Source organism: Saccopteryx bilineata, chromosome 5 (assembly GCF_036850765.1).
Source record: "Saccopteryx bilineata isolate mSacBil1 chromosome 5, mSacBil1_pri_phased_curated, whole genome shotgun sequence".
NCBI classification, from domain to species: domain Eukaryota; kingdom Metazoa; phylum Chordata; class Mammalia; order Chiroptera; family Emballonuridae; genus Saccopteryx; species Saccopteryx bilineata.
In genome coordinates, this window is record NC_089494.1 from 233,049,255 (window position 1) to 233,171,150 (window position 121,896).

Genomic DNA, 121,896 nt, shown 5'->3' on the forward strand with positions numbered 1-121,896 from the left:
ATATTACTGTGGATAAAGAAGATCCCTTCAAAATGATAAAGTGATCAACTCATCAAGAGTATATAACAAATCTAAATGTTTCTGTACCTAATAATAGAGCAGCAGAAGACATGAATCAAACACTGATAAAATGGCAAAATAGATAAGGTGGACAAATCCACAATAACTGTAATTTCAACACTACTATCATTAATCTATAGTCTACATAGACATAAAATCAGTAAGGATATATGTCCCAGCAGAACCTAAGCTCGACGTCAATCAGGCATCCCCGATCTGCTTTCCTTGTGTGGTGGAACACTCCTGTTAACAGCAGGGCTGGCAGCCTCTTCGAGGCTACTCTTGAGGAGGCTGTAAGGATTCTACTTATTGGTTCCAAGACAAATTGCCACCTGAGGAAAGACAGGATCGACATACAAGTTAGTTGCAAGAATCACACAGGTAGTTTATTACTCACAGACCCTATGGTGTGCCTGGTACAGCTGAATGGGGCTCCATCGGTGTGCTCCTCTAGGCTGTCCTTGGTCTGAGTGGTGTGGAGAGAACCACGTTCAATGGTGAGGTCTGGACAACTGACTGCAGCTGGAGGCCTCTTGGCTTTAGTACCCTTTCTGGCATTATCACATCATGCCATAGGGAGTTCCTCGCAAGGAGCTCTCTCTGTCTACGTATCATTTCACACACACTGACTGGCCCCTGCACAGAGGGCATGAACTTGCCTATCATATCTGTACACACGAGGTTATCTCCCACCCAGAGGGTGCAGCCTTATTCACCTGCCTTAATGGCCATTAATATTATATAGCCTAACTTATTTTCATATATTTTTTCTGAATTTCTATACAGTGTGTCCGTAAAGTCATGGTGCACTTTTGACTGGTCACAGGAAAGCAACAAAAGATGATAGAAATGTGAAATCTGCACCAAATAAAAGAAGAACTCTCCCAGTTTCATACCTATTCAGTGCAGTTCTATGTGGGCTCACACACAGATTTTTTAGGGCTCCTTAGGTAGCTATCCCGTATAGCCTCGTCACTGACTGATGGCCTACCAGAACAGGGTTTCTCCACCAAACTGCCGGTTTCCTTCAACTGCTTATCCCACCAAGTAATGTTATTCCTATGTGGTGGTGCTTCGTTATAAATGCGCCAATATTCATGTTGCAGTTTGGTCACAGATTCGAATTTAGTGAGCCACAGAACACACTGAACTTTCCTCTGTACCGTCCACATCTTGACTGGCATGGCTGTGGGCTGCTCCACTGTATACATGGTGTTACATTATTATCTGCGCATGCACACATGCTACCCCATCATCCTACAGAAACTGGGAGGGTTCTCCTTTTATTTGGTGCAGATTTCACATTTCTATCATCTTTTGTTGCTTTCCTGTGACCGTTCAAAAGTGCACCATGACTTTACAAACACATTGTATATTTAATTACTATAACATTATATTACTGTAACAATATATGAGACTTGACACTATCAACCCAACGTTACTTAATTGACATTTATAAAACAATCTACCCTGAAACAGCTGAATTCATATTTGTTGTCAAGTGTATATGAATATAGACCATGTCCTGTGCCACAAACAAGTCTTAATGTATTTTATAGGAATCAAGTGACACAAAGTATGTTATCAAAACACAAATGAAGTAAAATAAATATCAAAAATAGAAAGATTACTAGAAAATACCAAAATATCTGGGAAATAGGAACACACTTCTAAATAATGTATGGATCAAGAAAAAATAAAAACAAAATATACAAAGAATTTTCTGCTCAATAAAAATGAAAAGACAAGATATCAAAACATGTAAGATGCCACTAAACAATACAAAGTAATAAAATAAAAAACAAAAAGCAATGAAAAACTGAATGAATCCAAAATTGAGTTATTTGAGAAGATCAATAATATTAATAAATGTCTAAACACAGTGATTAAGGAGAATAAAATGAAGGTACATATTACCAATATCAGAAATGAGAGAGGTGAAATCAACATGGATTGCACAGATAATAAAGAAATATTATTAACAAGAAAAAAGTTTAAATTTTTTAAAAAGCAAACTGTTATATCTCATTCAAAACGTAATCAAGTGAGGAGGTGGGATAAAAATTGCAGGGTAAGGGTACACAAAAATCTGTCTCTCCAGAAAAGCAAAGAGAAAACTGGCAAACTATCAAAATCAACCAGGGGTCCCCAAACTTTTTACACAGGGGACCAGTTCACTGTCCCTCAGACCACTGGAGGGCCGCCACATACAGTGCTCCTCTCACTGACCACCAATGAAAGAGGTGCCCCTTCTGGAAGTGTGGTGGGGAGCCGGATAAATGGCCTCAGGGGGCCTCATGTGGCCCGCGGGCCACAGTTTGGGGAAGCCTGATAGACTCTCAATAACCTGGGAGTGGGGTATTTGAGAAAGTTGACTGAATATTATTAATAGTTGTAAAGCCAGTAGCCGCCATCATGGCCATTCACATGCAGGTTCGCATTGGATTCGGACAGACGGTAATGAAACAACAGAGCCACAAACTGGTGGGCCATCATCTTTAATCCTAGCTTGCACCCGGGGGAGGGGGGGGAGTAAAAACACACACTGGGCTCCAAAACCCACTCATTCAGCGCTCACAAAGCTACTGACTTATCCAAGTTTCCTAGATCAAAGGTGTCTACCTCACCGGCCTCATTCTCCTTTGTTTCCCATCTCCTTCTCTCTGCACAAACTCTGCACAAACTGGCTTCTCTTTCAGCATTCCGCCATCTTGGCCGCTTCTCCTCTCCTCCACATGGCCTTTCTCTGCTCTTCTCTCTAATGCTAACCTCAGGAACCGAGAGAGAGCAAGCTCCTGGTTTGCCCCACTTTATAGTATAGAAATCAAAACCTTTAATCCAATATACAAACAAGGAAGTCTCTGATACAAAGTCACTTATCTGAGGCATAATGGGATTCCTCATGAGAGTGCACCACCCACATCAAAAAGGGTGGGAAAGGCTTAGTCTTAAAATTAAACCTTAAGCTATAAGAATCCTGCCTGCTTATAGCCTGTCCCCACACCCAATGCAAACTATAAGCGAGCAAACATATATCAGATTTAAAAACTTGTTTGACCAACAATAGCCATTTTTGTGTGTTTTAAATTGCCCTAGTCTATCCTCTGCTCCCAGATCAATGGTAGCCTTGTGGGGAGGTGGGGGCAGGTGGAACAAGACCAGGCTGGAGCAGTCTCAAACCTTCCTTCCCAAATAACAGCTATTACTTAACCTTTCTATTTAATATTAAAGACAGATCCTTCAAAGAAGCCATTGAAAGGCTTATCTTTACAGTATTTTGTCAAACTCAGAGCTTCCACATAGTTCTGAGCTAAAGCCGGGAGTAAGTGGTATTTGTCAAAAACTTCACAGGCGAATAAAGAGCCTACTTCTGGCTGAAAGACCCTCACTCCCAAATCAGCTTTATCTCAGCAATGCAATTGCCGAAACGGAGAAAATGCTGTGGAAAATGGCAGTTTGACCACTTATTTTATCATCAGAATCAAAGGAGAAGATGTAAGGGGTTTACATGAAATCCAGTGGTGTACAGTTGATGCTGAACGTGGCCCTTCCCCCTCCGGAGCCACAGGGCGCTGTGGTCAGAAATCCTCACCTTGGACCATGAGATAAAGGGTTGTCAAACAGAAACTTAGGTTGTACTAAGAACAGTGGAAGTGAGCCACCAGATATGTATCAAGGAGGGCAATACCAAACAGGCATCTCCCTCTACCCCCTGCTTGCTAGACCTTAGACAAAATGTTTCCCTTGAGTAACCACCTAGGGTTGAGCTGTTTAAACTGCGACCCCACCCTGCACAGTGCGAGCAGAACGTTCACCAGCTGGCCGCTGCTGTTGGCCACCACCTGTGCGGTTCCTGTAAGTAAGTGATAAAGACTGTGTCCACTCTATCTGGTCCTCCTTGTGGTTTCTTTGGGATCTGCAACAACACCAAATTCATTTTCCTGGTCTGGACCTCCTGCATTACACTTGTTGATAGATTAGGGAAGTGAAGAAAGCAAGGGGGTGGGGGACCTCGGAGATAAAATATACTGCTCACAAAAATTAGGGGATATTTCAAAATAAATATGAAGCAATAAAAAGAGAAGCATTCACCTGACCAGGTGGTGGCACAGTGGATAGAGTGTCGGACTGGGATGTGGAGGACCCAGGCTCGAGACCCCGAGGTCACCATCTTGAGCGTGGGCTCATCTGGTTTGAGCAAAGCTCACCAGCTTTGGACCCAAGGTCGCTGACTTGGGCAAGGGGTTACTTGGTCTCCTGTAGCCCCATGGTCAAGGCACATGAGAAAGCAATCAATGAACAACTAAGGTGTCTCAATGAAAAACTGATGATTGATGCTTCTCATCTCTCTCCGTTCCTGTCTATCCCTCTTTCCGATTCTGTCTCTGTAAAAAAAAAAAAAAAAAAAAAAAAAAAAAAAAAAAAAAAAGCATTTGATTTTTTTTATTAAACAAGAACATCAGAAAAGCAAACAAGTCAAAAAAAGGCAAGATGAGGCTAGAATCAGCTAACCTAGAGCAGTTTCCCATAGGCAGGGAAACGTTTTCCATCAAAACATACATATTTTTCTTGGATGCTAAAGTCACCTAGAAAGAGTCTTTTGAGAAAGCGGGTAAGAGGGTCAAGTTACCATGGAGACCAGTGTCCTATTATGGACATTTCTAGGCCAATCCTGGTCAAGGCCCAGGGGACACCAGTGATGTTACAATGTCAGTTTGTCACAAAGGCAGCTCCCTGACCAAGTGCTGGCCTTGAGCACAGAGATAGGTGGGCAGGAGTAAGGCCTGGCATCTAGAAAGTCCAGACCATCAGGACAACCTAGATGGGCCACTCCTGGAAAAATGCACCAAACATCAGGTCTAGGAAAAGAAGATACCGGCACCATCATAAGAAGCATGCCACCTCCCGCACAGCTAGAGCCGAGCTGCAATTCCCTGTGAGTCGTATGGACCGCCACCTGCGAGATGGTCACTATGCCCAGCGCCTGTCCTCGTTGACCCCTGTTTTCCTCGCTGGCGTTCTTGAGTACTTGGTGGCCTACCTTCTGGAGCTGGCGAGCAAGGAGGCTGACAACCGTCACAGGGGGCGCATCACCTCACAAGACGTGAAGAGAATGGTAGAAAACAACCCGCAGCAGCTCCGCGGCCTTTTGAGCATGACACCGATACTTGAGATGACGGGATTCCTCCACCCAGAAAGAAGAATTGATGCCAGGGTCCCAGAGCCTGCAGACCTCCACAACAGCCTCAGCTAGTCCCCCAGACTTCCCACCGGTGAGGGAGGCCTCCCGTTTTCAGCACTTGCCATTAAAGTGTTTGAACATGGGAACGGGCTTCTGACTCCTCTGTTTCTGTCACTTTGAGTGGGAAGTGTGTGTGAGATCGACATCCAGGAGGATATATATACCTTATGGGGAGGGGAGTTGGAGGATGGAAGGCGCGGTCAGCGTGGGATGCCGGAATCAGGGATTCAAGAGAGCGGTTCCTAAGGTGACGGTGTGGGAAGGGGCGCAGGTGGGAGTAGCTGTCTGGGACTGTGGAGGTTAGACCACCTCATTGGCTCTGAGCAAGTCAAGTCCTGTGAAGCCAGGAGGTTGGTTGGGTGCGGGGCAGGGTTGCTGCCTGGCGGCCCCTTCCCTGAATAACAGTGGTAACTGGGGTAGGACTGAAGACCATGACTGAGGTAGAGAACATCTAAAACCGGAGGTGTTGGCAATGGGCGTGGGCAGAGAGGGTGGCATGGCCGTTGTCATGAACTAAATGGGACTGGGGCTTTACACAAGGAATGAGGAGTGGTGGGGAAAACCTAAAGTAATGGACATAGAAGGATTTCTAGTCGGGTGGATTTCATTTATTTATCCCGCCTCATTCCGAACAAAAGGACTTAAGACAGGGATTATTGACTAGTGTTGTAATGGCCTTTTAGAATATAATCTCTTGTCCTCTTTGGTGGACACTGGTACATTAACCAGTAATGTATAAAAGCTACCCTCTGGTGTAAGACATGCAATTCAAGCAGTTCTTAATGATTACTAGACATTACATTATAAACACAATTATGATACTTAATTGCAAATGAAACACCTATTTTTCTGTCCTATAGCTAATAGAGTAACAGAGTTACCAGTGGCTGAATACATGTCTTAAGATACACAAGTATGTTCTCTTTCAATTCTGCCCTAAGTGCTGGACTCAAAAGCATATATATAAGTCTTATAAACAAATTTATGTGCTGTGTTAAGTTTAAAAAAAAAAAAAAAAGGTCATCGCATTAAGTGTCTTAGAAAACAAGCCCTCTGGTATCAATGTCATTTTTTCGCCACTACTCACCCCCACACACAACACACCTGCCCTTTGCTGCCTCCAGTCCTGTAAAAAAAAAAAAAAAAAAAAAAAGGTTGTTTGATTATGCAAATGAGATGCAAAACCAACTTTTATTTCATTGGTGAAAATGCACTATACAAAAGCTGAAAGTCTTCATGTTCCTGATCCCCTAATTTTTTGTGAGCAGTTTAAAAAGTAAAACGGATATACATATACTTTTACATTGGTGAGTGTGGAATGGTTAATAATTAACATTTATAGCATATAGAGATAGTATGGTGGGGAACAAGATAACAGCGGGGTGCTGGGGTCTCCTGCTTGGTGCGGTGGTTGTGCCCTGAGGGGTCTGGAAAAGGAGATCACCCTGACATTCCAAAGGTATGTTATCTTAGATGGAAAAAGGCAATAAACAGGCTTACTTGAGGTAAAGCTTGACCATTGCCAAGGAAGATGCTAATGTAGGGCACGGCTCCCCACCACCATTCACTTTTAGCTAGAAGGTTTTAATTTCAGACCATCCTATTTGGTCATTTTAGGTCTCTGCGTTGGTAAGGCCTGCCATGAAGGCCTCCCCTGAGATGGTCAGATTTAGTATGTGGCCCCTTTTTCACTCATACAAGATATATTTAACATTTGAGAATCAATCACTAATTCACCAAAAATTGAAAATGGGAAATCATATCATTATTTCTACAGATGCAGGGAGTTTTTGATAAGTAACATCCATTCTTGATTTTAAAAATACCAAAACAGAAACCTAACTATTGGAATTTGTGCTCTCGGGTCACCAATTCAGACAAACAAATAGAGACAGGAATTGAATCTTTTATTTTTTATTTTTCTGAAGTGAGAAGCAGGGAGGCAGAGAGACAGACTACTGCATACACACAACTGGGATCCACATGGCAAGCCCACTAGGGGGCGATGCTCTGCCCATCTGGGGAGTTGCTCTGTTGCAACCAGAGCCATTCTAGCACCTGAGGCTGAGGCCATGGAGCCATCCTCAGCACCCAGGCCAACTTTGCTCCAATGGAACCTTGGCTGTGGGAGGGGAAAGGAGAGATAAATAGGAAGGAGACGGGGAAGGGTGGAGAAGCAGATGGGCGCTTCTCCTGTGTGCCCTGGCCAGGAATCAAACCCCGGGCTTCCACATGCCAGGCAGATGCTCTACCATTGAGCAAACCAGACAAGGCAGGGATCTGAATCTTTATGGGTACTTTATTCAGGTGACCAGCAACCTGGGGATATAGGGTTTACATTCCCAAATTGTCTCAACCCCCAGTCTTCAGCCAATCTCTTTATAAGAGAAAGAAAAAGGTAGGTAAAGGTTTTGAAATTTCAAAGGAGAGTTAATCAAATCATAGTCAAAGTTAATTGGATCACAGTCAAGGGGCATTCTGTCCCTGGAGTACAAAGGCTTTGCCTGCAGTCTTCTGGAGCACAAAGATGAGTCACTAGCAGATCTCATGTTGGCCTGATAAAGGTGGATCATTCAACAGATTATGTTAAATCGTATAGACCTCTTCAGGTATCCCAATTAGGAGTTAAAGCTTTCACTGTATGCACTGACCATTATGCCCACTGACCACAAACAAAGCCACTATTATTCAAGATAAAATTTTAATTCTTGAGTTACCCCTATCAAAACTATCAGCCATTAGTGAGTCCCTGATAGGGTAGAGAAAATGCCAAATGAGATTACCCATTCAACTGTCTGCTCTCTAAAATATAATCTGCTAGTTTCTTATGGAATTCATAAAGCATAAGTGGCTGTGCATTGACTACAATATAAAGTTCAACATCTAAGCAAAGCCTACAAGGTACTTCATTTCATATTGTTCTCTTTCCAGATTCAATTTCTGCTAGTTTTTGAAATACAGCCTACTCTTAGCCACATGGGAGTAACTCAAAATCCCATATGTATGTATTTTACTTCCTTTCTTTATTTTTTATTTTTTTTTATTGGGTGATACTAGTTAACATAATTATACAGGTTTCAGGTGCCCAATTACACCACACTGCTCTGTACTCGGAGTTATGTGTTCACACTCCCCCCCATTTCCTTTTACTTTCCTGCTTGCAGGCCTTTGGCAACTTATTTCCTGGGCTTAGAGCAGGGGTCCCCAAACTTTTTACACAGGGGGCCAGTTCACTGTCCCTCAGACTGTTGGAGGGCCAGACTATAAAAAAAACTATGAACAAATCCCTATGCACACTGCACATACCTTATTTTAAAGTAAAAAAACAAAATGAGAACAAATACAATATTTAAAATAAAGAATAAGTAAATTTAAATCAACAAACTGACCAGTATTTCAATGGGAACTATGCTCCTCTCACCGAACACCAATGAAAGAAGTGCCTCTTCCGGAAGTGAAGAGCGGTGGGGGCTGGATAAATGGCCTCAGGGGGCCGCATGCGGCCCGCGGGCTGTAGTTTGGGACCCCTGGCTTAGAGGATTCTCCTCTGTATTCTATTACTGGCAAAATACAGTTTATCCTTATCTACTCCTAATCTAACTTTGATCTATTTTTCACAGGCATATCAGGTGATTTTTGTTTTCCATACAAATCTGATCATTTTGTGGTATGTAGAAATTTCATAGGCCATACATTTCAATATGTCATTTCTTGTTTTTCTGTAATATATCTATATAATATATGTCTTTAATATAACTTTTACTTAAATCTTTCCCTCAAGCTCCATTCTCCAGGAGCGGGAAACTTAAACCAGTTGTTTTCAGGTTCACTTAATTGTTTAATGTTTTCTTAGTTATTTAACATATACATTCTGCCTGACCTGAAGTGGTACAGTGGATAAAGCATCAACCTGGAACGCTGAAGTCACCAGTTCAAAACTCCAAACTTACCTGGTCAAGGCACATATGGGAGTTGATGCTTCCTGTTCCTCCCCCCTACTCTCTCTCTTCTCTCTAAAATGAATAAATAAAATCTTTAAAAAATATATAGATTCTGTAATTTTGGGGTATATTTCCTCTCTGGAGCGGGGGAGGCTACTGGTCTGTTCTGGGGTCATCTCTCTTCTCTGACATCCACTGCAATGAATAACTATTTCTTCCTGTGGTTTGTGGTTTTAAGTACATATCCCCATTTGTATCTGCTAAAACATCCTCGGTCCATTGGCCTCCATTTGTATAATACATGGTGACTGAAACACTATTTCAAGCTCTGGGTCAGTTAACTACAGCTCTATGTCAGCTACTCAGGGTCACAGGATATGAGTGTTATCTGATGTTTATCTCTGTGACCTAGAGTAGACAAGGGCTTTCATCAGGCATATATACCTGTCACTTACATAGCCACTTCTACTCTACTGCTATCCCACTGTAAGTTCTTGAGCAGGGGTCCCCAAACTTTTTACACAGAGGGCCAGATCACTGTCCCTCAGACTTTTGAAGGGCCAGAGTATAAAAAAAAAACACAACTATGAACAAATCCCTATGCACACTGCACATATCTTATTTTAAAGTAAAAAAAAACAAAACGGGAACAAATACAATATTTAAAATAAAGAACAAGTAAATTTAAATCAATAAACTGACCACTATTTCAATGGGAACTATGGGCCTGCTTTTGGCTAATGAGATGGTCAATGTGCTCCTCTCACTGACCACCAATAAAAGAGGTGCCCCTTCTGGAAGTGCGGTGGGGGCTGGATAAATGGCCTCAGGAGGCCGCATGCGGCCCATGGGCCGTAGTTTGAGGACCCCTGTCCTTGAGTGACAACCTGTTAAAACTTCTCTATAAAACTCATCATCTAAAACCTTTGTTCAGGGACCTTAGTCTTGACATTCTTTGGAGCTTTATTTGGAGGACATGACACAGGTCCTTCCTATGCTCAAGTGATGTCTGAATTTAAAGGAGTATCTCAATTAGAAGAAGCTCATGATTGAGACTAATTTGCTTATTAGGATTTACTGGATGATGTCTGTATCTCTACAAGACTGTTAGTTCACTGACAGCAAGAATTTTGTGTTTGTTTTACTCATGTTGATGTGTGGTACATAACCGGGTCTCGGTAAATATTTATTAAATGAACAAATGAATGACTCAGCTTAACATGTCCTTGCCTTTCTCAGAAACAATTTTTCTGTTTAGTATTATTTTCTTCTTGATGGTAGTAACTAATTGCTTTAATCTTGATACAAAGAGCATGACATTGAGACAGAATGTATTTCTTAAGTAACACAATCTGCTCAAATAATATTCCATGCAAAGCTCTTTTTATTACTTGCAGTTCTTTTTGACCACAGTACATACACAATAGATTTTTGTCAGATGGTACACGATAGTACTGGGAAGGTGTTAAAAACTGCTTTTGTAAGCTAACTCAAGAAACCTTGTCTTATAATAGAAGTTAAAAACTTTGCTCTATTATAAGAAACCTTGTCTTATAATAGAAGTTAAAAACTTTGCTCTTCGAAGTCGTATCATTGAGAAGGAAGCATCCGACTGACTCTTTTTTTTTTTTTTTTTTTGTATTTTTCTGAAGCTGGAAACGGGGAGAGACAGGCCGACTCCCGCATGCGCCCGACCGGGATCCACCCGGCACGCCCACCAGGGGGCGATGCTCTGCTCCTCCAGGGCGTCGCTCTGCTGAGACCAGAGCCACTCTAGCGTCTGGGGCAGAGGCCAAGGAGCCATCCCCAGCGCCCGGGCCATCTTTGCTCCAATGGAGCCTTGGCTGCGGGAGGGGAAGAGAGAGACAGAGAGGAAGGAGGGTGTGGGGTGGAGAAGCAAATGGGCGCGTCTCCTGTGTGCCCTGGCCGGGAATCGAACCCGGGTCCTCCGCACGCCAGGCCGATGCTCTACCGCTAGCCAACCGGTCAGGGCCGACTGACTCTTGGTTAAAGAAAGTAAGCAAGGGGGTAGAGTGGGGATAATTTGACCCAGAGGAGCTGGATTTACAACTCAGGTGCAGAATTATAAATAAAGAGTTTGGGGACATTACAGTTCACATTTATCTTAACTTTACAGTATCCAAGAAAGTAGGACTTTGGGTCTGTCACTGCACGCTGGTAAGGGACTGTATCATTCCTAGAAAAGTGTTCCTAACGGGACATCGCAAAGCCACACAACCCTCTTTCCGAGTGATTGCTGCTTCCACTTCCTCAGCCCTGCCGCCTTCCTTCCCTCTCCTGAACAAAGATCTGTGATTGTTTCCTCTGCTCTTTTCTCAGGCTCACTCAGCACATGTCCATATCCCATTAAAGTCTTCTGCGTTTACTCTTCCTGAGTTGCTCCTCTGTTTCCCATAGTAAACACTTTTAACTTTGATGAGCTTGTTGACAAAAAGCGCTTAGCTGTCACTGTGCTTGCGAAGTAGATGTACCCAACCGCTTTGGGTAAAGGGAGAGATTTCTATTGCTATTATGAGCAACAACGAAAGTATGTTTTTGTACGAGCATTGCAATCCACCGTACCAAATTTTAGACAACCAAAGAATCTATCTCAATCCATCTTCTGAGAGGCTGGGGGATGGGTAGCGGCATGGGGCGCCCAGGGACTGGAGACCCGCAGGTAGGAAAGGCCCCCGCAGCGCGGAGCTGACAGACTTCGCCGCGGCTCATCCTCTAGAGTCCGCTGCACGCGCATGCGCGCCACCGCGCGCCTCGCCGCCGTCCCTTCGGCGCCCCGTTTTGCATCCGGGTCTTTGGGCTTCGCGCTCCACCCGTTGTCCGGGGTCGCTCGTGGGTTGCTAGGTATTGGCTGTTCGGGCCGTGCCGGCGTGGGGAGAGCAGGTGGGTCAGCGGGTGAGTCCAGGGGAATGGGTCAGGAGGGGGCGTCGGGCAGGGGGCCCGGCCGGTCAGTGCCGCCTGGGGTGGGCTTTGTGCGGGGACCGGGGCGCGGAGCCCGGGGCGGGTCGGGGTCCCGGGAGCCTCGGGCGGGGTGGGCGAGCGCGACGGGCACCGACCCGGTCGGGCCTCCGGCAGGGGGCTCCCCGGCTCCTCCTCTCCGGCGGCTCTGCAGACACTTGTTTAGAATCCGTCAGTCATCCTCGCGTGCTCCGAGCCGCGGCTCCCGGCTGCCTGGGCCCCGCCGCCCCAGCCTCTGAGGCGGAGAGCCTCCCCGGCGGCGGTGACCCTGAGCGGGGTCCGAGACCCTGCCCCGCACGCCCCCTTCCTCTCCCGGGCGGGGCGGCGGTGACCCTGGGCGGGCTCCGAGACCCTACCCCGCACGCCCCCTTCCTCTCCCGGGCGGGGCGGCGGTGACCCTGGGCGGGCTCCGAGCCCCTGCCCCGCACGCCCCCTTCCTCTCCCGGGCTGGGCGGCGGGCCCCCGCCCAGGTCCGGCGGAGTGTGGGGCGGAGCAGAGCCCAGCGGGGATTCTGGAGGCTGGAAGCTGGTAGACTGACTCCCCAGAGGTGCCCGTCCGGCTCGGAGTTCTGACATCTGTGTTCAGCAGCCGCGCGCCGAGCGGTGCTCATCCAACGTGAATCAGCACCGAGCAGGAGCAGGGAGGGCGGGGCTCCCTGCCTGTGATGCCGGAGAATTGCCCAGGGCCATGGGAGTTAGGATCTCTGAGGATTGGCAAAAACACATCTTTTAATCTGCATATAAGTGTGGCAAAAAACGATCTGCTTTATTCCCGGTGAGGTGATTCATCTGGGACTTTTAGGACTGAACTCTGAGTTCTCCAGAGTTTAAAAAGCAAACAGACGAAACTTGCCTATACTTGATCTGAGAGACTGACTTGAACCCCTTTCCAGTGCAATCATCTTGTATGGTGTTCTTTCTAAATTTAACCCGATAGTAAGAATCACCTGTGATATTTGCAGGAGTGCAGATTCCCTGGACCCCATTTCAGAAATGCTATGGCCACCGAGAGGGGCTTGGGAATCCCAAAGTTTTAACAAGCAAATGCTATTTATACTTGTTACTGTGCCAGAATTCAAGTTGTTGGTGATAATTTTTGTTGTTTTGTCAGAATTCTAAAGTGTTATATTCCTGAGGACATCATTTAGGTTCCATATATTCATTGTAATGAGACTTATTCTGGTTAATTTAAAGAATTTGACTTTGTTACTCTATGAAAAGTGTGGGGGTACAAATTTCAGGACTGCTGCTGAAGCATTTTCTAGACTGACAGCTGTCAGAGGGGATGGGGGTTGAGTGCTGGGTGAAGATGTTGAAAGGACTAAGCAAAGAAAACAATCTCATAGACATAACAGTGTGGGGATTGCAGGAGGGAAAGGGGGTGGGGAGGTGGAGGCGGGAAGAGGGGGGATAGATCGTGATGGTGGGAGAATTGACTTGGGGTGGTGAACACGTGATGCAATATACGCATGATGTGTTGTAGAATTGTGCACCTGAAACCTATATAAGTTTATTAAGCACTGTCACCCCAATAAATTCAATAAATTTTTAATTAGAAATATAAAAAATAAAATAAAAGAATTTGTTGGGTGACATCCTTTTAAATATAGAGGTAAATTAAAATCTGGGAATTATGAAAATATAAGAAATAAATCTAGAGATTAAGGTTCAAGTATAAATGTTATTAATTCTAACAGTACAAAAATAATACATTTTGCAGAAATGGGGATGTAAGAAAGTGTAAGAATGCAGTTTTCTCTTTTATGACAGTAGGTTAATCTACATTGTCTAAAATGGAATCATATAGTTTTAAAATTACTGTGCTCTCAATATTTGTATAATATTTTTTTTAACTTTAGGGTACTCTTTTAGGAACTGAAATTGCTTTATGCGAAGAAATTTTTCTTCAAAAATCAGCAGTTTCTTTAGTTCACTTTTTTCTTTCTTTTATGTTGAATATAGGAAAAAAGTTGTCTTTTTATTAAAAATAGTATGTCAAAACCTATATCATTTTATTAAGCAATGCCATCCCAATAAATTTAATTAAACATGAAAAATTGTCTCAAATAAAAGTATACTTAAATACTCAAAATTATATCATGTCTAGTATGATCCCATTATTAAAAGTTATTTTTATATGTATTACTTATATGTTTGCATAAGCTAGATAGATATCTGGAATGATGTATACCTAATGATATTAGAATTATTTATGAGTGGTAGGATTTGGGTTGATTTTTTAAAGAAGTTTTTGTATCTTTCAATATTGATTGAAATTTTTTTAAAGTGCAGGTATTGTTTTATAACAACATTGTTTAATAAAGAGAGGTTGCCCTGGCCGGTTGGCTCAGCGGTAGAGCGTCGGCCTAGCGTGCGGAGGACCCGGGTTCGATTCCCGGCCAGGGCACACAGGAGAAGCGCCCATTTGCTTCTCCACCCCTCTGCCGCGCTTTCCTCTCTGTCTCTCTCTTCCCCTCCCGCAGCCAAGGCTCCATTGGAGCAAAAGATGGCCCAGGCGCTGGGGATGGCTCTGTGGCCTCTGCCTCAGGCGCTAGAGTGGCTCTGGTCCCAACATGGCGACGCCCAGGATGGGCAGATCATCGCCCCCTGGTGGGCGTGCCGGATGGATCCCGGTCGGGAGCATGCGGGAGTCTGTCTGACTGCCTCTCCCTGTTTCCAGCTTCAGAAAAATTAAAAAAATAAATAAATAAATAAAAATAAAGAGAGGTTTAGTTTTTACATTATTTATAGGGAGAATTCTGAATTTTAGTAAATAATCCAAAAGTTGCTGAGTTAATCGTTACTATCTTTAACTTGCAACCAAGAAATGAGTACTGCTTTGTCTGCCTTTAGGTTCGTTTTATATTGATTTACACAGTATCCTTGTAGAGATAGTGACTGCAATGTGGTGTCTTTATAGTGAATTTGCCTTGATACAAATTCTGGCTTTGTCACTTAGTACCTGTGTCACCTTAAATAGTGTGACTCTCTGTCCTCATCTAAGACTGGGCTTTATATTACTTTAGCAGATTGTTGTAAGGATTAAAATATATGTACTTAAATGATCTAGTCCACTGCATGGAAACCAAGGCCTCTTCTAAAGGAAAACAGCTATTATTACTATTTTCAAAGTACAGATTATATTTGTATACATACATATCTTTCTTAAGTAATGTCTTTTTTGAATTTATCAGTGTTGCGCTTCTACATAAGTGTCTATAAGTTACTTAAAATGTTCTATGATGGAATTTTCTCAGGTTTGAACTTCTTGCCCTGGAAGCTGTGCGTCACCATAATGAGGCTTGTAATTCTTGATAACTATGACTTGGCTAGTGAGTGGGCAGCCAAATACATCTGTAACCGCATCATTCAGTTCAAACCTGGACAGGACAGATATTTTACACTGGGCTTACCAACAGGTAATATGCCATTCCCCGCCACCTCTCCATTTTAGATACTTTGGTTATGGGATTGAGGGTTTCCTTTAGTAAAATATGTTTCCTTGTTATTTCTTGCTACATCGCTGATTGCGCATATTAGTATATAGAGCCAGAAATAAATCTGTCTATCTATCTATCATCTATTATCTATATTTTGTTCATATTTTCTTCGTTTAAATTATATTTCACCTACCCCTCCAAAATACAAAATATATATCCTAACTTAAATAATGGTCATGGTATTTTTTTAAATATATTTTCTTATAGTGTTTTGCTTGTTTTTAAGAATCTTGCTTTCACTACTCATATAATTTGTAGTATATTAGTATTAGCTTTCTTATTAACCATCAAGTGGTACCTAGAGTATGTGCTGTTGCCCCTTAATTTTACTTAGCTGCCTCGCATTATTGTATTTGCCATTTGCTATTTCTGTGTTTATTTTCTTTCTATTATAGAAGTATCATAAGTGAAACATTTTAGATTGGTGTGTTTTCATGACAGAAAAATATAAGCATTCATTACATATTTTATTGGATTTAAGTCTGTTAAATTTTTTCTTAAAAAATAACTAAATAGGGTTATTGATACTGTAGCACTTTTTTTGATATTGTAGCCATCCACAGGAAAGAGTATTGCACCTGGAATCGGAGCTGCTACTTTCTTGATTCCTGCAAGGCATTTGTTCTGTATCCCTAAGCCTCGGTTTCCTTACCTTTTAGAAGCCTAAGGATAATAACAGCTTACAATCTGTTTTGAGGCTCAAATAAAAGTGCAAGTCCCTTGTATGTTGTAAATACTACATAAAGTTCCCATAAGTGGGTTTTGTTTAAACAGTATTTCTCCTTCTGCCCCTCCCCCTCCCCTGCCAGCTATAGAAAAGGTACGCATCATGATAGTTTTTTGCACTTGCATAATTTCCATGAAAGGTACTCTTCAGTTTGCCAAGTTGACTTTTTTGTCTGGTTTTCTTACTTTTTGTTGTTTGGCCCAGGGCAGTAGATCTTGATGAGAGGGGCAAAGAGGGACTTCCCACAATTGTCCACACCAGTGCTGGGCCTCCTCAGCAGCCGCAGTTCTGACGCGTGAGCACCAGTAGCTGACCCACGGCCCTTGCGTCAGTGTGCACACTGTGAACCTGGGCTACACTCAGGCTAGCTAAACCAATCACTGTTTCCATTATACTATAGAAGTAAACAATAATTTGACTATAAGGGCAGAAAGGTTTCGAAGTCAGAAATGTCGACAGTGCTAACCATGTTTTTGTGTATCTAGATATACAACTTTTGATTTATTTTGGATAGTATAACTACCTAGTAATATATCTGCTAAGGGTGTATCCCTGGAAAACCTTTGTTGGTGTTCCTGCTTTTCTCCTTCATTGACCACTGACAGTGTTAATCCTGTCTGCCCACCCCCATACTTTTGAAATTTCAATATTTGTTTCTGTAATTGCACGTAATATGCTTTATAGTAATTATCCTTCAACCAAGCACAATATCTGAGGTATATAGCTTCTTAGTATGTATGTATTGAAGTGACTTTAATAAGCTTGACATTTAAGGGCCTGAATGCTGTTGGCCTTACCTACTTCCCTGACTTATTCCCACCATTCCCCTACACGGAATCATTACAGGTAGATTAGCCTGCTTTTAATTTAAAGAAGAGTCCTGAACTTGCTGGCTTTACTCTCACTCATGCTGCCAGCATGTTATGTAATGAAACTTATATGAGCTCCGGAACCAAAAAATCTCCTGAGTCTCTGCTTTACTGCCATGTGATATTTGGCAAATGTCTTAACCTTTTTGACCCAAGTCTTTCACCTTCTTAATGGGAAAGATACTGCCAATTTCCCAAGGTTGTGAGATTTACATGAGCTTACTGTATGACAATTCAAGCATTGAATCCAACACACGGTAGGCGTCAAATGTTACTCCTGAACCTCTTCCCTCAGCTTTTGTCTACCGTCACCAACTTACCCCATCTTTGACTGTTGCAATTCCACTTAAGACTCAGTTGAAGTGCCATCTTTTTTGATCCCTCCTCCAACAAGCAAGACTGTAGTTTTCTTGAATTCACTCAGTTCTCCAGACTTCTAATAGGTTGTGCCTACTATTTTCCCTTGTGTTATAGTTATTTTGTACTTGCCAATTCCATCTTTTGAGTTCTCAGATGGAAACCATCTTAATTCTTTGTTTTATCAGAATTATAGTAAGCACTTGCTAAATGTTACAGTAGTAAATTACTATTGCAAAGCAAATACTGAAATGAATTTTCTTTAATCAATACACCCTGTACCATATCTTTCATTGAGTTACTTCCTCAGCCACTTTGATTAAAAAGTAGAAAATGCATGTTTCTTGTTATCACCATTGTAACAGCTTCTTTTTATTTATTTATCTTTAAATTAAGGAGGGATTTCTATAACTGTGCCCTTGACACTGAAAGATAGACACAAAATATTTACGCCTTTAGAAGGAAGAAGGAAAAGCAGATTTATCTATCTCTGAGCCAGGTTCATGTCAGTGCGCTGTAGTACTCTGAGTAGGAACTGTAATATTTGCCCACATAAATTTTAAATTATTAGTTGCATTTTAAATCAGTATGTATTCTTAACTTTAAGGAAATCTGTTAGTCTTCTGTTCTCTGAATCTGTCTATATGATATTCATTATTTATAGCCACTTTCGTGACTGTCATCTCAAATGAGAGGTAGTGTTTTTTCTTCTTTTTTTTTTTTTTTTTTGTATTTTTCTGAAACTGGAAACGGGGAGAGACAGTCAGACAGACTCCCGCATGTTGTTTTTTCTACTCACAACAAAATCATGAATTCAGATGAAATGCCCGAAGCCAAGTTCCCATTTCCTAGAATTATAAAACCAGGAACTCAGATGGAGTACTCAAAGCCAAGGTTCTGTTTCCTAGAAGTCACTTTAGCTGATACGTGCTCAAGTTAACACACAATAACAAATAAAAAAAAAGGAGCTCTAGTTAAAAACTTAAAGGCTAAGGTTCCTTACTCAATCTTGCCAGTTTCAAAGTCCATTTTAAAAGTAGGGGCAGTGTGTAAACTTAGCTTCGGTTATCCTTTTTATTTCAATACACGGTCAACACTTGATCCATTTTTTTTGTCATTTATGTTACAAATCCTCCAAATTTTTTTCCTGAAAGGTAGATGTTTTCTTTTAATTCAGATGTGCTAAGTGTTTTTAATCTTGGAATGTACAACATTAATTCCAAATACCTAACAATTCAATAATAATTTTCTGAACTGTATTTTCTATTGACAGATTTCCAACATTTACTAAAATTCAGTACCTTGAAAAGAAACTAATCCAACATACATTTATTGTTTAAATACATATTTAAATGAATAATTATTTGCCTAATAAATTAGAAATATAGGATAAATTAATGTGAACTTTTAAATTCAATTTTTAAGTTATGTTTTAAAAATGTATTTTTTACCTATTTTTAGGGAGTACACCATTAGGATGCTATAAAAAACTAATAGAATATCACAAGAATGGAGACCTTTCTTTTAAATATGTGAAAACCTTTAACATGGATGAATATGTAGGTAAGGTATATTATTTGAATATATTATTTGGCTGTGTTATATATATTTTAAATAAAATGAATATATTTTAATGTTTAATATATTATTTGAAGTTTTAAATATAATATGAATATATTTCTAGAGTATAATACATAGCCTTGTGAAGAGGTGGGGAGTGTATTATAAAAAGAAATCTATATTTTTGTGATAACAGTACGATATTGTGGAAGGAATATGGAACTAGAAATCGGAAGATCTGTATTCATCTTGGGCCCTGCAGTTTACCAGTCTTGTAACTTTGGTCTAATTTGTTCATATTTCTTATTCTCTTTTATTTTTCATTAAGGCAAAGTTAAAAAACAAATCTTGTTGTGGGGAATAAAGTAATATGTATATAAAAGTAATTAGTATATATGTATATAATATATGTATATAATATGTATATAAAAATAAAGATTTTATATTTGTAGCGGTGAAGCTTTTATGATTTATTGATTAACTTGCTTAACTAGACAGATCTCTGATGCATATAAACTGTGTTAACATGAGTGTAATATATAGAGCAGTTTGAATGGTAGCCTAAATGGTAGCCCAAGAACTGCTGTGATTCAACAGACTTTGCAGGCGTGTAGGAAAACTGAAGAAGGAACATGGACCAACACTTCAGTTGAATAGTTAATTTATGTTGACCTTAACATATAAATCAGTTCCAATGCATAAAACTTTGCATGTTTGAGAAATCGAGTATAAACTAAATGCATATGAACTAGACTTCTGTTTTTGAATTCCAGCCTTCTGTGAGCAATGTGACTTTCAGAAAGTTATTTAACGTTTTGTGCTTCTGTTCATCTGTAAAATGGGAGTGATACTATTTCCATGGATATACAGATTAATTGAGTTAATACGTACTTGTACAGTGGCTAAAATAATGCCTGGCATATATTCCACATAAAAATGCTTTTAAATTGAATATGGTAAAGAAATGTTATGTATTTTAAATAGCATTTAGAGCTTGATCAGAGAAGCAAATTTTAAATTTATTTTTGAAAATAATTGTTTTTATTTATTAACTGTATGTTTAGGACTTCCCAGAAATCATCCTGAAAGCTACCATTCTTATATGTGGAATAACTTTTTTAAGCATATTGATATAGATCCTAATAATGCTCATATCCTTGATGGGAATGCTGCAGATTTGCAAGCAGAATGTGATGCATTTGAAAAGAAAATAAAAGAAGCTGGAGGAATTGATCTTTTTGTTGGAGGTATGTAAAACATTTCATTAATTCTTTGTTAATATTTGTATTAGGTGCCATGAATTTTTTTTTTTTTTTTTTTTTTTTTTTTTGCATTTTTCTGAAGCTGGAAACAGGGAAAGACAGTCAGACAGACTCCCGCATGCGCCCGACCGGGATCCATCCGGCACGCCCACCATGGGGCGACGCTCTGCCCACCAGGGGGCGATGCTCTGCCCCTCCGGGGCGTCGCCATGTTGCGACCAGAGCCACTCTAGCGCCTGAGGCAGAGGCCACAGAGCCAACCCCAACGCCCGGGCCATTTTTGCTCCAATGGAGCCTTGGCTGCGGGAGGGGAAGAGAGAGACAGAGAGGAAGGAGGGGGGTGGGGTGGAGAAGCAAATGGGCGCTTCTCCTGTGTGCCCTGGCCGGGAATCGAACCCGGGTCCTCCGCACGCTAGGCCGACGCTCTACCGTTGAGCCAACCGGCCAGGGCTGGTGCCATGAATTAAAAAAAAAAAAATTGTACCATTGTTTAGTGTAAAGAACACTTGTCACTGTCTACAATGCACATTTATCTGATTTCTGTTTTACTTTATTTTCATAAAACTATTATCTGAAGCTTGCAAATTGGAATTGTTTAAAGTATGTTTTAAGAAATAGGTTCCAATCCTTGCCAAAGTCTTCTAATTACTTCTTTAGAACTGAATGGTTCATCTTGCAAAACAAGTGATGTTTCTTTTTCTAAGTGATATTCTTATCTTAGTTTTTTAACTCCAGCCAAGCTTTCCTGTGGAATTGCAGGGTTAAATCTCTAAAAGCTTGCATGTAGAACAAGTGGATATTAGCATTTCTCTACAGGTCACTTAAATTTTTTTTCTCTCACTAAAAAATCAGTTAAGAATGATATAACGTTTTATTTATCATTAAGCCTTAGTTAATATGAATTAAGCAATATAATTATCTTAATAAATTCCAATGCGATTAAATGTTGATTTGACTAGGTTCCACTTGAAATTTATGTGTGCGTGTTTTTGTGTGTACATAATTATCATTGAAAATAGGTGGAAGAGTTTCTTCCAGTGTAGAGACAACATAATTTTCTGTCATCAAAGCATATGAGACAGCTAATTCATTACCATCAAAATAATATGGTAACATCAGAATAACATCAACTACACTACAACTAAAAAAGTTTTGGGGCAGATTTTTTAGTATTCAACTAACCATACTAAAGCTCTAAGTTAGCATTAAGTTCTCTCTATGTATCTTATAATTAATTTATTAGAAGATTGCTGAAAATTACATGAATTCGATCTTCAATAGAGCTATATGAAGATAATTTATTGTTGAGGTGACGATATATGGTTGAGGCATTTGGTATGTATTGCTCTTGGGGAAAATTGAGTTTTACAGTCATATAAGTTTTCATCCTGTTTTGGCCACTTATTATCTGTATGACCTTGGGAATTAAATTGAGGTCCAGTATAATGAAGTCATTTGTAAAGCATAATTAATGTTAACCATTCCATAATTTGTGAGAGTTAATTATGTTAAAAACATGTATAAAATGCCTTGCACAGTGGTTGGAACTCCACTAAGTGTTAATTCAGTTTTCTCTTTCTGAATTGTAGATGCTGAAATAATTCACTAAATTTCCTGCTTTTCAGTGTTTAGTTAGTTTTTTTTTTTTTTAATTGAATTAACCTATAAAGGTATATAGCAAGATTGAAATTTTTTCTTTAAGGAAACTTTTATCTGTCTCATAGAATCACTATCAATTACTTTCTTGTGTAGATGGAACAGTTTTTATTTGAACAAGAATCCAAGTTAGACCATTTTGCTTTACAAAATAGAAACATCATCTATGTTTTAAATAAAATTTGCTACTATTACATCGATTTTCCTGGAAAACATTTACACTTCAATTTTGTCCATATGGCTCAATTCTGAGATAATTTGCACCTGCCAGTATCAAAAGTTCTATGTGTTTTAAATAAAATTTGCTAATAGTACTGCAGACTTCCTGGAAAACATTCATGCTCCACTTTTGTCAGTTCCTGTTTGCACGCCAGTATTAACTATAACTAAGGTAATGCATTTTTGAGAACATTTAAGGACTGCATCTGTTCTTTAGATTTTCTAAACTTTATATCAAAATCTTGTAGAATTACTGTAATATAATATACCTAAATTATTTATCTTAGTTATAGCAAGGAATTGTCACTCATTTACGGTTACACAAAAAGGCATATATTTAATAGATTCATTATTTAAAATGGTACAAGAAAAATGTCATTTAAAAAAATATATTTTCTCAACTTTTTTTGTCTTTTTAAAAAAATTTTATACTTTGATGTTAGTGAGAGCAAGGGAGAAAGAGAGAGACAGGAACATCGAGCTGTTCCCAAATGTGCCCTGACCGGGTATCGAACCAGCAGCCTCTGTGACTTGGGACGATGCTCTCTAATCAACTGAGCTATCTGGCCAGGACTTCTTTTTACTTCTTCATTGAGGAATTTTTTCCTATTAATTTATTGACTTTACAGCAAGAACCATGTGGCAGATCCCTGAGGGATTCAATGCCAGAAAATGGTATTTACTGGGAAAAAAACAGATAACTCTTTAACTCGTTTGTCCTTTTGTCTACTTTCCGAAAGCATCTGTAGCTTAACATAATATTTAAGGCCAAATCTTTCTTATCAGAGATAGAGCTTTCTTCTTTCCCCATAGCTTTAAGTCACTTCTTGTTTCCTTTTAGCTAAAGTTTTTTGGTACATTTCCTTACTATAAGCCACGTTACTGCTCCTTTGAAACAAATGAAGCATAAATTATAGTTATCACTCACTTTTACTAACAAAAAGTAATTTACTTTGTTTTTTTAACCAATTTTTGTCTTAAACTTTCTGTAGTTCTCTCCAAAAAAAACCCCCCAACAATTTATTTACTTATTTCTTTTGTTGTTCTCCTACAAAAAAATTTAAGAGGATTTCCTTGCCTCTTGCATTAACATCGTCACTGTAGTCATGTGATGGTCCAGGGTCTGACAGTTTTTGAGCTTTTTCCTCTTTGGAATACCCTATTATTGGATGTGTACTTACAAAAGAATCTCATTTGATTCTTTGCCTTGTTGATCTTGTTATTGTTGGATTTTCAAGATGAGGCTTAGTATCTGGGTCTTACCACTTACCCTTCTTTTGTTCCAGGGTTTGGTTAATAAAAACACTAAGAACTGAGCCAAATGGGATCAAAATATCAGCTTTATTAAAGGTAAAGTTGAATTAGAGATTACAGGTGTGCTTGAGGCCAAACTGGGAGGTTTCCGAATTTGAACCCACACTGCTCACTTGTGGGGTACAGCAGAGTCCCTTCCCTGAGGAGAAAGAGCAGGAAGGGTACTCTGGAAAGTTCTTCTTCCTCTGCTGACAAAACTGTTGAGAGAAAGAATAAACTGTCCCTGACCCACTGCAGCAATAAAGTAACAAACATGGAATTTTATTAATACACTCTAAAGGCATTATTAACTTTAACGTTTTCTTAAGATAATTTGTTTTTAAAACAAAAAAGATAAGACAGTGGAGAAAACTGTAACATTTTCCGTTAAATACGGTTAGAGAATTTGGTTTGCAAGTAACAACAATCTACTAAAGAGACGGAAAGTGATTTGGAATGGCTCTAGGTAAATTCACAGAGCTGATAGAAGACGTTGGATAAAACCAGGCCTTTGGAAAAACCGGGAGCCTCTGGTCTTCAGAGCAGGATCACATCAACCCTTTCCTGCAGTGCTGTTGTCAAATGCCTCAGGTCTGGATGCCTTTTTTCTTATTGTAGCCTTGGTCAAGTTTCAGAATTTCTGGACGGAAATTCTAATTGTTTCAGCTTGGGACCACACTTTATCACTTGACCACAGGCGTTCTGCCTAAGAGCCACAGGGTATTATGATTGTTTTAGCCCCTGTTGTGAGGGGAGCAAAGCCAGGGTAGAAGCCACAGAGAGAAACTGTGAGCATATCAAAAAGTTGCCACCAGTCATCAGCCAGTATTTAATGAGTGTCTCCTGTGTGTCATATGCTGTTCATTTAGAGTAATGAAGAAGCTCAGGGTTTTTTCTCATGAAGTTTACAATCTACCCTACAGAACTATAGGAACACAGGAAAGACATACAGGCTGGGGCAAAAGTAGGTTTATAGTTGTGAGGACACAAAACAGTTTATTCTGGCATTACTGTTTTTTAATGATTGTATTATTTTCTGTATGTATAACCGTAAATCTCCTTTAGCCCCAGTCTGTACAATCCCGACTCTGATATTTTAGAGATGCCTTATAAAGGTTCAGATGTCTTAGTTTTGACTTAAATACTGAATTAGACTTAGCCATGGATTTTAGATTTCATAATTACTTTTAAGAAAGTTTTATAAAACTTTGTAGAGCATTATATAAACATTTAAAAATATAATTTTATATCAGGAAGGTCAGTTTCTGATATTTGCTCATGATCAGTAAAGGAATATATTTACCCGTCTCCATCATGAACCACTGCTGGTCTTTTCAGTTTCACTGTACACTTTTGTATGACTCAGATCAGTGGGCCCACTAGGGTTGATCTTGGAGAACTTCCTGTTTTTCCCGGAACTTTTATTTACCTGGTCCCATCCTTTTGCCTTTACTCATACCAGAGAAATATAAAGATATGGCAGACGTGTGTCTAAGAGGTGAAACAGACAGTTTTACAAATCTAAAGAGAAGTGCATATCTATCATTTAAAATTTGTATTTACAAGGAAATACATACTTAATAGTAGAAATAGGCCCTGGCCGGTTGGCTCAGCGGTAGAGCGTCGGCCTAGCATGCGGAGGACCCGGGTTCGATTCCCGGCCAGGGCACATAGGAGAAGCACCCATTTGCTTCTCCACCCCTCCGCCACGCCTTCCTCTCTGTCTCTCTCTTCCCCACCCGCAGCCAAGGCTCCATTGGAGCAAAGATGGCCCGGGCGCTGGGGATGGCTCTGTGGCCTCTGCCCCAGGCGCTAGAGTGGCTCTGGTCGCAACATGGCGACTCCCAGGATGGGCAGAGCATCGCCCCATGGTGGGCGTGCCGGGTTGATCCTGTCTGGCGCATGCGGGAGTCTGTCTGACTGTCTCTCCCTGTTTCCAGCTTCAGAAAAATGCAAAAAAAAAAAAAAAAAAAAGAAAGGTAGAAATAAACAACACATATTAGCCACATGTAGCTCTGGCTTTATGTCCTCATATTAAAAATTCCTAGATTGTTGTGCTTTGGTAGTAGTATATGTTTTCTAAGATTTTTTTTCTTCCTTCAAAACCAGGTTACTTTTTGTCATATTTTACCTTGTCGTAACCTGGAAAAAATTTGTCAGAATTGTGTATTAAGAGTCAGTAACATTAAGGCCCTGGCCGGTTGGCTCAGTGGTAGAGCATCGGCCTGGCATGCAGAAGTCCCAGGTTCGATTCCTGGCCAGGGCACACAGGAGAAGCGCCCATCTGCTTCTCCACCCCTTCCCCTCTCCTTCCTCTCTGTCTCTCTCTTCCCCTCCCGCAGCCGAGGCTCCATTGGAGTAAAGATGGCCCGGGCGCTGCGGATGGCTCCTTGGCCTCTGCCCCAGGCGCTAGAGTGGCTCTGTTCGCAACAGAGCCATGCCCTGGAGGGGCAGAGCATCGCCCCCTGGTGGGCGTGCCAGGTGGATCCCGGTCGGGCGCATGCGGGAGTCTGTCTGACTGTCTCTCCCTGTTTCCAGCTTCAGAAAAATACAAAAAAAAAAAAAAAGAGTCAGTAACATTATATATATATAATGATTAAAGAAAATATGCATATTATAAATGTAACAGATATTTTGACTAAGAGAACTGGTGGGTTTACTTTTTGATTGCCAAAAATCTGACTAGTTGGATACATGTAAATGAAACTTGATTTATGCCACAGAAAGATTCTTGATTTTATAAAAAGATATACCTTCAAATTTTTTCAAGTAAGAAATATCATTTTTAACTAAATTTTAGAGGAAGTCCTAGAACATTAGAGCTGGCAGATCTCCTTGAGGCAGTATTTTGAAATTGTGATTGTCACCACTTGAAGTCATGAAATCAACATAGTCACATCCAGTATTTCCCTTTGATATGTTTTGTAATGAAATGAAATGTAATCCAAAGTAGCTTGTATGGTTCCTAGTAAGGATATTGTTTCATGCAGTTTTTATTTTAATTATATTTATGTGTATATGGGTGTGTATGTATACTAGATTGCAGTAAGATTAGATGTTTTCTTACAAGAGGTTATAGTAACAAAATGTTTGCAGAAAAACTACAGTGCTAGATGTCTTATTCAGTGTAGACATTGTAAGTGAGGAAACTGTACTGCAGGGAGGAGGAGGAGTTAACTGTCCCATCTAGACTAGAACCATGCAAGTTGAAGCCAAAGTATAAAGGCCACTGGGTAGGTATCAGATAATTTTGATGAGTCTATCTTAGTAGTTACAAAATTGTTACCTTGAACAGTTATATAAAATCCATCAGCATGAGAGTTTCCTTTTGAGCTTAGAATAAGGTGGGGGGGGGTGACAGATATGCCTAATCTATCTCACAAGATTGTTGAAAATATCTGTTCTTGAGATGATATATATGAAAATGCTTTATAAATGTAACATAAGGAGCTATTGTGACATAAGGAGATACTTAATTTTACTGCTATTGGAATCATGCTAGCTCAATGCTAAGCATATGAAAAACATTGAAGTACTTGTTGAATCAAATACAGGAACAAATATTTTAATACAGCATTAGAAATTCAGCTGTCAAAAAAATAAGGTAAGTGTGATTATAACTGTTTCTTTGCTCTTAAAAACATGTTGAACTTTGAGCCATATTTACTTATCTATATTTGTGTATGTGTGTGTGTGTGTTTTCTTTTGAAAGGAATTGGTCCAGATGGTCATATCGCTTTCAATGAGCCAGGATCCAGTTTAGTATCAAGGACAAGATTAAAGACTCTAGCAATGGACACCATTTTGGCAAATGCTAAATATTTTGATGGAGATTTATCAAAAGTGCCAACTATGGCTCTAACAGTTGGTGTGGGGACAGTGATGGATGCTAGAGAAGTAAGAATTAAATGTTAACATTTTTCCTTTGATATCAATAGATACTGGAGGAATTTGTTGACAAATGATATTTTGGTTGCATCCCATTTACATTTTGTTATCTAACTTTCAGCAACTTTTGTCAATCTCACTGCTATGTTTATAATTCAACTAAATTAAATCTTTTGGAGCTGTAAACTAAGAGTTAGGCACTCTTTTGGTTTACTCCTTAACTTGCTTATTCCGACCTTACAGTTTGAGGTCCTAAAATCCCCCTGATCATATAGGGTCTGTTTTTAAGTGAAAGAACTATTGGAACCAAGATGCAGTGCTAATTAACACTCAGCTGCTTTTGGAGGCTCAGGATAGTGTAGTGTAGTGTGCTCCCTGACTGTAGGAGGATGGCCCGGTTGGTCCCAGCAGAAAGAGAATTCACCTAGGACTGGATCTGTTCTAAATTTGGTATATTTAAAAAGGCAAGAGCTCTGAACAGTAGACCCTATCGAATTTTTAAACTTCTGCTTGGACTGTCATTTCCTTCTTTGAGAATAAGCAAAACAAATTATAGTCAGCTCATGAGTATAAGTGGTTAAATTATATTAAAACCCTAAACTCCATTCCTGTCTGGCAGCTGGATGGGAAAGTCTTAGAGGAAAGAGTACAGTCAAGGCACTGATGAATAGTAACTAACCTTGACGTAAATATATCTAGATTGGAACTTACAAATAGAACTAGTATTCAGAATGTAGTTTTTGATAGAAAACTCATCAGCATATGAAAAATCTTTCAAAGAAAAAATTTATTTTGTAAATAAATTGAAAAACAGATTTAGATAGAGTGATCTTATTTCTGAAACATGAAACTGAAAGTTATACAAATATGATATGTCTTACACTTTAACAAGATTTAAGTTATAATACAACTCATGCTGATTCTTGAATGAACAGAATTACTCACTGTCCTTTTTTTATTTCTTTCTTTTGGTCAATTTTTCCAACAAAATTATCTGAGCTTAAGACATGTGCCCCATTCTCAGCTTCTCCACCACATCTAATCAGTCACCAAATCTCAACAATTTAACAGATAATTTGAAGACAAATAAGGAATTAGCACTTCATTGCAATCACCTTAATTCAAGTCTAAATCATTTTTTCCAAGGATAATTGCACACCCATCCTAAATCATGGCTTGTTTGTTACCTTAAAGAATAAAAATAAATACCTTGCATTATGAAGAAATATCAAGCTGTTTATTTTTATTTTAGCCTCAGAAGAATGAAAGTAATTTTTAAAAAAAATAGAGCTTCTCCATCATTTGGCATGTTTTAAGAACTAACAAGTAATGTCTGATTTTCAGGTAATGATCCTCATAACAGGTGCACACAAGGCATTTGCTCTCTACAAGGCGATAGAAGAAGGGGTCAACCACATGTGGACTGTGTCAGCTTTCCAGCAGCACCCCCGAACTATTTTTGTGTGTGATGAAGATGCTACCTTAGAATTAAGAGTTAAAACTGTGAAATACTTTAAAGGTGAGCATTGATGTTTCAGAAGCAGAATGTGAGAATGTTCCATTGTAGATAACAAACAGAAAAATTTAATATGATTGTATAGTTACACCCTGCACTGTGGCCTATTAAAAACTGGCATTGTGCTGACCCAGTAGCCAGTTCTTTCAAGGAATAGAAACAGTATTCAAGGAATATCTTAACTCATAGTGTAGCTTTAAGATGGTTTCTTTTTCTTTTTTTCATGAAGAGAATATCTTTATATTTTCAGTAAGATTTTTCTTGAAATCCAAACTCTAATAAAATTTTTACTTCCATATTGAATACACAAGGTTAAATAACCCAAAAGAAATGTATACGTCCTTTCTGATTTTTTGTTTATCTGTCCCACCTCCCTCCCCAAGCTATGTTTAGAATTGAATCAGCAGATAAGATAGATGGGTTTGCCTATTACCTCATTTACTTTTTATGATTTCAAACAAATTATCCCTATATCTTAAACTTATGTTAAGTGTCAAGAAGAGTATGGTATAAATCCTAAAAGTAAGCAGGAGTTAGATTGCCCAGACTTCTTCATGTGTATCTTCCTCTTCTTCCTGCAGCCTAGTTCAGTTATCCTTAAACCTTATTGTACGAGTTTATATATATAAAACCACATATACTTGATGTATTGGGTAACTGAAGAGATTTTCAAGGACAATTTTGAATATACTCATTTAGATGTCATTCCTTACTTAAGTCAACTCCATACACACACACACACACACATATATGATATATATATGTATATATATATGTATGTATAAATAAGTATTCTTTATAAAGCATCTACCTATATTTATATAACTGATATGAAAATATTATGTAACTGGTCATATAGGTGAATAATGCCTAAAATAATTAGTATGTGAATATAAATTTTGAATTTTATTCTGGTACAGAAAAATTATATGGAACCAATTAAACCTATATTTCATGGATATCAAAGTTAAAGAAGTTACTATATTTTATTGCCTCTTAAACACATTTTTTTCACTTGTATCTTGTCTAAAATTGGGATGTGCTTAAAGTTGGTGTGCAGTATTTTTTTCTTAATGCCACATAAATTAATGGTGTGTCTAACAGTTTTCAGCATTTCATATTTATGAAGTATTTATATAATACATAAATGTAAAAATTATAAATCAATTTAAAGGAAACCAGTAATTTGTATTTCATGTAAATGTGGAGATATGGCAGAAATCTGAAAGGTGATACACAAATGGAAGTTTGGCAAACAGTTAAAATAGTCTAATTTTTAAAACAAAATTTTGATCATGTGTATAGTTTTGTATTTGCACTTATCTGTTGTGAGAGTTTCCTTGTTTAATATTCTCAAAAGTATTTTTAATAACTATATAATAGTCATGTAGACATATCATTATTTACTTAAACATTTGCTTAGTTTTAAACTCTTAGATCTTTTCCAGTCATTTACCATGTTTTTATCAGATAAATTATCAGTTTTTTACCAAGCCACAAATATGTCAAATAAACTGAAAATTTGTTAGCTTCTTAGCAATTTCACAGATAAAAGCAGAGACTATCTGTGATGAGATGTGAATAAGAACTCTTAGGTGGAGTTTTACCCATATAGTTCCATGCAATTCTTCAGATTTCATCACATGTTAGGTTCCATGAAACGCTGATAGAAAGAATCCTATTATCCAGATTTTAATGACAGTTTTAAGGAGATTCACTTAACATTGCCATTTTGTTTAGCACCAGCAATTCCCAAATAAACCCCAGTACTTGTCTGATGTTGTCAAATTGATTTTTATCAAAAAATGTTTACATTTAAGTGAAGTAAATATTTAGTAAAATATTTAATAGTAATAGCCAGTATCTTTGTGACCAGTGCTATTCTAAACTCATTACAATGACTTATTTCTCAAAATTCCATGAAGTGGATACTCGTTAATTCACTTCCCCCAAGTCACACAGTTTTTATGTGGGTGAGCTGTGTAAGTGAAATCAGGCTTATCTGGAGTCTGGGCTTTTGTCCACTGTTACAGTGTCTTAATAGAAGTGTAAACTCTGGCTGTGGAATGATCTTGATTATATTGCTTCCAGAAAAGTATAGACATATGTTACAGAAGAGCAGTAGATGGTTATATGTATTTAGTTTTGTTCATCTATCCAGCTTCAAGTTTTCTGAAACATTTTGAAGTATAAAACTATTCGTGAGAGAATGTATGCATTGCCTTTTTGAGGACACCATATTTTCCCCTTGGAATTGTATGTATTTCTGAAGAGGTTCAGGATGTCAGCTTCTGTCAGGATGCCTCCTTCAATACAGAGAAAAATAGAATTGAGATATTGTTCTGAGCTATAGATGGACCTTATCTTACAATAAGATATTTTGATATCAGGTAGAAAATTAATATTCATGAACTTAGACATGTTAGAAAAGTTTGGATTTGCTTATTCTCACTCAATTATTGTATCACTTTAATATGTACTGGAGGATATGAATCCTACTGTTCATATCACATAACTACCCTTTCTTCTGCCATTGCTAAAAAGTAGAACCGGTATCTTTAAGGGTTTTCATTATTTAACTGCTAAAGAAAATGTAGATTAACTACATTTAAAACAGTAAGAATCATCAATATATGAGAGTTTATTTTAACATATACCTTTTGAAAGATAAAATTATATCCAAGGAAAACAGTTTAATACTAAATGTTTTTGCTTTAAAATAAAACTTCTGTTTATGCACTTGAGAATATATTTTTAAGAACATCATCACGGTGAACATTTTGTATTTCATCCTTTTTAGACCCTACTCCAATATCTTCACAGAAGTTGAGTGAGTTCACATTAAGCCAAAACCATAAAATTGGCATTTAATGTATATGATCTTTAACTTTTCTTCTTCTGGCAACATGTCAGTTTATATTATTATTATTTTTCTTTTTTGTATTTTTCCAAGTTGGAAACAGGGAGGCAGTCAGACACACTCCCACATGCGCCCAACCGGGATCCACCCGGCATGCCCACCAGGGGGCGATGCTCTGCCCTTCTGGGGCGTCGCTTTGCCACAGTCAGAGCCATTCTAGCGCCTGAAGCAGAGGTCACAGAGCCATCCTCAGCGCCCGGGCAAACTTTGCTCCACTGGAGCCTTGGCTGCGGGAGGGAAAGAGAGAGACAGAGAGGAAGGAGAGGGGGAAGGGTGGAGAAGCAGATGGGCGCCTCTCCTGTGTGCCCTGGCCGGGAATTGAACCCGGGACTCCTGCACGCCTGGCCGACGCTCTACCACTGAGCCAACCGGCCAGGGCCAGTTTATACTATTTTATTAATACTCATTATAATAATTTACTTATTTGTTTATAATTTAAGTAGCAATTATTTTTTTATCAAATTCTTGTGTAGAAAGGTAACGATTTTTACCTTGTCATAGTAAATTCTTGAATTATCCAAAAATCAGTATTTTTAAAAATTCCTAGTTGGGAAGCAGCCTTATCTTTTGTATAAAAGTTATAGCCAATGTATAGTTTAAAAAAAAGGAATTGAATTTTTAATGTTCATCCTGATGTTTTAAAGCTCTGATGTATTCTTTTCCATAATCAAATCTGTAAAAAATGATAGATGAATTGTATCAAGTTAGAATGATCTTCTAGAAGACAAAACATCTGCTGACCCACGTGGCTGAAATCACCAGTGTTTGTTGTACCCTCTTTACTTACTGTCTCTCCAGTCTCCACTCTACTGCTCTTGATATCCTGGTTATGAAAATGGGTTCATTTCAGTTAAAGCTTGTTTTCAGTAGGATTGGTTCTATCTAGAGGGATCAGGTAATGTTTTTCACTAGCAGATATTCCCTTTGCACTATAAAACATTCTTTTAATGCATATATTTTTGATAAATTATATTTTTCAGTTAGTGTCATCAGCCAAGAAATATGGTAACCCACCGTCCAGGACATTGTCTAACACAGGGTTAATCAATAGTGTAAGAAGTATCCTTGCCTTAAAGTAGTTGGCATTCTTCATAAAAAGTTGGCTCATTAAGTGATTTGAGAAAATAAAATGTAATGTTACATTGAAATAAAAGCTCCACAAAGGTAGGGACTTCTGTTCACTACATTATTTCAGCATCTAGAAATGTGCCTAGAACCCTGGAGGCACGTGGTCAGTGTGGTGGTCGGACAAGTAGAGATGAACACGTGACTGTGAGACCCTATCAGTTTAAGTGCTTTATTATGTAATTCATACTATGAAGTCCAAAGGATACTGTAGGAGGGAGAGAGTTATAGTGTTTGAAGAAAACTTGAACTGAGCTGATGGTATTGAGAACCCTGGAAGAAAGGTAGCTCACATGTAAGGATGAGCTAATATAGTAGAAAATGTCCTGGTAACAGGGCAGAGAACATATAATGTGTATTTGATAAAATGGGGCTAGAGTATCCTTTAAAAACGAAGGGAATGTGTAGATGAAGAGCAAAAAGACAAACCAGGGCTGACTTGTCATTGGCTCTTTGCCTTTTTTGGGGGGGTCATTTTGAAAATCTGGTGAAAGGGACTGTCCTCAGAAGACTGCACATATATATGTGTATGCATATAATTGTATATATTAATGCGGGAGATCTGAGGACTCCTTAAACCTTTCCTAGCTCTATTATAGCTTAGGAGCCAAGTTAGGAGTTGATGCTGTACTTGATTTCTGTCAGGTGGACAGCTTCTGTCATCAGTCTACAGGTCAGAGGTGGTGCAGTATTGACTACTTTTTCCTGCATTCTAAGTTTAACTCTTATATTTAAATATGAAGTGTTTAACAATGGTACCTCGTTGCTTTTTTTAACTTTAAAAATCCTCATATTAGAATGTAGACCATGGGCAAAAGGACTAGTTTAATTTAACACTAGGCCTCATGAAGAACACAGAGGATGTTCACTGAAAGAATGCTTGTGATTACTCCTGTTCTGGGTTCTCTCAGAACTCTTGCATTTGAATATCCAAGAAGTAATCTTTTCCTTATAAGGGTGTAAAATGAACAGCCTTATAACACCAAAATGATATGGGATGGGAGTTTTATTAACCCTGAAGAAAACAGTTATATATATCGAACAATAGGTCACTGTATTTCAAATCCAGCCTCAGGGATAGCTTTGCATAAAACAGTATAATGAGTGAGAAGTCATTGGTTTTTTCCACATATTCATGGATTTTTATCACAGGCTTCTTGTCTTCAAAGCACTTAGTAAGCAATTGGGTGGTGTACAACTTTATAGGAACTAATACTATAGAAACATTTAAGTATTAGAGATATTTAAGACATGTTAAACCAACATTATAAGACTTGAATGTAGTATGTTGCATGCACTGCTTTCTGTTTTGAATTTCTGAGCTGACTGCTCCATTTTGTAAATAAGGCCGGATAGCTAAATGGCTGCCATGTACCTGAGGCAGAGGCTGAACCCATCTCAAGTGCCTTTGTGCTTTGTTTGGAACTTGCACAAAAGCTGTTATTTCCTGGGCTCGCTGCTGCTCCAAGTTTTGTAGTTTTCAAACTTTTCTCATTGCTCACTTGAACCTCTGACCCTCTTTCCCTCCCACTGCATGGAAGGGTTAACATTTGTCCCTCCACAGCCCCTACTTTTCTTTTTTTCTTTTACAGAGAGTCAGAGAGAGGGATAGATAGGGACAGACAGGAACGGAGAGAGATGAGAAGCATCAATCATCAGTTTTTTGCGATACCTTAGTTGTTCATTGATTGCTTTCTCATATGTGCCTTGACCACGGCCTTCAGTCGCCCGAGTGACCCCTTGCTCAAGCCAGCGACCTTGGGTCCAAGCTGGTGAGCTTTGCTCAAACCAGATGAGCCCGCGCTCAAGCTGGCGACCTTGTGGTCTTGAACCTGTGTCTTCTGCATCCCAGTCCGACGCTCTATCCACTGCGCCACCGCCCGGTAAGGCCCTACTTCCACATTTTAAACCTATCTAATCCTCGAGCAGCCTTTCCTTTAAAGTCTAGGCATCCTGCCAGTGCCCGTGGTCCTTTCTGTCCCAATTTAAGGATCATGGACGACAGAATCTGTCTCCTTCCCCTCCTACTGCCTCCTTTCCATCAATGTCCAGTATGTGCTACATTAATTTTAAATTTAAAAAACTAGTGGATGTACCATCTCACTAAATCTTCAGACTGAAATTTTTTTCTAAAGATTTATTGATTTCACGGAGAAAGGAGAAAGAGGACAGGGGAACGAGACGTATCATCTTATAGCTGCTTCACTCTAGCTGTTCCCTGACTGCTTGTATGTGCCTTGACCAGGCAAGCCCAGGGCTTTGAACCAGTGACCTCAGCGTTCCAGGTCAACATTCTATCCACTGTGCCACCACAGTCCAGGCTTCACAGACTTTTTAAAGTAAATATTTAATGAGGTTCCACTGCATGCCATAACCTTTATGAACTTGGGACTTAAAGCTGTGAATAGAAGTTTCTTGTTGGAGATGCTATTTTCTAAAAATGAAAATTACTTTTAAGAAAGTGGCACAAATATTTTAGGGTGACATTTGGGCTGAGACCTAATCAGCAGAAAGAAGACAGTCATGTTTTGCTCAGGGAGAAGAACATGCCAAGCTGAGTCAAGCAGCAAGTGTAAAGATCCTGCACTGGAGCCAAGCTCAGCTTTTCTGGGGCCACAGCAATAGACTTCGGGTTGAGGACAGCGTAATGGGAAAGCGAGAGGACATGAGATCAGAAGAATAAACAAAAACAAAAGAAGAAAATCTAAATTATTTTCTAAGAGACCAGAGCAACTGATAATTTTAAATAGGGAAATGGTATAATCCAGTTTGTTTTATAAAGACTAAGTTACCTGTTGTCCAGAAATTGTATTATGGGATGGGGGAAATGAATGAAAGTAGGGAACTGGAAATAATTAATTTGATTTGAAGATTGGCTTCAACTAGGGTGGAGTGGGCAGATGAACTGGGGCTAACTGGGATTACTTTGGAAGTACTGACAGTCCCTCACTTCGACTTTAGAAAGCTGCAAAGTGATATGCATGCAGTAGAAACTGACAGACTCCCACATGCGCCCGACCAGGATCCACCAGGCACTCCCACTAGGGGGCAATGCTCTGCCCATCTGGGGCATTGCTCTGTTGCAACCAGAACCATTCTAGCGCCCGAGGCAGAGGCCACAGAGCTATCCTCAGAGCCCGGGCCAACCTTGCTCCAATGGAGCCTGCGGGAGGGGAAGAGACAGAGAAGGAGGAGAGGGGGAGGGGTGGAGAAGCAGATGGGCGCCTCTCCTGTGTGCCCTGGCTGGGAATTGAACCCGGGACTCCTGCACACCAGGCCGACGCTCTACCACTGAATCAACCGGCCAGGGCCTGAATTTTGATCTTGTCATGGGCTCCCGACATGCAGTAAAATACTCATGTGAAGCAGGGCAGCCCAGTCAGCCATGTATGTGATCAGAGGGTAAACAATCCATACTTTACAGTGTAGTATTAAGTACATTTTCAACTTATGAGTTGACTGAGCATTGACTCCATGTAAGTCAGGGAGCATATGTAGAGCCAACTGGTCTTGCTGCTGAATTAAAAAAGAAAAAATTCGGCCTGACCTGTGGTGGCGCAGTGGATAAAGCGTCGACTTGGAAATGCTGAGGTCGCCGGTTCGAAACCCTGGGCTTGCTTGGTCAAGGCACATATGGGAGTTGATGCTTCCAGCTCCTCCCCCCTTCTCTCTCTGTCTCTCTCTCTCTCCCCCCCCCCTCCTTTCTAAAATGAATAAATAAAAAATTAAAAAAAAAAAAAACATATTAAAAAAAAAAGAAAAAATTCAGTGGATTTTAGTTGTCCAGCTTTAGAAGCTCAGTAAGTGTTATACCATACACCAAGATTTTCAAAATGATGTGGAAGGGAATAGAATGGGTCTGGACCTTGTTCTATTTAAGTTGCCAATTAGACCATGAAGTGGGCTGTTGAGCAGTTAGCCTTATCTCATTTCCAGATGCACTAATGGATTTTCTCCTTCTCTCCTTCATTTTTGTTTCTTCTACTACATGAACACTTCAGTGCTCTTTGCATGTTCCTGTCTTTGCTTATTAAAGCAGGTCTTCCTCAGTTTAGACTTTAAAGTGCTTTTTGCAGTTTGCCATCTACTTACTAACCAAGTACCCGGTCTCCCCAATCCAATAATCTCATTTCCTGAGAAAATTACACTGTGTATCCCTTTCCTCAGCCTCTTTGTTCTTAATTTGGAAAATGTAACCCCTTTAACTTTCAAAATATAAAATCTGTAGCTCATTACTGGGATAATCATTTCGTTTCCTCCAGAAAAATACAGTATGTATGTATTAAGACATTAGTAACTGGAAAATATTTTCCAAGAAGCTTTAATAAGAACATTTTACAAGCATACCCATTATAAAATGAAATTTAAATCTAGTTAGAAATTAATATTTAAATTTATGGATTGTTTTTAGTAAATCCCCCTTGGTATGGCTTATAATCAACCCCTATTGTAAACATATACGTCAATACAGTGAAAAATACACTGCTCACAAAAATTAGGGGATATTTTATCGCTTCATATTCATTTTGAAATATCCCTAATTTTTGTGAACAGTATAATTTGCCAGATGAATGGATACTATAATCTATTGGAGATCTAAACTATCCTAGGATTAGCAGACATTTGATCCTAAGACATCCTTGGAGACATTTAGACCATGCCAAAAGGTCCTTGATAGTATTTTTTACATATTAATTCGGTAAAACCACTGGTATACAAGTTATGGGCTATTTGAACTGAGGGGTGTTCTCAAAGCATGGACATTTTTGATAAGGCCAAATTTCTCAAGGACCTTCTGGTGGAAACCAGTATCTCTATGGATGTTTTAGATGGGACCATATGTCCTACGAGGCTATTTTAGCATAATAGTTCTGAGCCCTTCATTGGAGTTTAGTAGAGGAAATGACTGACATGTAATTAAAACATATTAACTAAGTCAGCATTAAAATCTGTTCATAATTAAAATTTTGTCATATTGAAACTCTGAAGATAGGAACTGCTCTGACTTCTGGTTACTCCCAAATATCCTGTATACATTCTAGATCTACAGATTCATAAATAACTAAATTTATTCATTAGGTAGTCAAAAATAAACATTTGGAAATGTCTATTTGCATTTTTAAAATAAACAACTATTTTATATCAGGAACCTTTATACTAATTTCATCTTACAAAATCTGTCATTTTCTAAAGTAATGAGATAAAGTTCAAAATTTAAAATACAACTAGAACTGTGCTTTTTTTCTTTAAGGTTTAATGCATGTGCACAATAAACTTGTGGATCCACTATACAGTATGAAAGAAGGAAACTGAAGGAGATTGGAGCAAAATTCTGCTTGAAACAACAGAACACTTTATACTAGATGAATCTGCAGCTATGTAGTATGATAAACCATGGGGGATTTTTGAAGGCTGTCATTTTTAAAGTCTAATATCTATATGTTAAACATTCCATATTTAGAATGTGTCCATTTTATATTAGAGTTTAGGAGAAGTAGTTGGCTCTCATAATCAGCTATTTATTTTAAAGTACAGAAGCCATACCACTTTCTAAAATTTTTAAAAATCATTTTAAAAAATATTCTGTACATCAAGTACATTCATATCACTCCAGTGGCATTGTTAATTTTTCATTTTTTTAATCACATGAAGACACAATTATCATTGCAAACCTTTACTTTTGAAATGCGATCTTGGTATTTTCTGTGCATCACACAAGCTTCCTGCACGTGGTTGCCTTAGTCATTTTCCTGAACACCAAAAGTCCTGCTATAGATTGTAGGTACAGAAAATCCAAATAGGTGACAGTGCCTAAAAGTACATATAAGTCTTTCTGTAAAGTATGTATACAAGGGCATGATTTTTATGCACTTTTTACAAATGTGCTCTTGTTTTTATTTACTAACTTGGATTCGTGCTTTAATAAGTATTTTGGCAATTATGAGCTTTATACCTAGTGACACACTTAACAAAATTATTTTAGAGAAAGTTTTCTGATTATTGTTAAACTTACTAAATGATTTATTCCTTATATATGTCTAAAAGGATAATATAATAAAGTATATAAAAAGTTATTATAAACTATTGTAGATTGCCATTAAGAACTTGTATCATTAAACTGCAAATGAAAGTATATTGTTTTCTATCTTTAACTCCAATAAAGCTTATAATAAACAAATGAAAGTTATCTAAATTTTATTTCCAGAAGTGAAACTGAATGCATGCATCTGATTCCAAAAATTAAGAGAGGCAGTTGACCCTGCATTTAACTTTGTTTACTGCCATCATGCAATTGGGAGATTTGTTAAAAGACAATGATCTACATATAATTGTTTAGTCTTGCTCCTTGGAGAATAAAAAATACCCCCTTTTCCTTTCAATATTTTACATGTTATAAGCCCATCTAGTAAAAGAAGCATTACTTATATATCCTGCTTAATCGCCTTTGTGACTGAAATGTATTTACATTTAAGTTCCTTAAAATACTTAAATAGTAAATTATAAATTAAATAAAAACAAAACTGTTAAAACATGCTGCTTTAATTCCAGATAATGAAGCTGTAATAGTCTTAAGTGTTATAAATGATTTTTAAATCAGTATCATCTCCCAGTCACACCTGGTAATAAAGTACTGGTTACTGCAAACTACCCCAACTACTTCAGAAGGTCATGTAGTATTACATTGAAAAAGCTAAGGATGCCTGATTCTGGTGCATGGTTCACCGTTATTACTGTGCCTTAAATGTGTTAGCTGGAAAATGGTCGGAAAGGGCTTTCCATCACTGCCCTTGATATTAGGCTAGTTTAGGTCCTCGGACTCAAGCTTCTCAGCAAACTGCTTTCTGGCCACCCTAGCTCCTTAACTCAGGAGCTAAGCTGCTATTAAGGAAAGAACTCGGAATCCTACTGAATTTATTTCCACAAGAAACAATAAAGCATGGTAGCTAAGAATTAGGGTTTGGAGAATGAAACCACTCTTTGAACCCCAGCTCTGTCATTCACTGTGTTGGACAACACAAAGTCTGAGTTTCTTCTACTATAAAATGGGATGGTAACAGTATTTGTACCTTGACTGCAGTATAGATTGAATTAGGGAATGCCTACATATACAGCTCAACACTGTAGCTATCCTATTCAACTCAATGGCCACTGTTCCAGTACACCATAGTCCACAGTACTTTTCATGTTTGCAAATTTCTTAGAAATATAAGGTGTACTCTGGGGGTTATACATAGAAGGCATACAACTTTAAATCATGAAAATCATCTATTTGAGAGCATGGCCAAAAGAGAGAACTTAAGCTTACAGTGAAAAACTTGAAAACTACTTTTTGCACATTACTACCAGTAAAAAAAACTATGTCTTAAAGAGAGGTTTAAGGAAGAGAATGTGTCCAAATTAAAAGCATACTAATAAAGCACAAATACTAACTAGTAGATACATGGGGCAGACTATGTACCCAGTACCAACATGTAACTTTTCCCCAATAGTGGTATAACAGAACTCTTTTAGACATTTATTTAAATACTTTTCTAGTTTCAAATATAGCGCCCCTTTCCCAAATACTGTTGTCACAGGGTCCAATAATTCATGTTTTATTAGCACCAGAGGGACAGGGGAGGTATCTATGCTAATTAAATCATAAGTTATTTAACCCTTATATACACTTTTAAGTAAATCCCCGCTATCTTAATTTATAATTAAAACTATCATGTAATAACGATGGTATAAAATTCACTGAGTCTTATCCATAAAAGACATTTACCTTATCCAACTCAGTCAAGGCAGAGGACAAAATCAATGGCTAAATTACAGCTGACCCTTGAACAATGTGGGTTTGAGGTGATCTGTCCACTTATAAGTAGTATTTTTCAACTTTTAAGTTCAAACTGGCATTGTTCAAGGGTCAGCTGGCAGCTGGGATCTGCATGTGCAGAAGGCCGATTTAAGTATGGATTTCCTACTGCATGTGGTCAGTGCCCATAACCCCTGTTCTTCAAGGGTCCAACTGTATTTTATCTTTATAGTAGTTTAGTCTGTTTTAGTTTGTTCACTGAGTAAACATGGCAGTCAGGAGCACATGCTTTGAAGTAAGACAGCCATTTACTGGCTATGGGACTTCAAGTGACTAAATAAAGCTTAGTCTCAACAATGAAATCTAGACAGTAATTATTAAACTGCATTAATTACAGCTGCTAATAAAACCCCTATAAACTGCACAATTGCATTTCAATGATCAGAAATGTTTATTTCTGAGATGTATACAGGGTGGGGCAAAAGTAGGTTTATGGTTGGTAGTACATAGAACACAGACTTTATTCTTGTATTATTGTTACTAGATTATTTTCCATATGAACTGTATACTATGCCCAACCTGTATATAAACCATCTAGTGTCAAAATAACATTTAAAACAATTTTATCAAAAATTAGAGCACACAGCCCTGACAGCGTGGTTGTAGAGCATCAACCAGAAGCGCAGAGGTTGTGGTTCGGCCGCCGGTCAGGCACATACAGAACAGATTCATGTTCCTCTTTTTCCCTCTCTCTTTTTCCTCCTTTCTCTCCCTCTCAAATTAATAAACAACAACAAAAAATTAGAGCACCTCTACATAGTATGTTATTTAGTTTTAATAACTGACTCATATATATCATCTAAATTTATCTAGCTAACAACAAACTGATACTTATGGTAATTTTGAAAATATTTTATATCATGGGCTTGAAACTAGATAGATTTTTAAGAATGGGGACTTTTGGGTGTCAGAAATAATACCCATGGAAACAAAATAGTTAAGATTCATAGAGGACTTACTATGTGTCACGTATTCTTCTGAGTAGTTTAACCAGATTATCACATTTAACAACCTACTGAGGTAAGTAATAATATAATCTGATTTACTGAAGAGTAAACAGACTGAGGTAAGTAATTTACTTTGCTAGTAAGTGGTGGAACACAAATTTGAAACCAGGCAATGTGGCTTCAGAGCCCAGACTCTTACCTACTACTACCCTTCAAAGAAAAGCCAACAGGTTATTTATCTGAAATTGAGAAGCACATTTTGTAATTTTCATCTGTTGTAAACATATAATAAAAACTAGAGGACACACTATTTTTAATTCATAAAAATTCCTTATATTTTTGCACCATTTATTTATCAGGTTGTGTCCTCAGAACTTTTATAAAAGCATCTTTTGGGACTTCAACATTGCCAACTTTCCTCAGTTTTTTCTTTCCTTCTGCTTGTCTCTTCAAAAGTTTCATTTTTCGGGTAATATCACCGCCATACTGAAAAATATTTTAAAAATTGGAAGTCCAAATCACTCCACAGGAAAATAATCATACCATTACACAGCAACATGAATACAACCACCTTACAATTGCCCAGAGTCCATGAGGAAGACGTCTGCAAAGAGACCTCTCACTCCTCCTCTTAGCAGTCCTAAGTTCACCGCCTCCAAGAATGATAAAAGACTTCATTTTTGGATGAAGATGAAGATCCCCAAGGAAGCTCAGTACTACACTGCGCATGTCAAGGAAGAATTCTCGATCTCACTACTGAGTCAAGGCTTGAAATTTTGGACCTTACAGCTGCAGTCTGATAGGGAAACCTGCACAGCATGAACGTGCCGGGCCCGTGCGAAGGGTTTAGAGACAGCCTTCATCACCTGATTCTCATAATAAGTGAGATAAGACGGGCCGTGGAAGGGTTTAGAGACAGCCTTCATCACCTGATTCTCATAATAGGTGAGATAAGATGGCCCCGTGCGAAGGGTTTAGAGCAGGGGTCCCCAAACTTTTTACACAGGGGGCCAGTTCACTGTCCCTCAGACCGTTGGAGGGCCGGACTATAAAAAAAGCTATGAACAAATCCTTATGCACACTGCACATATCTTATTTTGAAGTAAAAAAACAAAACGGGAACAAATACAATATTTAAAATAAAGAACAAGTAAATTTAAATCAACAAACTGACCAGTATTTCAATGGGAACTATGCTTCTCTCACTGACCACCAATGAAAGAGGTGCCCCTTCCGGAAGTGCGGTGGGGGTGGATAAATGGCCTCAGGGGGTCGCATGTGGCCCGCGGGCCGTAGTTTGGGGACCCCTGGTTTAGAGATAGCCTTTATCACCTGATTCTCATAATAAGTGAGATAGGACAGGCCCCATGCGAAGGGTTTAGAGATAGCCTTCATCACCTGATTCTCATAATAAGTGAGATAAGAAAACTATTTTTTAATAGATGAGACCACAAACTTGGCAAAATAATGTAGGAGAGGTAGATTTCAATCTCATATTCTTCCCACTGCTTAGCCATTGTGTTCAAAATCTTTCCTATAAATTAGATCAACAAAACATGTTACTCTATAACTATTATAAAATACTTTCTTTGATAGTATTCCATGTAAGGAAATTTTTATAAATAAGTAGAAAAATATTTAAGAACATTATCAAAATGAATATGCTATCATAGCCAAGCAGAAAATTTACTGATTTTAAAAGAAAGCTTAGGGATGAAATAAAGGATATTATAAAAACCAACAATGGAAACCATTATATTTATACCCCCTTAATTTTAAACTCATAAAGTAGATCTATTATCACAAAGAAGAATGCAGGTAGGTACGTACACATTTTGCCAAAACATTTTTCCTATAGGCTTTCACACTGTAAAAGAGAAAATTCTGTATAAGTACAGAGCTTCTATTATACTGTTTCAAAGTACTTTAATTTCAAATTCTCCCCTTTATTAAAGATCTAAGTAATCGTGTCAGACCTATGTAAAACTGCCATCAAAAAATAGGCAGCTCAAAAACTATTGTATTTTATTTTCATGTATTTGGTGGGATAAAATAAGTGAATCTTATGCTATGTATAAGCACCAACATATATTTTTATTAGGAATGAAAAAGATCAAGGCTTGTGGCAGTGGTGATGAGGCCAAATTCAAGCATTATATGACTTGATTATAGAAATTACATAAGATCATTTCTGGCTCAACCTAAAACTACCACCACTTCTACTCTCCCCACCAAAATTAAAAATGGTTATTGCTTCTTTACTAACTCCACCAAATGTGGGTTAAGAATGACTAGAAATATAAAGAATATATTAGTTTTATAGAACCATCTTAAGGGTAAACTAAATTTAACATGTTCATCTAAGCCAGCAGTTCTCAACTGGCTTTAGGCGACCCCCGTGTTTTCCGATGGCTTTAGGCGACCCTGTGTTTTGGTCGTTCGACCCCCCGTCGGGGTCGCGACCCACAGGTTGAGAACCGCTTATCTAAGCAGTTGTATATAATGTTGCTGAAAATTTTGGAGGATAAGAAATTTGAAAATAGCTCCATTTGTATGTATACTTTATTTTTACATTTTTATTTTTTGTATTTTTCTGAAGTTAGAAGCAGGGAGGCAGAGAGACAGACTCTCGCATGCGCCCGACCGGGATCCACCCGGCATGCCCACCAGGGGGCGTTGCTCTGTTGCAACCGGAGCCATTCTAGTGCCTGAGGCAGAGGCCATGGAGCCATTCTCAGCATGCAGGGCCAACTTTGCTCCAATGAAGCCTTGGCTGTAGGAAGGGAAGAGAGAGATATAGAGAGGAAGGAGAAGGGGAAGGGTGGAGAAGCAGATGGGTGCTTCTCCTGTGTGCCCTGGCCAGGAATCAAACCCGGAACTTCCACATACCGGGCCGGCGCTCTACCAATGAGCCAACTGGCCAGGGCCCTGTATGTATTCTTTATTGTCTACCTGAACACACTCATGTTTGCAAACTAGTCTAAATTGCACTTTCCAGAATGTTCCTAGGTTATTAACTCCATTCTGCCTAATCTCTGAGCACTCCTGAAACACAAAGTAACTAACTCTAAAGCAAAATAGTTTTAGAAAATTAAATCATCACAAATATTGGCATAACATTTATTCCAAGACTATATATAAATGATGGTTGTATTTCACCACTACTGATACTTTAAGTTTAGGTTAAACTAGAATTGAGGAGCAATTTCCAAATACTTCTGATTTCCCAGAAGTATTAAGGCCATCAGGGAAAAATAATAGTAAATGCTGCAGGATACTACCTGCACTTTCTATAACTCACAGAGCAGCTTACTCAGTGCTCTGATTTATACAGCACGCATCATGAAAAAGACCAGTTTTCCACACAAATTAGCCTCTCTTCCATGTCTCCTGCATCACATGTGAAGTCCTTACTCTAGAAAGCAGAAGCTGAACATGAGATCAGCATTCCTCTCACCTTTCTGATTTACAACCTGACTAGCTCTGAGGAATTAATTCTTCAAGGAAAAATCAAAATTTGGTTTTGTCTTTAGGAAGAATATCTCTAAAACCTTGTTAGTTTCAGTTCATATTAATCTACAAGAAGGGATAAAACCATAAAAACTTGATGGAAATATCTCACTCAGTAAATTCAATAATCATTCAATAAAATGAGTGCTCAAACTCATATATATTCAATCAATAAATGTAAATAATATTACCCAAAAGTGTTACTTACACAAGTAATTGAAAGTAACAGTCAACACTTAAATTAGTGGAATTTACAGTCAGATGACTGTTTCTACAAGTAGTAAGAAAGTTTAGGCCAATGTTTAGTTAAATTTTTCAATATTTCATTTTCTAACTATATTATTTCTAAAACCAACAGGAAACCAAAAAGAATTTCCACTCACGTTTCTCGGGCAATGATTTTACTTCCAATAGCAGCCTGCACTGCAATCTCAAACAGCTGCCTAGGGAGCGAGTCCCTCAGACGCTCACATATGGCTTTGCCCACAGTCTGTGCTTTGTCTCTAAATCAGAGAAAATTCAAGTATTTACTACTTATGCTAAATAAAAATGGTCAAGTAACTTTCCAGTCTTTCTGCATAATCAATGTAAAGGTGATTCTGTAAGAAAGGTCAGATGGTACTTGTCACAAACATCACTTACTTTCTGAATCATAATGACTTTCTGATTGCAAAATTAGTATGATTCATTACAGAAATTACAGGAAAACATACATTAGAGCAGTGGTAGTCAACCTGGTCCCTACCACCCACTAGTGGGCGTTCCAGCTTTCATGGTGGGTGGTAGTGGAGCAACCAAAGTATAAATAAAAAGATAGATTTAACATAGTAAGTTGTTTAATAAAGATTTATTCTGGGCCCTGGCTGGTTGGCTCGGTGGTAGAGCGTCAGCCTGGCATGCGGGAGTCCCGGGTTCGATTCCCGGCCAGGGCACACAGGAGAAGTGCCCATCTGCTTCTCCACCCTTCCCCCTCTCCTTCTTCTCTGTCTCTCTCTTCCCCTCCCTCAGCCAAGGCTCCATTGGAACAAAGTTGCTCCGGGCGCTGAGGATGGCTCTGTGGCCTCTGCCTCAGGTGCTAGAATGGCTCTGGGTGCAACAGAGCATCACCCCCTGGTGGGCATGCCGGGTGGATCCTGGTCGGGCGCATGCGGGAGTCTGTCTGCCTCCCCGTATCCAACTTCAGAAAAATACAAAAAAAAAAAAATTTATTCTGCCAAATTTAGTGAAAATCCGACATAAAGTACTTGGTAAGTCATTATTATTATATGCTTTAACTTGCTGTAACTCTGCTTTATAAATTTTATAAAGTAAAGTTACTTCCCTACTTTATAAATCACCATTACTGTGGAATCGGTGGGCGGTTAGAAAATTTTACTACTAACAGAGATACAAAAGTGGGCGGTAGGTATAAAAAGGTTGACTACCCCTGCATTAAAGAATAAAAACCATTCTGGATGCCCTTCCTCTCACCTATATATAACCACTGTTAAACATTTTAGAATGTTTATGTTAAGCATTTTTCCTTTAGTTGTTTTTCTGCATACATATTTTAATTGTTTTCCAGTTCAGATTATAGTGTATTCATTCTACCATTATATGTAATAGGCACTTCTATGTCACTAATAATAATCCACAATACAGTTGTAATGGCTTAGAAGAGATTATGAGTGCTCCATAATTTATTTTAACCACTCCTCTATTTCTTGAACATCTAGGATATTTCATATTTTACTAGTATAAATTATTAATGAAAATCTTTATTCTCAATTCTAAACCTACCATAAAGTTTAAAAAACATTTCCTTTTATTTTCTCTTACCTGGTATGGCAAACTTTCCTCCCCATGACCCTTTTTTTTTTTTTTTACTATCATAACTCTATTCTTTTATATATTAACATACTGGAAAGAGAAGCATGGAAAAAGAATGGAAGAAAAACTAGTACAGGGAAATTTAATTAATTACCTTTAAGTTCTCAAAATGTACCTGTCAAATAAAATATAGCAACCAATAACTAAACAAAAATATGTCACAAGTGGTTACGTTCACATTCCATTAGTTTCTACTCAACTTACTTGTGTACAACAGTTACTAGCTCCTCTACAATATTTCCGTTCAGTAGAATGTCCATTTTTACAAGTTCTGCAGTCTGGTAGCCTGCATCTTCATAATCAAAACTAACAAGAAAAAATGTCCAAGTAATAGATAAACATTATACTTCACAAAAGATTACATTTTTTTCTTTTCAAAACATATTCTATATTACCATACCTCCCAAAAAGATGTAACTTCCTATCAAAATGTTACATATATACTTCAGATGACTGGAACTAAATGACGCTAGTAAGGAATAAACTTTATCATCTTTTTTACATTTATTAGACCAGAGGCAAAGGCAGGAGAATGTGCTCTAAATGGTGAAGGAAAAGAGGCTAGTGAACCTATCTAGGAAAATGGATCATGAAGTTAGTAAGTATTACCTTCTCCCCAAAATTCCCTCCCAAAAGCAGGCAGGCTGTAAACAACAACAGACATTAATGGGTCGTGCTCAGACCCTAAGTTGGGTTTCCGTTTAGTTTTCTGTTTTCAGTTAAATAAATGCTATGGCACTGACAAACAGCCATTAATGAAACAGACACGGATTTCAGAAGTGGCTCTTCAGTGTGAACATTCACAGGGTTTTGAGGATGAAATGAGTTGATACATGTAAGCACTTGAGCAGTACCTTGTGTATAGTGTTCAGAAACAGAGCCTAGCCTAGCACATATAAGCACTTACTGTCAGCTATTAATAATATGGTCAAAACTTACAATGCTAATCAAAATACAGGTTTAACTTACAAAATGGGAGTATGATGACAGATAATTTCAATTACATGTCTTTCCAATTCTGAACAAGAACATATATATTCCTATTACCATAATTTTAAAACAAGCTGCCAATATGTCTGGTTTCTAAGCCATGAAGTTTACAAGATGATATTAATACTCTAAAACTAGATTTTAGCCTAAAATATTTCTTGAATCCATTCTTTCTTCAACAAACATTAAGCATTTACTGTCTGAAAGATACCATATTAAGTACTATTCAAAATACAAAGAGAAGATATTCTTGCTGGTCAATATTTCAAAAAAAAATTGTTCAAGTATCTGAATTACCTAGCATATCCAGAAGATAGAGATTTCAAAGAATCATAAAAGTCCACCACAATTTCATTCAAAGGTAAGAGATATTTAAGCATAACTCTGTTTTGATCAATAAACACCATAGTCTTCTGAACTGCTCTCCGAGCCTAAAAAGGGTAGAAAAAAATGTGTTTAATGATCATCTATTAAACAATGATTTGAAACAAATATAGACAGATGTCAATTACCAACTTAAATGTTTCCTTACAAATGAAGATAACGAGGGGACAAATGAAGGAGTATTTCTTTTTCTTTCTTTTTTTTTTAGCAAAGGAGAGAGAGAAGCATAGACAGGGACAGACAAGAAGGGCAAGAGATGAGAAGCATCAACTTACAGTTGTGACACCTTATTCATTCATTGATCGCTTTCTCATATGTGCCTTGACTGAGGGGTTCCACTGAGTCAGTGACTCTTTGTTCAAGTAGTGACCTTGGGCTTCAAGCCAGCAACCTTGGGGCTCAAGCTAGTGACTTTTGGGCTCCAGCCAATGACCATGGGGTCATGTCTATGTTCCCATTCTCAAAGTGGTGAGCCTGTGCTCAAACCGGATGAGATGGTGCCCAAGCTGACAACCTCAGGGTTCCAAACCTGGGTCTTCATTTGTCCCAGGATGACACTCTATCCATTGCGCCACCACCTGGTCGGGCTTGACTGGAGCACCATGGTCAAGGCACATGTGAGAAAGCAATCAATAAAGAACTAAGGTGGTACCACTTTAATGACCTAGTAAAGTCCTGCAAAAACTATTCACAATACAGAGAGAACCTTCAATTACAGTATACACCAAATATTTTAATCCTTTATATTTAACAATTTTATCTTTTTAAATTATATAATATTTCATTTAATAATATGTCAACTGTGACTACAGATAAAGTCAAAGTTCTAATTTCTTATTTTAAAAATGAAGAAACTTAGGTCTAGGAAAATTAAGTTATTGACCAAAGTTATAATCTTCTGTAGTTTGTGATAACAGAATTAAAATTCAAGTCCACTAGTAATAATAGGAGAGTTTTCCCAATATAATGTCAGAGTATTTCAAATAGGTATTTTGTGAGGATTATGAGTATATCCAGTTTTTGGAGTAAATTATTACAATGTGGTAAGAACCAAAACAAAATGAGAAAAAAACCTTCCAATCAAAGGTTCAAGTATTATTACATTTCAAATTATATTCAATATCAAATACTCAGAGAGGCTAAAAGAAATTATACTTTTATCCACTCAGGATAAATAAGCATCAAATATCTTTCCTTTGGACTAAAATATTTATTTGGTAAATTAACAAAGTTGATCAAATTTTGGCTCTATTTTTGTTATTTGAAATCAAAATAAATTTTAAAGTATACGTATCTATATCCACATATATAGATCTCTTATATATCTATATCTATCTCTTATAAGGCATTATAATCAGTATATAAACATAGATCTTTATGAAAATTTGTTATAAACTCAGTGGCTCCACAGAAAGAAGTCATTGAAAATTGCCTGAGGACTAAAATTTACTTTTGCATTACATTACATTGTATTACATTTATACCTGGCAAAGTGTCATTATTTTTCCAATATATTCATCTGGTGTTATAATTGTGCCCAAAACAACTGGCTCCAAATATTCTGTTACTTTTGATTTATCAGGGAACTGTGCAGGATTGATAATTGTAATTTCCTTTTCTCGGTATTCCTAAAAATAAGAAATATAACCAGCAATGGTTAAAAAAACAAAACAAAAAGAACTTACTAATTAATTACCATGTTTTAAAATTTGCTTTTAATTAAAAGTATATGTTGGAATTTATTTTGTTATTGAATTTGTTGGAATTAATAAAAACAACAGAATCTCTAAAGGTTAGAATATCTTACCATGCTTTAGTTTTAAAAAAACCCAGCTGTAATCATTTAATATTAATGAGCAATATATGCTATTGATTTATATTTATTAAACACATTTCACATATCATTGAGGAAGTACGATGTCAGAGAATATTTTAATCTATCCCTTATAAGGCATTATAAACAGTTTTCTAAGTTTTTATTGGAAAATACTTACAGATGCCAAGTTAACATTTTCTTAAAAAGACTGCCACTTAGATGGACAATAGTACTATCTCTATCATTAACTTAAAACCTAAAATTTCCTTAAGCCAGGTAGGAATAAATATTTCATTTTTAAATATGATAAATTACTTATGACCAAAAATAATATTCATCATATTTGCACTGGATTTAGAACAGTATTTTCATTACTAATTTAAACAGACTAATATTGATAATGTGTAGATTTTTATTAAGTGAAATGCTGCATAAATTATTTCTCACATAGATTCTCCATCATTAATTAAAAGGTAGTTAAATTTTTATTGCTATTTAGTTTTAAAACCTCATCAGCTAATGGTGTACAGCTTCTCTTGCATTCTGCAGACACACACACATACACATAGTTTTCCCTTGTATCCTGATGCACAACAGTACCTTTATCAATTTTGCCGATGAAAGAACAGCTTTATATGGAACTGTAGGGGTTGTCAAAATAACTGAAGCATTATATTCTTGCTCTAGTCGCTGGTTGAAAACTTCCATATGCAAAAGTCCAAGAAATCCCAACCTGGGGGAGAAAAAGCCAAACTCCAAAATGTTTATGTCCCATGGGCTCTATTTTCCACGATGAATGCATTGTTACTTTGTGGGGATGGGGTGGAATCAAAGTCATTTCAGCAATTCCCATCATAATTCAATGCTAGCATAATTTCATTAAATAAGACTCCAATGCTCCACTGGAATTCTATTTAAAATTGCTATAAAACTTACCTATAGAATATTAACTATAGAATAGGCAGATATTGTTTTCTTTTTCACTTTACACTAATATGAACTTATCTTCAGAAATGTTCAGGAGCAATAAACCATTTAAACTTTTTCAATAAACATGAAACCCCAGAGTAATTAAATCTTACCTCCAGCCAGCACCTAGTGCAAGGCTACTATCCCGATGAACCGTCACACTGGAATCGTTTAAAGTCAGTTTTTCTATAGCACTCTTCAGGTTATTATATTCAGACTGATCTACAGGGTACATTCCTGAGGACATGATAATTTCTAATTAGCACAGGTGAAAAACTGCCCAGGGAACTATATACACAATGCTTCCAAGATAAAAATTAATCACTTAACTTTTTAAAATTTATTTTAGATTTTATTTACTCCTTTTTAGAGAGAAAAGAGAGCGTGAGAGAGAAGGAGAGAAGCAGGAAGCATCAACTCATAGTAATTGCTCCCTGTATGCACCTTGCCCAGTCAGGCCAGGGCTTTGAACCCGCTGCCTCAGTGTTCCAGCTTGACACTTTATCCACTGCACTATCACAGGTCAGGCCTCATTTAGCTTGTAAATAACTTTCTTATATTTCATTCACCAAAATACTAGTTTGTTAAAAAAACAAACAAACTATGAATATTAAGTTATACTCACTTTAAAGTATGTTGCAATTTCATAGCTTTAATGAATTTATAACTGGATTCATACTAAAAGTGATGTTTTTATCATTTTGCAAAAATATAAGGAAAACAGAAAAGAACCATGAAAATTAGGCCTAGGAAAATACACTATTTCAAGAAACAAATGTGGAAGACATTGCAGAACCACAAATGAGACTCCATTAACAGATGAAAACAGGAATATAAATGAAAATTACACTGAATTCTTAATTCTCTACAGCAGTTTATTCATTAAATTCAAAGATAAATTTTGCTTTTTTCAATTCACTGAAAAAAACTACGAAGTTCCTGTTTCCTCAAATTCTCTTTCTGATATCTCAAGTCCTCCCAAATCCAAGAGACCGACTTTGCCTAAGCCTGCATATAAACAAGGTTCATAATTCCAATGAGAGCGACTTACGGGAGGAAAGCAGGGCTGAACGGACACCAGGCACAGAGTAACCTGATGACCTTCAATCTGGCCTTCCTTTTTCAAATGTCTGTCATTCCACAAAGTAGTAAAAGGTAGGGAAGTTAGACTCTGTGAGGTGACATTATTCTCTGCCATGCCTACACTTGTACAACGTCAGAGAAAGGCCAGCTGAGGGGAAGGTACTCAGTAATAAATATTTAAAATATTGAAATATTAAATATATTGAACTACTCCCTAAGGGAACAAGCAGGAAATTCATATTACTATGCTCTTCCATAAGTCAGAGACTTGTTTCTTAAGAAGCCCTAAAAAAGTTTTGGAAATTATCTCCCACATAAAGTTTTGCTATATGAAATCAGCTAATATGCAAAGAGTATATACATACATACATACAAGTATTGTGGAATTAGCTATTTAAAATAAGTATTTCTAGCAATTTCTATCTCAAGTGACAGAATAAATTGACCCTCATCCTTTGAATTTGTGAGCTCCTCACCTGCAAATACCATTGGTTTCGCTGATTTAAACCCAGGCAAGGGCTCCACTGGTTGTTTATGTAAATATAATGTATCTCCTATTTGTGCTTCAGTGACATCTTTCATCCCAGCAATCAGATAGCCCACCTGTCCTGCATATCTAAATGAAATTATTATATGGAAATATTTACTGCTTTAATGTTTCCAGTACATACTCCCAATAAGCTCTACCTTCTCAGGAAATGCTCACTTTCCAAACAAAACCTCATGAAATTGCAACTAAATGCTACATATACACTCTCAACTCTAAGGATGATTAGCGAAAGAACATGCTGTCTTACAGCCCATTACCAACAATGAGCGTAAGGCCTTTTTCATGACTCTGCCCACCTTTGCACATACTAAGCACCAGCTAAATAGAATATAAACATAGTGAAACTGATTAGTACAGAAACATAAAACACTTCTTATAGTGTAAAAACACTATCAGTGAAGTGTTACAATTTAAAGTACAAATGTACTTTAAAAAGAAAAAATACAAGCAGAAATAAATGAACTCTCAACAAATCTTACATCTATTTGATGTTCCTCTTGCAGAAAAAGAGCAAATCCCAAGATTTCAGAGTTTTAGTTTAATTCCTTTTATAAAAAAAAAAAGCAAACTTCCTCTATGACAACACACTAATTTACATTTAGGATAAAGTATAAGAATTTTAATTGAAGATGCAGTAATGGTCAGTATATAATATGCATGGCAGAATACAGAGAGACTTTAGAAATACTTGAGTAAAATTAAGATAAACTGTGTTTATGACTCTCCATTAAATGAAAAATGTGATAAGCAAGATACTCTTGAGACATATACCAGTAAACTGTCAAGTGTGACTTATATAGTCACCTGGTTCTAAACCTTCATTTCTGCAGATAAGGCCATAAAAACTTCAACTATGTATCCAAGGTACTTTATCTTATCACTACCTGGAGTAATGACAGAGTAGGCACTCAAATATTTAGAAGTGAACTCAGAACAGTTTTTACAGTGCACACTAACTTGCTAACCCCACATGTAGTAATTATAGTTAATCAAGTTTCTACCATAAAGTTCATACTAAAGAAAAGAATTATGATATTTTCTCTACATATTTTATGTTGAAAATCTAATTATAAAAAAATGAACTGTCTAAATGATACACTATATCAGGGGTCGGGAACCTATGGCTTGCAAGCCAGATGTGGCTCTTTTGATAGTTGCATCTGGCTCGCAGACAAATCTTTAATAAAAAAAAATAATAATGTTAAAAATATAAAACATTCTCACGTATTACAATCCATTAATTTCCTACCACTCATGTTCATGATTGTGGGTGGCTGGAGCCAATCACAGCTGTCCTCCGGGACAACACCAAATTTTTATTGGATAATGTGTAACATACACAGGTCGTTGTATGGCTCTCACGGAATTACATTTTAAAATATGTGGCATTCATGGCTCTCTCAGCCAAAAAGGTTCTCAACCCCTGCACTATATGAATATGGATACCGGTGAAGGAACTATTGAATATCTCACTGTCTCATGCAATACATCAATATAGAATACTATCCACACTGTATCACAAAATTAGCTATGACAAGTCAAAGGAATAAAAATGTATCAAATACATCTTTAAAGATGTATCAAATTTCTACTATCCTTCACATGAGATTCCTTTCAAAAGATCACTCACTAGACACCTGCATTATATAATCAGGTTTTGTTTTTTTTCCTAAGTCTCCAAATTGGAATCATTCTAAGTATACCAAATTGAGAAAGGATGAGATAGTAATACACACAAGTGTATTTTAATTACTAATGTGATTTACTTACAGTTTATGAGTTGGCTGCTCATTGGGATTCAGAATTCCTACTTCATTAACTTCATAGGTCTTTTGAGTATGAGCTGATACAATTTTATCTCCTTTAGAAACCGCTCCATCAAATAATGCTACATTGGCTATCACACCCCTATACTGGTCAAAGGTGGAGTCAAATACCAACGCTCTCAGAGGATTTTTGCGCTGTACTTTAGGGCTTAAAAATAAGTAAAAAAAAAATAAAAAAAAGTAAGTAAAAAATATACATACACATAGTAAATTAAAATCTTCCTAATAAAATGCCTATTTATAACTCAAATACTATGCTTAATTTATTCTAGTACTTGAACAAGGTCCACAAATGGCTGACAAAATAAAAAGATCTTCCTGTAAAATAATGTCTATTTTCATAAATGTTTTCAATCTCAATTTTTAAATAAATGACTGTTTTAAAATTACTTTTAAAACTGAAGAAATATATTTGTTAAGTATTATAGAAAAGAATAATAATTGTAGTAATTTTCAATGTATTCAAGTCTCCTTAATACACTGATTGTTAAGAAGAGATCCTATCATCCTATTTTTCCTCTCATTTTTCTGTACTGTATGTCTTCTATATATTACTAAAAATAAATTTAAAAATTTATTTTCTTTGTCCACAGAGTAAATTTCCCATATCTACTAAGCTAAAGTAACAGATCGAATTGATGGTCTTTAAAAAGAAACAAACAGTATAAAGTTAGCAAAAGACTCACGGGGGTATTCTTTCGATGACTGCCTGAAGAACACTTTCAACATTTGTTCCCAGTTTAGCAGAAATCTAAAAATAAATGTAAAAAAAATGTTTTTAACTTAAAACTCTACCTTTCTTCTATCTTGTTGATGGAACTTTATAATTTCGAAAAAAGAAAGAATTCCAATAGTTATCAGTTTATATCAATTTGTGAAGAAGTACAAAGCATATAGTAACAAATGTCCTTCCAGTACAGTTAAAGTGATTCTATGGCTCTTGGATTAAATTATAAGAACATTCTGATCATGGTGTTGAAAAAAAAGTAGAGTAAGAGTTCAAAAATTCTAGGTAACAGTCATGACCCGACATGGAATGTATGACTTTGACCTATACTTCTTTGAGCTTCAAGTCCTTCATCTGATAAAGTGATTATTCATATCTTGCCTACATCTCAAGGTTGTTGTATAGATAAATTAAACAATATATGTGGATGGCATACAGGTTATTTATAAGGTATATTATTACTATTGTTATCACACTGAAAAAGCCGAAAGAATCAAAAAACGTGTATGACTGACCTTTGCCATCACGAGTAATTGGACTGTTTCTGAAATCTAAAAGCCATTCCATAAAGACCACCTCCTACTCTTCACACTCATTCTTGATCAGTTTCTCAATTCAGCAATAACGACAGCTGGGGCGACATCTGTGCACTGTAGGATGCTTTACAGCATCCGTGGAATCTCACCTACCACAAGATGCCACTAGCACCCCCCCCCCCCCCCCCACTGTAACAACAAAAAATTCCTCCAGACATTGCCAAACGTTTCCTGGGGATTCAGGAAGTGGGGTAATAGGGTACAAAACTAACTCCAAATGAGAACCACTACTCTAGATGCTAGTACACTGTCTGAACAATCCACTAAGATCACAGCCTCTAATCCACTGAATGGGCACTTATCTATTAGTCCTCTGCTCCCTCCTTTCCCAGATGAGACTCCAAGGTCCACTATTTACAATCACTGTTCAACCACTTTCTATTCTCTATCATAAGCAGATGGTAAAACCTCAACTGTGACTGCATCCAACTACATGTCTTTCCTATGCTTATAACAAGAGCAGCGTAACATTACTGGAGAAAAATCAGGGAACTGGTCTGCCCAGTGTCTTGTGAATTCATGACCACAGATCTCCAAATGCAGTTAACAATTCCTAGCAGTCCCAGGATGCAATTCCCTAGTACATTCACACTACCACTCAGTAAGATAAATCACATCACCTTATTTCAATCTAGACATTTTCCCCTTTCTCTGTTGGCAACTTTGCCTCTCAACTCATTTAAGGAAACAGACATCAAAAGCTTCCTTATCCAAATATACAAATCCATCCATCTGCATACTCTTTGCCTTCTCTCTTAATACAATCTGAGGATTATTGCCCTTTCCTAAAAACTCAATCCTTCTACGCTCCTCTTCTGAATCAAGCTCTCTAATCCTTCTCAAATTTTTACTCATAACACCTTAAAAACGGACAATAATGTAGTCTGACTCCTAGGACTTCTCCATCTATACTTTCACTAGGAAAACTATATCCATTTCCATGACCTCACTAGCACATATATGCTAATGCTCCTAAATATCCATTCCTGACCCAGCCCTCCCCATGACTGCCTGAATTTTAGATTTATGCTATATCTCTACTTGGATGTATAACAGACATTTCAAACCTACTATGTCCAAAACAAAGCTTTTTACTTTCCCCTTGTAACTGTTTCTCCCCAGGTCTTCTCCATTTAGTAACAGTATTTGATTAGTTGCTCAAAACCAAAGCCCCCTGATTCTTCCCTTTATTTTACTTTCCAACATGTAACCTATGAGCAAATCTATTACAACTACAAAATATACATCCAACTTGCCCACTGCTTCAAGATCAACATCAAACACTTAGCCTCCACCAGTCTGCCCTAGGATATTACAAGCTGATTTCCCCATCTCTTCCTACTCTTTTCCAAGCCATTCTCTCTAAGGCAACCTGAATGCTCAGTTTATTTTCTCCGTTGCTTTAAAATCCTTTCACTATCTTAGAATAATTCTCAATTTTGCAGCACAGCAAGAGTCCCAGCATGACTTGATTCCTGCCGACCCCTACAAAGCCATCTCATCTCATGTGTCTCCTTTTTGTTCCCTAAACATGTCAATCCTTGCCAAACATGCCAAGCCTTTACAGCTGCTCTTTCCTCTTCCTAGAGTGCAATCTCTCAGCTCTTCATTTCTTCAGGTGTAGTTTACCAGAGAGGCCTTCCCTAAGTTACTCTGCATCACATCTCTCTGAGCAAAAAACATTTTCCATCATTAACTATGGCATTCCACCAGAAACAATACAATCTGTTGAGTGAATTTCCTTGACAACAGTTGTCTCATTCAATAATTAAGATGCTTACTTCTTTTTTACTGCCTCCCAAGTAAAATATAAACACAATTAGATGGAATCTTGTCTGTCCTGTTTACTGCTGTGCCCCTAGCTTGGAACATACCAAATAAGCATCTGAATGAATTTTGTAAACATGTACTAAAATAAAAATAGCTAATTAGACTTTAATATAACACAATCCAAGTTATGAAACCACAAATTTCCAAGACTGTCAAATAACAGGCCCCATTTCATATTAAAAATCATCGAATTCTGTGTGTGTAGCTAAGAAAATAAAAATGACTGCTTTTTCAGTCCTTACCAAGCTGTATGTAATCACCTATTGTGTTAAGGTTAAACAAACAAATAACATTCATCACATGAAATCTGCTTTTGCAAAAATCAAACAGGTTTGAAAGTGGAAGCTAAACACTCTCTTGCTTCACTGACACACTTACTACACAAGCACATAGCACAGCAGACTGAATGTGGCTATTTAACACCCACACCAGCATTAGAAAGGTCCATTTAAAAATTCAAATTTAATTAGCTTTCACATAAATAAAATCTATTTTTTCCTAAGATTATTATCCTAGCTCACTCTTATATTAAAAAAAAAAGTTATTTGTCAATTCCAAAAATACATACACATCTTAAAATGAATTTAAACCTGCTCTTCAAAGAAAATGTTTCTATAGAGGTAAAATGGCATATAAAAAATAATACTGCGGTGCATTGTGGAAGACCTACATTTCAGGCCTGGCATGTTAGCTAACTATAGAGCTTCAATTTTAAGAAAGTGATAAAATCTTTGACTCATTTCTTTCAACTATCTAGTAATTCGTATCTGTCCTAACCATGTAATAAGAATTTTTTGTGAAGGTCAAATGAAATATTAGTAAAAAGAACTTTGTAAAACTATATAAAAACATTATATAATGATGGGCTATCCAGTACTGTGAAATTTCACTTAGGCCAATTATCTGAGATCTGCAAACCAAGTCTGGCGAAAAGGCATTTTACCTTAATACATTCATCACTTGGAATATCAAACACCTTTTCGATTTGTTTTTCAACCCTTTCAGGATCAGCATTCTTCAGATCTATCTTTAAAGAAAAAGAATTTATTATACCTTCGTTTAATAAAAATAAAGTGTATTACATATTAAATGATAGTATTTGGAAATAGTTAAAAGTATTACTGACACTCTAAGAGGGCAGACAGCACAGCTTGCAAAAATTTTAGGTTATCAGTGATTCAAGGCAACAGAAGAGTTCAATAACGATTTATCAATTAACACCATATAAACTGATTTTACAAGTTAGATATAACTTACAACAACAAACTGTCTTACCTATGGGTCAACTTTGCTGCTTTTAAACTTAACTCCAGTATCAAAAAGTACACTGAATGCAATGCAGATGTTTAAAATCTTTTTAAAATAGTATTTTAAATAAAATTCTAAATTTATTAATTTTAAAAATAAAGTTAAGGTTTATTCAAAGTGCTCAGTTTAGCACTTAACTGTTGTATTTCACGTACTATATTTTCTTACTAGATGACAAACTCCTTTTCTTTTGTAAACACATTTTAGCTGCCCTGCAAGCATACCTTTCCTATAGAAACAGCCTCTGTCACTCCATGTAATTTATGGAAACAATCTTCCAACTTCATGGGAGGCTACAGGAGTCTGAGTTACAATTCTACCAAATGCAATTCAAAGAAATAAGTCCCACCAATATAGTTAATAAACCGTTGAAGAATCCCTCATATAAAAAATAATAATAATACACTTAGTATTCAAACACTAAATTTACTTTGAGAAAGTAAAGTAATAAATAGCATTGTTGTCTCATTGTAATTACCTTGTTTATAACTGGAATTACCGACAGCTGTGCTTCAAAGGCAAGAAAGAAGTTTGCTACAGTTTGAGCTTGAATACCCTGGAAATAGCAAGACACAGGACAGAGATACTCATTCTACCATGGGTCACAACACTTAGAATTCAAGTCTATCCCACACATGTTCATCATGAGCTGAGGTATAAGACAAACTACGGTATCTGTACTTCCTTGCACCAGGATTATTCTTTATGAAATACCTTTCACTTCAGGAAGCATTTGCTGGAACTGTGTTAGGCATTAGAGACACAAAGATGAAACACAGACCCTCAAGGTCATCACCTACTGTATGATACAGTCATGTGATAACGTTTAGAAAGCCCAATACTATGTATATAAGATAGAGATTCACTTTTCCTGACAGAATCATGGAAGGTTTAACACAACAAACATATCTTTGGATTTTTAACGAACAGTTTGTAAGAAACTGAATATATCAAAAGCTTAAATAGCATATCACAGATCTTAAATGGTCAACTACTGAGTATGTTATTTGTTTTGTTTTGTTTTGTTTTTTGCAAGAGAGAGAAATAGGGAGATAAGAAGTATCAACTTGTAGTTGTGGCACTTTAGTTGCTCGCTGATTGCTTCCAACACGTGCTTTGACAGGGCGGGGACAAGGAGGGGCTCAAGCCAAGCCAATGACCCCTTGCTCAAGCCACTTGAGCAGTGACACCTTGGGCTCAAGCCAGCAACCTTGGGCTTTAAGCCAGCGATCTCTGGGCTGAAGCCAGCAACCATGAGGTCATTTCAACGATCCTGAGCTCAAACTGAATGAGCCCGCGCTCAAGCTGGCAACCTCAAGGTTTCAAACCTGGGACTTCAGCATCCCAAGTAGATGTTCTATCCACTGTGCCACCACTGGTCAGGCTGAATATGTTTTTATGGTATGCTTATAACACAAAAAAGTAATGTTACTGGCATGTTTCTTGAAACCTAACACTTTCCATACTATTACCTTAAAATCACCCAAAATGACCTCAAAAATATTTGTCAAGTTCTATTAAAAAGTGATATGGAAAACTCAAATTAAGAACTGTTAAAATAGAGGATTTTGTGATAGGATATATGTATGACATATTTCAACAAAACATACAATTAAACAATTCCTCTGATCAGCTTAAAATTTCTAAAAGCTGAACTAGTCAATTTCACAAAAATGCTTTTTTTTAGTTAATAAAACTTCAAATTGATGGCCCAAAGCTTATGATTTTAGTTAAGTAATACAATAAATCTTATTTTTTTCCAACACAAAAATTCTGTTTCCAAAACATATTTTAAGAAGAACATTTTGAAACAACCAAATAGCATGTCACATCATATAAAATGGAAAGTACCCACCTCATTTGCGTCAACCACAAGTAAAACACCCTGGCAAGCGGACAATGACCTGGATACTTCATAACTAAAATCAACATGGCCCTGAGAAACAAAAAACATTGACACCTCTAAATGTTAGCTATAATTTTTTTAGGGAGTGGCATTATGGCAAATCTATTCAATACAATTGGTAGAAAGTTAATAGTTTTCTTCTGTTCAGCCCATGCTCGTAAAATAATTTACTAACCTAAGGACAATGACAAAACAAAAAGCAAAGTTAGTGTTTAATGTTCACTTCAAAAACCAAATAAGGATTTACATGCACTATTAGTACAAGGCAGACTTTAACAATGCAGATAAAATTAATATTAAACTTACCGGTGTATCAATGAGATTTAAAAGGTACTGCTTTCCCACACAGTTATAGAAGAGAGACGCTGTCTGTGCTTTAACAGTGATTCCTCTTTCCCGTTCCACTTGCAATTTATCAAGAACTTGCTTATTATTCTTTGTTTTATCAATTGTCCCTAATCAGTAGAAACACATAATATTCATATGGGCTTTTTTAAAAAAAACAATACTGCATAAAGTTTAAATTTAAAACCAAATTTAAAAAGCGTAGTACAAGTAATTATGAATTACTCATTGCCTTCAATCAAGTGTGTAATTAAAATGAAAATACCTGTTAACTCCAGGAGTCTATCAGCTAAAGTACTTTTGCCATGATCCACATGTGCAATGATACTGAAATTTCTAATATTTTCAACAGGGAATTGAGACATGTCAACTTTTTCCTGGAAAGGAGAGATAAATGTTACATTTACCAGTATAAATTTCACACAATATGAAACAAATATTCTAATTCAAAATATATCCTTCTTTAAAAATTTCATTTATAGAATCTATATTGTTTATATTATTTCTCTGACAATAAAACCACATATGGCTAAATTCATAAGCAATGAATTATAATGACTCATTAAAATGTTAGTTTCACTGTCAAAGGTGACTACACAGCTAAATACAACTTCTTTATATTGCCACTACTTAAGAGGGTCAATGAGGAACCGAATTTATCAAGAGAACACAGATACCTAGAACTCATGAACTACCTGAGAGCACAGAATCTAACAAAACCTCTTAAGGCAAAACAAAACAAAAACAGCTACAGAAAAGCTGAAAGAAAAAAAAAAAAAAGGAAAGCCTTTACCCGCATCACATATTTAATCACCAAGTTAGGTCTATTTAAAAATTTGTCCTCCTAAGAGTCTTCAAAGGTTTAACTTAGATACAGTTTTGTTACTCAGCAATTTCTCTGAGAAGGGAAAAAGATCACAGGAGCAAAAAAAGCTCTTATTAACTTAAAATTCAAAAATATTTTAATATGTAACTCCTGACTTTTAGTTGCACACATCTTTAATTTTACTGGAACTCATTATAAACTGCTAAAAAATTGATGTTCAAGTAAAATATATCAGTTTTTTGGTACTCAAAAAAACAATCCCATGAAATGTTAATGAAATACAACATTCTCATGAGCATTAAGTTTCATTTTTTTTATAAATGCTGCAATATAAGGCAGACAGTAACTGTGCAACTACACCTGAAAGAAATTGTGCAAAACAGCTAAAACTGATCTGTTTGGCCTGTAAGATTTTTCCTCCAGCATTCAAAAGATATACAAAGACATAACTTTGAATTGCAATATAAATTTATTTTGAATTCCACATTCATTTTAGAAATGGGCAAAACTGATTACAGTAACTTTATGTGAAGTCTTATTTTTTTAGTTACTTGCAATCAATTACTTCACTTTTCTGTCTGAATTATCTCTCTTCATAGTTATGAGATAGTGTAGTTTTTTTAGAGTTGCAGAACCCCCACCTTCTCCAACCACAAGAACACAGTCAGAATTACACAAGTCTGCTTTGGCTGATATAAAATACAGTAATACAACAGAAGCTTAGCCATACTCAGCGCTTCTTATATTCTAGGTATTGGACCAAGTTCTATGCCTCCCATCGTGCAATCCTCATAATAAACAGGAATTCTATGTTTGTTTGTTTTTTTAATTTTTTTTTTTATTATTCATTTTTAGAGAGGACAGAGAGAGGGAGAGAGAGAGACAGAGAGGGAGAGAGAGGAGTGAGAGAAGGGGGGAGGAGCTGGAAGCATCAACTCCCATATGTGCCTTGACCAGGCAAGCCCAGGGTTTTGAACCGGTGACCTCAGCATTTCCAGGTCAACGCTTTATCCACTGCGCCACCACAGGTCAGGCAGGAATTCTATGTTTTATAGTATCTCATCTAATATATGAAGAAACATTCACAGAAAGGTCAAACAGCTTGCCCAGGTCATATGGCTAATTCCAAAAAAATGTACTGATAGTTTATATGATACTAGCAGCTTCCTCAGTAGGATTTTTAGGAGTATTCATGTAATCCATGCAAAGCACTTAGCTCAGTGAAGCACTTAGCTCAGTGAGTCGCGTCAAGTTTATGCCATAATCAATGAATGTGTTACTGACTTCACAAAAGAGTCAACACCTGCAGAGACTTGTCCAAGGTGACACTGGGGAGCGGTGGGGCCTTCCGAAACCTCAGGGCACGCGCGCTCTCCGCCCCGCCCCCTTTACAGAATCGCGCCCTGGTAGTCCTAGGGAGCCCTTCTCATCTCCAAATTTGCAAGCAGCAGCCTCCCAATTTTTAATACCTGCCTAATAAGAAACTAAGGAGCGGTCACCTTGAGCTCTGCAGAGCTGTAGAGCCTGTCCAGAGCCCAGGAGTCGCCAGCAGCCCCGCGGGTCCGCACGCGGAGAGGCCAGGGCAGCCTCCAACCCGTAGCCCGCGGGACCCACGCGGCGAGCGCGCGGCCGCGCCACCAGCCCCGACCCGCAAAAGCCCACATTCCCCCGGATGACGGATGTGTCAGGGGAGGACCCCGGGACGCGACGGCGCCATCCCCAGCCGCTCGGTATTCTCCAAAACGCCGCGGCTGAGGGCCGGCGAAAAGAATTCAGACTTTCTGAAACCGAGGGGGCGAGATGTTGCGGGGAGCGCAGCCGACGAGCGGACCCACCGGAACGCCGTAGAAAAAGCTCCGCACGCTTACGTTTGTACGTCGAACTACGTCATGACGTTAGCGTGCTTCCGCGCAAGGGTGTAGGCAGTCACGTGAAGGGGAAGTACAGTTTTAATTATGTTCAGCGTGAGGTTGGGATATACGTTGGTATCCTGAGGGATTCTAAATACATTGTCCATGTTGTCAGTGATTATTGCTAGTGTTTTAATGCATCTAGCGGTAAAATGATTGCAGTGTACCTAGGAAGGTTTTGACCAGAAGTGAAGGTGGGGGAAAGTAACACTCTGAATGCCCTATTGACTCGATTATCATCAAGTTTCGAATTCAACAAATGTTTCCGTTGCAGAGGGCAGAGCTCTGGCCAAGTAAGGTGAAGGATAATGATAAGGAAATGAGATCTGTATACCAATTCTATCGTCTGTCTCCCCCAACTCCCTTGGGATTTTCTGAAGTAGCTCCAGTTTGGTGCAGAGGACAGAGATAGCAATAACTGTGTTCAGTTTATTATTGCATTGTGTCTAGTTTGTTCTTAGAACTGCTAAAAATTAATAACAGTACCGTGCTTGATAACGCCAGTAATTGCTACTGTCACTGTGGTTAGAAAATCAACTTAAAAGCTACCTTAAAATGCAATCAACACAATAAGAAAAAAGACTAAACGTGATCTGCTTTGCATAGAGTTGTCCCTTTTTAAAATAAAAAACACCAACATTTTGCTGAAAACATAAAGGGTATGAGGTACCTTTAGTTATGTCATATCTAGAACATGGCCTATCACATCGGATCCTCTCTTGGAGTACTCGGTTTTCAGACCTTCTATTACTAGACAATCCACTACCTTCTAAAACAGAATCTTGGGTGTCTTTGAAAATTAGGAGCTTCTTTATTTCTTGGCATAGGTAGTTATTTATAGGAAGAGATCTTGATTGATTCCACTTTGCTCACTATTTGACCATCTGTCTAATGAAGCTGCGGTTGTTGTGATTTATGTTCTTCCATATCAAAATCCCCATTTTAGCCTCCAAGAAATCAGGTAATATGCTTGGTGCTGATGGCCTTGCATTTCCCATTTCCTCTTTATTTTCAGATCTTAATTACTTCCTGCCTTTTTCTTTACCTCTCAGAGGTGGGTTCATAAGAGTTTTCTGTTTATGTGGTAAGAAGTACATTTAGTGCTGCTTCTAAGTTGTTGCCATTATCTTTAAGAGCTTGGCGTCATGCTTCCTTCTAAAGCCTATTTCTGTTCTGTACTTCATGGCCTTCTCATCAACCAGTTCTCTATAGACACTTTAATGTTTCCCCTCTAATCAGTTGATATTTCTTTCTGTAAAACTTCCCTATTACAGTTACCAGCTCTACTTCTTCAATATACATTTTCACTGGGTGCCTCTTGTCCCTGACCCTGCCAATGGCAGCACAGGGGTCAGGAGACAGATCCCAGTATGCCAGAACCATATTAGCAGCACCCTTCATCCCAGTCTCATTAAGCTCCAATTTCCCTTCACCATGTTTTCTTTTACCTGTTTTCCTTTCCATTGGGATTGACTTTCTCTAAATATATGTCAGAACATAGGAGCAGGTGGCAGGAATATTTCACTGATACTTACAAAAGCAGCATCCTGACAGTAGAGAGATAGCTGCTCTTTCTCTATTTAATGTAAAACTTACTTCTCCAAAGATCTTGAACCTTACTATTTCTTTTCATATAAGTGGTCTATTCTTCTACATGAATAAAAAATGTGATGGTCAGAAATAATTTTCTCACTATAGACGCACCCATTTTGTCACAGAAACTTGCCCAGATTCTAGAAGCAGGTTAATCCCAAGGATTAGTTTTTCACATTTTGCAGTATGTATCTTTTTATAAACCCCCACCAGTATTTTTCTAGGGATTGTCAGGCAACTTTCTAGACAAGTGCCATTTTAAACTAGATATCCAACAATTTGTTTTAAAAAGAAAATAAAATTATATTCAAAATATTATTTTACTCTGTATATTGTAATATTGTTACACTGTACACTACTTTCCCTAGCTCATGTTTGTAAACAAAAACATAAATACTGCCAATAGAGAGTTATCCTTAAAAAAGTTCTTCTCTATCAAAGCAACACTTGAGTAAATGTTTCATTAAGTTAAAATTCTAAGCTTTAAGTAGTTAGTGAGATCCTAGTGCCAAAAAAAGATGGAGCTATTGTCTTAATAGAATTAAGACAGAATTATAGAATTATAGAAATATTGACAACTAGTCATTTTTTCCAAACTGCTGTAACTACTTTAACACACTGAATATAATAAATTATTCAAATAAGACTTGAAATGCCTCAAAAAAATCTTAATAGTCATATAATTTGCAAAGGTATAACTTATGGACAGAGCATTGGGAAAAATTTCGCCTTTCATTGCTAAACTATATATAATCAATATATATTTTCATATTTACTAACTGGTATCTATGGGAGTTTGGTCAAAATAATAAATGGCATGTTGGCAATAAAGGTCAGTCTTAACCTATTATTAGAAATTTTACTTATTAAAAAGTAAAATATGAATTCCAAAGAAACATTTTATGTTTAATCACAATCTGTTTACATGACACAGAATTTGAAAATACTCTTCCCCCACCTTCTTTTTGGTAAAATAGATTTTTCATATACATTTATGTATATAGTATGAAAATAAAGTTCACTAAAAAATATTTATGTGCTGCATGACTGTAAATAAGAAACACAGAGTAAATAAGAGACAGAAACATCTATTATTGATCCAAGTTTGTTTTCACCTAGGAACATAATCATGATAGACAACTTTCTAGGTATTTACTATTTACCCTACTGTGTTCATTGCTCCTGTTGCAAAATCCTGTCTAATACTCACATTTGATGCACCTATGTAAACTATATATATGTATTGGTTAATAATTTAGATATATTGTGAAACATATAGAAAGATAAAATTCAGTTGATTAGATAAAGAGAATATCAGTAGTCCCTAAGAGTTAGGTATAAATTTTATTCTGATCTATAAATGAGTGAACTGAGAATCTATGTGGTTAGATAACTTGTGGAAGAATTTTACAACTCCTTGGGGAGATTTTCTATAAAAATTAGTGATTAAGTGTGCTAAATGTATATAAATTGGATTTGTTATTACATTTTGAAATAATTATAACAATATGCTTACTAAGCATGTACAACTCAACTACTGCTCACACCAACTTTCATAACTTCAGGTGCAAATTATGTTTTTACTAACATTTAGTTATTATCAAACTAAAAACTTCGTAAGTGTTCAGTAACAATTTTTTTAGATTCCAGTATTTTCAAAGACAAAAGTGAAAGCAATAAGAATAGCCAAATTAAAAGTCAAAGATAATTATAGTATTAATGAAGGAAAACATTGTTTATTTTATTTTATTCTATTCTGGGTATAGAAGACAGTAAGCTATTTAAAATCCATGCATTCAAACAGAATTTTATGCTCATTTTTATGTGACTATGTAATAATACTCAGGGCCACAGTTTCAAACTCATAAAAGAGAAGCAGCATAGTCTTTAAAGGTCAGACAATCAGGAACATCTCTTATGTGGAATTAACAAAAAGGCCATGGAGAGAATATGGCCAAAATGCATTAAAAAAGAGTAATGGAACACAAAATGTATTGTATTTTTTTCTGTCCTAATATGAGTAGTATTTTAAGGTACAATGGAATCAATGTACATTAAATTGCAATGCAGATTGCCATAATAAATAATTACTATCTAAACACTGGTAACAAATAACACATTTCTCTGTCAGCAGAGATAGAAATTGATAACATTTTCTCTTGGTTCATTGGCAGCTTCATTCAGCTGAAAGATATGTCTTGGAGTTTGTGAATAAATATTATTTAGTGTTTGCAAATAGGTACATTCTTAACACCAGTACTGTGGACAGCCATAGGTAGTCTTTTGGAAGAAACAGTCTGAATAATGAAAGGCAACTGGGCTGAATGAAAGAATTATTGCTCAAAACTGGGTTCACCACCTGCTAGGTGCGTGACTTTACACAAGTCATTTAGCCACTCTTAGCCTCCATTTTTATATCACAGATTGTAATAATGAATATCATATTTTATATGATTCTTAGGTTGATACAAGCCAGTTGAAATATAGGGTTCTGAAAATGCAAAATTAAAAATAGTTGTCATTTATGCATTATCTAGCCATTCATTCATTCTTTGAAACAGGGCAAATTGTTTCAAATATAGCCATTGATCTGCTCACAATCTCTTCAAAACTTTCCAGGTCACTAAAGGGTATCTAAGAAATTACAGATGGAGATAATTTTCCTTATTTCCACGGCTAACTGCAGTCAGAAACTACAGAAGAAAGTTTTAAATTATTTTAGCAAGTCACTGTGCCATTAAAGATATACTTATACAGTCTTTATTATGTAAACTTTATTACTGCTCTCTATCAATATGTTACTTTAAAGCGGGTATTTCACTTATGAGTGAATAATTACAAACAGAGGTCTAAGGGCAAGAATCTAGTAGCTTATCCCAGGGTGATTGTAGTGGAGATAGAATCAGTTAATGGGATATATATTTTAGAGACAGAATCAATAGAATTCATTGAAGGATTAGATGAATGCTGACTTGAGTGAGTGGTTTATGATTTTATAGTATGGAATGGAGAAGGGAACATTGGATTGGGGAGGGTAGAGATTAAAAAAATCAATTTGGATTATAAGGTTGAAATGTCTATGAAATATCAAATATATTCTCTGGAGCCATGAAGCAATGTGAGGGCTGCATATGTAACTTCAGGAACTGAGTATATACAGATGGTCTGTAAAGCTAGAATATGTTTGAGATCACTTTAGGACAGGGGTCAGGAACCTATGCCTCAGGAGCCAGATGTGGCTCTTTTGATGGCTGCATCTGGCTTGCAGACAAATCTTTAATAAAAAAAATAATAACGTTAAGAATATAAAACAGGCCCTGGCTGGTTGGCTCAGTGGTAGAGCATCGGCCTGGCGTGCGGGGGACCTGGGTTCAATTCCCGGCCAGGGCACATAGGAGAAGCGCCCATTTGCTTCTCCACCCCCCCTCCTTCCTCTCTGTCTCTCTCTTCCCCTCCCGCAGCCAAGGCTCCATTGGAGCAAAGATGGCCCAGGCGCTGGGGATGGCTACTTGGCCTCTGCCCCAGGCGCTAGAGTGGCTCTGGTTGCGGCAGAGCGATGCCCCGGAGGGGCAGAGCATCGCCCCTGGTGGGCGTGCCGGGTGGATCCCGGTCGGGCGCACGCGGGAGTCTGTCTGACTGTCTCTCCCCGTTTCCAGCTTCAGAAAAAATACAAAAAAAAAAAAAAAAGATAAGAATATAAAACATTCTCATGTATTATAATCCATTCATTTCCTACCACTCATGTTTATGGTTGCGGGTGGCTGGAGCCAATCACAGCTGTCCTCTGGGACAACACTAAATTTTTAGTGGATAATGCGTAAGGTACATGGGTCATTGTGAGGTCAGGAAGAACTTCCTCCTTTTAATCAAGTAGTCAGCTAGCTAATTGCAGAAATCCTTTGGACGAAGAAGATGGCTAAAAGAAAAAAAGATGAGGAGTATTGTACTTTTCAGCAGGAATGGACAGAGGAATTTGCATTTGTGGAGAGAGCAGGTTCCGCAAAGTGTCTAATATGCAATGATAAAATTGCATCCATAAAATGGTAAAATATAAAGCGGCACTTTGACACACGCCATATTACATTTGCATCAAAATATCCAGCAGGGGACAGCAGGAAGAAAGCATGTCAAGAGATACTGTGCAGAGTGCAAGCTAGTCAGCAGCAACTCCGTGTTTGGACCCAACAAGGTGACTGAAATTCGGCTAGCTTTGCTGGTGCTTTAGCAATTGTGAGAAATGAAAAGCCATCCACAGATGGATAGTATGCCAAAACATTCATGCTTGATGTTGCCAATAAACTTTTTGACGACTTTTCGGATAAAGACAAGATAATCAAATGAATAAAAGACATGCCTCTGTCGGCAAGAACTGTTCACAATCATACCATCCTGATGGCAAATCAAATTGAGGCAACACAAATAAAGGACATAAATGCAGCACCATTCTTTTCTCTCACTTTGGATGAGTCAACAGACATAAGCCATTTATCTCAGTTCAACACGATTGCAAGGTAAGCTGTCGGTGACACACTATGTGAGGAAAGTCTTGCTGTTTTGCCTATGAAAGAGACAACAAGAGGGGAGGATTTATTCAAGTCTTTCACTGAGTTCGCTAAAGAAAAAATCTACTGATGGATAAACTTATTTCAGTGTGTACTGATGGTGCTCCATGCATGGTGGGGAAAAACAGAGGATTCCTAGTGGATCTTCATGAACATGAAAAGAGACCCATCCTAAGTTTTCACTGCATCCTACATCAGGAGGCGCTTTGTGCTCAGATATGTGGTGAGCAACTTGGTGAGGTGATGTTGTTGGTCATTCGGGTGGTCAACTTTATTGTTGCCCAAGCTTTAAATGATCACCAGTTTAAAACACTGCTGGATGAAGTTGGGAATAATTATCCTGATCTGCTTCTGCACAGCAATGTGCGTTGGTTGTCAAGAAGAAAAGTGCTCAGCCATTTCACGACTTGTCTGAGTAAAATCCGGATTTTTCTTGAAATGAAAAACATCGAGCATCCTGAGTTAGCTAACACTGAGTGGCTCCTGAAGTTCTACTGTCTCTTGGACATAACTGAACTTCTGAACCAGCTCAATGTGAAAATGGAAGGCATTGGAAATGCAGTCTTATCCCTTCAACAAGCAGTGTTTGCATTTGAAAACAAGCTGGAACTCTTAATCTGATGTTGAAACAGGTCATTTACTACACTTTGAAAAACTGGGAGAGTTTAAAGATGCATGCACAGCAAGTGACCCTGCTTAACATCTCGATCTCCAGCAGCTAGTGGGCTTCATATCTAATCTCCTGCAGTCATTCAAAGTGCACTTTGGAGAATTTTGTGAGCACACTTGTCTTTTTAAGTCCATCACCCATCCACACGAGTGGGCAATGGACAGCGCCAACCTGAGTTACATCCCCAGTGTCTCCATCAGAGATTTTGAGCTACAAGCTGCTGACCTGAAGGCCTCAGACATGTGGGTGAATAAGTTTAAGTCACTGAATAAAGATTTGGAAAGACTTGCACGACAGCAAGCAGAGTTGGCGAGCAAATACAAGTGGGGAGAAATGAAAAAACTTCAACCCGTGGACCAGCTGATTGTCAAAACTTGGAACGCACTTCCCGTCACATACCACACACTGCAGCATGTGAGTATTGCTGTACTGACAATGTTTGGCTCTATGTATGCATGTGAGCAGTCTTTCTCACATCTAAAGAACCTTAAGACCAACCTACGATCACGTTTAATGGATGGAAGTCTCAACGCCTGCATGAAGCTTAACCTCACCATGTATCAACCAGACTACAAAGCCATCAGCAAAACCATGCAGTACTAGGAGTCACATTAATGGTAAGAGATACTTTATTCATAATTGGTTAGCAAAAGCATAACAATGTTATTAAAAATAATTCAGAGACTTATTATACTTTAAAAGTGTTGGTCTTACATAAAATGCACACATTTACTTGTATATGTATGGCTCTCACATAATTACATTTTAAAATATGTGACATTCACAGCTCTCTCAGCCAAAAAGGTTCCTGACCTCTGCTTTAGGAGAAAGTTTGGAGAGAAAAATAGGGGAGGGGGGAGAGAAGGGAGAGAGAGGGAAAGAGAGAAAGAAAGGAAAAGAAAGCGGTGGTAAATCGAACATGAACCTTTTTAAATCGGATGAGTATCATTATTTATATTATCCAGACTTTTTGATCATTCAGAACCTAGAAATAATTGAGTCAATAACTAAAATAATCAATTTATAAAACTTTTTATTTTTTTACAGGTTTCAGATGCATAATTCTACAACACACCTTCTGTCCACCATATTGTTCCCTCCCCCTAGTCAAGTGTTTTTCACAATTTATCCTCCCTACATCCTCTTCTCCCTCCTTCCCTCCTCAGGCAATCACCACACTATTGTTCCTGCCCTTGAGTTAGTTCCCCTTTTTGCTCAATCCCTTCACCCTCATCACCCACTGCCTACTGACTGCTGTCAGCCAGCTCTCCTATATGATGAGCCTGTCTCTATTTTGCTTGTTAGTTCATTTTGTTTATTAGATTATACTTATGACTGAAATAATTTGCTATTTATTTTTCTCTGACTGGCTTATTTTACTTAGCATAATGCTCTCCAGCAATATTAGAAACTGACTATTTGTAGTATTGATTTAAACCTTATCCTTCAGCATACACTATAAAAATTGGATGGTTCATTAATGGAAAAAAAAACATTTAAATGCATATTTTATACATATACAATATTTCATGTATAAGAGTAGCTTCAAAATATTCTGGCACATGTATTTATGGTCCATTAATGCACTTATCAGGAGAATGTACTCATTTGATCTTCAATGTTTCATGGCTTATGTTTGTTTCACTTGAGGCTTAGATTAATATCATTTTTATATGACATTTCCGGTCTGCATATTTCTGCAATTTCTTTACTCAAGTTGTTTTTTCATGAAGGAAATTTAACTTGAAAAGCACAGAAATTGCCGTAAATTTAACTAAATAGATTGATATTAAAAATATTATGTATGATAAACTTTTCAATAAATTTATATTCAGAAAAAGGAATACATTCTGTATCCTTGCAGTTAGGGTCCTATGATCATGCATACAAAGAACTTTGTAAGCAGTAATAAAAAATATGATCTAAATTTGGCTACTATATAGCAATATGGCCTTTCCTATAACATTAGTACATAAGGACAGAGAAGTTGTCAGAATTCTTGAAAATCATCAACAATAATTGTTCTTCTCTTCTTCCCTCTATCCAATAGAAATTGAATCCTACAAATTTGTTGCACATATCTTTTTTACTTCTTTAGTCCTATCTCCATTGGACCTTCTCCAGTTTAAACAAGTTATCTTGATTTTCCTGGAGTAAACAATCTTCTTCCTTATCTGCTTACTTCAGTGTTGACCCCTTCAACTCATTCTTCCCACAGCTGCCAAGACTTTCTCCCACTCTCACTGCTCTCCTGGTCCAGGTCACTTATATCTCACGCCTGTGTTGCTGCCACAACATCCTCCTAACCAGTCTTTCTCTTCTATTTCTGCAAAAGCTGATCATATTATCTTATTGCTTAAACCCAGTGGTTCTCAAACTTTTTGAAGTTGAGGCACATTTAAAATCCTACAAATAATTGTAGGCGCACTATATACAAATTTCTAAAAATATGTTATAATAATTAAGTCAAATAGTAAAGAAAAAAATATAAAGTCCAAGCATGCTTTTATGGTAATTAAACAAAATAAATATGACAAAATTAAATTTATTCTGACATTAAAAAACATTTTTATGCTACATTTTTTGAGTTATGCTTTTTAGAATTTGTAAAAAAGAGATTTGTTAAAAATAAAAAAACTACAAAATAGTTATTTTTTTATCTATATAAATATATTCTTAGTAAGATTTAGTAAATTCGGCAGGTCCTGACCTGAATGTGTTATGTGTTTTCATTCTTATGTTTATGAGAAACATGAGCCTGATGTGTCCTAGCGATTTCTTCAATGTTTGAGCATATATTTGAAAGGCAAACTCTCATTTCCTCGTCAATACATTGAAGAATTCCTCTCTTTTTACTCTTAATTGTGCTGAGTGCAGAAAACCCCCACCATACATATCATCTTAACTTCACACCAAACAAAGGATAGAAGAAACTTGCCTCCAGTCTTTCCAGGGAACATGGGGGTAGTGTAAACAATCCAGCACCACAGCTTAACAGCGTTTTGCAACCTAATCAGGCAAGTGAGGTGGAGGGTTGGGCAGACTGTCAGCTTACAGCCAATTCCCCACACCTCTGTCCCCCAAAAATCTAAACCCTGTTGGTTTTTTGGTCCCCAACAGGCATACATTTCTCTGGAATACCATAGGGTACATCTGGAAATCTAGGGCACACTGTGCACCCTGGCGCACATTTTGAGGACCACTGGCTTAAACCCTTCCATGGGATCTCATTTCAATTATTATAAACTCTAGACTCCTTAACATGGTCTTTATGATCTGGCTAATGCCTATGCCTCTGACCTCATCTCCATCAACTTTTTCTTGATTCAAAATCACTACCATATGACTTTATTTCTAAACCCAAACTCTCCAAATTTCTTGCTATCTGAGAGCATTTGCTTTAAATCTTTTTTACATATCCCTTTGAGTGGCTTCTTTCTTCTCATCACTCAGGTCTTAATCTAAAGACTTTCTTAAGAGGCCTTTACTAAGCATCCAATTCCTCTCCCCTTTGAACTCTCCATCTTCATAGCATATGCCAACTTCTTCACAGATTTTGGTTAATTCCTGAAATTATCTTAGATAATACTGTGGGTTCTGGGCTGAGTTTTCTAGTTCCACTTGTGCAAGTTGTTAAATTTCTACTTCTTTTTCTGTAAAATGTGATAATAATACTTCATAAAGTTGTTGCAAGACTTAAATGACTTAAACCTAATTTTCATAGAACAATATCTGGCTAGTCAGTATTACTTGTTGTAGATGTAGTAGAATCAGTACTAAATTATATCTTAGTACAGGTCATTTAGTTTGTACACTTCTGTAATTACAACATTTAGAACATAGTCTGGTACTCAATAGAAGCTCCTCAATAAGTGTGTGAGCTATTGTTGCCTGACCAGTGACCTAGTAAAGGACAACTCTTAATTAAAGAAGTTCAAATTCCAGATGTTTTTAAACAATGTGGAAAAAATATTACTTTACCATTCTGCCTCTGGCCCTAGTTGAGAATTCCTAAATACCAAATCATCTACCCTTGAAAAACACATTTTTAGCAACTAAGATCTGAATACATGGGAAATCTCTAGTCCTAGAAGGAGAATCAGCATGAAGCAGATTACAGGGAAACTTGACCTCCAGCCATGAGCCTGATAATAGGACCAAACAACCAAATTCAGATAGACATTGGAAGTATCACCCACGTTACCTGGGTCAAAATTGGGAGGAAGTTTCTGGAAGTAATTCACAGAGGTAGAGGGAACCAAGTCAGTAGTTTCCTGGAGTAGAAGTGGATCTGATGACTTCAGTAGTCAAGATTGCCTTGAAAATGAGACATAACATACCTTATATGTGAAAAGTAATACTGGATCACATTATTCATCTTGGACTCTGCTGCAGAAGTAAAAAGCAAGAGAAAAAACAGACATAAGCAGATGGTATAGAGGAAATAAATGGTGATGGGAGGAGGCTTGACTGGAGTGGTGTACATACAATATACTGCACAGATGATATGTTGTGGAATTGTGCACCTAAAATTCATATAATTTTGTTAACCAGCATCACCCAAATATATTTAATAAGAAAGGGGAGAAAAACCAAAGTAGATTATATGTAGCCTTCCTAAATGTTGTTTATATAAATTGAATTGTTCAGATTTGAATAAAAGTGACAATACTCATTTTCAAATAGTTGCTAAAATCATCCTATTAAAATCATGTACCATATATTAATTTGTACTGCATACAATTATTAAATCTTGTCTAGGTTGATTCTTATACACTAGGAAGCACAAGGGGTTTTCTTTTACTTTCCATTGCTTCCTTCAAATAAATGGTCCTAAGTCAATTAAATAGGATGTGCCCACAAAGAAACTGAGTCAGTCATTTTACTTTATCAAATTATGTCTCTATGCTTTTCACTGTGTTTGTAAACTTTAACAAGTGTTATAAGATACTGTGTTTGGCTTTGGCTTTTGGCAAGCATCTGTTCAGTGTCAGAGTCAAATTTAGAAACATATATTTAGCCTTCAGGTCATCTTTTTACTAACTGACTTGTTATAAATTCCTGAAGTAAAGCAACATTTGTTGGAGAATCTTTTGACATAAAATAACATAAAGGTATGTGTCTGATTCCTCTAAAAAACTTAGCAGTTAAACAAAATATAAAGTTGGGTTATGTAATGACTCTAATACCAATAGTAATATTACATAAAACTTTGCATGTTATGAAAACTTAGTGTATTCTCCAGAGACATAACTCTCTATGCTTTATAATAACATTTAAATGGACTGATAAAGTCAAGTTATTAAATTTTAAATTTTTTAAATTATAAGTTGTTAAAAGATTTAACATTCTTCTAGTCCTGATTTTAGCTTACATAATTTATAGCTACTTTTATATATATTACCAATGAAAAATTTTGATTTATTAAATCAGATGTAAGAATCACTATATCTAATTTTAGAGAAGCTTTATGTATTTTTACTGAATTGAGAAAATTTGATATATTTGACAATTGTTACTTGAATATTGCTGATTAATGAGGCTGTAAGAGGTAAGGTTGTTTATATAATGCATTTGAGATGATTTATAAGCAGTATTCCATAGATTCTTATACGTTTAATAAAATTCATCCTAGTGATTTTAAAATTTAATCTTTTTAAATAAAAAGTCTTTCAAAGAAAAACAAATGTTAAAATGTTAAATTGAATAACCATATCTGTACAATTGAAAGATTCTCTTATCCATTTCTCTAATTTTCATCCAAATAACCAGTATTACCTTACTATTACTTTATTCTCCACTTTTTCCTCTCTCAAATCTTTTTTATTCTCTCTGATATTCCTATTTTTTAGGTCTAAATCAAGATCACGTACTCCCTTCACTCCCCAGAGTAGAAACTATGTAGAGTTTATAGAAAGACAGACTGCTGCCTTACCAGAATTGAGCCTTTTCTCTCTGACTCAAACAGAAGGGAGCAGGGAGGCTGTTAGTACATTGTAAAGCCCCAAGAAATATAAAAATGAAATACTATTGCTATCTCCAGCCATTTGCTTACTGACTTTGCAAATTATTATAAGTACTAATTAAAATGAGGAACTGACATTGTTTAAAAGAAAACCTTCCAGATGTGTACTAAATCATAATTTTTTTGTGTGTGTGACAGAGACAGAGAGAGAGGGGCAGATAGGGACAGACAGATAGGGAGAGAGATGAGAAGCATCAATTCTTTGTTGCAGCTCCTTAGTGTTCATAGTTGTTCATTGCTTTCTCATATGTGCCTTGACTGGGTGGCTGCAGCAGAGCAAGTGACCCCTTGCTCAAGCCAGTGACCTTGGGCTTCAACCCAGTGACCTTAGGGCTCAAGCTAGCAACCACAGTGTCATGTCTATGATCCCACACTCAAGACAGAGACCCTGTGCTCAAGCTGGTGAGCCGGCACTCAAGCCAGGGACCTCAGAGTTTTGAACCTGGGTCCAATGTGACCCAGTCTGATGCTCTATCTACTGCGTGCCGCTTGGTCAGGCTTAACATTTTTCTATTAAATTGCTGAGAATAACATATTTGGAGAAGAATGTTAGATCTTTCAGATCAATAAAAGTCAATATAGTCATAGTCACAGTCAAGGTAAGTGAAAACTTCAGAAAAGTTCATTGAAGATCAGGTTTTGTAAATGACTCTCTAGTATGCATTTTCATATTCTTTTCCCAATAGTTAATCTACCCCATCCAAAGAATACCTTGTTCTCTGATGGGAATCTATTCATCATCACATTATCAATTAACTTTTGTAATACCTCAAAAGAAGTTTTATCAACTCCTAAATTTCTCAGTAAAAACATTCTTATTTTTTAGGATGTCAAACTTGGGACAATTTGACTCTGATTTCTACCAGTCTAATTATACCATTGATAACCAGGAACAAAGTTGTAATGATTCTGATGCCTATGGAAATCATAATGGATCTAGAAAGTAAGTACTTTATATTAAGAAAATACATTCTCATTTTAAGAAGTAATAATATTTTGGCAAGGATTTCCAGGTCGATAAGTTTTCTTGGAGAAAGCAAAAGTATATCTTTGTAAAGTGCCCAAGAACAAATGTCAGGAAACGACAGAGAAAAGAATTCAGTTTTCCATGAATCCCCTTGACCCCCTCAGACCCATTTATAGCTGAAGGTTTGCCTTAATAAGGAGCCTGAATACAGGGACTGTATTTTCTGAAACACTATTTAAAATACATATTTTATTCAATTTAATAAATATTTATTAAGGACATGATAAACCCAAAGATAAAGAAGAAATTAATAATATTTTCTCTCACAGCATTTAAGAATTTCTGTTGTAGAGGTAAGCAAGTAAATATGCCATTTTAACACAATGAGAAAACTTCTAAATGGAAGTTTAGGATACATATATTTTAGAATGTGTTATTTGAATAGACAGTTCACCTTCAGTTGAAAATAAATAAAAATGATTAAGAATTTAGTATTTACCTTTTAGTAGTCCCAAAATAGAACATGTAGAGTGAGAAAAATTTGGTTCAAGTTCTGGCTCTTCCATTTGTTGTTTGTGACCTTGGGAAAGATATAACTCCCCTGACTCCTGTCTTACCTGAGAAATAAGGACATTAATAATGCCCACTTCATAAAATTGTCATGGAGAGCATTTGTGAGAATGTGTAGAAAAGTAAGCATTAAAGTAAAACCCCTAGATAAATGTTATTTATTTATGTAATTATAGTTTGCAAAAGTAGTTGACATGTTGTTGCCTAAAGTCACCTAAACTTATTGTATTTGTTTATACAGTTGTTTCTTTGGATGCCTTTAGTTGGTCTAGATGAGAACTGTGAAAAGGGTCTGACCTTTCAACTTTCATAATAACTAACATTGATTGAGCTCTTACTATGTTAGGAACTATTCTGAGATTTATGTAAATTAAGTCATTGGATCCTCAGACAATCTTGAGATAAGCCCTATTATTCTGTTTACACTTGAAGAAACTTTTCCAAAGTCACCCACCTAATAAGAAATGAGATTAGGATTTTAATCCAAGGTTGTTTAATTAGGTCCATAACTAGAGTGGACATGTGATTGGTTGTAAATCAAGACATTTTTAAGAGTAAAATAGATACTATTGTTAATAATGTTTGTAAAACAAGAATAAACGTGAACATCTTGGGCAAACTGGGATGTGTAATCACTTAGCCATTCCAACGGATTTAGGCCAAATAACCACATAACAAATATTTCAAATTTCTTAATCACTGAAGTTTATTTTTCTAAACACGCATCAGTACCTTGGCAGCTTCAGATGTGGGAAGAAAAGACAGATTAAATACAATGGGCATTGTGGACTCTAGTTCCAGCTATACCCAAGCACATCTGGACACCATTTTTACCGGCTGGTTACTCCTACAGATGTAGGCAGGTAGGTGGCTGCTTCCTAGCCACTCATTCTGAACCACTGCTCTTTTGGTAGGAAAAGGTATTGGTATGTAATGTTTTAAAAACTGTAAAAGTTAAATATCTGGAATTTTATTTCATGCATGCCTTTAATCTGTGTTGTCTAGTATCAGTCAGATTACCATAAAAATTTCTTAAAGTGAAAACATTCTAAATATCTATCTATCTATCTATCATCTATCATCTATCATCTGAATATTATGACTAAGCAAATTAAAATCTTTTGAAATATTATTAAAAATGGGGGAGGAATGGACAAAGCTGTGAAGAACTGGCTCAATCACTATAAAGTCTAGCAACTCAAATATAACTTCATTTTATTTCATTGATAATTAATACCTTGGGAGATCAAGAAATTAAAAAACAGAAGTGTTTCAGGCAGAGAGAGTAGTTTGAGCAGTGAGGTATTAGAAGACAGTAACTCAAAATACATAATACACCATGAGACCTGTCTGAAAGGATTTTCAGCTCTGTCCTCTTGTTTTATATTTTTAATTTTCATTTATTGGTTGATATTGAGAGAGGGGGAGAGAGAAACATTTATTTATGGTTTATGCACTCATTGGCTGATTCCTGTGCGTGCCTCGACCGAGAATCTCACCTGCAGCCTTGGCAGTTCAGGAGGACACCCCAACAAACTCAGCTACCTGGCCAGGGCCTCTTGCTTCACTGAAAGGAACAAGTCACTTTGAACTTGTTTCCTTTTCTTTTCTTTTTTTTAATTCTTTTTATTTACTCATTTTAGAGAGGAGAGAGAAAGAGAGAGAGAGACAGAAAGAGAGAAAGAAAGGGGGAGGAGCAGGAAGCATCAATTCCCACATGTGCCTTGACCAGGCAAGCTCAGGGTTTCAAACTGGCAACCTCAGCATTCCAGGTTGATGCCTTATCCACTGCGCCACCACAGGTCAGGCCAAGTTTCTGTTTTCTCCCTTGTCTGTTCCATATGATATCAGCACCTGGGCAGTACATGCTGTCTATATTTTCAGGCTAAACTATACTGAAATGTCTAATAAGAAAGAGACAAAGCTTTCCCCTTTAAGCAGGGAATCATAATCACGACTTTCTCCCCACTCTACCTTCTTAATTTCTTTCTCTGATTTTACATATCAATGTCACTTAGAAATTAAGATGACCAAGAGATGAAAGTTAATATAACCAAATGAGGAAAATTCTTCATTATATTGTATTAGGTTGATGGCCTAGCCTGCTTAGCATTTAAATTTAAGTCCTGATTTGGCCATGGTAACATTTAAATTCTTACCCACACTGCAAGTCTCAGGAATCAGAAAAGGGCATATGATCTGCGGTGGTTTATGAGGTACATAAAACATGGAGTCAGAGGAGTGATTTACTAGAGCACATCAGACAACTCCAGAGACTGACCTTTTATTTATTCAATGAACAGTTAAATTAAAATGCACCCCAAGTCAAAATAATATGCTGATCATCCTGGCAAAAGATATAGAAATCCAGAGGGTAGTTATAGACCATTCATCTCTGGACCCCCACCCCCAAATATATGGGAATTTGTTTTAAAAAGCTTGTTCAAATGTGAACTGAAGGACAGAATAGAGTTAGAGACAGGATCGAAGGGACCAGAGGGAAAGCAGACAGAGGGAAAGGGGATGAGAGGATGGGATCAGAGAAGGGAAAGAGATGGTGAAATTATATATACATAACACAGTGTTATAGAGAGCAGGAAAGCAAATCCTGGAGGGAAGCGGGGAGGGCGTAGGGGGCAGGGCGTTGGGGGGAGTCTGGCAAGGGGGATGTTGAGAAAACACAAGGGTGGAGGGATGTATTCTGTGGGACACTTGAATGTATGTAAACACAATACATTAAAATCAATTAAAAGAAAAGGCTTGTTCAGCTCAATGTCATGCTAATCAGAAAACTTGTTGACTGCTGCTTGCTAAGACAATGAAGATACTTATATTGAAAAACAATTTTCTCACCTGAGCTGTGGTGGCACGGTGGATCAAGTGTCAACCTGGAATGCTGAGATCACCAGTTTGAAACCCAGTGCTTGCCTGGTCCAGGTACATATGGGATTTGATGCTTCTTGCCTCCGCCCCCCCCCCATTCTCTCTCTGTAAAATAAATGAAGTTTTAAAATATAAAATTAAAAAATAAATCTATTTAAAACAACAACAACAACAACAATTTTCTTATCTGAGAATGAACAAAATGGAGATTTCTCATTCTAAAATGATAATCCAGTCATGTGAGTAGGCATCATTTCCAATCACTGATAGTTATCTAGGTTATATTTTCCCAGTATAGTTCTCCAATTTTTAAACGGGAAATCTATTCAAATTATTAAAAGAAGGAAACAGTGGCCCTGGCCGGTTGGCTCAGTGGATAGAGCATCAGCCTGGTGTATGGATGTCCTGGGTTCTATTCCCAGTCAGGGAACACAGGAGAAGCAACCATCTGTTTCTCTCTCTCTTCCCCTCTCGCAGCCAGTGGCTGATTGGTTCCAACATTGGCCCCAGGCACTGAGGATGGCTCTGTTGATTTGAGCAACCCCATCAAGGGCCCATGCTGGAATCAACCAAGCTCTTTTTTTTTTTTTCTTTCTCTTGCTTTTGTGAGAAATGACTTGCTAAGATCATTGTTTTCCAGCTTTCATAGACAAATGATAAAGTAAAAAACAAACAAAAGCATGGTCAAGAAAGTATCATGTTTGGCAAGAAACATGTTTGGACTCATTCAATTTCACTTAATTGAATACTTCAAAAGAGGAACACTAAGGTCAGCTATTGACTACTTTTAGTTAAAAACTCAAAGACGGCCCTGGCCAGTTGGCTCAGTGGTAGAGCCTCGGCCTGGTGTGCAGAAATCCCCGGTTCGATTCCTGGCCAGGGCACACAGGAGAGCCACCCATCTGCTTCTCCACCCCTCCCCCTTTCCTTCCTCTCTGTCTCTCTCTTCCCCTCCACAGCCAAGGCTCCACTGGAGCAAAGTTGGCCCGGGCACTGAGGATGGCTCTGTGGCCTCTGCCTCAGGCGCTAGAATGGTTCTGGTTGCAACAGAGTGGCGCCCCAGATGGGCAGAGCATCGCCCCCTGGTGGGCATGCCGGGTGGATCCCGGTCGGGCGCATGCGGGAGTCTGTCTGACTGCTTCCCGTTTCCAGCTTCAGAAAAAATACAAAAAACAAAACAAAACAAAACTCAAAGATAATTTGATTGACATTAATTGTCTGTAAATGGCCAGGACAAAAGGTCTATTTCTTTATAGACAACAATCGGTTTCTGTATTTATTTTTTCCTATGAATTAATTATATTATTAAGATTGTGATTTTCACTTGCTGTTTCAACACATGTATAAGGATTGTTATGTTTGGTGACTGCCCCTAAAAATCAATGAAAAAAAGCAGCATTTGTACAGCGCAGAGCTCTACTCAGACAGTGCAGTTGTGAGACTGACATCTGCAGTATCCTGAGACACTGGGCATGTCGTTCAGTCTTCGTGAACCTCTATTTCTCTTTCTGTAAAATGGGACTCAGATGATAGAGTTTTGCCTTACTGAGTTTAATTATATGAGAAACTGTGAGAAAAAGTGTTCATAAAAGTGGACATAATCCATCATCCAGAAGTCTTTCCATGACCAGTTGTTTCACTATTTTTAAATAAACTTTAAGTTATTTCTATCACGCTTAAATACTCATAAGCCTTAGGATAACTCATTAAAGAAAAATGGCAGTTTCTCTCTTTGATTTGTCATGATATCCCTTTCCCAGATGTTTAAACACCAGTGTTTTCCTTCCTCCAGACCGCAAGCCAGTGAGCAGCCTCAGCATGCCTTTGTCCCACCGGAGATGCTCATGTCATCAGGTTACACTGGACAATTTTTTCAGCCAGCGTCCAACCCAGATTATTATTCACAATCTCCTTACATTGACAGTTTTGATGAAGAGCCTCCCTTGCTAGAAGATAAGTTAAGGAAGTGCTACTAATGTGTGTACAGCTCGAGAATAATAGCAACAATCAGCACTTAATGTGTGCTGTCAGCATGCTGCATCCAGGGTTTTTGTGCAGTTGTTCCACGTGTAAGCAAATCTGTCCAGTCAAGACATTTAGACCAGTGCAAGTCTGTTGCATGTTTGTGTGGGACGGAAGTAGGTATGCGCTATTGCTATGCTATCGTTGCAGTTATTAAATGCTTCTCCTGTTTCTTAAATTTGAACTTCCTTGGCAATGTCTAGAAAACAGTGAAGACATCTTTTCGAAAAGTGGTCATGTCAAAGTAACCACCCTTCCCACCCCAGTTAACAAAACCACTTCATAACAGCCTATTTTATTTTCTGCTCTATTTGCCTGGACTCCAAGGCTGTAGTTTCTGAACTTGCTATTGTTTATTTGTTGTCATGGACACAAGCCTGGCTCATATGAGTTTTTTTCCTTCCTGACTCTTCTGAATAGCCTAATTGCAGCTCGGCATGGCTAAATGCGAAGGAATATGTTTCCAGTACATAGAGCTACCGGTGGCAAGAAAAGCCAGAGATCCTGGCAGCTGAGTGAAGGTCCCCGGGGGATTTTAGCGATGTCTTGTCCCTTGAGACTGGTATCCAGCCACCTTACATTTATGACTTTTGCTCTTCAAGGATGACAACATGATCCTTGAAGGATAGGTGATAGAAAACTAAAACTCAATTTGATTTAAACTTGAGAGCTAAGGAGAAATATTTATATGTTAACTGCTCCAAATCTTTTATATGTTACCAAGTGAAAAGGGATAGATTAAAATTCCGTTTTTAAATCAGAAGACCTTAATTTGCCTCATGTGAACACAAACAGTCACCTGGCATCAAAACATTCTACTCTCTTTGCCTTAAAAATGTAAAAACTTAAAATATTTAAATCACTCAGAAAAGCATAGAAAAGTATGTAGTAGATTTTTTGGATCATTTGAAACCAGTTACATTTTGAATTGGTTCTGTTTAATCAATTTACTCTATTTTGCCTCTGTGATTAATGACACCTGAAATTTATGTTATTCTCATTAAAATTTTTTCTTGACTCCATTAAGAAACTGACAGTTGTTGAATTAAAAGAGTAATCAGTATTCAATATGGATAATTGGAGAGAAGGAGAAAGAAATCACCTAAAATTTTATCTAAGACATGATACCATTAACAACTTGATATATTTCTCCAGACTTTACTCTGTTTTGTATGAATGTATGTATTTAAAGTTTTGTTTCTTTATAATTACAGTATATCATGAGCATTTCTACATATGTAGTCTTTAAATCATTATTTAAAAAAAGATGTATAATACTCTCTATATATTATGCTAAGTAAAATAAATCAAACACCATGTGATCTCACTTTTGTGTGGAATATTAAAACAACAAAATAAATAAAAACAAAAATACAAAGAAAATTAAAGGAAACATGATATAGTATGGATTCATGATACTTTATCACATAAAAGTGCCATAATTAAAACTCACCTTAAATGGTGTTTTTTGTTTTAATAGAATCTAGTAATTTGGTGAACTTTATAGTAAACAATTTTGACCTGTATAATAGACTCTGTCCTTAGGATGGATCATAACAATGAGATTACTGGGTACTTACTCTGCCAAACACATCCAGAAAGAAGATATCCTACTATGCTTTAATAGTAAAATATCAGATGTTTTTGTTAACATGGTAGGCAAAATTAATACTTTGTATTTCTTGGTTACTAGAAAATATAGACATTTTTATGTTTATTGAATTTTTACTTCTATTATGATTTTTTCTGTTTATTTTTAAAGATATTTATATAGTTAAGATATTAATTATTGTCCAGAATATGTATTTCAAACATGTCTTTCTAGATTGTGTTTGCCATCAAATTTATTTATGGGGCATTAAGACATACACAAATTTTAATATTTATGTTTTCAGCTCCACAATATTTTTCTTGATAACTTTTATTTCCCATTTCTCTTTTATTTAGAATATATTTCTTCAACTCTAGATACTGCTTATATCCTCTTATAGACTTTTTTACATCTCAGTAGTCCTTTTTCCTTTTTTTTTTTTTTTTTTTTAGAGAGGAAGAGTCAGGAAGGGAGAGAGAGAGGGGAAGGAGTGAGATGAGAAACATCAACTCATAGTTGCTTTACTTGAGCTGTTTATTGATTGTCTCTCATACATGCCTTGACTGAGTGGGCTCAAACTGAGCCAGTGATCCTTTGCTCAAGCCAGAGAACTTGGGGTTTTGAACCTGAGTCTTCAGAGTCTCAGGCCAATGTTCAATCCACTGTACCACCACCAGTTAAACATACATTTTTAAAATTTACTTTTGTTTTGCCTTTTAAAATTTTGATTCATTGAACATTTTGTTTAAGTTAGTATGTGAAGTTAGGGATTTAACTTTATTTTCTTTAAAAATTAATCATTTTTTTCTGTAACCTTTATTGAAATAATTATTTTTTCTAGTTACCTGAAAAGTCTCTATTGTGCTATACTAATTGTAATGTATCCTCCCCTAATGTCTTAAGTTTGAATAGAAAATGTACAAGATTCCCTGTTCTACTTTATAGAGATAAGGAAAAATTTCTTAATTATTTTTTCCTTTGTAATTATCCCCTCCAAATGTATAGTATACTAAAAGAGAGAGTACTTAATATAACTTTACATTTGAATTTATGGAATTTTTAAGCTCTGATCTAATATATTCTTTAGTCTGGATAATTTTGTAAAAATCTCATGCTTCATATCTATAAAAAATGAAAAGATTTTAGGCAGATTTTCTACACTAAGGTGATATATAACATTTTCTAGCTCTTATTGAAGTTACAACAAAACTACCTGTACAATTATGAATCTATAATAAATAGAATCCCCATGCACAAAAATATGTTATTTGCGACTGTTCTTGCTAATGCCTTGAACACTTTGTTGTCTAAAAGACTTGTTTGTTTATGCAGGAATGATAACTTTTGCTATTTGATAATGTACAATAAATATGTTAACAAATGCACCTTGAAAACGAGTAATCAATTTGAGTCTATCAGACCAAAAATATTACTGAAATTTGGATTTGGATTTGTAGCAAATTTGGATTTCTATCTGAAAAAAGAAATTTGGATTTCTATTTGAAAGGCCAATGATACAATATGCGTAGAAAACAAACATACTAATTCATTTTTATAGCAGTTATATACTTTACTACCACTAGATGTCAGTAAAACAATAATTTTGCATTCAAATTTCATAGCAATTTTATTTTCTTTTATTTTGTATAATAAGGCATTATATTAGGTTATCTACAAGTAATAAATACCTATAATCTCATTTGCACACCTAGTAATAGATTTGAAAACAAAATAAAAAGTGAGCATCAGTTGGTTTACAGTGGTTCATATGGAAAATAACACAACAATTAGTGCATATTATATAGTAAACTCTGTTTCATATACTCACAACTATACACCTACTTTTGTCCCATCCTGTAATATGGCAATGTCTTTTGGTAGAAAACACATAAAATCTTCTTTCTTATGAAAATATTAATTAGGCCCTAGGTTCATTCACTGTTTTACGATGCACTGTTGAATTGTGCAGAATTTAGTTATACCATTAAATAAACAATTGAAATCAGTAATAATGTCTTAAAGAATTTTCACCTGAGTTTCTTCAGGAATAATTATTGTGCTCTTTCAAGAAAAAGATATTTTGAATTAAATGTCACTTTATTGTGGTAAATACTGAAAATGTTGTTAGTATAAAGGTCTAAATTGAAAATGAAGTTTGAAAGCAACATAAGTCTAAGGTGAAATTAATTTAACTACAGTATTTCTCAATTTTTTAAAAGTCTGTTATTTAAAGATTATATTAGACATTTTAACCCAGCAATTTTCAAACTTTTTCATCTCATGGCACACAGAAATTAATTCCTAAAGTTCTACAGTACACACACACACACACACACACACACAATTTACCAATCTGACAAAAAAATAGGAAAAATTTTGATTCATTCACACTGGATGGCTATTGTTGTATTGGCTGTTTTCACTTTTTTTTATTTGACAGTGTAAGGAAAAGAGGTACTCCTCATTTAACTAAATAGCCAGGTATTGCATGTTTTAAATATTCTGCAGCACACTGATTGAAAATGGCTGTTCTAACCTTATTTTAAGATTGGTGAGCCTGACCAGGCAGTGGCACAGGGGATAGAGCATCAGACTGGGATGCAGAGGACCCAGGTTTGGGACCCTGAGGTCGCCAGCTTGAGTGCGGGCTCATCTGGTTTGAGCAAAGCTCACCAGCTTGGACCCAAGGTCGCTGGCTCGAGCAAGGGTCACTCCGTCTGCTGTAGCCCCACAGTCAAGGCAATATGAGAAAGCAATCAATGAACAACTAAGGTGTCGCAACGAAAAACTGATGATTGATGCTTCTCATCTCTCTCCATTCCTGTCTGTCTATCCCTCTCTGATTCTGTCTCTGAAAAAAAAAGATTGGTGAACTGCTCATATTCTCCAAAGTGTGTGTTCATTATGAAATATATAAATACACTGTAAAAATAATAAGGATGCAACATGAATGTTGTAATGTAGACTATTTGCTCACAATTAATTTAACCAGCCAATTATTATCTTTTCAAGCTTGGATTAGTAATCGTTCATCTGAATGTGAAACAGGATGAAAAATATGCATTCTATCCTAGTTCAGACCAACTTCTGCCTGGCCTTCTAAAAAAAGCATAGGTGCTTATTAACACAAGGCCCTGATGTGTCATGGCAATTAGTAAAAGCCCATCTGGTTTTTTGAGTATAGAATGTCAACTTTGCAAGGTGTTTAGGTGATATAAGCCACTATAAAAGAAGTTGAGCCTTGGCCGGTTGGCTCAGTGGTAGAGCATCGGCTTGGCGTGCAGGAGTCCCGGGTTCGATTCCCGGCCAGGCCACACAGGAGAAGCGCCCATCTGCTTCTCCACCCCTCCCCTTCTCCTTCCTCTCTCTCTCTTCCCCTCCCGCAGCCAAGGCTCCATTGGAGCAAAGATGGCCCGGGCGCTGAGAATGGTTCTGTGGCCTCTGCCTCAGGCACTGGAATGGCTCTAGTTGCAACAGAGCGACACCCCAGATGGGCAGAGCATTGCCCCCTGGTGGGCATGCCGGGTGGATCCTGGTTGCGCGCATGCGGGAGTCTGGCTGACTGCCTCCCCGTTTCCGGCTTCAGAAAAATACAAAAAAAAAAGAAGTTGAAATATGTATCTGATCAAAGATAGCTTCTAAATCCTAGGAAAGGAAGTGGAATGCCACACACAAATGACTTAGGGAGACAATCCTTCACATGGGAGAAGTAAACTCAATTCAAAAATATATAACCATTATCAGATATGATGGGTATTGACTTGATTAAAAGCATGGGTTCTGTCTTTTTGTGGGTTTTTTTAATTTTTGATTTTAAAATTTTGTTTTTTGGACAGGTTGTACCCTTTTATCAATCACTATCTATTTCCCCACCCCTAGCCCCTGGAGACCACTTTTCTACTCTGTTTCTGTATGTTTGACTTTTTTTTAACTTTTAGATTCAACATATTATTAATATGAGTAATATCTGTCTTTCTTGGCTTATTTTACTTCTGAGAATGCCCTTAAGGTTCATACATATTTTTGCAAATGGCAGGATATTTTATTCTACCACAAGCACTCATAAAAAGGAACATTAACTTGTTTCAAGAATTTAATCTTTAAACACACAGACTGAACCAGAGAGAGTTGAGTGCACATTATGATTACCTTCATTTGTTGAAAAGGGCCCTTTTCTCGTCTGTGGCATTTCAGGCAGTTAACATAGAATTGCTCTTCTCACCAGGCAGTGTGAAAGCAAAATCCTAGACCCTGGGTAAATATCCTCACTTTAGATAATTCTGCTACATGAAAAATTATGCCACGTTTGATATAACAATATTTCAAAAGTCTTAGCAATAAAAATTACAGGAAAAACATTTTTAAATGGACAATTAGATGGGAGTTTGGGTCCGTTAGCTACTATTTTATTTTTAATTTTTTACTGTAGAATGTTCACTTCCTAGTTTTCAGCTAAATATTAAGCTTGTATTTGCTACATAAGTCAAAGATATTCTTTATTCTGGAATTGCTTGTCTAAAATATTTCTTTTAGCTCATTGGGGACAAAAAATATTTTTACTTATTTATTTATGATTTATATATTTACATAGAATTTTAGATTATGAAGGTATAACAATCAGATTAAAATACTCAGGAAATTAAGATATTAACTTTACTTTTTAAATTATTTTATTGATTTGAAGAGAGAAAAAAACATTGATTTGTTTTTTCACTTATTTACAAATTCATTGATTGATTCTTGTATGTGCCCTGACCAGGGATGGAACTCACAACCCTGGTGTATCAGGAGGCACCTTAACTAACTGAGCTACCTCTCCAAGGCAGATATATTAATTTTAATTAAGCAACATTACTGATGTCTATTTTTCTATATTTATATCACCTCCTTTTCCCTCGCCTTTTTTGCAGAACTTGGAATTAATTTTGATCACATATGGCAAAAAACCTTAACAGTGTTAAACCCATTGAAGCCAGCAGATGGCAGCATTATGAATGAAACCGACCTAGCTGGGCCCATCCTGTTCTGTGTGGCGCTGGGAGCCACCTTCCTTCTGGTAATGAACAAAAGTATCAGATTTTAATGTGTGTCCTTCCAGTGTCATTTTTGCAGAGCTCTTTGGAAATACAGAAGGCAGTACGTCACCTTGAACACTGAGCCTTGTTTAATTTATAGCTACATTTTTAGGGGGCAAAAGGGTTATATTTAATAGAACTAGTGTGACAAAAGAGAAATTTTCATCATGCATTACAACAGATAAAAAATATATAAAATTAAATAAAATTTAAGAAATCAAATTACCAAATCAAAATTTTCAACAAAACCTGAAGCCATTTATGACCTTGTTATTAAGAAAAAAGACTATCAATCTGGAACAGCTGAAGAAGCTCTTTGGAAAATATAAAGCTAAAATTTTATTTCTGCCTTTCTGTGAAATTTGCACTGTGATGCTGGGCAACTTCTTTCTCTTTAGTCATCCTTTTCTTTGCTGGGGTGTATTTCTAATATCATATGAAGTATGAGATAGATCTTCTTGTTTCTTCCTGGTTAGGCCACTATGGGCAAATTAACTTGCAATGATAAACTGTGATATGTTAATTCAATAAAAATATTTCCTTTATTATTTTAGTTTTATGCTCTTTATAAAGACATTTCTCCCCTGGCTTCACCATTTCCCTCGTGTGTGTGTGTGTGCCTCTTTCATCCTTTATATCTGGGAGTGATGATGTTAAAAGACACCAAAGAAGAGAACAAAACAACAACACGTATTTCCACCCAAGTTCATTTTAGATAACATACTAGCTCATAGGTTAGAAAAAAATGTTTTATTATTAAAAAGGAGTAAAAAGAAGAAATGAGAAAAAGCCTATGATTTTATATCAAGGAAGGAATGCTAAATACATTAAAAACGGAAGATGAAAAATATGGCCAAACTAGTCTGACAAATATAGTCTTAAGGCACAAAGTGATGAACTCGGCAGGAGAATATAGGACATTGAAGATTCTAGGCCTTTTCCACCTCCCTCTCTTACAGCTACTTCCCAAAATGCTTTTTATTTCCAATGTAGTTACAGTTTTTAAAAGTAGCTATAAAATGTTATTTGAAAATTAACTACTTAATGCCAGTATCAAAACACTGATAGCAATCTAGTTTCTGCATGGTAATGTGGCCAATAATTACAGCATATTTACCCAGTACAATAGTATTTAATGATAGCATCTTATTTCTTCCTTTGAACAGCAAATAAAAAAAGTCTGTAAATCAAATACTATATCAACTAGAGTTTTAATTTAGTTGCTAACCTCCCTTCTGTCTTTGTCACAGTAATTTGGTAATCTTATATCAAGCTCTAAGTAAGATGATGTCAATTAATCAAATAGTCAGAAATGATCAGTTTAATATATTAACTCATCTTTCTTTTTCAATTAATTTATAACATAACAGCTGTTTGTTTTTCTGTAGAAATATTATCATCACTATCCTTTAAAAGAAGAGATTAATTCATGAATATCTTTTCAGGGTGTACAAGGTTAATTGGTTTTATTTAAATATCCTATCTTTTGTCTTAAGTAGAAAGCGATATAGACAAAGAACTCGACTGGAAGTAAGACAATTGTGTCTACTTCTAACTTTGCTCCTAGGTGTGATCTTGAATCTTTTGATTCCTGTATCTAGGACTTCATTTCTTCATTTTGAGGGCAAAAATGATTTATTAAAGTGGTTCTTAAGGTTCTTTTCAGTTCTGAAATTCTGGGGAATATTTGAAAATTTTCTGAAACTTTTTAGAAAAATATCATCACTTTAATTTTACCAATAGTAAGTATGTGGTTACTTCAGAATTGATTTTCATACATGTAGAGCAATAAGAACCAAAACAAACATATAAAAAAAGTGGAGATTAATGAGGTCAGATTTAACTCAGAATCCATTTGAGGCTATGTCAACCCTGCCCTGGATATCCCATATTAAATTATAAAGAATGATTTCATAGGCAGTATATACATATACTAAAAACATAAAAAATAAATTCAGAAGCAATATCCAAATCTGTTCATTATCTCTGAAGGTGAAAGATTCATAGTTTTATACTCATGATATTTCTAATGTATATTGATATACACACAATACCTTTTAGCGAACTTTCTTCATGTTGAAGGAGGCAAACAAAACAGCAAAAACAAACAGAAAAACAGCTTCAAATACTTAATACTAATTTAATTATTATTTCTCTCAAAACTATTTTCACCTCAATATAATGAAGATGAGTGACTTAAAGCTATGACTTTATTTTTTTTTAATTTTTGGTAGATTTAAGAGTGTATGAGAAAGACAATATTCATGGCCAATATAAAAGTGTAATCACATAAATTAGTATTTCAAATAAAGAGTTAGTAATAAAGGTAGAACAAGGAGGATTCTGAAAATTTTAAAGTTAAAAAATATGGAACTTTTTTTATTATGTATGTTTCAGGAGTACAACATTATAATTTGACATCTGTATATACTACAAAGTGATCACTCCCAAAAGTTCAGTTACTATCCATTACCACACAATTAGTACCCTTTACCCTTTCAGTTGACCCTCCATCCCATTCCTTTCTGATAACCACTGGACCTGTATGCACTTTAAAAAAAATAAAAAGGAACATTTATTTTCCATTTCAGTTACAAGTCCTTGTTACAATTTTTTTTTATAAATAAATTTTTATTTTAATGGGGTGACATCAATAAATCAGAGTACATATATTCAAAGAAAACATGTCCAGGTTATCTTGTCATTCAATTCTGTTGCATACCCATCACCCAAAGTCAGATTGTCCTCTGTCACCTTCTATCTAGTCTTCTTTGTGCCCCTCCCCTTCCCCCTCCCCCTCTCCCTCCTTCCCTCCCCCCACCCCCCGTAACTACCACACTCTTGTCCATGTCTCTTAGTCTCATTTTTATGTTCCACCAATGTATGGAATCCTGCAGTTCTTGTTTTTTTTTCTGATTTACTTATTTCACTCCGTATAGTGTTATCAAGATCCCACCATTTTGTTGTAAGTGATCTGATGTCCTCATTTCTTATGGCTGATTAGTATACCATGGTGTATATGTGCCACATATTCTTTATCTAGTCTTCTATTTTTTTATATTGATTAAAGCTTTTAAGCAAACTCTTGGCCAATACAGCAAGAATCCATAAAAGAGTCGTGTCCTTAACATGTTCACCAAGTCCAAGTTGGCCCCAACACCATGCCAAATCCCTGAAAAATGCCACCCAACCCCAGTTCAGTCTGTTAAGAGCTGTCACAAGGAGCAAGAGTCCAGGAAAAGTCCACATCCAAGAAAAGTCTGCACTGGAATTGTTGTCACAATTCTATACTTTGCAGCTCACATCCAAGTCCCACTGACCGCTGCTTCTAGCTGGTAATGATTCAGGTAGACTGGAAAAGCCATCTGCAGCATATGTGGATATGGAGCTTCTGTTCTCCTCTGCCTGGAGAGATGAGACCAGGTTGCTTTTCCCTGGAGCCTTATTACAATTTAAAATAAATTTAAAAATGATGATGATTCTTGCCAAGTGGAATTGCACTTTATTTATTTTTATTGATTGATTGATTTAGAGAGGGAGAGAGAGAGACATCAATATGTTGTTCCACTTATTTACACATTCCTTGGTTGACTCTTGTCTGTGCCCTGATCATAAATCAAACCAGCAACTTTGGTGTATCGGGGTGACACTCTAACCATCTGAGCTATCTGGCTAGGGCAGAATTGCACTTTAAATTGAAAAAACAAACAAACAAACAAAAACAAACAAGAAAAAGATGAAGAAAAATCTCAGTAACTGATAGAGAAAGGTACAATTTTGTTACCAAATGAATTTCATTCATAATTTATTTACCTCACCCTATTCACAAAACTTTTTGATTCCAGGAAGGTCCAGCTGTGTGTCCTTTGAGTATAGGAAAGTTGTTTTTCACAATTTCAACAATCACTATCTCAGAATTATCACATTCTGTTAAAATATTAAGTAAAATATTTCTCTAATACATAAAAGTGATATAAAAGTGATTTGAAAGTGACACTGTTTTCCAAGTGAAGCAAACACACCCAATGGTGCAGTGTAAAACTGATGTGTTCTATTTTTAACATATCCATTACCATTATTAGCATTATATCACATAATATCAATAAGAATACAAAACTATTCAATGAGAACTTATTATGGCTAACATAGGAAAGAATTCTGTCAGCATAACCCAGGTACATTTTGTGAAAGAACTTAGTAGTGACTAACCGTCTTAACTGCACAGGAAGAAGAGTTGAAAATAGCCAAACAATTCCAATAGGTAATCACAAAATAAATACCTCTCTGAAACAAAGATTTTGTGGAAAACAGCTATGGAAAGGGAAAAAAGACAGCTGCAAAGCTCTCAGAATTGATTCTTCCTGAATCAATTAACCAAATTCTTCAATATATTTGCATAATTCCCATGAAAACCAGACTTATTTTATTCAACCTTTATCTAGAATTTCCATTCAGCTTAATGTAAATATAAAAATTAAATTTATTTCTCACTGGAGCTTTGGCACCCTCAGGTAGACAACATTCAAATCACTTCTGTTTAATTAACAATAGTAGACTGTGACTTTACCTAGATGCATTTAATGGAAATACTTCAAATCCTAGACCCTAGTGTTTTGTGAGTGGTGGTTATTTTTTAAGTCTTAAGAAGATCAATGGTATATCTTGAACACCATTGAAATCCTTTCACAGTACCTCTTTTATGACTAATTACCAAGTAGTTTCTATAAATCAGGGTTTTAAAAGGTATGTTCAGTTAAACTAGAAATAAGCACTATGAAAGTAAAATTTTCTGCGGTCAAATAAGTTTGGAAGTCACCTGGTTGTAAAATGTTAAATAAGTTCCATTGTTTTAGGATTTGTTTGAGCTCCTGTACATGTTAACGACCTAAATTTCAGAGTCAGACTACCTGGGTTCAAAGCCAAGCTTCACCCATTAGCATTATGTTACCTTGGGAAAGTTACTTAAACTTTCAGCCCCTCAATTTCCGCCTGAGTAAAACTGGTGCAATAATGGTACCTATGTTATAGGATTATTATGTGAATTAATTAATAAATTATAGATGTGAAATGCTTAGAATACATCCTAGCACAGTAAATCCTATAGATGTTTGCTAATATTACTAGTATGCATTGTAAACTTCCAAGATTGAATTGGATTTTTTCATTAATTGTTCATTTATTTAATAATTTGGCAAACACGGGGAGAAAATATGTTCTTACTTCTGCCTGTAGCATGGCTGTGCCATCGTGACTGTAGTGTTTGATTTCAGGACAGATCTTCACAGTCTAGCCAGTGCTTTTCCCAGAACTCTATCTCTTGATAATTGTAGGGACTACAGAGGTGGAACAGCACTGAAGCCGGTTGCGTGTAAGATGCTTTCTGATTAGTTGGCGTTCTGACTTTCTCTACATGTTTTTTTGTGCATTCAAACTGTTTTCTTCTCTCTGTTTCAGGCAGGAAAAGTTCAGTTTGGTTACGTGTATGGCATGAGTGCCATTGGCTGCCTAGGGATTTATGCCTTACTAAACTTGATGAGCTCTTCAGGGGTGTCCTATGGCTGTGTGGCAAGTGTCCTAGGTTACTGCCTGCTCCCCATGGTCATCCTGTCCAGTTGTGCCATCTTCTTTTCACTGCAGTAAGTGTCTGTGTTTGCTAATGGACCCCACTTGCACAATCATCGCTACAGCTTGCCACACCAGGGCAACAGTTAACCTCTTTTTGATCGTTTTGGTAGTGGAATTAGGGAATCCAATGACACTTAAAAGCTACAGGCAGATTCAGGAAAGTAGGTCAGTTTTGGCTAACGTGCTGTTTCTATTTCAATGATTTAAAAAATAGATTAAACCAAGCAATCTTAAAACTGGCACTTTGTAAATTGTCACACTCTTCAATATGAACTATTGTCACGGGTAATATAACAGGTACAGAAAATTCACTTGTTTGATTTTGGAAGAGTGAGTACCTGGCGAGCGCTGACAAATTGCCTCCGCTCCCAGGCACTCTGTCTTCCAGGCAGGAAGCAACTGCTCTTTCTCAGCTGGGCACCGCGCGGTGCAGAATTCCCAGGAACCCTGATGAGGATATTAATGCTGGAGAATTTTATGGCATATATGTTCAGTCAAGATCTCTTTTTCTTTATTACTTCCTGAGCAGTTTGTATTTGCAATTCAAAACTGTTAGTAAGCATGCACTAGATAAGTTTCTGTCAGGCACTCTCTCGGGACATCTGCATATCACAACCACTTTGCGGAGACCAAGTAATTACATCATTCTTTGTCACCTGTCATGCTCCAAACCCAATTAGAAATAAACATTTGCCATCAGTGTTCATTATTCCATATCCTAAGGAGACACAATTTGGATTTTTTTTTTAGATGATCCACATTTTAGGTTATTAACACTATGTTGGCTAGGATATAAAGACTTTACCAGTGCCAAATAGAGACATTTTAGAAAAGCTGTAGGTATATTTCCATGACATTATTCCACTTTTTGCATACTAAGTTCTTTAGCAGGCAGGCTATCCCATTTACTATGTGGTGTGGTACAAACATTTGACAAGTTAATACAGAATTCAGTTATACAACTTCTATTTTGTCAAATGCTTTTGCCAAAGTATACTATAATTTACTATTTAAAGCCTCTAATTTTTAAACGTTATTTTCAACAAAGTTGAGATTTAGGGTATTTTCAATGACTCTAGATTATTAGGGAAGAAAACAAAAAACCAAAACCCTTGGATTTTGAAAATCATCATAAGTATTAACTGTTTTTAATTAGATTTTTATTAAGCAATTGTGCAAAATGATTTAGAAACTCTTCAATTTATATTAAAGGGAAATAAACCATCTGATCCCTAAAACCATTACACTGAAATTACTCTTTCAGGCATATTAATATATTATTTAAATTAATCATATAATTTTATATTCTTGTTCACACAAACCTATAAATTTAATCATTTGAAAAATTATTTATGACATATATTAATTAAACCAATGACTACATAATATTTATTAGAATATTTGAAAAATAGTTTTTATTTATTTATAAGCTATACTGTATAGTTTTTCAGTGGTTTTCCTTTGGTTCAATTATTAAAGTCAGTATTTCTGTGAGTTCCACAAATAACACCATTATCAACTTCAGATCCAACAAGGATCAAATGAGGCAGTATATTTCGGTGGTGAAGAGTGTTCCCGGAGTTAGAAGATTTTGGTGTAACACTCATAATATTATGCATTTTTTTGTTAAGTCACTTCATTGCTTCAAATCTGGGGACTAGCTGTACCTGAGACCACTCCTAGGTCTTATGTCTTATTTTCCTAAATAATGCATTCTATTTTGCATGTGAAAAAAAAATTCACTCTTTACCACCCACACCTCCATTTTCATTACCAAGGTGGCTAGACCTAACTCCTTTATTTTGCCATTTCTCCTTAAAGAACCAATTGCCTCATCGTCACTTTTTGAGGATACAAATTGAACAAATTCATTACAGCATTCTGAAAAATCTACACATATACAAAGAGAAGGGATCTTCAGAGATGAAGCAGGAAGCAACACATATTTATGTGCCTTCCTGTTCCATGGGTTCCCTACTTGAGCTGTGTCAGGCTTTGACATCTCAGACAAAAAGCTGAGAAGTGGACCTGGGAGCAGTGAGGACTGGGCATCTCACTGAAATGCAAGTCCACTCATCTTTCTGCTCACACTGTGGGTAAATTTAGGAAGAGGTGTCAGGGAAAGAAATCTGTAGCTCTCACAAAAGTTTCTAAACATACTTTATATAGAAGAATTTCAGGAGTTATGATTTGAATGTTGATGTCTGAGAGTAATTGCAAAGGTATTCCTCTGTTTCTATTAATTTGAGTTTTACTGAAATACTAAATATTTAGTCTCTGATGGTAAATTTGACTCAAGTGTTTTCTAGCTTTCTAGCTGGCAAACGTCTTTGAGTTCATATGGTTCCTCACCCTCATTTTCCAGATGGGAAAGTAGTTACAAATATTGGACCAAGGATATTTGCAGGGCAACTCTTACTCAGTAATCTCTCTCTCTCTTTTTTCCTCCTGATGCAAGGTAATCATCTCTTTTGTTTTTGCTATAGAGGCACAATTGGAACTGTGTTGGCACTGATCATCATTGGCTGGTGTAGTCTCTCAGCTTCCAAAATCTTCATTTCGGCCTTGGACATGGAAGGACAGCAGCTGCTCGTCGCCTACCCCTGTGCCTTACTTTACGGACTTTTTGCCCTCCTCACTGTTTTTTGAAAAGTATTTGAGATGGTATTACAAGACTGTATTTATTTGCCATTCAGATTATTCTAGAAATGTATTAACATTTGAATTTAGTAATATGATTTCTGTTTTATTGCTGTTGAGAGAATAATAAGCAGAAAAACAAAAGGATGATGCTTTAATAGCATGATTGGTTTGAATGATGTTTGGATTTTCAGTTCGGTGCATTAAAACATTAAACATACTTAAAAATAAAAGGCATAGAGTTGTTCTGATGGGCCTTGCTTTTCTCAGTAGTTACATTTCTTTGAAATGTAAATAAAATCACATGCTGATTGTATAGTTAATCTTTGGAGAAAACTGCCTGATGGCTTGAGCTGTGTGTGTATGATTCAAATCATACTCTTCAGCACCTTTGGAGAATTGTAAGGGTGGGTTATGTAAGGTTTTATTTCTTTGAGATTCTAGTAACTCCTGTCTTTCCACTCAATTACTTTAGCAACTGTTCTTTGGTCCCCCATTTGGACAGCACATTAACACCACATTTCTAAGCCTTCACTTCCTTCTTACTTGGTTTAGATGCTACGATTCATTACTATAATTTTTCCTCTGTATATAGCCTCAGTAACCTTGCCATTTGCTCCCTAAATATTCAATAGATGAATGTGACTGGAGGAAACCTTACTGTTTCACTTTAATTATATTAGTATATCTTTTTTTTTAATTTAATTCATTTATTTATTTACTTATTTTGTATTTTTCTGAAGCTGGAAACGGGGAGAGACAGTCAGACAGACTCCCGCATGCACCCGACCGGGATCCACCGGGCACGCCCACCAGGGGGGACGCTCTGCCCACCAGGGGGCTATGCTCTGCCCCTCTGGGGTTTCGCTCTGTTGCGACCAGAGCCACTCTAGCGCCTGGGGCAGAGTCCGAGGAGCCATCCCCAGCGCCCGGGCCATCTTTGCTCCAGTGTAGCCTCGGCTGCGGGAGAGGAAGAGAGAGACAGAGAGGAAGGAGAGGGGGAGGGGTGGAGAAGCAGATGGGTGCTTCTCCTGTGTGCCCTGGCAGGGAATTGAACCCGGGACTTCTGCACGCCAGGCCGACGCTCTACCACTGAGCCAACCGGCCAGGGCCTATATTAGTATATCTTAAATGGCTTCTCAGTAATGCTTTTTGAATCCTATTACATTATTCTACTAAATTTGCTTTCCTACTTTTTGAGATGATTATGTTATACCATTTGTTCAGTGCTCAAATCTGTAATGTTACTTTCTCATTTCTCAGTGCTTATGAACTTTCTTTTTACTTGCATTTCTTCTTGTCCCTATCTTTTCTCCTCTCTATAGTCAGCTCTGACTGACATTTGCATAGCCATTAGTTTCCACTTGACCTATTATTTATATCAGCACACAAATATATTTCAACATCAATTATCTAAAAACTAAAATCCTTTGATTCAAGGTAACTCTCCAATTCTGACTCATTTTTCTCTTACAAAGATTTTTGTAAGAGGTGTCTATTGTCTTTGCTCCCACTTTATCACCATCCATTCTTTTCTTACATTTCAGTCCAGATTTCATCACTCTATTCACCAAGACTACTTTGTCAAATCAGCAACAACCTCCACAATGGCCTAAATCCAATGGACAATTCTTAATTATTCATTTCATTTGACCTCTCACAGGTACTTTATTACCACTAATTTCCTTTAGACCCTGTGCTGAAGCACTTACTTCTTCATTAGGCTTCTGGAACATCTTTCTTTCTTTCTTTCTTTCTTTCTTTCTTTCTCTCTCTCTCTCTCTCTCTCTCTCTCTCTCTCTCTTTTCCTTCCTTCCTTCCTTCCTTCCTTCCTTCCTTCCTTCCTTCCTTCCTTCCATTTCTTTCTCCCCCCCCCCCCACCTCACTGGTAGCTTCTTTTCTGTCTCCTTGGCTGGCCTTTCTTCTCCTCAACATCAAATCTCTTCTTGAGTCACTTGCTAGATGATCTCAATTAATTGCATAGCTTAAAAGTCTAATGACTCTCAAATTTTCATCTCCCATCTAACCCTCTCCCCTGAGATATTAACATATATATTCAACATATACTTAATACATTCATTTGATTATAAATATAATATTCTCACATATAGCATATTTGAAACCAAACCTTTAACTTCCATCCTGTTCTTCCTCCAGACTTTCTTGTCTTTATAACAGGAACCACAAGTCAGCAAGTTGCTCAATCGAAAAACTAGCAGTCTGTCTTTATACCATTTTTACTTTCTGATTCAAAGTCTAATTCAAAGATCCTATGGACTATATAATCAAAATGTGTCCCATACTTGACCATAATTACCCAAATTATGTTGTGTATCTACTTTTTTTCTTTCTATTTCTAAACACTATCAGGTCAGAGACCTCATCTTTGTGTAAGAGTTCCTAACAAAAAGTGGAATACTAATATATATTTATCAAATAAATGAATAGATAAATGAATAAACTTGTGACTGAGTATCTATCAGTATAGTAAACAAGTCAATAAAAGCTGCAGTTGAGAATGGGAGAAAAGTAGATGGTAAATAAATAAAGGCTAAACATGACAATTACAGAAGTATGAAAAGAATGGTAAGTTAATGATGAGTAGAAAAAGAAGGCATAACATTAGTAAATGTTAGACTTCTGTAGTATATAATCTATTAATGGACCTATAAATCAAACAGCGAGTGTTTTAAGTTCTTGCTCTTTCTATTAGACTGAAACAGTCTTACTGACCCTTTGTTTAAAGAAGATGAAGCAAGAATTCTGTTTGTTGTAGTGATTCTCATTAATAGCATCATTTATTAAAGATGTATTTACATTATGGCCTTAAAATTTTTACCTTTTAGGCCCTGGCCGGTTGGCTCAGCGGTAGAGCGTCGGCCTGGCGTGCGGGGGACCCGGGTTCGATTCCCGGCCAGGGCACACAGGAGAAGCGCCCATTTGCCTCTCCACCCCCCCTCCTTCCTCTCTGTCTCTCTCTTCCCCTCCCGCAGCCAAGGCTCCATTGGAGCAAGGATGGCCCGGGCGCTGGGGATGGCTCCTTGGCCTCTGCCCCAGGCGCTAGAGTGGCTCTGGTTGCGGCAGAGCGACCCCCCGGAGGGGCAGAGCATTGCCCCCTGGTGGGCAGAGCGTCGCCGCTGGTGGGCGTGCCGGGTGGATCCCGGTGGGGCGCATGCGGGAGTCTGTCTGTCTCTCCCCGTTTCCAGCTTCGGAAAAAATACATAAAAAAAAATTAAAAAAAAAATTTTTACCTTTTATAAAATTCTTTTACTAAAAATATAGTTATAGGTAAAAACTCTAAATTGAGGATGTAGATTGAGACTTTTCTATGCATAAAACGTCACACACAAAAAAAGATTTAATTTTTTTACTATAGAAATGATAACATCTGAGTAAAATGCCAGTAAAAAAATACTAAATATTTCCTAACAGAAATAAGAATAAATTTTATTTAAAATTTCTTAATGGCATTCAATGAATTATCTAAGAATTAATGTAAAAAATAAATATAGATGATCACCTATGAAGATAATTACAAAATATTATTGGCACTTTTTAAGACTACAATATGTTGATAAATATACTATACCCCAGGATGAGAAAATTGGGCTTTGTAAAAGAATCTCTCCCAAATAAATGTATAGGCTTAATATAATTCCAATTAAAATTCTAAAACTATTTTCATTAGAAGTTGGCAAAGTGATTTTAAGGTTAATCGAAACAAGAAAAAAATAGCTGAAATATTGGAAACAATCTAAAAATTCATTACAAAAGACTGAGTTAAAATCAATTATTCATCTCACTGGCTGAATGCTAGATAACTATATGAAAATATTTTGGAAAAAATATAACTTGAGAAAATTCATATATTAAATTTTCATAATTTTTATATTTACCAAGGACTTATTTCTATGGGATTGATCTTATGGCTAATCTTCATATTATTAACACTTAAATGTCAAAATAACTCTATAAATGGCTCTTATCAGCACTTCTATCACATAAATGAGGCTACTGAGTGACAGAAAGGCTAAATCACTTGCCCAGCATTAGTCACTCAATAACTAAGATTTGAATTCAACAAGCTTGATTCTAGAGTTCATAACCACAACATAATGCTGCCTGTTACTGAGTGAAACAGCTCATTATGTTGGTGAAGAAGGGCCAGGACCGAGGCAGGTCTGCCCCAGCACAGTCTGGAAATAAGTTCTTGGGGTGTCACAGGAAAGGAATTTCAGGGACACATGTGTGAAGATTTTAAGTGATAGTGGAAGATTTATTTTGAGTAAAAAGGCATAGAATGCCCTTGGAGAGGCAGAGAGTGGGCAGACTATGGTAGACGCTGCATGGACAGAAGTATAAAGAAAGTCATCTGCTTCCTTATTTGCAGGTCTGGTGGAAACCTTTAGAGTCTAGGAGAAAAGAAAGGCACAGGTTTGCTTCCAGCAAGCATGTTCGGAACACAGATGCCCTTGAAGAGGCTGCCACCCTTGGCTAGGTACTTCCCCAGCACTCAACTGGTAGAGTGCGTTCAATGCCCCCAGGTGCACCATGCCCAATGCCTCATCCACAGCCAAGAGGTTCAGCTCTGCCTTGCTGCAGAAGTCCCACTTCTGGGGCTGCATGCCAGCACTTGTGCCCACCAGACCCAAAAAGTACAGGGTCCAGATATGCAGTGCAATCACCCCTATCTGAGGCTCCAATAGCTCAGTCTCTGCACCCACTGGTGTCAAAATTCTTAGCTGTTCGAACTTGGACAAGTTACTTAATTTCTCTATGCCTCGTTTCCCCAGGTGCATGTCTGCTGTCAAGGCTTGAGGTATTCCAGGCCTGTTGGCACAGTGCTTGGCCAGCACAGCTGCCTTGGAGCTGGGCCTTTGCTTATCTTCTATATATTTCCTTGGGTTTGGGTAAAGAGCAGGCTTTCTTTCATACTACCCAGACTCTTTCCTGTTTGCTTTCCCCAGGCCTGTGCCTGTGCTCTACCACATTCAATACCTTTCCTGGATCCTCTGGGGTTGTCCCCTCCTTCTTTATGGTGTTAGCTGGCTTCTATTGCACATGCGTGTATCTCCCTGCCATCTTGGCTTTTGTGCATTCCACTTGCCCTGCTCCTATTAATCCATAGAATGGTGCCGACTACACTCTGGGGTTCCTGAAAAACGTACTTGAGGCCCCAAATGACTGTAAAACTGTCCTTACTTAGTTAACCGACTTAATCAGATGTCTGCTTTCTTCCCTTTTGTTAATATCTAATTTCACAATTATAGCTTCATGGTCATCAACATTGTCACTATTTATAATACTCAAATTTATTCTTTCCCCTTGACCTTGGTCCATATGAGACAGTCAAAGAGCCGTCTAGGGAAAAAAGAGCTTCTAGGGAAAAAACAAGAAGGCAGAAAAAGAATCTACAATTTCTAAGGGGACTAAGGTGTTTCTTGAATTATTCCTGGTTATGTTTCTGAACTCTAGTTGTTTTAAGCTATCAGGTCTAGTTAGCATTTGAATAGGTAAAAATCGCACAAAATATAGGCCACTTCCCCCATTACAAGTAGTGTGTGTATTATTTGAATTTGTATGAATTGGGGATATTTTTCTTTTTCAATAAATGGTGACATTTGTTTATGGCCAGTAAGGGTGTGTTACAGAACAAATGATAAAGTGAAAGGAAGCACATTTATATACAACTGGGAATATATCTTTTTGGTTTAACAGAAAAACAATTTCACTTTCCTTTTTGCTCAAATGCTCTCAAATTCTTTTATCTTAGAATGTAACATTTTTCTAGTTTTCTGTTCTTACTAGTTGGATGAAAGTTACAGATTATGTGCTAAGGGTAAATGGCACATTTGGAGTCAAGAGGTGGCCTTCATTTCTACAGGAACGATTGGGGACATGTGCTGAAAATAAAAGTCCTGAATTACTCAGACTCAAGTGCCCCAGTTCACAACAGTTTAAGTAGGGCAGTGGCCTTTGCAGCATTTGATGACAGATGCTTTTCTACTCTGCTCCGGTTCCTGGTGAAGAATGCCAACTGTAAAACCACATTGACAATCTCCTATTTCTCTCTCTCTTTTCAGAGCACTTTAGGTTCTATTTTGTTTCTCAGTGATGCAATCAAAGATCTATTGCTATAAAAATTAGTCTTCGTGTTTTAGTGGAATTCTAAAATGATTTTAAATGGGTGTTCTGGGACCCAAATTTCCACATGTGAATGGAGAAAAGAGTCCCACATCACCAACAAGCAATTCATGGACACTCAGTAGAGTACACAGGAATAAACTCAATTCAGACACAATCTACCCAGCAATAGCACCATATTCCACAGTTTAACAATCTTACAAGACTGCCCATCTTCAACCAGCCTACATCAGACATCAGTCCTAGATCCAGGTTGTTACCTGGACTTCTGATGTTGGTTGGCAGACTGGCTATAAATTGGACATTCCCACAACCCCTCTTTGAGTTTGATTATTTTTCTAGAGTACTTCACAGAACTCAGGGTAATATTTTACTTACTTGATTACCAGTCTATTTCAGAAGGATATGATTAAGTATACAGGTGAACATTCAGATGAAAGTGATGTGTAGGGCAAAGCTTCTAAGCCCTGTATGAGTTTGTCACTCACTTAATCTTCCAGTGTTCACCAACCTGGCAGCTTTCTAAACCTTATTCTTTTGGGCTTGTATGGAAGCTTTATTACATAGGTATTATTGATTCAATCACTGGCCTTCTTTGTCCTGAAGGTGGTGAAGAAGAGTAGAACTAGAAGTTCAACCCTCTAATTACAAGGTTGGTTTTCCTGACAACCAGCTGCCATCCTTAGGTGAGTTTCAAAGGTTAGCTCATTGACATAACAAAAGACACCTTTATTTCTATCACTACTTAGGAAATTCCAAGGGTGTTAGTAGCTTTGTAACAGAAATGAGATTTAAGACGCAATCTGGAATATAGTAACCACTCAGTTAATGGAAACTTAACCACAGCTATAATATATCTCCTTTGATGAGATTATAAAAGATGTTATTTGTATTTCTATTATATCATAAATGAAACTATGGGTAAATGATGATGACTTTAATTGATATTCATAGTGAAAAACAATTGTTTTGTTCTAGTGCTACAACTGGTGAACGGGATTCTGTCAGATTGGCAAGAGTTTTTTTTAAGTGATACTAAAATTAACACAGTTTTATGAATTTGAATGAAGGGTCTTTGTTAAAGTTTTATTATTTAGCAACCAAGCATCTGAGCCTCCTTCTTATATCAAAAGGATTTTCTATTTTCCAAAGTAGAAACTAATACAGGTAGTTAAACTCTTTCTCTGTAACCTCTGACAGCTAATGACATGTGAACTAAGACCAGCCTGTTAGGTCCTCTTGTTTAGTACCTGGGATCTGGATAAATAATAACACAAAAGGGCATTTAGAGCTACTCATGGACACAGAAGATGAGAGTCAAATAGTGGTAGTGGTTATGCTTATGTAGTTGAAGTTATACCTACTAAACTAGGCTTTCTCTCTGACAAGACCTATGTTCTCTGGTCTCTTGCATTATATCTTTTCCCAAGTTTGGTCCTCTTACCTGAAGGTTAATTCTATGAGCTAACCTATATCATTCTTATAAATATCATTTTCCTTTTATAGAAACCAGAGACAAATTCTGTGGGGTTTTTTGTTTGTTTTATTTTTTTGCTATAAATAACTCCTAAGGTATTAGTAAACTAATGACCATTTCCCTAATTTGATATCACCAAACATTGGGAATGTAAATTAGGTTATCATAATACAGAAGGTTTAAATAAGTGTACTCTTTATGTTATTGGAGAAGACATAACCATTGTATTGTATGTTGCTCTCACATACAGAACACCTAGCACCTAAACTATCACTGTAGAGGTATCATCACACAAAACACACACACACACACACACATACACACACAAACACACACACAAATGGCAACTTGAAACTGTCATTTGGGGAGGAAATTTCATAACTAAAGAGCAATTTCCAGACTGTGGGATGAACTGAGAATACAGATTTTATCTGTCCCACCAGCAAGCCTGAGACTGTGTTTGATGCTATATATTATGGCATAGAGGGACAAGCCATGCTAGAATAAAAGCAGCATGTGTGGAGGACCATTTGAAATATCCCCTAGAGGTGGAATTCAGGCCTAGAGCAGGAGTGATGAACACCAGCCAAAGGAAGAGCAGTCTGCCCGATCTCAATCACTGCCTGGTGCCAGCTGCAGGGAGATCGCCACCTAAATAGACATTGCCATTCTGTACTGCTGTTTAAAATGCCAACACTAGGCAGCTCATCCATATTTAATAAAAAGTGTGGGCCTTGTAGGGAGCTGACTTAACTTCTTTCAGAGGGCTCGCTTACTGAGCAGATGGGGTGAGAGAAACCGGTACAAGTACAGCAAGGTTGTCTTGGTGTCAAGTGTATTGGAGGAACTTTTAAAGAATCCTTTCAAATTTCTTGGATTATCTCAGAATGTGATTGTTTATGGAGACCCCACCATGCTGTTTAGTGTTGCTGTGTTTAATATTTTTTATTTGTGCAGAGAGAGTGCTGGATTGAGTCCAAAAATATATATAGAATATGCAAGAATGTTTTTATTCTTAACATTACCTTTGTAAACACTGATTAATATAGCATTATTTCCTATATATTTTATATTTGGATAGGAACCTGGGCTTGTCTTTCTGCAAGGAATTATAAAAACTGGTAAAATAGTATTTTTTTGTGTGTGATGGAGACAAACAGAGAGGGGGACAGATAGTGACAGATGAACAGGAAAAGAGAGAGATAAGAAGTATCAAGTCTTGGTTCTGGCACCTTAATTGTTTAACTGCTTGCTTATATGTGCATTTTCTGGGGGGGGCTACAGCAGAGTGAGTGACCCCTTGCTCAAGCTAGCAACTTTGGGCTCAAGACAGTGAGCCCGCACTCAAGCTGGTGAGACTGTGCTGGTTACCTCGGGGTTTTGAACCTGGGTCCTCTGTGTCTCAGTTTGACATTCTATCTACTGCGTCACTGCCTGGTTAGGCAAAATTGGGACAATATTTTGCTTACTTATAACTTAAGTCCTATTTATCTGCCCTGAGTCATGATTGTTATTAAGAAATAGTGCTTGCCTGACCAGGCAGTGGCACAGTGGATAGAGTGTCGGACTGGGATGCCGAGGACCCAAGTTCAAGACCCCGAGGTCGCCAGCTTGAGTGTGGGCTCATCTGGTTTGTGCAAAAGCTCACCAGCTTGGACCCAAGGTCACTGGTTTGAGCAAGGGGTTACTTGGTCTGCTGAAGGCCCGCGGTCAAGGCACATATGAGAAAGCAATCAATGAACAACTAAGGTGTCATAATGTGCAACAAGAAACATTGATGCTTCTCATCTCTCCATTCCTGTCTGTCTGTCCCTGTCTATGCCGCTCTCTGATTCTCTCTCTGTCTCTGTAAAAAAAAAAAAAAAGAAAAGAAATAGTGCTTAATTAAAACAATAAGAAATATAACAACTCCTTGCTAAATGATATGAATTCATGTTTACTTGTGTTTTTTAAATTTTTTATTGAATTTATTGAGGGTGACATCGGTTGATAAAACTGTGCAGGTTTGAGGTGTACAGCTCTACAATACATCATGTGTATATTGCATTGCGAGTTCACCACCTCAAGGCAAGTCTTCCTTCATCACCATCTATCTCCCCACCTAAGATCCCTCACGTTATTTTCCCTCCTGCAATCCCCACACTATTGTCTGTGTATATAAGAGGTTTTCCTTTAACACCTTCACCTTTTTCACCCCATGTTTACTTGTTCTAATTAAAAATACCATTTCCAGAAAGCTTTTCCAGTTAATTTCCCTTCAACATGGGCAGTTTTCAAAAAACCTTTAATTTTTCATCATTCAGAAATTTTCATTAAATAAAATCATTCAAAGCTCATTAGTAGTTGCTTCACCGTTGTGTTTATAGATTATTATGTAAAAATAATGAGAAATCCTATTTACTAATCTTTGTTTTCAATCATAATTTAAACTAATTTTAAGAAGATTCTTTTCAGCTTGAGTATAATGAATTAACCCAGAATATGTTCAAATTATCATCAGAACCATCCTGGATCATGTGGATAGCTTCACAGAACTTCAGAACTACCAGTCATTGGTTGTGAAACGCTCTTCTCCAACGTGACCCAAAGCTGCCAATGCCAGGTCTGCACCACAGTGTTGGTGTGTAGCCAATGAGTATGAGCCAAAAGGATGTTTTTTTAAACTTTTCCATTCTGGGTTTCTACTGAGGTTTTTTTTTTTCCTTCCTTCCATGTGTAATAAAAGAAAAACAAATAAACACATTATAGATGTGTAGAAAATAAGCATGAAGGAAATAGCTAGAACACTGTTGCCTAGAGGGCATCTATTACCTTTCAGTGTTTTACATAGAATTTTACCATCTGAAAAAGCAATGAGATGTACTCATGAAAAATACAAACTAGAGAATACCATATACTTTTTATATACTCACATGGAATCCTGTGTCTGTCTCTCCCTGTTTTAGGTATTAGAAATTCCTACTTATTTGTCTACACCTTTAGTGGAGTTAAGAGTCTTGAAGATACTGATTGCATTAGTTTTCTAGGGCTGCCAACACAAAGTTCCACAGACTGGATATCTTAAAATTAAAACAGAAATTTATTTTCTTACAGCTCTGGAGAGTAAGGTGACAACAAATTTGGTTTCTTCTAAGACCTCTCATTGGTTTGCAAGTAGCTGCCTTTCCCTGTGGCCTCACATGATCTTTTCTTGGTCTGTGGTTTCTACAGCCTAATCTCTTCTTCTATAACGATACCAGTTTTACTGGATTAGTACTCAGCCATATGAACTCATCTTGCCTTAATTACTTCTTTAAATGCCCTATTTCTGAATATAGTCATATTCTGAAGTATCAAGGTTTAGGACTCTAATACATATAATAATTTTTATATCCTCGCCACAAAGTTAACACTTGTTTTTATCATGCCATGTGTTTAGCCAAGTAATTTTCTAATCTCTACTTCAATATACTAAGAACAGCTGTCATTCCTAACCCCCTTATGGTACTCCCCTGGCCCCTCTCCCTTTTTGGAGATCTATCAGGAAATATGGCTGCTGCCACCAATTCCTTTCCTGTCTGTACACATACGATACTCCTCTTCTTGAATCCTGGTTTCTTGTGACTGGTTTGACCAATATAATAAGAGGGAAGTGGTACTGTGCCAGTTCTGAGCCCAGCCTTCAAGAGGATTGACTGCTCCTGCTTTCTGGCTCTTGAAGCCCTGAATCCCTGTGTAAGAAGTTCAAGTTCCTCTGCTGGAATAAGACATCTTTGGAAGGAGTGCCGAGGTGCTAGAAATGTTAGTGAGGAAGATATCTTGGCAGATAGCTTTTACCTTGGGAATATGTTGATAGGAACTGTAACCAAAAGTACTGTGTCTTCCTTGACTCCCATCATTGGAGCCACAACTACTTCTATGCTCATTTGAATTCACTGAAGGTGTTAAAAAAGCTCCAATTTTAACACCTTGGGACGGATAGATTGCTATCACCTTAGAGAATTACTTTGCACTGGCTCAGTAAATGGACTAGACAGTGAGTGCAATCTTATCTTCTGTCCATACCAAGAGGTTACCTGACTCTGTCCAAAGGGAACTTGAGCCTCAAAGCATTTAATATAATTAATGCATTATTTTAGGACAAACTCTTGCACTTTTAACATAAAACCAATTTCACATAATTTGAAATCTGTTCATTGGAGCAACCATCCACAGAATGGTTCTCAAATATTCTTGAACTTGAAATGCCTATTAAGGTACAATTGGCACCGTCAACATTCTTTGCACAATTTTAATGAGAAAAAAAAATTGAAAGCACACTTCTCCGTACAGCCTGTCATTAATCACTGTAATGATAGCAGGGAAGTAAATTAACTGATACTATAACCTCTTACCCTTCAGAAGCTAAGTAATCATAAAGGTACCACAGGAAAATTGGTTACATCTGAACAAATTTTAGTAAGGAGTGATGATAATTAAAAATGTTAAAAATCAAAGACGGGATTTTTTTTTTAAGTTAAAAAGAGAAACATTCTGAGAACTTGAGATATGGAAGAAGCAGTACTGCCATTTTGTCTTTTCCGCCTCACAACCTGTATGCTGATAAGGCCGTGCCTACCCTCTCTTTCTGGCTACCCCCTCCTCCAGGGGACTCCTTTGCATCCTGGAGGCCTTCAGATACTTATTGTGTCTTGCTCTTTTCTCAAAGAACCTGCTTATGCGGATGGTGCGTCTGGTGCTTCCTTCTCTGAGATTCTTTATGAATACAGCAACCTTTACTTCTCCATTCAGCCTCCTACTGCTGGAGCCATGCTTAGGGCTCTGCTCTTCCACCTCAAAAGAAAGAACTTATTAGCATTCTCAATTTCTCAATTCTTTCCTTTTCTTTCAGTATTATTTTCCCAACCCAAGACATTTCATTTTTTTTTTTATCCACACCAGATATCATGGTGTTTCACATTCTCAACTCTCTAAGCCCTATATCAGGGGTCCCCAAACTACGGCCCACGGGCCTCATGTGGCCCCCTGAGGCCATTTATCCGGCCCCAGCCACACTTCAGGAAGGGGCACTTCTTTCATTGGTGGTCAGTGAGAGGAGCACATTGACCATCTCATTAGCCAAAAGCAGGCCCATAGTTCCCATTGAAATACTGGTCAGTTTGTTGATTTAAATTTACTTGTTTTTTATTTTAAATATTGTATTTGTTCCCATTTTGTTTTTTTACTTTAAAATAAGATAAGTGCAGTGTGCATAGGGATTTGTTCATAGTTGTTTTTTTTGTAGTCCGGCCCTCCAATGGTCTGAGGGACAGTAAACTGGCCCCCTGTGTAAAAAGTTTGAGGACCCCTACCCTATATCCTTCTGCTAACTTGTTTTGCTTAGCTGAATACAATCATAGATCAATACAAACTCATGGTTTCCTAATTTCCTACTTGTTCTTATGGGAGCTGCAGGAAAACTGGAGAATCATACAAGTATGGTGGTTAGTTTGACTTCAAGTTTATACACTACAATATCAAATAGGTTCTCACAGCAACTCAGTTTTTATAAGAGCAAAACATGTTTATAAAAGAACTCATAAAAGCAAAGAAAAAATAAAAAAAGTGTGGGAGGTAAAGCATCCATTATATCATTACACAGAAAATCTGCTTTTAAGATTTGGTGCTTTTCAATTTCATTTCTATATATGTAACAGACAAAATGTGCATATTATCTTACAAAATGCCTTTAATATTACAAAATGTACTTAGTTCATGTCATAGAATTTATGCCCAATGTCCCATTTTCAATGACTTCATAATATTCCCCTTTTTAGACATGTGTGAACATCAAAAATGGAGTCACTAATGTCAAAGAGTTCTACCTAACATGGGGTTAGAAGGCCATTGGAGAAGTCAGGCTTACTCAGGACCACACCCAGCTAAGACTTCAGTTTCTCAACTTCTGTTATTGTCTCTGCAAGACCACAATCTAGATCTTACTGCTCTGTGCACACCTGCCTGGACCTTATCAACCTTTTTCAGACTGGTCAGCATGGTATGTTAGACAGTCAATGAAGAAGTTTCAAAACTTGTGGCTTTTGCCTTTATAAGCTCTAGCTTTCTTTGTCTTCCCTGGAACACATTTTGTTTATTCCTGATCTAAGACCCCCACATAAGCATCCTTAAAAAAAAACCAAATCAACTTTCATTTTGCTTTGCAAACATTGTTCTTAATTATTTAACATATGTTACAATTTATTTTTAACTTTGTTTTGCTGGTGATATTTAGGTTTTTGTTGACTTAACAACTCAAGATTTTTTTCTTTAAAATAAATCCCTAAAGACAGTAATTGGGAAAAAAGAAAATAACAGTTTTGAGGATTTTGATTTGGTTTGATGAATCATCTTTGAGAAACTTGAGAACAATGGATTTCATTAAATGTGAAAGTAACAACTGGTTGTTCCAGACGTTGAGGAGTTTATATAAAAGCAGTAATGATAGCATCTTGTGGGTGGAGCGCAGAGTGCATTCCTGCAGCTGATGCACTGCTGTAAGAATACTCCAGCTCCCAGAAGCCTCCTGGGCATATTCAGGAAGGAAGCTCGCCTGCTATAAGGAAGTGACTTAGCGCCAACCACGCAGCTCCCTGATCTTTTCAGCCATTGGCTATGAAGGACACGCTGTAACATCCTATTGGCTGAACCCATGTATATAAGCTAGCTTACTTCCTGAATAAAGTGGATCTGCGTCACTGAACCTGGTCTTCCAGTCTTTGTGTCTCTGTTGTCCTCACCCCCGGCAGGACTTGTCCACAACTGGTGCCTGAACATGGGACAGAGACCTAACCGGCATCCAAGGGACGGGTGAGTGACCTCTGAAATGGGAAACCTTCTCCCCCACTCCCGAGCCCCGCAGGCTCGAGCCCTGCATGCCCTATTGCAGAGTAGGCGAGATGAAGTTTGTGAAAAGGATCTCTGTACTTACTGGGAGATTCTCTCGGTCTCAATCCCTGGAATGAGGACGCGCTGCTCTGGGACCCGGATACTTGGGCCCGAGCTCTCCGACGCATTCGTTCGGCCGAGGTGAATGGGCGGCAAATGTTCCCTCTCGGTCTCACTCCTGCCTTATTGGCAATACAGGCCTGCTTGACTGGTGCTCCTGCTGGGGACCCTCCGCCAGTCCCTAAGGTCCTACAGGCTACTCCTCCCTCTGAGGAGCCCCCACCTCCCTATTCGCCCCCCTCCACTGAGGAGGAAAGTAGTTTAGCCTCTGAGTTTGACAAAATCGCGGCTGAGTGCTCAGAAATGAAACCAACAGAATTGCTAACTGCGACATCAGCTCTGCTGCCGGGAAAAGCAGAATCACTACTTCTGCATTCCCTGCCAGGGCTCAGTGCCCCACCCGAGCCTCTCAGACGCTATTTTCTCCTGCTGCAGACACATGGGCCAGCCTATATGCCCCCATGTGTCTTTTTTCTTTCTTTCTGTCTGTCGGTCTTGTCTACAGTGTGTCTGTAAAGTCATGGTGCACTTTTGTTGCACAGGAAAGCAACAAAGGAAGATAGAAATGTGAAATCTGCACCAAATAAAAGGAAAACCCTCCCAGTTTCTGCGAGATGATGTGGCAGCATGTGCACATGTGCAGATGATGACGTAATACCGTGTATACAGTGGAACAGCCCACGGCCAACCCAGTTGAGATGTGGACGGTACAGAGGAAAGTTCAGTGTGTTCCGTGGCTCGCTAAATTCGAATCCATGACCAAAGCTCAACGTGAATGTCGGCACATTTATAATGAAGCACCACCACATAGGAATAACATTACTCGGTGGGATAAGCAGTTGAAGGAAACCAGCAGTTTGGTGGAGAAACCCCGTTCTGGTAGGCCATCAGTCAGTGACGAGTCTGTAGGGGCTATACGGGATAGCTACCTAAGGAGCCCTAAAAAATCTGTGCATGAGCCCACATCAAACTGCACTGAATAGGTATGAAACTGGGAGAGTTTTCCTTTTATTTGGTGCAGATTTCACATTTCTATTGTCTTTTGTTGCTTTTCTGTGACCGGTCAAAAGTGCACCATGACTTATGGACACACTGTATTTTTCAGTATCTCTCTCTCTCTCTGTCTCCCCCCCACACACACACCTCTTTCTGAAATGAGGCTGGAAGGATCCGGCCACAGCATAGTGGTGGGGATCGTACCCTCTTCTAACACAAGGGAGAGGTTATGCTTGTGTTTTTAGCCAATTTGGTTCCCAGGAACCCCCCAACCTGCTTGACAGGATTTCTTGGGCACCCACTAAGTGGTTCAGTCTTCACCCATCCAAAGCCACAGCCCTGGCCTTCTCCACACCGACTATGCCTGAGAGGAGGAGATCCTCAGTGCTCCTGAAGAAGACCTCATGGCCAGCATGCATGCCGCATCACCTGGGGGGGATGTGGAGGCTTTGGCAGGGTGGGCCCAGAGAATTGCCCCTGATGGTCCCCCAGGCCCTGGAGCTCTGTTCTTGTTTATGTGTGCTATAGTAGCCGATGACTCCCAGATGCAGGGGGCGGCAGCCTGGGGCTCAAGCCCAACAGCTCGAGCTGGTGTTTTCAGTTCATCTTTGGAGGATGAGGAGAGTTGGTCCAGAGTTGCAATTTGCAAACTCCAGAAGGTAAATGGCGGCAGCTGCAGTGGCAGGATGAACAGAAGCCATGCTTGCATCACCAAGTAGCCGCTGGAACGACAGGGAGTGCCTGCTAGGCCGCTGGTGGGTTCGCTGACATTTTAGAATATAGGGGTGGTGCCATCATGCTCTCCAGAGCAGAGATGGAAATGCTAACTGTCATTGCCATGTGCTCCTCCTTGGGACAGTGTAAGACCTGCCAGGATGGCAGGGATGAGTGAGGTGGCAGAGGCCACATGTGCATGGACTGATTTCCTGGACTATGACCCGAGTGAGCACTGGCACCTTTGTTGGATGGACTTATGGATTTTGTACAATGTGAAATACCCTGATGTTGGTGGGGGGTGGCTTTAATGGAGGCCCTTCCCCTGCCCTGGGAAGCTTTTCCATGGCTAGAAAGAAGGCTGAGGACTTTTTGTGCTTTGGGCAAAGTGCTCAGAAACTGGTAAAATGTACCTTTGTAATTGTTGAAATTGTATGATTTGTCATGTTGTTGTAATTTGTGTAACGTACATTGCAACCATATGCAGTATGCAGCACACAGCAAGCCATCCGTTCTGTGTTTGGATGCAGGGACCTTTGTGGGAAGGGGGCATACATGGACCTACATCCATTTCTTTTTTTTTTTTAATTTTTAGAGAGGAGAGAGACAGAGAGGGAGAGAGAGGAGAGAGAGACAGATAGAGAGAAGGGGGGAGGAGCTGGAAGCATAACTCCCATATGTGCCTTGACCAGGCAAGCCCAGGGTTTTGAACTGGTGACCTCAGCATTTCCAGGTCGACGCTTTATCCACTATGCCACCACAGGTCAGGCCCCTACATCCATTTCTTACAATCAAAATGGAACTGTGTTCAACGGCACCTAGAAGGTCTCTGTAACACAATGGGAGGGAAATGACATCCCGACCCCTAGGAGGAATCTCCTGTTTAAGACCCCCATTCTATTTCCTAACTAGTCAAACATTACAGAAGCTTGCCTCATTGTTTAATCTAGCTAATCTATTAGCATATAGTATAACAGGTATTATAGTTGTTTTAGTTCTACTAGGGTTCTGTTGCATAATGCGTAGCATTCAGAAGCTACAACAGCAGCAAGCTGTCATTCATCAAGTTCAATTGACCTTAATTAAAAGAGAAGGGGGAGATGTGGGTGGAGTGCAGAGGGCATTCCTAGCATCTGAGGCTGATGCAATGCTGTGAGAATACTCCAGCTCCCAGAACCCTTCTGGGCATTCCCAGAAAGGAAGCTTGCCTGCTATAAGGAAGAGACTTAGTGCCAACCATGCAGCTCCCTGATCTTTTTAGCCATTGGCTATGAAGGACACACTGTAACATCCTATTGGCTGTGTATATAAGCTAGTTTACTTCCTGAATAAAGTGGATCTGCGTCACTGAACCTAGTCCCTGGAGTTGGGTCTTTGCATCTCCATCGTCCTCACCCCTGGCAGGACTTGTCCACAGCATCTAAAAGTCTTTGTTAATATAAGCAACCAAAATTTTGTGGTATGTGTGTGTGTGTCTGTATGTGTGTGTGTGTGTGTGTGTGTGTGTGTGTGTATATATATTTAGCAAAGGGAGAGAGAGATAGAAAAGGCAAGAGATGAGAAGCATCTACTCAGAGTTTCATTGCTTTAGTTGTTCATTCATTGTTTCTCATATGTGCTTTGAACCAAAGGCTCAGGCCAAACCAGTGACCACTTGCTCAACTCAGAGACTTTTAACTCAAGTCAGCCACTTTGAGAGTCAAACCAACCACATTTGGGCTCAAGCCAGCAACCATGGGATCATGTCTATGATGATCTCATGCTCAAGGCAGAGACTACTGGGGACTTCAGCATCCCAGGTCAATATTCTATCCACTGCGCCACCACTGGTCAGGCTGGTTATATTTTCTTTTATTAATAGTGAGATTAATTTTTTCACTTTATAAATTTCTTGATATCATTTTATGAATAGATTACTTATATACATTTTCTAACTAATTATTTGAACTATCCCTAACCATCAAACCTGATTCCGCTTAATCACTCCAAATTTTCATTGTTTTTCAGTAGTCAATCATTCCAATTTCACACCTTTCAGATTTTGCTTCCATATTTTAGCTTACATTGAATCTGTCTAGCGAAAAATAAATTTTTTTTTTCTTATCCCCATACTCTGTCTTATGTATTATGCTTGGTCTATCAATGATTCAGAATCTTTCTCCTTTTCTTTTTTGGTGTGTTAGAATCCTTTTTCCTTTCTTGTGTTACTTTGTATGACATGGGCTAGAAACCTGAGAATTATATTCACCAAAATTTTACCAACAGATTTCCAGGTAAGATTCCAATAAATCTCTCATGCAAGATGTAGAAGACTCAGAAATGGAAAACATTATTCCTCCTAAGCAGAAGTGAGCAAATATGAGCTCTGAAAGAAGGCAAATGTGAAGGCTTCCAACCTTTTGGGTATTCTCTTACCTTTCATTTAATTTTATTCTACAAGTACTATAACTGGAATTATCATTGGCATTTCCCACAATTTCCATATAAATTGAACTAGTGAATTCTAGAGGCTTCCCTGTGAGGAGTCCAGCTTCAGACTCGTGGTTTGGTTTTTTTTTTTTTTTTTTTGTATTTTTCTGAAGTTGTAAACAGGGAGGCAGTCAGACAGCCTCCCGCATCCGCCTGACCGGGATCTGACCAGGATTCACCCGGCATGCCCACCAGGGGGCGATGCTCTGCCCCTCTGGGGTGTCACTCTGTTGCAACTAGAGCAGGGGTCTCAAACTCAACTCAGCATGTGGGCCGCAGAGCAAGATCACAGCTGTTCGGCGGGCCGCACTAGGTCTACAAAAGGCAACTGTTATGCAACACTTTTCTCACTGCAGTTGAAAACAAAAAAAAAATCAGTACAACAAGCGCAATTGTACATGCAGTTTACTCAGTGTCACAAAACGACCAGAAACTGTTGTTCGCATCACAACTGCTGTTAATTAAGCTAATATCTAGCTAGGATGCTAGAGAAATGAAAAATACAAGTAGGCCCCTAGGCTTACTTAATTTTATCCAAAATATTTTGAACTTCGTGGATTAGTCTGCGGGCCACACAAAATTGTTCGCCGGCCGCGAGGTTGAGACCCCTGAACTAGAGCCATTCTAGCGCCTGAGGCAGAGGCCACAGAGCCATCCTCAGCGCCTGGGCCAACTTTGCTCCAATGGAGCCTTGGCTGCAGGAGGGGAAGAGAGAGACAGAGAGGAAGGAGAGGGGAAGCAGATGGGCACTTCTCTTGTGTGCCCTGGCTGGGAATCGAAACTGGGACTCCTGCACGCCAGGCCGACACTCTATCACAGAGCCAACTGGCCAGAGCCCAGACCCAAGTCTTATGTAATTTTTCAGGCTAGACCTTGGCAAAGGCTTTGCCAAGTAGGGCTCCAAAGGGAAGCCACCTCTTCTCTCACCAGATTTGTTGCACAGGCAGTGTATTGATGTTTTCTAGAGAGAGTAAAGTCAAGAAGGCAGATTCCTTTAGGCCAACTCTCCCTATATATGTATTTAAAGTCACCTTATCAAGGTGAGACCTCACTAGTGGCCTCACTGGAGGTACTTTCTCTACTTTGACTTAGACTTTTTCACTGCTAGCTCAGCCCCAAGTCCCTCCAGACAGCCCATGAATCCATAAAGACATACATACTCCTCCTAGTGATATGATTTGTCCCATCTGCAAGGCATCCTCCCGACCCCTGCCCAGTGCTGTTTTGTGGGGAAAAGTGGAAAACTGAGAGCCAGTGTCTCCATTCGTCCCTTACTTGAACTATCACAACAAATGAGTAAAAGTTGACTGTTAATTTTAGTTTGATTTGTTATCCTAATTTCCCACTCCTAATTCCCCACGTATAACTGATTACTGACCTTGCCCTGGGCTCTAATACCCTGTGTTAAATTCCTTCTCATGCCAAATACCTAGAGTTATTTTGTTGTTGTCATTGTTCTGACAGAAACCTATCTGATACGCACATACCTATTGTTTTTTCTTTTCCTTTAGCTTCCCAGGAAAACAAAATTACATTTCTTGTGCAAAGTTAATTCAGATTCTCAGTCATTTATTCACTCAGGTATTTAAGCATATTTATTAAACATCTGGTACTGTGTTATTATCACTGGCTCAGTGTTTATTCCTGAGACTATAGGATGGAGACTTGGTCTATGCCCTGAAGGAGTCCACTGTCTTGTCCCTGAGACACAAGGGATAGATGATTACAATTCAAAACTAATCTCAGGGCATAAGGGTAGCATACTAATTGCATTACTGTTCTTAGAGAAAAAGACACCAAATTTTCATTTTCTCTCTCTCCCTTTCTGCCTCCCTCCCCATATGTACAGAGAGGAAACACCATGTGAGGACACCACAAGGAGACAGGTCTTCATGCTGAGGAGAGCTTTCTTACCAAAAATCCAACTATCCTGGTACTTCAATCTTGGATTTCTAGTCTCAGAACTGTGAGTAGATACATTTATTTTATATTTTATTATGGGACCTTGAGCAGACTAAAACAAACCTAAAGTATGAGAGTTAATGGCTATGTGCAGAGCAGGAAGACAAGAATTTCCAGAGAGAAGAAACAGTGGACACAAAACCCAGGATGCTAAAAGGGAACTGAAAGAGCAGTCCTCCTGGGATTCTACAGACCCATTGAGTGTTTCTGAGATATCTTCAGGAAATGAGTTCCAGATGGTATGATAACTAATTATGAACATAGGTTTTGGGTCTGAGAGATCTGAGTTCCAGTTCTAAGGAGTATGATGTGTTTGAGACAAAGGGAAGAGACCGAAGTTCTACTTGTTGCCAGTGACTGAGGCTCCGATAAACATTTACTAAGTTCAACCTTGGCATGTTACAGATGTCAAAATCAAAACACAGGGATATGAAGAGCAGTAATAGGGATTAAACAGACGCATATCACACTAGTATGTTTATGAATCTCAGTCTCCTATATTCCTTTCAAGTACGTTAAAACAGTCACATTAAACTAAACCGAATTACCCTTCCCAAATTTATGTCATAATTAAGTTATGGCACCAAACCTGTATATCCAGAAAAATGGTTTGCATGGCATCTGATAATTTTGAGGAAAACTGAAACTGCAAGCTAAAGGCATTAACTGTTAATGCTCTTGCTGAGTGTATTTGCTTCTATAGTCTTAGTAGTATCAACCAAACACTGCAAGAAGGTTCAGAGTTTGCAGGTTCTGGGTTTTTGCATAGATTGTTTATTGCACTATAATCTCTAAAAATATCTCACTTTTGTAATTGTAGTAATAACAATAGCAATGAATATTTATTATTTGTGATATGTCTAACTGGTGGCTAGATGTTTTATAAAGCACATTTTCTCTATGGAGTAAGTGCTTTGAATACCAACAAATGAAGAAAATAAGGGAATGGCTTGGAAAAGGTGCTCAGTTATTCAGTTAAGAAAATGAAAGAGCCTGACCGGGCAGTGGCGCAGTGGATAGAGCGTCAGACTGGGATGCGGAAGACCCAGGTTCGAGACCCTGAGGTCGCCAGCTTGAGCGAGGGCTCATCTGGTTTGAGCGAAAGCTCACCAGCTTGGTCCCAAGGTCACTGGCTCAAGCAAGGGGTTACTCGGTCTGCTGAAGGCCCATGGTCAAGGCACATATGAGAAAGCAATCAATGAACAATTAAGGTGTTGCAATGTGCAAGGAAAAACTAATGATTGATTCATGCTTCTCATCTCTCCGTTCCTGTCTGTCTGTCCTTGTTTATCCCTCTCTCTTTGACTCTGTCTCTGTAAAAAAAAAAAAAGGAAAAAGAAAATGAAGGAATTGAAAATGAATTAATTTGCTGATAAATGTTTAACAACCAGCTTTACAGAAAGAGAGGGTAACCGTGATCTGTAGTATTTGAGGATTTCTGTAGTGTTGATAACAATTATTGTGATTTCAAGCTATAAATGTGATGCCACTGAGCTGGTACCAGATGCACAGTAGCAAACCATTCATTACACAGTTGACCTTTAAACAACACGGGTTTGAATTGTGCAGGTTCTCTTATACTTGGATTTTCAAATACAGATGACCCTTTCATGGATTTCAGCCAACCATGAATGGAAAAAAAAAGTATTTTTGTATTCCTAACCGCAGTTTCGCAACCATGGATTCTTAGCCACTTATTGAAAATACTGGTTTCTTTTTTTTAATTAAATTTATTGGGGTGACATTGGTTAAGAAGATTGTATAGGTTTCAAGTGTACATTTCTATGATACATGATCTATTTATTGGACTGTATGCCCACCGCTCCACATAAAATCACTTCCATCGCCATATATTTGACTCCCTTTTCCCTCTTCTGCCTATCTTCACCGGTGTCTTCCAGTAACCACCATACTGTTGTCTGTGTCTAAGAGTTTTTGTTCTAACAGAACAAAACTTTCTGATACATGTGCCTAGTGTTTCTTCTTTTCCTTTCACTTCCTAGGAGGAAATATTACACTTCCTACTCAAGATTAATTCATTTTTTCAGTCATTTATTCCCTTTTGCTTTTTCTTTCTTATTTCACTTAGCATGATATTTTCAAGGTCCATCCACCTTGAGTTGTTGTAAATGGCAGTAATTCATCTTTTCAGATAGCTGAGTAGTAAACATTGATTTCAATCCATGGATCGGAAATACTGTTTTTGATCTGCAGTTGGTTAAAACCCAGATACAAAGGGCCCATTATAGTTCTTTTGGGGAGTCCACAGTTAAAGCAGATTGTGGATTTTCAACTTCTTGGGGATTGGTCCTTGGAATTACCTCAATTTTCAAGGATCAACTGTATGGCACTTCCACCATAACTATTTTTCTCACAAGCCTGGATGAACCAGTTCCAGTGCAAATTTCTATATCTAAAATTTATGCAACATTTTCTTTCTTTGTTTCTGGGCTTAGGAACTGGTACAGGGAGTGTAATTTGTCAAGTGTAAGATATACAAACATTTTGTTTTTTCTGATGTTCCATCTCTTCAACTTAACAGCAAAAAGTTTCTTTCTACTTGATTGATAGTCAAAGATTGCATCAACTTG

General features: G+C 37.5%; 4 protein-coding genes across 9 annotated transcripts; 3 read left to right on the plus strand and 1 right to left on the minus strand.

Moving 5' to 3' along the window:
* The first annotated feature begins 4,882 nt into the window (after nucleotides 1-4,882).
* Nucleotides 4,883-5,314, plus strand: LOC136306663 (histone H2A-Bbd type 1-like). Its single transcript, XM_066233098.1, has one exon. It carries the CDS (start codon nucleotides 4,883-4,885, stop codon nucleotides 5,312-5,314), a length of 432 nt encoding a protein of 143 aa, XP_066089195.1.
* A 6,701-nt stretch (nucleotides 5,315-12,015) lies between these two features.
* On the plus strand, nucleotides 12,016-39,692 carry GNPDA2 (glucosamine-6-phosphate deaminase 2). Of its 4 annotated transcripts, none has more exons than XM_066280350.1 (8): nucleotides 12,016-12,144; nucleotides 15,476-15,637; nucleotides 19,133-19,234; nucleotides 20,296-20,478; nucleotides 27,374-27,558; nucleotides 28,894-29,068; nucleotides 34,835-34,993; nucleotides 38,362-39,692. In XM_066280350.1, the coding sequence occupies exons 2-8, from the start codon at nucleotides 15,514-15,516 to the stop codon at nucleotides 38,421-38,423; spliced, it is 990 nt and encodes a 329-aa protein (XP_066136447.1). In that variant the 5' UTR covers nucleotides 12,016-12,144; nucleotides 15,476-15,513; the 3' UTR covers nucleotides 38,424-39,692. The 4 variants fall into 4 exon arrangements, with proteins under 4 accessions (XP_066136447.1, XP_066136448.1, XP_066136449.1 ...); XM_066280352.1 differs by having other exon boundaries at nucleotides 12,019-12,156; XM_066280351.1 differs by lacking the exon at nucleotides 34,835-34,993 and having other exon boundaries at nucleotides 38,362-39,688.
* A 1,660-nt stretch (nucleotides 39,693-41,352) lies between these two features.
* Nucleotides 41,353-64,300, minus strand: GUF1 (GTP binding elongation factor GUF1). Of its 2 annotated transcripts, XM_066232510.1 has the most exons (17): nucleotides 63,947-64,300; nucleotides 61,887-61,998; nucleotides 61,583-61,731; nucleotides 61,226-61,306; nucleotides 59,849-59,926; nucleotides 59,006-59,089; nucleotides 55,596-55,660; nucleotides 54,854-55,057; nucleotides 53,010-53,149; nucleotides 51,564-51,687; nucleotides 51,082-51,214; nucleotides 50,150-50,293; nucleotides 48,579-48,712; nucleotides 47,496-47,597; nucleotides 45,806-45,925; nucleotides 43,743-43,779; nucleotides 41,354-42,398 (listed from the first exon to the last, which is right to left on the minus strand). In XM_066232510.1, exons 1-17 carry the CDS (start codon nucleotides 64,109-64,111, stop codon nucleotides 42,261-42,263), a joined length of 2,010 nt encoding a protein of 669 aa, XP_066088607.1. In that variant the 5' UTR covers nucleotides 64,112-64,300; the 3' UTR covers nucleotides 41,354-42,260. The 2 variants fall into 2 exon arrangements, with proteins under 2 accessions (XP_066088608.1, XP_066088607.1); XM_066232511.1 differs by lacking the exon at nucleotides 45,806-45,925 and having other exon boundaries at nucleotides 41,353-42,398.
* Nucleotides 64,301-76,207: 11,907 nt separating this feature from the next.
* YIPF7 (Yip1 domain family member 7) lies at nucleotides 76,208-99,214 on the plus strand. Of its 2 annotated transcripts, XM_066232859.1 has the most exons (6): nucleotides 76,208-76,296; nucleotides 78,034-78,150; nucleotides 83,420-83,481; nucleotides 90,151-90,296; nucleotides 95,770-95,951; nucleotides 98,427-99,214. In XM_066232859.1, exons 2-6 carry the CDS (start codon nucleotides 78,035-78,037, stop codon nucleotides 98,587-98,589), a joined length of 669 nt encoding a protein of 222 aa, XP_066088956.1. In that variant the 5' UTR covers nucleotides 76,208-76,296; nucleotide 78,034; the 3' UTR covers nucleotides 98,590-99,214. The 2 variants fall into 2 exon arrangements, with proteins under 2 accessions (XP_066088956.1, XP_066088957.1); XM_066232860.1 differs by lacking the exons at nucleotides 95,770-95,951; nucleotides 98,427-99,214 and having other exon boundaries at nucleotides 83,420-83,604; nucleotides 90,151-90,212.
* Nucleotides 99,215-121,896: the final 22,682 nt, after the last annotated feature.

Coding starts and splice junctions, on each gene's coding strand:
- LOC136306663 (XM_066233098.1), top strand. CDS start 4,883: ATGGGCCACTCCTGGAAAAATGCACCAAACATCAGGTCTAGGAAAAGA.
- GNPDA2 (XM_066280350.1), top strand. CDS start 15,514: ATGAGGCTTGTAATTCTTGATAACTATGACTTGGCTAGTGAGTGGGCA. Junction 19,235..20,295: donor TAACATGGATGAATATGTAG/GTAAGGTATATT, acceptor CTGTATGTTTAG/GACTTCCCAGAAATCATCCT. Junction 27,559..28,893: donor CAGTGATGGATGCTAGAGAA/GTAAGAATTAAA, acceptor TCTGATTTTCAG/GTAATGATCCTCATAACAGG.
- GUF1 (XM_066232510.1), bottom strand. CDS start 64,111: ATGTGGGCTTTTGCGGGTCGGGGCTGGTGGCGCGGCCGCGCGCTCGCC. Junction 59,927..61,225: donor TTGTGGTTGACGCAAATGAG/GTGGGTACTTTC, acceptor TGCTATTTCCAG/GGTATTCAAGCTCAAACTGT. Junction 47,598..48,578: donor CTATCTTCTGGATATGCTAG/GTAATTCAGATA, acceptor TTTTCTTGTTAG/TTTTGATTATGAAGATGCAG.
- YIPF7 (XM_066232859.1), top strand. CDS start 78,035: ATGTCAAACTTGGGACAATTTGACTCTGATTTCTACCAGTCTAATTAT. Junction 83,482..90,150: donor GGAGATGCTCATGTCATCAG/GTTACACTGGAC, acceptor CCTTTTTTGCAG/AACTTGGAATTAATTTTGAT. Junction 90,297..95,769: donor TGGGAGCCACCTTCCTTCTG/GTAATGAACAAA, acceptor TCTCTGTTTCAG/GCAGGAAAAGTTCAGTTTGG.